At 42.8% G+C, this 144,179-nt stretch overlaps 1 protein-coding gene and 1 non-coding gene across 3 annotated transcripts; both read left to right on the plus strand.

Moving 5' to 3' along the window:
• Positions 1–7,752: 7,752 nt before the first annotated feature.
• On the plus strand, positions 7,753–66,367 carry PANK1 (pantothenate kinase 1). 2 transcript variants are annotated; one of them, XM_040975733.1, is made up of 7 exons: positions 7,753–8,665; positions 39,488–39,840; positions 52,076–52,329; positions 57,391–57,567; positions 58,087–58,210; positions 62,896–63,021; positions 64,889–66,367. In XM_040975733.1, exons 1-7 carry the CDS (start codon positions 7,792–7,794, stop codon positions 64,946–64,948), a joined length of 1,968 nt encoding a protein of 655 aa, XP_040831667.1. In that variant the 5' UTR covers positions 7,753–7,791; the 3' UTR covers positions 64,949–66,367. The 2 variants fall into 2 exon arrangements, with proteins under 2 accessions (XP_040831667.1, XP_040831668.1); XM_040975734.1 differs by lacking the exon at positions 7,753–8,665 and adding an exon at positions 9,334–9,554.
• Positions 66,368–106,321: 39,954 nt separating this feature from the next.
• Positions 106,322–106,485, plus strand: LOC121153523. Its single transcript, XR_005883408.1, has one exon. It is a non-coding gene; the product is annotated as a U1 spliceosomal RNA (small nuclear RNA).
• Positions 106,486–144,179: the final 37,694 nt, after the last annotated feature.

Below are 144,179 nucleotides of genomic sequence, written 5' to 3' on the forward strand. Positions count from 1 at the left end.
CAGAAATTCATCGAGTCTGAAGTTGGTGCTAACGCATAAAGGCAGTTTATTCAAACTAATCTAGGCTCCCTGCTGCCACCCCAGCCCAGCATGGCTGGTGGCAGAGGCAGAAGAAAAAGAGGGCAAGGTTGAACAACACAGGGTTATTATACATTTCAGGCCAATTCTATGTAATTATACAGTCATGATTGGTCAGTTTAACTGTCAACGTTTTTAAAAAGAACAAGTTGGCAGGCTTCTATTGTTGGGTTTGAAGCAAGCAACTTTCAAAAAGTACAAACTAATGGGCCATAGGGCAGTGGGCAACTTATCTAACAAGCACATCAGGGGTCTCCTTCCTGAGGAGTGCTCTGCCTATGTGACCTGCCAGGTGTCCTGCCGGGTGTCACAGGACTGTCAGACCTGGAGTTCACACAGCCCCCAGCCATGCAAATGGGGCAGAAATCACAAAAGCAGAAGACATTTAGGTTCTTCAATGGCTTAAGTAGTTGGCCACCCACTTGGGAGACGCAGATGGAGTTCCTGCCCCTGGCTTTGGCCTGGTCCAGCTCTAGCTATTGTGGGCATTTGGGAAGGAAACCGACTCTCTCTTCCTCCTTTCTGTCTCTCATTCTGCCTTTCAAACAAATAAAAATAAACCAGAAGAACTAACTCCACCTGGAAGGGCATTGTTATTCAGAATGCAACCCAGAGGCTATTCTTCTAGCCTTTCTGTAATTGGTAAGTTATAAGAAAGGTGACAATCAAGGATCAGATAAAGAGTTGAAGGAAATATGTCAACACCCTATCCCCTACATTCCAGCAGCCAGGGTTTCCTCTAAAACTCCTATGGCCAGAGAGCCAAAATCACTACTGTAGCAATGTTATTGTTCGCTGTCCAGCAGCGATGGACTTAGTGATGGAGCCGACAATTACACAAGTGGACTACTGTCTGATGGTCAATAGCCGAAGTTTATTAACAGCATCAGACTTTTATACACTGAGTAGGCATTACCGAGGAGGGTATAAGGCATTTACATTTTACAGCAAGAGGGAGAGTCTCCTTTCTTTGGTCTATTAGTTCCTGTTTCCCTGCCTAGGGGGTTCAACTCCATTTCTGAATTTACGCCCTCCATGTAAGAGTCACTCGAGGGCACTCTGATTTTAGCCTGTCACATTTCAAGGCTGACTCATGCCATCTCCCTTCCTATAATCATTAGTAGATACTCCAAAATATCAGTGACTGACAGGAAGTTTGTTCACGTGGGATGTGTTTCAAGGCTGTACACACAGCTATTACTAGTAGTGGCAGCTGCTGATGCTATAATTTCCCAATGCATGTTGACCAAAATACAACCCCCCCCCAAAAAAAACAATCACTTAAATAGGCAACAAAATTATCTTGAATATAAGTATTTCAAGAAAAGACTACATTGCCAGACAGAAAAGCAATCATCATAGATTACTCTACTGTGATCAAGCATTAGTAGACTGATTCCCAAAGAAGTTGGCTAAATGTTCGCCCAGAGTTTATTTCAGTGAATGGTTTTCCATACCCTTGATTTGCTCTTTTGTGAGGGACGTGATCAATTTATTCTTCCAATGAGCAAGTATTTATGAAGTGCCTGTCATATTTACATTATGGAATGTACTATACATATTGTCTTGATTTTCATTCCAACCCCGGAGTCTCCATTCATACTCAGAACTCAAATGTAAGTTCCTTTGCGAAAGTTTACAAGTAGGTAGATCGCGCTAGCGCATGCTCACAAGGCCTGAAGTGCGTCACCTTTTCTGCACTTTGCAGTACACATTACTCAGGGACAAAAGTAAAAATTTGCTTGAATGTTTTAATTGCATTTATCTTTGCTTCTAGAAACAGGTGACATTTCATTTTGCAGTCAAATGTCCTGATAATTCTTTCAAAACCATATGTTGAAGTAAATCTTTTCTGCAAGCTTCTACTACAGCTAATGTTGGTGAAAGCTTGGGCATAATTGTCATTATTTTTACTTTAGCAAATAATTAGAATTTCTACAATGATAATGTATAATGATGGCCCAGTGGACAGGCTCTGTGTCTCTAGGAATCTTTCAGAACTTGAAACAAACCCACATTACATACCTCACCCTTTTAATCAGGAGGAAGTCTGTGGCAGAATCCCTGGGAAGGCTTTCCCCGGTAACTCAGTGGCCAAGCAGCTCCCACGTCAGTCACAGACTTAGCCAGTCAGAATTGCTTTCTGAGTCTGATTTCACTCTCCAGAGAGTTTGGCTTCCCTCTATTAGAAAGTCAAAGTTCAGAGACAGGAAGAGACCTAGATCCCTCATCATCTGGTTTACTTCTCAGACGGCTGTAACAGCCGGGGCTGGACGTGATAAAGCAAGGACCTTCATCCGGATCCACCCTGTGGGCAGCAGGGTCTCTCAAATGATTGGCCATCTTCCACTGCTTTTTCCAGGCCATTCTCAGGGAGCTGGATCCAAAGTGGAGCAGCTTGGACAGAAAGGAGCGCCCCTATGGGGTGTTGGCATCAAAGGCAGCAGCTCTACGTGCTGTACCACAATGCCCACCCCAGGAGGCTGTTTTGAAGGTAACCCCAGGATCTGCTTCTCTCCCACTCTGTCAGTACAGCATCTTCACCTGTGTGACCAGGAAACTGCATGCTGCATGGATTCCACACACATTCCTTTGATTCTTATTTTAAGCATCAGTGCTATTGGGGGAGGGGCGAGAGGAGAGAGTTGAGAGCCATTAGAACTGCTATGGGGGCCAGAGAGGTAATATGCGTGTATCAATTTAGCCTGCTTGCTTTTTCATTTCACTTTTAATTTAAAAGCACTCAGCTGGTCACAGAGAACCATTTGTGGCCTACAGGGGGCTGTGGTGGCACGTTTGCTGATCTTGGAGGAGAAAGAAAGTGAAAGTTGCACTGAAATTCGGTAAGTACTGAATTAGACACAGATAGGCAGAGTGGTTTACTTACACCAGAGAAGCCCCCCGGTACCACCTAGAGGTGGGGGAGCTCAGGCTGAGATGGGGAACTGCTTAGAGAGGGCCTTCCCTGGGAACTCTGGCTGAATTTTGAGCACTGTGGAAGTGATAACCACGAGGTACTTTTGGGGAGCTGCACAGTGTGTGATTTCACAGGAACAAAGGGAAACAGAGGAGACAAGGGCTGAGACAGGAAGGGCACGGCAACCCATGTGCCTTGCTAAACAGTATACATTATAAATTGTGGGGCATCCATGTAAGAACTGAGGTACAAGAATGTCATGAGCAGACTTAAAAAAAAATTATTTTATTTCAAAGAATCACAGATAGAAGGTAAGAGAGACAAAGAAAGGATGAGACAAAGAGGAAGATCTTCCCCAAGCGGCTGCGATGGCTGGAATCTTGAAGCCTGGAGCCCGGAGCTTCTTCCAGGTCTCGCACAAGGCTTTGGGTCATCCTCTATTGCTTTCCCAGGACGCAAGCAGGGAGCTGGATGGGGAGCAGGGCCACCGGGATTAGAACTGGTGTCCATATGGGATCCTGATGCATGAAAGCTGAAGACTTTAGCCTCTAGCCTATCATGCCAGGCCCTCAAGAGAGATTCTTAACTGTAGCTTCACTTCCCAAATAGCTGCAATAGCCAAAACTGAGCTGACTGAAAGCCAAGAGCTTCTTCCAGGTGTCCCACATGGGTCTAGGGGTCTAAGGCTTTGGGCCATCCTCTGTTACTTTGCCAGGCAATAAGCAGACAGCTGGATCAGAAGTGGAGCTGCCGGGAGACAAATCAGCACCCATATGGAACATCAGTCCCACAGGCAGAAATAGCCTACTATGCTGAAGAACTGGCCCTATGTTTTTTTTTTTTAAAGGTCTTCCTTTTTAATGATGCAAAGACAACATAGGTAGAAGGTGTTGTTCCTGTTCTGTAGTCTTTATCTGGTATGTTGAAAGCACCATGGTCCCGGAGGCAAAAGTTGAAAGCAGAGAAGTCATCCTTGCTATATCTATCCCTTGTCCTCCAACTGGTCACAGAGCACTATGGATGGCATCCAAAATAATTCTTGGAGCCACTAAATGTTCTTCTCTGACCTCTAGGTCCACGTTCACTCCCTGAATGGCCACAACAGAGCTGGACCAGACCGAAGCCAGGATCCAGGAACTCTATCATGGTCCCCTATGTCGGGGGCAGGGCTCCCAGCACCTGAGCTATCACTTTCTGCCTCAGAGGAACATGAGCAGAGAACTGGACATGAAGTCGACCAGCTGGGATTCAAACTGGCACTCTGAGATGGGTTGCTGGGAGTTTCAAGTAGAAGTTTAACACGTTGCATTATAATGCCAACCCTGTTTGGGTTCAATGAACAAGCTGGACTCCAAGGCAAGTGAAATGATTTTAATTTTACATCCATGGCAAGTGAAATGATATTAATTTCCAGTCTGGGGGCAACCTTTTGCCATGAGCAAGGAGCACCTTGAACAAAATAAATGTGGGGTTTTTATAGCAAGTATCTATCAGAAATCAAAAAAGCTACGTGATAGAAAATCAAAAGCTGCGTGACAGTGGGCAAATATATGATTTTGGGCTTATATAGACACAAAACAGAAATCAGGCAATAGACATTTACAATGCAGAGGCTTGGGGCTCTGATCACATCACTTCAATGCAGACAGTAGTAAAGCAGCATGCCTGGAAGGTAGCTGTCTCTCCCATAAATCTGAAACCTCCAAGATTCTCCCTACCTCCAGTCTGCCTCCTGATGTTCCAGGAAGCAGGAGTGTTTTATCACAGCAGGATGCAGGTGTCTCTCTGCAGATTCCAGACTTCCAGGAGTACAGGTACCTTGACAATTTAACCCTATCACAGCCTCTAACTTTTCTCTCTCTCTTTTTTTTAATTAACTGTGTATCACCATCATCATCATTACTTAAGAGTCAGTCAGCAGACTTGGGTTCAGAATCTATGCTTCAAGGTTTTCCTGCTTTATTGGTAATGTTCTTTTTTTTTTTTTTTAAGTTATATCAAGTAATCATTTGGACAAAAATTCATTGAGCTCTGTAGGATATGCATCTTGTTCTATATGTGCATTAGTTTTCAACTAAAAGGTTTTTTAAAAATCTCCAGGTGTCACTGATGCTGCAAAACTACTCTTTTCTATCTCTCTGCTAACTTGGAGTCTTAGGGCAAACTCTGTTGTTTTTGTATTCACAGTTTACTTTAGTGCCTTGAACATGGCCCAGCACACACCAAATGAAAAGCTTGGTAAGTGTATGAAAAGGAGAGGGAAGTCCCTTGCACCTTGCAGGTTCCCTACTCTCTACCAAACTTAGTTTGTTCCAGGCTCCCCCTGGAGCACATGACAGACCTTGCCTCAAAGTCACACCTCCTACACACCTCCTGAATTAACCTGTAGCAGCCAGCTGGCTTAGTCACTGTCACACTCACACTGTAACCGATCCAGGGCACCAGCCTGGCAAGGGAGGGAGAGAGGAAGCAGGTGGAAGACGTTCTGTCCCCAGGATCGGCACCTCTGCCCTGCCTGGGCCTCAGCCATTTGGCTCAGGCCTCCCTCATCTGGGAACCATGCTGGAGAGAATATTTCTGTCCTTGGAGATACCGCAGAACTAAGACTTCTCTGATGTAAGTTGCTTCCTCAGGGTCTCAGCTCTATTATGTGGGAATTTGGAAACTATGGCAATGGTGAGTTTTAGCAAATTTACAGTGGAAAGTAAGAGGGGCCCTGAGTAAATATCAACAAAGTGCATTATTCATTCACAAATAATTCACAAAAATGTCCTAGGGATAATGGACAACACCAGAGTCACAGACCTTAATGGGGATGGGGTTACACTGGGGAGGAGACAATCACATGAAAGTATCTTAGGGCTTGAGACATGCTGGGCTACTGACAGATATAGTTCGTTTCATCATGGAACTTCATGATTTCCTATTATTATCCCCATTTATAAATGAGAACAGATGTATTTTACGGTTACAAACTGATAAAAAGGTCAGAAAGGGACTGTAGCTATCCAGGTTACTAGCAGGGAGACCTAATAGTCTAAAGGAGCAGGGAAGATCCTCTAAGTGTAAGTGGCAGAAGCACAGATCCAAACCGTGACATCTGAACAGACCAAACAGATCCTGGGGAAGGGAACCACAGGCCATGGAAACAGCAGAGGCAAGCTGTTTGAGGATGAGCGCCGGGGTCCCAAAATGATACAGGACATGTAGGCGGGTACCCTATCACCTAGTTCCTTTTTCTTTTTCTCCCTCTAAATCATCAATTAGTCTAAGATCTGGTAAGATTGTAGAGAAACAGGATCTAGTCCTCAGTTTCCTCACCAAGTGGGCCAATCAGGAGGGCTCAAGCCAATCTTAGCATCCTAGACCTCTGATGAAATGCAAGCTTCTCATGGAAGGAATTACCAGTCTGAGATACAAAGCCCAGTCAGTGCTTGGCAAGCCCTGACCCTTGTGTGTGAGTACAAATACGGGAGACCATCATCACACACAATAAATCCCACCATAAATGTGCCTGTGAACATGGTTTATTCCCCTCACTTGAAGGTAAGGATGAACTGCTAGTGAAAGAAGCATAATAATAACCTCTTGTCAAGGGAAAGGAAACTTAGAGATTTAACTGGCTTTATTTTCCATCGCAGAATAGCGTCACACTTCATAGAACAAGTGTTCCCGTAAAGGAGGTTGATTTTACAAAGAAGGACTGCAAAAAACCAGAAACAAAAGCAAGGGCTCGCTGCATTTTCAGCCACTTTCCTTGCGAGGCAGGGAGACAGAAAATAGGAAAGCAACTATTTAGTTAATACCAAATTATTTCACATTGCTTCCTCTCTGTAGGGAGAAGCGCCAAGAAGCTTCATTATCATGCCAATTGTAACTGACCTAATGGGAAATTTGGCTATTTATCGTTGACCTGTTTTTCTGTTGTTGTTGTCTGTTTGTTTGCTTGTTTTTGGTAAGGCCAGATACACAGTTTAAGAGTTTTAACTTGGTGACACAGGTGACCCCATTTTGATCTGCATCCTAGTCTGTGCAGGTCACTAACAGTAACCTCTTTTTTTGTCTCCCGTTCTTTAGAGCGTGTATTGTGTGCGGGGGATTGCACCAGGTGCTTGAAGGCAGATTTCCTCACAAGGATCCACAGCCTCAGGGGTTTACATAACTTTGGCCAGGTCTTCACCACCCAGATCTGAGCATGCCCAATCCTGTTTCCTGCTGCCAGGTGTGTGGAGCATCGAGTTTCTCCTGCTTTTATTCATCGGCGGGAGTTAGAATTCGAACCCACGGCTGACTTGAGAGCTGACTCTCAAGCTCCTGGCGTGGATCCATTTGTGATGTGTCTTTTCACTTTTTAAAACAGGAGCTCCCTCCCTTCCCTATGAATAAGGTGACATTGTGTCTGGAAGTCTTTTCTGAGTGAGGAAAGCGCTTTTTATAGCTTGGGATGGCTTCTGTTTACTTGGTCTCTTCCAGCATGGGTTAATCCCGCCTACAGTTTTGTCCTTCACTGCCCTTAACACTGTAGTCCCAGGTTTCCTCCCTGCACAAGACGACTCCATGAGGCCACTTGGTGTTTGTGTGCGCGGGCGCGCCAGCAAAAGCAATTTTATTCCCCTTGCTCCCCACGGCTGCCTGCCTTTCTATAAATAATCTCTCCAGCACCCAGCCCTCGCGCCCCTGGGTGGTTCGGCCACTTAGCCAAACGCGCGCGCGCGCGGCGACACTCACGGGGAGGGCGGGGGGCGGGAGAAGGAGGCGGCACGAGTGACCTTGTGAAGGTGCCTAGCCCACTGGGGATGGGATTGGCAAACCTGAAACCTCTACAAAGAGTTGGCCTCCTCCCGCATTCCTCTCTAAGCCTCTCACTCCCTCGCCTCGCCCAGTCCCCCTCGCGCCTGCTCCGCCATACAAAGCCTAACCCGCCCATCTCCTCTTTACTAAACCCAGAGAACTTCAGACTCCCCATGTTGAAACTCGTCGGTGGCGGTGCCGGGCAGGACTGGGCATGCTCAGTGGCGGGGACAGGTCTGCGAGGCGAGGAAGCCGCATCTGAAGTCGCACCGCTGGGGGATCTGGGGGCGGCGGGCGGCGGGGGCCCGGGTTGGGGGCGCGCGGCGGTGCGCTATCCGGCGCCCGGAACGAGCATGCTGCGCGCGGGCCCGGCGGAGCCGCCGCGCGGGGGGCAGGGAGCCGCCGAGGTGGGGGAATCGGCGGCTGGAGGAGGGGAGGAGCGCCCGGCACTTCATCCCCCGGAGCCGGTTCTGCGGCTGCTGAATCGGAAGCCGCAGAGAAGATCTGAGGAAATAAAGACGCCCGAGGATGACCTCCAGCGAGGCCGCCTGAATCGGGGCCCGCCAGCCCCCGGCATGGGTGATCGCGGCGGGCCCTCGGAGCGCGCAGCCCCGCGCTCCTTGGAGGCCTCGGGGGACCCCGGCACCGCCGCCGCCGCCGTAGCCGTGAACGGGCTGCTGCACAACGGCTTCCATCCGCCGCCAGCCCAGCCGCCGCTCGCCTGCAGCCGGGGCCCCGTAGGCGGCGGCGATGCGGCGCCCCCACGCCTTCAGCTCCCGCCTGAGCTCCAACAGCAGCCGCCGCTCCCTCAGCACGATTCGCCGGCCAAGAAATGCCGGTTGCGGAGGAGGATAGACTCGGGAAGGAAGAACAGGCCGCGTAAGTCCCTCCGGGAGGGGAACGCGAGCGCGGCGCGAGGGGAGTGGGACCCGGGCAGCGCACATGCCGCGTGCGCCCGCGCGCCCGTGCACCCGCGCGCCCGCGCTCGGGGAAGCGAACGCCGAGAGCGCTCGGGGCTGACTCCACCGAGGGCCAAGCCCTGGCGGTAGTTACCTGAAGCCTGTCTGCCCTTTAACCGCTTTAACCCGCAGAATGGGGCGAAGGGCCACAGAGCTTGAGGTATCTTTAGGTCACAGTTGCACGTGAGGCGAACACTCTGCCCGCCTTTCGAATTGGTGGCTGGGAGGAAATGCAAGTGGTTGCGGTGCAAGGAGTGGGGACAGCGGCTGGCACTGGCCGAGGTTGCCGCCTCCTTCCTCGGAGCAGCTCCTCTCTGGCGTTGCCGCCCGGTCGACCACTCTGTCCTTTGAATCGCAGAGCAGCCGCCAACCCCTTAGGCCATTGGCGAGCCCAGGTCTGGAGGCGTGGAGTTTGACAACCCCCAAATCACAGCCTACGAAACCCTGTTTCCCTGCAGCCAATGACAGGCCCTACTTGGAGGGAAACACCTACTGATACCATGTGGGCCGGAACTGTGTGGACCAATGAGGATTGGAGGTGGATTTTTTTTTTTCCTGTGGAGGGGGTAGGTAGCGTTGAGGATTTGTAATTGTAATGTACGGATCGGAAAACCGGAGTGGCTTTATTTCACAACCCAATACGTATATATAACAGTAGTTTGTTAAGGCCAACTTCTGCGCAGGACACTCTGGCATGTGAATTTGTAAGGTCTGCTTTACGACTGGCTTCCTTATCTGAGCCGAACCTCATTCAACTGGTTGCCACCTCTTTGTGTTTTTAATGAAGCTTATAAATGGCAAAAAGCAAAGTAAGTAGAGTACATGCTAAAAAATGCATATTTAGGCATGCTGCTTCTGCTTGTTTCTGCTGTTTGATATGAGATGTTGTTAGCTTTCGGATTTCTCCAAAAAGTTTGGAATTTGGCAAACAGCATACCACCTTCACCTGTGTATCTTTTTGTAACCTCTTTTTTTTTTTGGTTGACTTTTGATTTTTTTCGTACTGAATTAAAGTGTCTAAGACTTTGGAAAACCCCTTAACTTGATTGTGGGTGACTCCAGTAATTGGATTTTGCAGGTCTGAGGTGCTAAGATTGGACGCTAAGGCTTTATGGAAGTTTGAAGCCGCACAGGAGATTTGGTTAGATTGTGAGGAAGGGATATAGCACCTGTGTTTTACCTACTTTCGTTTTTGATAATTGTCAGAACCTTTCTCCACGGACATGGCATTGATTACCTACGATTTATTAACCTGTTTTACTTCTTTGAAACTACATTTTACTTCTTCCACCAAATTGAACTTGAGTTGGTGGTGAAAATAGTTGAGATATGATAAAGGAGAACTATACAGAGTTTGTGACTAGTAGTGCCAGCTTTATTTTTATGTATGAGGATAAAATAACTCTTGAAATATTTTTGAGGACTTGAATTCACACTCTGTAGCTTGAAGAAAAATAAGCCTATGTGTTTGCAAACGCAAAATAATTTTCTTGTTGAAGATTTGTTTATTTGAAAGGCAGAATTACAGGGGAGATTGAGAAAGAGAGAATGAGAGAAAGAGAAAAAACAGATTTCTGTACGCTGCTTCACTCTGCAAATGACTGCAGTGTTTGAGACTGGGCCAGGTCAAAGCCAGGAAGGAGCCAGAAGTATATTTTGGGTCTCCCAGGTGGATGCAGGAGCCGGAATGGAAGTGGAGTATCTGGGATTTGAACGAGTGCCTATATGGAATGCTGACACTTCAGTGCGGCAGTGGCTTCACTCACTACACCACATTGCCGGCCTAAAGAATTATTTTAAAATAAAAGAAAATGTAGCTACCTGTTTGTGTGCTGCACGCTAGAAACTAAGATGGTTTGTATTCTTTACACAAATAAAAATCTCAGTTAAGTTTAAGCGATCGTGATAGTTGCTTGTAATTTTTAAGGATTCATTACCAAAATTTGGTTAATGTTTTCAAAATAAATTTTACATGCTCTGAGGAATTACGTCTGCTCTTCTCACTAACAAAACTTGTTAGTTGAAACTGGCCTCCATTTACTGTCTTTGCACCTTGCTCGTTAATGTTCAGTTATATTTATGCAAAGGTGATATTGTTCTGCTAGGAGATACTCAGGTAATCTAGGAAGAATTAAAGAGCCACATCCTTGTCTTCAGGCCATTGGCAGATTTTAAGTGAATGATTACTGAAAAGTATAGTTGCACTTCTTCACATGGACCCTAAGAATATATAAGTGGTAAAGCATCAGATTGGATAAATGTTTGAATTCTACTTACCAATATACAACAGGAGACGTCTGCCTCTGTGCAAACTAGATGTAGTTAGTACAGCCAGTGGTGTCACTTCTAAAGGCTCCTGAATGCTTATGTGGATGGTTGTGTTTCTCTGACAATATTTTGGCTACAATATGATGGACCTGAGAATATGCTTGGAATTGATGAATGGGATGATATGAAGTTAAATAGTTTTTGGTTGTTTTAGAAATTCTTTTTAAAGATTGATTTATTTGTGTGGCTGATGAGTTTGCTCAACTGGCTAACTCTCCACCTCAAAGCACTGATTTCCATATGGTTCACGTCCCACCGGTTCGTGTCCTAGCTATTCCATCTCTTATCCAGCTCCTTGATTATAACCTAGGAAAGCAGCAGAGGATGGTGTAAAGTGTTGGAACCCTGCAACCACCTGGGAACCTAGAAGTTCCTGGCTTCAGATCAACTCAGTCCTGGACATTATGGTATTTGAGGGAGTGAACCAGAAGATGTAAGATCTTTCTGTCTCCCCTTTTCTTTATAAATCTGCTTTTCCAACAAAAAAAGAAATAAAAATCTACCATCTCTCCTTTAAAAATTGAAAATAAAAAAGATGTATTTATTTATATAAAAGTTGAAGTTAACAGAGAGAGAGAGGCAGAAAGAGAAATCTTGCATCTGTTGGTTCACTCCCCAAATGACAGTCCCACAGCTGGGACTGTAAGACAGGAGTCGCTTTATGGCATCCTGTGTGGGTCCAAGAGCCAAAGCACTTGGGCCATCTTCCACTGGCTTTCCCAGGCCATCCGCCGGGAGCTGAGTTGTAAATGGAACAGCCAGGACATGAACCAGCGCCTATGTGGGATACAGGCGAGGGCTTAACCCGCTCTGTCATAGCACTTGCCTCAGGTTATTTAAAACAATTCATTCTGACCTCTCAGTGTAGATACTATTTGTCTTGCAGTCTAAACGTCAGAGCAAGGTTGGTTTGGCTAAGCCTGGAATACAGGCTGGGATTCACAATTTCATCTGAGGTGCCATCCCCCAGCTCAGCCTTCAAGGACTTTTTCAGGATTGCTAAATCAAGCTTGCTTGATTGTCTGATCTGCCTCTGTACTCTGCAGCCTTGTGATTTCAACCAGATGTAACCCCTGTCTCATTGAAATGCTGCAGGCGGCCTAGGTGTTGGTGTTTCTTGTACCTTCGGGATTCTGTGACACTTTGGAACCGACTGTTCTTTCCACGTGACCTCTCCTCTACTTAGGCACTCTGGCACATGACCGAGCCTGGAAGGGTATGCGTGTGCCTGTTTACCGTGTGCTGGCTTTTCTTGTGTATTTACTTGCCTTGCCAGTCAAGTGGAGAGATTGATTAGAGATGATGCTCTTTTCGTACGCTTTGCACTTTGAGCCTACATGATGAGCACTACAGAAAAAGGGTCAAGAGAACTCCTCATTGGTGAGATGAGGTTGCTGTCTCCATCTCTACAGAAGATTTTGAAGTGGAGATAAGCAGAGAAGCAGTACCTCATGAGGTCAATTTATTCTCCAAGCATTTTCAAATTGATGATAGTCCAAAGATTCTATGAATGCCTAATATATTAAAAACAGTGTGGTCAATCACACTGCCTTCCTTCCACCCCAAGATTTCGGGTTTAAATATCAGCTGTCTGATCAGAATTAGTTATTTAACTTGCATGTTCTAATTTAGTATCAGTGAAATGAAGGGAATTGTATCTCTAGGGACTGATGTGAGGGATAACTGAAAGGATACATAAATGTATATATATATATCTCATAGATTCCTGCTTATTCAATGCAAAAGAGATTATCTAATAACCCTATACTAGGCAGCAGTAAGTAAGCAGGGTTCAAGGATGTGTGGTGCCCTCTTGCTTCCGAGGGAGTGGGCGGCAGCAGCAGGGGTGACCTCCTGTGTGGAAGCTTTGGTTTCTCAGGTCATCCAAGGAGAACATCCAGGTAGGAAAGAATGGGTGAGGGTTCTGTTTGTATATAACATATTCATGGAAAAGATCTTCCATCCATTGATTCACTCCCCAAGTAGCCACAGCTGCCAGAGCTGAGCTGATCTGAAGCCAGGAACCAGGAGGCCCCTCTGGGTATCCCACACGGGTGCAGGGTCCCAAGACCTTGAGCCATTTTCTACTGCTTTCCCAGGCCACAAGCAGGGAGCTGGATGGGAAGTGGCACAGCTGGGACTCGAACAAATGACCATATGTAATACTGGCACTTGCAGCAGTAGGATTAGCCAATTTAGCCACTGCTCTGGCTTCCTGTTGTGTGTTACCTTTATTCTACAGAAGGAGAAGCAGGAGGACTTGGGATTTTGAGTTTTCTGGGCCTGACCCTCGGAGATACACAGAAGTGTTGTGTAGTGGGAAAAGCTCTGCTTTAGTGGGAAGAACCTTAGCTCCACCTGACCTGAGATCAGCTCCTCTACCCACAGCTTACTTAAGAATGAGGCTTTAGGGCCCGGCGCGGTGGCACACCTTGCATGCCCAGGATCCCATATGGGCGCCAGTTCTAATCCCGGCGGTCCCTGCTTCCCATCCATCTCCCTGCCTGTGACCTGGGAAAGCAGTCCAGGACAGCCCAAAGCTTTGGGACCTTGCACCTGCGTGGGAGACCTGGAGAGGCTCCTGGCTTCGGATCGGCATAGCATCGGCCGTTGCGCTCACTTAGGGAGTGAATCATCGGACGGAAGATCTTCCTCTCTGTCTCTCCTCTCTGTATATCCGCCTTTTCAATAAAAAAAATAAATAAAAAAATAAATCTTTAAAAAAAAAAGAAAGAATGAGGCTTTAGATGAGCTTCTGACCTTTTCCAAGGTCACTGTCATTGGAGATAATAGTACTTCATTTCATGATGTAATGATGTAATGAGGACTAACCATAGAAAATGTATCCAAGTGTTGTGTGCTACCTCATTTTTTTTTTTTAAAGATTTTTTTATTTTTTATTACAAAGTCAAATATACAGAGAGAAGGATAGACAGAGGGGAAGATCTTCTGTCCAATGATTCACTCTCCAAGTGAGCCACAATGGCCAGTGCTGTGCCGATCCAAAGCCGGGAACCAGGAACTTCTTCCGGGTCTCCCACGAAGGTGCAGGGTCTCAAAGTTTTGGGCCGTCCTTGACTGCTTTCCCGGGGTTACAAGTAGGGAGCTGGATGGGAAGTGGAGCCTCCAGGATTAGAACTGGCGTCCATATGGGATCCTGGCACATTCAAGGTGAGAACCTTAACCGCTATGCTATCACGCTGGGCCCCAGTCAAAAAGACTTTTTTTTTTTTTTTTAAGATTTATTTAATTTTTATTGGAAAGGTGGATATACAGAGAGGAGAGACAGAGAGGAAGATCTTCCGTCTGATTCACTCCCCAAGTGAGCGCAATGGCTGATGCTATGCCGGTCTGAAGCCAGGAGCCTCTTCCGGGTCTCCCACGAGGGTGCAGGGTTCCAAAACTTTGGGCTGTCCTTGACTGCTCTCCCGGGCCACAGGCAGGGAGCTGGATGGGAAGGGGCTGCCGGGATTAGAACTGGCGCCCATATGGGATCCTGGCACATTCAAGGCAAGAACCTTAACCACTATGCTATCACGCCGGGCCCCAGTCACAAAGACTTAAAACTTACTGAAATCTTAGGATTTCCGTGAACTTCTCTTTCCCTGAATGTCTTTAGGGGGCTGAGTTTTGACTATTCTCCAGGCCAGTCTGGCATTAACCCCGGAAAGAGGCTTCCCTACTGTCCGCTGGTATTTCTAGAATCAGGACACATGGGCTGTGACACAAGCCTTGCCTGTATTACTTCCGCAGCTTGCTCCATTGCAGCTCGTAGGTATACAGTGTGCCCTGTCCGAACAGGATGCGAGCAACTTGGTTGATGAGGTGACAGTGGGATTTATGTGCCAGCTGGTCTAGCGTCAGGACAAAGTTATTTTTTAAAAAGGAAGTATCTTCTTTTGAAGTTGACTGTTTGATATCTCATCCCTTGAATGAGTCAGACAGTCATAAAATAGTTGAGAAGAAGTAAAAGAAAGCATCCCCCGCTTTATAAAAGCTACGTGTATTGAAGAAGACTTCAGAATGGTTGCTCCAGTTCTTCAGGCATCTTTTAACTTGCTCTCTAGGGGTTGAGAAATGGCCTCACAGACTTTGTTCTTGCAGATGAAAAATGAGATGTGGATTTTTTGGGTGCTTATTGTCTTTAGCACTCCTCAAGTATGGCCCTTCTGGTGCTACTGGCCTTGAGCTTACACCGAATCTCAGGTTTAGTTAGAGGCTTCCAGCAGAATGGACCTGCGTGTACTTCTGAGCTGTTTCCAGCCTGGGCAGGGCCGGTTACTTGGAGTCCTCCGGGGCTTCTGAACAAACAACCTTACGGCCTAAGGTAGGCAAGTGTTGGGGGTAAGAGACAAGGATGAACTGGGTTGACTTCAAGTCAGAAACCAGAAGCCAGAAGCTCCTTCAGGTCTCTTATGCAGTTTCTGGGTCCAAGGCCTCGAGCCATCTTCCTATGGCTTTCCTCGGCCAAAATCAGGGAGCTGGCTGGGAAGTGAAGCAGCTGGGACAGGAACCAGCGCCCACATGGGATGCCGGTGCTTGGCAGGTGTAGGCTTAGCCAGTTGAGCCATTGCAACAGCCCAAACCAGGAGTTTTTGTCTCCTGCTGGAGTCAACTGATTGTTCACATTTCATCCTAGTGTGTGCATTCAGGATCCTTTTTTTTTTTTAACGATTTATTTATTTTTATTGCAAAGTCAGATATATATAGAGGAGGAGGAGAGACAGAGAGGAAAACCCTCTGTCCATTGATTCACACCCCTCTCCCCCCAAACGACTACAACAGCCAGTGCTGTGCTGATCCTAAACCAGGAGCATGGAGCCTCTTCCAGGTTTCCCACATGAGTGCAGGGTCCTAAGGATTTCGGCCTTCTGCAACTGCTTTCCCAGGCTACAAGTAGTGAGCTGGATGGGAAGCGGGGCTTCAGGATCAGAACTGGTGCCCATTTGAGATCCCAGTGCATTCAAGGTGAGGACTTTAGCCACTAGGCTACTGCACCGGGCCTTGCGTTCAGTATCCTTATATTAGTAGCTTGGAATTGGCTGTAATAGTTAAATTTACACTGTGGAATTTGAAAAACACTGCAAACTGGATCTTTTTCAGAGAGCCAGTTGTTAAATATTTATCAGCATTCCAGTGACTAGGACACAGTTCACAGAAGAGGCTCAGAGGAAAGTCCTAGAGGGCATCGGTAATACTTGCAATATTAGATCAGCTGAGGCCAAGGTTTGGAAGAAAGGTCGGCATGACCTTTGCTACAGAGAATGATGACATTTGGTGAGATGCCTTAGGCTCAGGTAAAAAAGTATCCTACTAACATCTGAAGTTCCTCTGTGGTCGAAGGGTAGAATGTTTTTAGACTCACACTGATTTCTCCCTACTAAATTCCTAAATTCCAAATATGCTTGGGCTCAGTGCTAGATTAAGGGAGGCCAAGCAGGTGTCAGTATATCATGGGTGCAGCAGGCAAACCAAGGAAAGAATATAGCAAAATGCCACGGAACTATATACATATACATGGACCAAGATATTAATCACAGAAAAAGCATAACTTTGAACTTACTTATACTTACTTCCTGATTCACCATTGTCTTTATTTTTTAAATACTTTTTTTTTTTTTAATTTGAAAGGCAGATTTTACAGAAACAGAAGAAGAGACAAAGACAGATCTTCCATTTATTGGGGTTCACCTCCCAGATGATCACAACAGCCAAAGATGAGCCCATCTGAAGGCAGGAGCTTCTTCAGGGTCTCCCATGTGGGTGCAGGGTCCCGAGGACTTGAGCCATCCTCCACTGCTTTCCCAGGCTGTAAGCAGAGCGGACTTGGGCCATCTTCTTCTGCTTTCCCAGGTATCAGCAGGAAGATAGACTGGAAATGGGGCAGCCAGAGCTCCGACTGATGCGCTTAAGGGATACTTGTGTCATAAGTAGTGACCCAGCGGTTATGCTGCATTGCTGTCCCCTAGGGCACATATTGAAACCATGTTTCTAGATCAGACTGCAGGTTCAACCAGACAGCAAGAGAAGCTTCTTGGACAGATTCTCAAGGGTGGCAATGGTAGAACTGCTGGTGACCCATCTTTTAGGAATGTAACATGGCAAAAGTCAATTTAGTCTACTTAAAAGGTGTCTTAGCAGGAAGGGATTCCAGAATTGAGGAGTATAACCGTCAGTGAGAGGTCCTGGGGCCAGAAGCAAGCTCATGCTCTACCTATGGTACCAGCATCCCATTGATGTGCTGGTTCATGTCCCGGCAGCCCCGCTTGCCATCCAGCTCCCTGCTTGTGGCCTGGGAAAGCAGCAGAATATGGCACAAAGCCCTGGGACCCTGCACTAGCGAGGGAAACCTGGAAGAAGCTCCTGACTTCAGATAGGCCCAACTCCAGTCATTGCTGCCATTTAGGGAGTGAACAAGCGGAAGAAAGATCTCTTTGTCTTTGCTTCTTTGCTTCTCCCTCTCTTTCTCTGTAATTCCTTTAAATAATTTTTTTTTTAACAAATTAAAAAAAAAGTGTGTCTTAGAAAGCTTGCCAAAGACTACCTAATTAATATGAGTGAAGTTCTTAGTGCTCGGAACATCGGTTTGGCGCGTAAAGGTGCTACAGTGCTTGGCACACAGTAAAACCTTATTAGTTGATTTAGTGTTGCTGTTGCTTCCTATACTAGGCTGTTAGAGGCTTTGGAATAAACTGCTACTACATTGTTTGTTTTCACGTAATCAGTAGTAGTATTTGAAAGCCAGAGTGACGAAAATGGAGACAGAGAGAGCCAAGATTTTCCATCTGCTGGTGTACTTCCCAATAACCCCAGCAGCTGGACTGGGCCGTGTAGAAGCCAGCAGCCATGCCCTGCATTCAGAATTCCCACAGGGATTGCTGAGACCCACACACCCAGGCCATCTTCTGCAGCTTTCCCACTAATAAAAACAGAGAGCTTTATCTGGAGTAGAGTAGAACAGCCATGCTCTGATGTGCGATACTTAATGGACAGTCTAAACTGCTTCTTAACCTGCCACAAGGCCTTATCTTTCATTCTTATAACTTGAGCATGAATTGGCAAGTTTTTGGATCTGAAGTCTCTCAATTCGGTTTGTATATATTTGTCTTTATAAAATTACACAAACTAACACACCCCTTCAGCATGTGTACCAAACTCAAATTTTAGTCAATTTTCAGGCATGTTTACTTGACAAATGTTTTCACTCTGCCTTAGGCCAGTTACGTAACAGCAAATAAATGGGTAACCTGTGAAACACTTAGTGCTGTCAAAAGAGCTTTGGCACTTATTAAGAGGTTTGGTTGTTTTCTGTTCGATTTGTATATGTATCACAAGCAAAGTAAGGATGTTTCTGGTGTTCAGTTCTTGGTGAGACATTTTCAGTAAATTTTTTCTTACTATTGAATCAGTTTTGATTCAGGAAAATTCCTGACATTACAAGGAAAGCTGTCCCAAAAAACAGTTCTGCTTTGCACCTGCTCTCTGCAGATTTAAGGTTTCCTTCACATTGTGCAATCCAAAGTGTGGAAATAAACGAGTGTTGAAGTTTCTGAACTGAAAGTTTCCAACTTTTATGTTGATTGAAAAACACACCATTGCTCTTATCATTAACTTTACGTTATACATGTAATGTGATTTTTAAAATCAGCCAATACAAATAAGATGTTTCTTTTATCTCTTTCATATATGAGATTCACAATAAAGATGCAAAAAAAAAAAAAAAAAAGACACGTTCCAACCCTATAGAATAGAAAAATTATCCCTGACTGGTACAAAGACATTGTGCTGTCAAATAGATGATCTCAAATGATTAAATATTTTGAATGCTAGCGTTTTATTTTTTAACTTTTCAGTTTTAATTTACTTCCCCAGGTATTACGTTTTAACTGTGTCTTTGGTACAAACTGCTATAATAAAAAAACAAAATTACTGCTACTTAACCACAGCCATCACTGCTAGTAACTTGCTAGTGATAACCCAAAAGGCAACAAATTATTGGGAGGATGAAAATATTTCTGAGAAAAAAACAAACCATGATTGGGAAGTAGAGAAAATTGTGAACTGGAAATGCTCGTGCATCGTGCAGTCCTGTGCTCTGCAGGAATCTGCTCTTAACACAAATCATGTTTGAATAAACTTGCTCTTCTGGTTTCTCATCCTGATAGATGTTACAGTAACACTGATAACATCAAGAAATTAAAAGCTTTAATCCCAAAGCCAGTACAAAATAATCCTGAAATAATAGCGTTACATGCTTCCTGAAAATATCTAAGTGTGATGGGTATAATAATTTGATCCTGGGCCCGGTGTGATAGTGTAGTGGTTAAAGTCCTCACCTTCAACGCACTGGGATCCTATATAGGTGCCGGTTCTAATCCCAGAGACCCAGCTTCCTATCCAGCTCCCTGCCTGTGGCCTGGGAAAGCAGTCAAGGACGGCCCAAAGCCTTGGGATCCTGCATCCACTTGGGAGACCCAGAGGAAGCTCCAGGCTCCTGGCTTCGGATTAGCTGAGCTCCAGCTGTGGTGGCTGCTTGGGGAGTGAAACTTTGGATGGAAGATCTTCCTCTCTGTCTCTCCTCCTTTTTATAAATCTGCCTTTCCAGTAAAAATAAATAAATCTTTAAAAAAAAAAATGGATCCTTCAGTGGCCCTGAATTATTTATTTATTATTTTTTTTAGATTTTTTTAAATTTATTTTTTATTTATTTGTTTTTTAATTGGAAAGGCGGATATACAGAGAGGAGAGACAGAGAGGAAGATCTTCTGTCCGATGATTCACTCCCCAAGTGACCGCAACGGGCCGATACTATGCCGATCCCAAGCCAGGAGCCTCTTCCGGGTCTCCCACGCGGGTGCAGGGTCCCAAGGCTTTGGGCCGTCCTCGACTGCTATCCCAGGCCACAGGCAGGGAGCTGGAAGGGAAGCGGGGCTGCCGGGATTAGAACCGGCGCCCATATGGGATCCCGGGCGTGGAAGGCGAGGACCTTTAACCACTTGCGCCACCGTGCCGGGCCCAGTGGCCCTGAATTATTAAAAAGAGCAAAGCTTTTATTTTTATTAATAATTCTAAGTCATTTCACAATGCGGAAAGTGGATCGTGTCATCTATTATAATTTGGCATTTGGATTTTAAAATCATTTAAGTATCTGAAATGAAGTAATTGAGATGAATCCCCAGGTGGTGCATGTCTGTCTGGAGTGTAGTCTGTGGTTTGTAATAGTTCATGGAGATGTGCGACTGGCACTGCAGTTCATCTTCGAACATTTCATCATCTCCCAGAAATCTTGTCAGTAGTCACTGCCCTTTGTCACCTCAAACCATGAAGCTAGGCAGCCATGAATCTAGTTTCTGGCTCTCTAGATGTACGGGTCCTGGATCCCCTCATGGACTCACATCCTGTGAGGTCTAGTACGATCGGCTGCGTTCAGATAGCCTGATGTTTTCAGGGTTTATCTTTGCTGCGACATGTATCAGCATTTCACACCTTAGTGTTGCCAACGAACAGTTCATTGTATGGATATATACTGGCTGCCCATGTTTTAGCAGAAGATGGGCATTTATGTTCTTTCACATTTGGCTATTAAGACTGCTGCTATGAATAGTTATGTACAAGTTTTGTGTGGATCCATCTTTCCAGCTGTCTCGGGTAGTGTGAGTTATCAGAGTGTATGCTAGCTCTTAGCTTCTTGCAGAGCTGTCACACTTATCCAGTGAACATCCAATGAGTGGCATGTAAACATTCCTGTTTCTCTGCGTGTTCGCCAGCACTTTGTCCTCCATTTATATGGTTGAAGCTTCCTAGTGAGTTTGAAGTAGGATCAGTTTGGTTTCGACCTATATGTCCCTAAATGACTAACGATGCTGAGTATCCTCGCATGTGCTTGTGTGAACCAGAGCCCTGTATCCCTTCAGCGTTACATCCTATGGTCTTAAACTTTTAGGTAGGTTAGGAAGTAATGGCCAATTAAATTATATTTATATTTATTTATTTATTTTTAAAGATTTATTTATTTTTATTGCAAAGTCAGATACTCATAGAGAGGAGGAGAGACAGAGAGAAATAGCTTCTGTCCAGTGATTCACTCCCCAAGTGACCACAACGGCCAGTGCTGTGCCAATCCGAAGCCAGGAGCCAGGAGCTCTTCCAGGTCTCCCACACAGGTGCAGGGTCCCAAGGCTCTGGGCTGTCCTCTACGGCTTTCCCAGGCCACAAGCTGGATGGGAAGTGGAGCTGCCAGGATTAGAACCGGCGCCCATATGGGCTCCCGGCGTGTTCAAGGTGAGGACTTTAGCCACTAGGCCACAGTGCCAGGCCCAATTTATTTTTATATTTGAAGAAAGACTTAATTCACTTACTTGAAAGGCAGAATGACTGGGAGAGGGTGAGAAATTCATGGAAAAGCAGAAAGAAATCGATCATCGACTAGTTCACATACCAAGTGGTGACACAGCTAGGGGCCAGAAATTCCATTTTGATTCCCCACAATGGTGGCAGGGACCCAGTCACTTGTGTCATCCTCTGCTGCCTTTCCTGGCACAGTAGCAGGAAAGTTGGAGTGGCCAGAGCTGCTATGGGATGATGTCCACCTGCCTGCCTGCTCCTCACAGTGCCAGGCCCCTGTAAGTTTCTTAATGACAAAATTATCAGACTTTGTGATAGTTACTGTATTGAAGAGAATGCCCTGCATGGATCTGCCATTAACAAATGCTAAAAGGTTATTTATATATTTGAGAGATAATGAGAGATAAGAGAAAGAGAGTGTCCATCCATTGGCTCACTTCCCGAATGCCTGCAACTACAGCAGGGTTGGGGCTGAAGTTGCAAGCCAGGAACTCAGTTTAGATGTCCCATGCCAAGGGCAGGAACTCAGTTACTTGAGCCATCATTACAGCCTCCCAGAATCTGTGTTGGCAGGAGCTAGAGGTAGGAATTGAACTGAGGTCCGCTGACAGAGAACATGGGTGCCTTAACCACCAGACAAATTGCCTACTTCCAAATGGTTGCTTTAATGATGTAGTGTCTGGATCTGTGACAGTGCGGTTTTCACTCACCGAAGGGTTTTCACTCCTTTCTAATTTTTCTTAATACATAGTCAGGCTTAATACATGGACAAAAAAATTCAGTCCTAACTGCTGTCTGAGGAATACATACGAAGTTGATGTCAAATTGTCTTGAGGTGGACATTTGGAACCTTGTCTTTATTTTAGCTTCAGTTGCCATGTGAGTGTTAGGTAACTTTTCCTCTGCACTCGTGTTAATTTTTAAATATTTCCCAGATTTTCACAGTCAGGGCTGAAATAAATAAACAAAGCTCATTTCTGGTAGACTTGTTTTTGCTCTGATGGTGCTACCTAGTAATGCTGATCTCTAAATAATCTACTCCCTGAAATTAAATTATCAGTAGCATCCCCAGAGTAAGCAAGCATGCTCTGGTGGCTTATCAAGACAGAAAGCTAAACCTCTTGGTGCTTTCGACTGGGATTTGTTTAAGCAGGTAATGAGATTGCCATTGCCATCTTGAGCCTCAATGCATTAGGAGAGTGGAGGAGCTGTTCCTGGATGGACTCTGTGATTGGCTCTGGTTGCTGAAACAAATGATTACGTTGGAGACATTCACACAGGTGCATGGTGGTCAAGTCCCTGGGCATGTCTGCACATATGGAATTTTCCTTTTAGCCCAGTTACTGCTCTTGTGTGTGTGTGTGTGTGTGTGTGTGTGTGCGCATGAGCGCACGTGCACTGTACCTGCACCCACATTTCTGATGTATCAAGTGCTGTGATGAAAACTGAGGACCTAATGGAAGGTTGGTCGTCTGTTGCTCTGGGTTGGGCAGGATTGTTCAAGATTGGCAGCTCCTTGCTAAGCGACAGCAGTGAACACTGCTGTAATTATAATCTCCTCCCACCTCTTCTGGGCAGCCTGAGAACATGACTGGAAGGGAAACAAATTTCTACTGCCTCCTGTTTGCTCTCCTTAAGACTCAAAGCAGAGATACGTACAGAGTATAACCGCAAGTCACCTGAAGATGGTTGCTGGAATAAAATTGCTTTTTCTCCTCTGATTTCTGCTGGCTTCAGAACACGGGAGAAAGAAACTACATGCACTAAATTGCAAAGGCGTTTGAAGAGGAGTTGCAGGCCATATGTTTTCCAACCTGGTGAATCTGACATTTTTGCCTCTTCCCTCCTGCAGCTAGGTTTTGTCCCTGATTTCTGCTGTCCAAATCCAAGCTAAGAATACGTTCACCTCTGCGGCCACTACACCCCTGAGTACATAGCTCTTTTGCCCCTGCAAGGCTGCCTGTGGTTCTGCCAGGTAGAGAGGGGCTGGTCGGTTCTGCCCTGAGATTGAAGGTGGAGGAAAATGTAAAGAGGCTGAATCTGGCAGTTCTGGCTGTTTTAATGTAAAGACAAATGTATTCATTTTTTTTAACCAATATTTTCTTGAACCAAATATTTCATATGTTTTCTCATTTAAAAAGAAATCAAAGTGTCTCAGGGACTGTTCTGAGTGTGCCACACAGATCAGCTGGCAAAAATGGTGAAATCAACATGGCAGATAGGAAAATTGAACTCATCTCAGAGGTTCTACAAGGAATTCTTGCCATCTTCTTTCTCACTCTTGTCTGACAATATGACCAGGCTTTCTGTCCTCATCGTTGTCTGAGTGAGCAAGGGAAGGCTGATAGGAATCTTCAACTGTGTCAGGAGAAAGATGTTGATCACATGGTGCCGTGGGGTCCATACACATGTTTCTGCCATCTTACATGTGTTGGAAAGTGCCAAGTTTTAAACTATGGGCTTTTGCGCTGACAGTCGGTTAAGTGTATGCTGTGGCTTGGATATGCGTTGCCCCTCCCAAAAATCCTATTGAAATTTCCAATATGGCAGTCTTAGGAGTTACGAACTTTAGGAAGTTCATCAACTTTTGGTAGTTCATCAACTTTAGGTAGATGACCTGCTGAGTGGGTTAATGTTCTTGAGTGTCATTGTCAGGGCTCAGAGCAATGGATCAGCTCTGGGAGGAACAGACTGCTGTAAAAACCGTTTGACCAGTTGTCTTGTCCTCTCTCACCACTGTTGTTTCTGCGTGTGCCTTCTGCTCCTTCCTGCTTCCCTGCTGTACGTTGGTTGCAGTATATGATGGTATCACCAGAAATCCAGCAGATTCTGACATAGTGCTCTTTCACTGGCCTGTTTACAGAAGCATTAGTCAAAACAGACTTTATTCTGTTCACCATTATCTAACTTTAAGTATTTTGCTATCACAACAGACAATGGACTGAGATTGGGTGAGTCTCAGGCCCCTTCCCATCCTGAGTTGCTACCTATAGGTACATGGACAGTATCAAGTGTCCCAACTAGATGAGCAAACTTGCTCTTGACTCTCAGGCCTTCCCTTGTGTCAAATTGATTTTTATAACAGGCTTGATACTTAGATAAGTAGAGTCTTGTATAAGAGAAGGAACTATTGAGTTAGGGAATGAAGGCGTACCGTTTTCTATGAATAGACTGCAGAAATGTTATTTGCTCACTGAAACAAAGTCAAAACAATGTCTTTTTGTCTTGCCTCTTTACTGAGATGTTCCTAAGGGAGAATTTCAAAATAGCTGATTATGAAGTCTAGATGTGTTGAATGTAAAAATTGGAAGTGTCAGAAAGCTAGAGAATAAAATAAATCATCCCAAGTCCACCATTCAGAAACAATAGCTGTTAACGTTTTGGCATGAAGTTTCTGGTCTGTGCAAACAACTTTTACATTCTGAGACAAAATGATAGCCATATGTAGTGTATGCATTACAATGCACCGTGACGGTCACTACCCTTTTCAATTATTAAGGTAACCATTCTTTTTTATTATTGTTATCATTTTATGATACAGTTCCATAGACTTTGGGAGGTCCCTTATTCTCTTCCCATTTCTCTCCCCCCTCAATGAGTTCCCCTATATCCTAATTATAGTACAGTTCTTCATACACAGTCATGTGTCCATCATTGCGGGAAAGGACAATGCCAGAGAGTCCAGTATCCTATTGTCAAGATACAATAAACAGTTTCATTGGGAATCCATCTTTGAAGCAGAGATGCATACTACATTGTATCCTCACCTCTGGATATGATAGTCTCAATTACACAGTTACTATACATTCCCTTTAACGAAAAGCCACAAAACAAAGCCAGCAACAGGAAGAAAAAAAAATTACAGCACCATGAAGTTAAATAACATGCTACTGAATGACTAATGTGTCACTGAAGATATGAAAAAGAAAATCAAGACCCTTCTTGAAGAAAATGATGCTACTGTGTGATCGATGAGTCACTGAATAATTTGATCAGAAGAAAGTTTTTTGAAGAGATGAAACTAACAAAAAAAAAATCAAAATTGGTGAGATAGTTTCCACTGATCTTGGTTGGTGAACGTATCTCCAATAGGCAACAAATAGATGCGAGTTTTTTATGTAATCCAGTCTGCTGATCTTTGTTGGTCAAAAGTATCTCCTGGACTCGGCAGCGTGGCCTAGCATGGCCTTGCCTTGAACACTCCGGGATCCCATATGGGTGCTGGTTATAATCCCAGCTGCTCCACTTCCCATCCAGCTCCCTGCTTGTGGCCTGGGAAAGCAGCTGAGGACGGCCCAATGCTTTGGGACCCTGCACACTCATGGGAGACCTGGAGGAAGTTCCTGGCTCCTGGCTCTGGATTGGCACAGCACTAGCCGTTGCGCTCACTTGGGGAGTAAATCATTGGATGGAAGATCTTCCTCTCTATCTCTTCTCCTCTCTGTATATCTGACTTTGTAATAAAAATAAATAAATCTTTAAAAAAGAAAAAGAAAAGTATCTCCTGTAGGCAACAAATAGATGGGTTTTGTTTTGTAATGCAGTCTACTATTCTATGGCGTTTGATTGATGAATTTAAGCCATTTACATTCGGGATTAATATAAATAGGTGGTAATTTGGTCTTGTCATTTTAGCAATGGGTTGTTCATTGATTTAGTCTTCTGTTGTTATTTTACTGGGATGTTCTCATTTGCCTTTGGTTTCGGTGGGCGCTATTCCTTTTCTTTGCCAAGAGAATATATGTCAGTTGATTTTTTTCACATGCACATTTAAGCTTTTCCTTATGTTCAAGGCAAATTCTTTTAACTTTTCTTTACTGTGGAAGAGTTTTATTTCATTCTCAAAGACAAAAGAAAGCTTTGCTGGGTATGTTATCCTAGGCTGACAATATTTTTCTTTTAGAATCTGGAATATGTCACTCCATTCTCTTCTTGCCTGTAGAGTTTCCTGTGAGAAATCTCCTTTGAGTTTAATTGGCATTCCATTATATGTCAGTTGATTTTTTTCACGTGCACATTTAAGGATCTTTTCCTTATGTTTGATTGAAGAGAGCTTGATGAGCATGTGTCTTGGTGAAGATCACTTTTGATCAAGCCTGTTGGGAGTTCTGTGACCCTGCTGGATGTTGTTACCCAATTCTTTCTCCAGATTAGGGACATTTTCCCTTATTATTTCATTGAATACATTTGTAAACCCACTATCTCTTCCTGCACTTTCTGGGACTCCCATAACTCTTATACTTGGCCTTTTAATAGTGTTTTTCAATTCTTGAATACTTTTTTTGGCCTGATCCAGCTCTGCTTCCAGCTATTTGTTTGCTTCCCACTGGTGACAGAAAATATCTTGTAATTTTGAGATTCTTTTGTCTCCTTCATTCTATTTTGGAGACTCTCCATTGTACTTTTAATTTGCTTCACTGTATACTTCATTTCTGATATGTCAGCTTTCATTTGATTCATTTCAAGTGTGACATATTCCTTAAATTCCTTGAACGTCTGCTTTACATGTTTCTCATTGTTGATCAGAAGCTTTAAAGTGGGTTTTCTGAATTCTTTGTCCCCCATTTTCTCTATGTCTTCTTCAGTTGACTCTGAAGTTGGCAAAGGATTTTGCTCCTTTGCAGGGGAGTCTTCAGTAATATTCATTGTGCTTCTGTCTCATCTTTTGCTCTTGGTCATTGTACTTCTGGTTAGCAGAATCTTCTCCTTGGGGCAGGTGTTTAAAGTTTTGTCACCCACAGGTCTACAGTTTGCTTTTGCTTATTGCAGTTGGTAATGGCTGTTTGTTTGCAGTCACTTGTGCTACTCCCTCCAGCAAGTTCCAGGTCTGTGTTCTTATGTTGGATTTCCACCATGGTCTCTGTAGCCCCAGTTCCTGGTTCACCACTCTCCACCTTCTGTGATACTGTGCTGAGGCTGCGCCGTTGTCTCCACAACCTTTCTCCCACTTTTGGTTGGAGCAGGTCCCAGGATTAGGTAGACACCAGGTGTTCTATATAGCTAGGTTGTTGTTGGTGCTGATCTTGCCGGACCATGTTGATTGTTAGGTCTGAGGGCTACACGGACCTATTTTGACCTGTACGATGCCATGGTTGGAATTATTTTCCTGTGGGACCAGTGCAATGCACTGAGCTTGGTCAGTTCTCTTTGTCCCCTGCACTCTTAAAATTATTTGCCACACTGAAAGAAATGTTGCCTGATGTGCCACTACTAGAGGGTTTTTTTAAAATTGATTACATCACGTTATGTGACACAGTTTTATAGGCACTGGGTTCCCCCTCTCCCCCCCCCCCCAGTGTATTCCTCCACCTTGTTGCATTACTACAATACACATTCAGTTGAGATTCTTTCATTGCATGCATTTACCAAGTATAAAGTCCAGTATCTTATTGTCCAGATAAGTTCAACCATTTCTTGGGGAGACCATCTCTGGTTTGAAGGTAGAGCCAGCAGTGTATCATCCCAATCAATTAAAAGCCCCGATATTACATCAGCAACTATTTATAATGTTATGGAATTAATTGACATGGTATTGTGTAACCAGCATGTTAAAAGAGAAAAAAAAAGAATGCAAGTTCTGAACCACATCCTGTGACCTCTACATTGACATTTCAATTATTAGTTTATATACAACTGATACAACAGTCTATAGCGTTGAAGCATGATTTTGCAGAATCTGGCTGTTTTTCGGGTAGTCTAACTCTATAACTCTAACAAGACATATGTCAACAGCTTAGGTGAACAGTTTTAGGAGGTGTGTGCAGAGAAATCTTCAATACCCTAGTGAGGAGTAACTAATCTTTGTGTCCCACCCAGTGAGTTACAAGTGCATTCCCGCTGATACTAGAGTTCTTGATCTGCTGGCTGTCATGTCTGAAGTCCTCTTGGACCTGTCTTGGGTGGAACCTGTAGGATGCCACGTTGTTGTGGTTCACTGAGCCAGAAATAAGTTACTCTCAGCTCAGTGCATGCTCAGTCCTGCCCAATAGCCTTTGCCTCTTTAAATGAAATTGTACCCTATTTGGCTCTAGGAGGCTGACCCCAGGTAATGTCCCTTCCCATATTGCTGCTGGCGGAGGCTGCCGATGGAGTTCAAATCATGATTCGCTGATTGCTGCTGGAGTATCAGTGACTGCACCGCCACACTGTTGTTTTCGCTGCTTTCCTGTGTCTTTCAGTCTCCAGGTACACTTCTGCTGTTGTTCTGTTCTCTCCTATTTCCTGGAATGTGCCCTCTGTTCTTCACTCTGGCTAATATTTCTCCTTCTTTTCTGCCATCTTGATTCGATTCTCAAGGTGACCATTCTTGTCGCCTCAAAATACTGACTCACAACATGATTCAGTGATGTGTTGTCCCTTTGTGTTAATGGATAATTGCTCCTTTTAACAAGTTCTCTGTTGCTGGACAATGAATAGTTTTCTCATTATTATAAATAAGTGACTTCAGTTTTCTTTTTTAAGCTCAGGGTTTGGGCACATGAAGGATTATTTCTTGTGGATAAAGTTGAAACAATATATCAAAGGATCTTGAGCTTTTTCGTATGTATGTTCAAATAACCCCGTGGAAAAGTTATACCAGTGAACATTCCTGCTGTTAGTGTGTAAGTTCTTCTCCCCTTGCCAAGCTTGGGGATTAGGATGTGACTAAAGTTCATACTAAGGAAATCTGGTCTGCATTAATTTTGAAGAAACCATGATTCTCATTGCTTTACAGAGAGCATTTCATCTTTTATAGATTGACCCATGCGCAATAATTACAGGTTTCTTCACAGTGTTGCAGAAATCCTTCCATTAACTTTTTTTTTTTTATAAAGATTTATTTTTATTATTTTTTCATTGGAAAGGCGGATATACAGAGAGAGGAGAGAGAGAGAGAGGAAGATCTTCCGTCCGATGATTCACTCCCCAAGTGAGCGCAACGGGCCGATACTATGCCGATCCGAAGCCAGGAGCCTCTTCCGGGTCTCCCGCACGGGTGCAGGTTCCCAAAGCTTTGGGCCGTCCTCCACTGCTTTCCCAGGCCACAAGCAGGGAGCTGGAAGGGAAGCGGGGCTGCCGGGATTAGAACCGGCGCCCATATGGGATCCCGGGGTTGCAAGGCGAGGACTTAACCACTTGCGCCACCGCGCCGGGCCCCCTTCCATTAACTTTTGCATTTACCACTTCATTTAAGATCTTTAAATAGTTCTTAGGCTTTTCAACTCTTATGCTATTAAAAGTTTGATTTGTGGGCTGACACCATGGCTCAACAGGCTAATCCTCTACCTTTCAGCATCAGCATTATATATGGGCACCAGTTCATATCCCAGCTGCTCCACTTCCCGTCCAGCTTCCTGCTTGTGTCCTGGGAAAGCAGCAGAGGATGGCCTAAGTGTTTGGGTCCCTGCTTTCACATGGGGAGACCCAGAGGAAGTTGCTGGCTTTTGGCTTAGGATCGATTTAGCTCTGGCCATTGTGGACACTTTAGGAGCTAATGTCCTTGGGAGTGAAATCAGCAAGCGGAGGATCTTTCTCTCTGTTGCTCTTTCTGTCTCCCAGGAAAAATAAAAATAAATCTTTAAATCCTCCTCCCCCACAAAAAATGTGGTTTTGGAGGCCGTTGTGTGTATATGGGGTAATAGAATGTGAGAACTAGATAGAAATTTAGTATAGGTTACAGAATAGTACAGAATAGTAAAAGCTCAAGTAAAAAAGTTACCCCACAAACTTTTGTTTTGTTTTGTTTTGTTTTTTTTGAACCCTTTGGGTTGCAAGTAATTGGCAAGCTCAGACCGCAAAATGGAGAGCTGATTTGCTCCTAAGAGTGAAAATGGCCTATGACGGCCGCATTGATTGACCTGGGGCAGTTCTGTGATCTTTCCATGTCTCAGTTATCTGTAAACAGAATGCTGGACTCTCCATAGTTTGTTCTGGCTCTTAGAGTTAAATCTTCCCGTGCATGTATTAGCAAAGAATTAACACATTACGGGCCCGGCGCGGTGGCGCAAGTGGTTAAGTCCTCGCCTAGCACGCCCGGGATCCCATATGGGCGCCGGTTCTAATCCCGGCAGCCCCGCTTCCCTTCCAGCTCCCTGCCTGTGGCCTGGGAAAGCAGTCGAGGACAGCCCAAAAGCTTTGGGAACCTGCACCCGCGTGGGAGACCCAGAAGAGGCTCCTGGCTTCGGATCGGCATAGTATCGGCCCGTTGCGCTCACTTGGGGAGTGAATCATCGGACGGAAGATCTTCCTCTCTGTCTCTCCTCTCTGTATATCCGCCTTTCCAATAAAAAATAATAAAAATAAATCTTTAAAAAAAAAAAAAAAAAAAAAGAATTAACACATTATGAAGGCTAATCCTCCCAGATAGGAAATTTTTAAACAAATATAATTCTATTGCACATTTGAAACTAAGTTAGAAAAGGTTTTTATGTTGTTTCATTTGTAGAGGATTTCATACAATTTTAGTGTTATTAAGACATTAGTGAGGCTGTCTTAATGCCATTAATTCTTTATTAATTCATTAATAGTTATTTTATATAATTGCTAATCATATAAATTATATAAGCATAGAACATATAGCAATAAATTAATTGAGTAATTCATTAATAATTCTTAATGACATTAAGACACTAAGAATATTTTTGTTATTTTTTAGAGTATTTATGTAGCTTCTTTTATTTATTTTTAAAATAATCATTACATGGTTGATCAGGGTGGGAAGGACCGAGGTTTAGGGAAAATTGGGTTTTTATTTCTTCTTGTTGTTCTTGGGGGAAGGGGAGAAACAAAGGAGAAAACCATTCATGACTTTCCACATATCCCAGTACCCAGGGTTAAATATTTTTAATTGGAAAGGCAGATATACGGAGAGAAGGAGAGACAGAGAGGAAGATCTTCCATCCACTGGTTCATTCCCTAAGTGGCCACAAGGGCCAGAGCTAAGCAGATCTGAAACCAAGAGCCAGGAGCTTCTTCCTGGTCTCCCACATGGGTGCAGGGTCCCAAGGCTTTGGACAATCCTTTATTGCTTTCCCAGGTCACAAGCAGGGAGCTGGAAGGGAAGTGGAGCAGCTAGGATATGAATCACTGCCCATGTGGGAATCCGACTCATGCAAGGTGAGGACTGAGCCTGTTTTTGAAGTACTTTAAAAATCTTGGTCCTTTGATCATATCATTCTCAATCATTGTTCTCACCCATTATTTCGCTTAAAAAGAAACGAATCAGGAAGAAAGGAGTATCCATCCTGTGACTCCTAGTTCACAATTATTACAACCAATTCCAGCACAAGGACTCCTAGGAGAAGCTTCCCTTGGGAAGTTTTCCTGTCCATAGTGCTAAGACAGCAGTGCCCATAGGCGCTGATCTTGAGCATTTAATGCTCACAGATAAATAGCAGTGTCCAGGAACCTGCTGGCCGAGAACACTGGGCTTTGCCAGGAGCATTTCTTAAAATTCTGACTGCTGTAGGGAAATTCAGATGTTGACACTTAGTTCTGTATACTGTGAAATCAAACGGAAGTCAATGTTCTCTCAGGCTGCCTTGACTTAAAAAATATATATATATGTATGTATATTAAAAAAACACACACATATATATATATATGGGGACTGATAAGAAATCCTTTTTATGTTTTATTTTTATCCCCTTGTCTTTGCTAAATTATGCTATTTGGAGTTCAGTGTGTTTCCTTGAAATTTTCTGCAGAAAACATAAATGTCCCTCAGAAACTAAGCTGTTATTCTGAAAAAGGTCTTAAAGAACCAAACTTTTAAAAAATTAAACACTTTTTAAATATTGAAACACTTGTCAAAGTACTTGGAAGTTTGCTTCATTTTGATGATTTTCAGACTGACAGTCGTGGTTGGCTTTTAGAATTTCTAGACAGAAAAAAGTATAACAGAACCTGCATATTTTTCATAAACATATAGGAAGATTTATTAATTTTTATTGGAAAGGCAGATCCACAGAAAGAAGGAGAGACAGACATCTGCTGGTTCACTCCTCAAATGACCACAACAGCTGGAGCCAAACTGATCTGAAGCCAGGAGCCGGAAGTCAGGAGCTCCGTCCAGGTCTCCTATGTGGGTGCAGGTGCCCAAGGCTTTGGGCTGTCCTTGACGGCTTTCCCAGGTCACAAGTAAGCATTTGGATGGGAAGTAGAACAGCTGGGATAGGAACAGATGCCGGTAGGAGATCCTGGTGCTTGAGGAGGCAGGTTGGAGGATGGGGAGTAGGATTAGCCAGTTGAACTGTGGATTCAGTCTTCCCAACCCTCTTGCTCCCTCCATACTTTTTAATTAATACTTCACTGCCATATGCTTATCTGTGGAAATGGGAATCTGTATCAGGTTCTCCCAGGGGAAGAGTTCCATGGAGGAACCTGCCAAAAATTTTGATACAGAGTTTGCTAGCTTAAAACAGAAAAGGTTTATGTCACAGGACAAGTCTGTTGAGGGAGGCTAGGTGTTAACTCCTGCTGATTAATTTTCTGTGAGAACCAGATGGTAAAGCAGGCATTAGCTTAAATTTTCCTGGTTTTGATAATAGAAAAAAGGCCTGAAGGATATCACAGCAGCAGAAAGTTCTCTTACCTGGAAATGTGTAAGCTGTTTCTTTTCATACTGAACTGGCTTGATCAGATCATTGCCCAGCTCAGTCGTAAAGCAGGCAGGAGTTATAGCCTGATCCCTTGGGCCTGGAAGGAAGTGATCCCAAATATTTGGCCAGGTGTGCTAGTGACTATCCTAATTTATTTTTTGACTCAGTCTCCCTCTTGCAAGTGAAACACGTGCATGCTTTCTTCCAGTGGACTCAGATAATGTCTAAATTAAGCTTTGCATGAGGAGATGAGACAAAGTCACATCTGGTTGAACTCCAGAAGAGATTCCTCTTGACTTTTGGACCAAAAAGGACAAGTTATCTGTTCTTCACCGCCCGTGTCCCACATTGCGTAGGCTCATTCATGGTGAAGCAAAGATCAGACAACCCAGCATAAGCTGCCATTTGTCAAAGAGGTGAATGGGGCATGGGTAGTCACTTGGACTTCACTGCCAAGGCAGACTCACTCCTTTTCTAGTTATCTCCTTCATCCTATCTGTTGATTGTAAATGACAAGAGCCCGTTGTTTTGGAATAAGTTCCTCCACCAGACCAAACTAGGTGAAATACGCAGTGGGGCCACTCACCTGCACACCCCCAGGCCGAAATGAAGCTGTTTGTCTGACCTTCTTAAACATCAGGATTAGACAGATAACATCCAGATTTCCCAAACAGGGCAGTTGCTTGGGGCAAGAGAGTGAAATTCCCTCTTGTTAACCTTTAGACACACAAAACAGGCAACTGGAAGTGAACTCATCTGAAGTTAACCAGTCAGTTTTTTTTTTCTCCCCTGTTGCTCTGTCTCTCTAACTCTGAAATGACCAATCCACTATTTATTCTTTTGTTTCTCCCTTTTTAAAGATTCTTCTTTCTGTAAAACCAAACTCCTCCGCTATGCTGATTGGATCCTTTGTTCTGTTTTAATGGAATGAAATGTTGCCGGATTCTGGAACAGAACACCTAAGTCCGTTGAGATTGCTTAATACAATTGTGGTTTTTTGTCCTATGCTGCATCTAACAGGAACACTGCAGAGCGCGTTCCCCTTGGGGTCCAGGAGCTCTCTTAGCTGCTTTCTGCTCCAGAGGCTGGGAGTTCTTTTGGGTCTTGAACAGTTTTGCCAGCCATGAAGGGTGCAGGCTCTTGGGTTCCTGGGCTGTCCAGCTTTTCTCAAAAGAAAATATTTCATTCCAGACAGTTTTTTATGTGCCATTAGTCAAGTCCTCCTTCCCCCACTCCCGCTTCCCACTCGGGCAATATATTTGCTGCCATTATAGTTTTGCTTCAATGTGTCTTTTTTTCTAAGATTTATTTATTTTTATTGTAATATCAGATATACAGAGAATAGAGACAGAGAGGAAGATCTTTCCGATGATTCACTCTCCAAGTGACCACAACAGCTGGTGTTGTGACGGTCCCAAGCCAGGAGCCAGGAGCTCTTCCAGGTCTCCCACCCACGTGCAGAGTCTGAAGGCTTTGGGCCGTCCTCAACTGCTTTCCCAGGCCACAAGCAGGGAGCTGGATGGGAAGTGGAGCTGCTGGGATTAGAACCAGTGTCCATATAGGATCCCAGAGCTTTAAAGGTGAGGACTTTAGCTGCTGACCACCATGCTGGGCCCTCAATGTGTCTTCTAATAGATCCAATAGATGATACCTTGAACTGGCTCTGTTGAAAGAGCCACACTTTACTTTCTTCTTCCCTGAGCTCTTCTGAAAAGCTGAAAGAATTGACTGAGAAGGCACAAGCTTAACTGCATCTTTGAAGAGATCTTATCCCGTATAGAGTGTTAACAGTGGATGTGCCAGCCATTCTATTCATTTGAGAATGAAAGTGCTAAACACTTGATGCTAAGTGCTAATTGACTTTTTTTTTTTAATTTTAAGTTTTTTTCAGTTCTTAATCTTTAAAAAGAATTTTTCTTTTTATTGCGAAGGCAAAGTCCCCAAGAGAGGAAGAGACAGATCTTCCATTCACGGGCTCATTTCCCAGGTGACCACAACATCCAGAACTGTGCTAGTCAGAAGCAGGAAGCCAGCAGTTTCTTCTGGTACAGGGGCTCAGTGACTTGGGGCATCCTCCCCTGCCTTCCCAGGCTATCAGCAGGAAGCTGGATCAGAAGTGGAGCAGACGATTATCGTATTATCATACTATACCACTGCACCAGCTCCTCTCAATTTTTAATTTTTACCTATTGAATAAGAGTAGTTGGCTTTTTAAACCTTGAAAGTCCAACTGTGTGGACTTTATCCCCTTTGCTTTTTGTTTATAAATCTGTGTATTATTTTCCAAGCTCATTTATCTTTGTTGCAGGTTTTTTTCTGGTGTTATTAGTTCTTGAAATGCAGTGACTAGGCATGAATAAAATAGACAACACAGGCTATTTTATGTTTGACTTGCAGACTGTGGCTAGATCTGTTGATTCTTTAGGCACATGCTCTGTTTTACAGATTATCATACATGATTGTTTGGTTTTTTTTTTTTAGATTTATTTATTTATTGGAAAGTCAGATATATAGAGAGGAGGAAAGACACAGAGGAAGATCCTCCGTCCGATGTTTCACTCCCCAAGTGAACTCAATGGCCAATGCTATGCCGATCCGAAGCCAGGAGCCAGGAACCTCTTCTGCGTATCCCACACAGGTGCAGGGTCCCAAGGCTTTGGGCCGTCCTTGACTGCTTTCCTAGGCCACAGGCAGGGAACTGGATGGGAAGTGGAGCTGCCGGGACCAGAACTGGCGCCCATATGGTATCCTGGTGCATTCAAGGCGAGGACTTTAGCTGCTAGGCACTGAGCTGGGTGCCGTGATTGTTGTAGCCAGTTCTTTGCCATTTTCCACTGCCTGTCTTCTAAGCCATTGCCTGGCATTCTGTGGTTAAAGCAGTATTTTACTTCACTATTAGCCATACTGGGCCAGGTTTTCTTACTGTGACAAACAATATCCAAATCTTAGCACTTTAACAGAGCAAAGGTAGTCCGTTGGTATTGTTAAAGTCAAGACTACAGCAATTCAGTTGCAGATCTTTGTTGAATCTTAGTTGTAGATTCAAGCAACACTTCATTCTATAAAATTGGGTACGTGTTGCAGTGGGCTGATCAGACAAGTTTGGCTTTATAGATAGAGAAGGGTTTGACGAAAGCAGAAAGAAAACAACAAAAAGCAGACCTGTTATATCAGAGTTCCTTGTAAGGAGATGATGGGGACAGTACAATAAAATAATAGCTGGTTAGTTAATGCAGATTATTTCAGGTTACTTGTGTGTGAGCATTAGACACTGGGAACTTGTTGTCATGCCAATTAAAACTGCCCTATTTGAGCAATTTGGCTGCTATCTCTCATCCTGATTTTTTAAAAAGCCAGATAAGCAGCTTAGTTTCACCTGGCTGACATGATACTTTTGCATGAGTGGTTCATTTTTATTTTTATTTATTGTTTTAAAGATTTATTTGTTTTTATTGCAAAGTCAGATATACAGAGAGGAGGAGAGGAAGATCTTCCATCCAGTGATTCACTCCCCAAGTGGCCACAATGGCTGCAGCTAAATCAATCCGAATCTAGGATCCAGAAACTTCCTTCAGGTCTCCCACCCATGGGCAGGGTCCCAAGGATTTGGGCCATCTTCGACTGCTTTCCCAGGCCTTAAGCAGGGAGCTGGATGGGAAGTGGAGCCTCTGGGATTAGAACCGGCGCCCATATGGGATCCCAGCATATTCAAGGTGAGGACTTTAGCAGCTAGGCCACCATGCCAGCCCCCTCATTGTTATTTTTAAAAAACCATTCATTATCTTTTATTGGAAAGGCAGATTTACAGAGAGGACAGACAGAGAGAAAGACCTTCTATCTTCTGGTTCACTCCCCACATGGCTTTGATGGCTGGAGCTGAGCTGATCTGAAGCCAGGAGCCAGGAGTTCTGTCCCAGTCTCTCATGTTAGTACAGGATTCCAAGGCTTTGGTCATCCTCTACTACTTTCTCAGGCCACAGGGAGGGAGCTAGATGGGAAGCAGAGCAGCCAGGACACAAACTGGGGCCCGTATGGTATACTGGTGCTTTCAGGTGGAGGATTAGCCACTTTGAGCTATCATGCTGATCCCTCCATTTTTATTTTTAAAGTGGTCTGTTGAACCACCGCATGAGCTTAGTCCAAAAGAATGGCCTAGTGTAATTTTTACTGCAGAAATCTTTAGTAAAGTCCCGTAATGAACATTATGAATTAATACTCAAGAAAATTTTTAGATAACATATGGTTTAGGAAGGAGAATAAAAGGTAAATGCAGATACTCTTTTTTTTTTTAACAGAATTATTTATTTTTAATGGAAAGGCAGATTTACAAGAGCGGAAAGACAGAGATCTATAATCTGCTAATTTATTCCCCAAGTGGCCGCAAAGGCCGGAACTCGGCCAATCCAAAGCCAGGAGCCAGGAGACTCTTCTGGGTCTCCCACAAGGTGCAGGTCCCAAGGCTTTGGGCCATCCTCGACTGCTTTCCCAGCCTACAAGCAGGGAGCTGGATGGGAAGAGGAACAGTTCGGGAACGAACCAGCACCATACAGGGTCCCAGTGCATACAAGGCGAGGAATTTAGCCACTGAGGCATCACATTAGGCCTGAATGCAAACATTCTGTGTCTGGAACCGATATTCCTTTTTTGTCAACTACAGAACAGGCAAAACAGATACCAAGTGTTTTACACACAGATATTATTCCTTCCCCTTTTCTTCCATCTTCACTTTTAACTGTGTATGGGAATTTCAGGGTTAGGCAGATCGTAATGCAAAGAAGACAAATGAAACCATATATTTTACGTAGAACAGTGACCTGGGAAAAATTAAAATGAACATAAAAGAGGTTTACACTTTTCATAAAGGTAAGACATAAACACAGCGAATCAAAACAATTCCTGTTACCACCTAAACTAAAATAGTAATTTTTAAAAAGTATTTATTTTTTATTGGAAAATCAGATTTACAGAGAGGAGGAAAGACAAGAGAGGAAGATCTTGCATCCGCCAGAGCTCATCCGATTGCAAACCAGGAGCCAGGTTTGCCAGTGGATTCTGCTGAGGGAAGTGAGGTTGGAGACCCACACATTTGAGATTCTGTTGGGCTCTGCTTCCCATTCACCGTAGAGCCTTGGACGGCACAGCATGAGCTTTCCAGGCTGTCTCTAAATAAGGCCTGTACAATCTATTTAAAAAAAAAAAATGTAATGGAGATTTGTTTAGCCTTAGATCCGCTTATATCAGGATGGTTCCCTGTGTACAGTCCCAGAGGGCATTCCTCTGCATTTCAGGCCTGGGCAGGGACGGTCACCATGGATTCACAGTTACTGTATCTGTAGATGAGAACCACTGGCTACTTTTAAGGAAATACTGTTGCAGGGGGCATTTAGTGCAGAGGTTAAACTGGTGCTTGAAAACCCACAAGCTTCGCCTCAAATCCCAACTCTGTTTCCAATTCCAGCCTCCGGTCACAGCAAGTTCTGTGAAGCACAAAATGATGTCCTAAACAGAGTGTTTCTTCCATTCATATAGGCGGCTGCATTGTGTTAGTGACTCCTAGCGTTGGCCTAACTCAGCCCTGGGTATTGTGGGCATTTGTGGAGGGAATGTAGGTGGGGCATTTCGTCTCTCGCGCTCTCTCTCCTCTCTGTCTTTCAAATAAACGGACAAATGCCCGGATCCGATGCCTGAATTAAGTCAGAATCTGTAGAAGAGACCAGAAAATGAGATGTTAAAACCTTCCCGGGTACTTCTGACAATGCAGCCGCACAGCCTGGTTGAGAAATTTCCCAGGCAGGCAACTGGAGATGGAAAAAATGTGCTTAACAGAGAAAAAAGTCTGATGCAACCCGAGCTATTCTTTTTAGGCTTTTGTCACCATAGGAGCTATCATGTCTTCACATCAGCTTCTATTATGCAGTCTGTATGCTTTCCTCATTCCTTGAATATTGTGTAGATTACAGTGAATTCTTGATTTACAGTCAGCTCCAAAAATCATTGAGAAGTGCTGTAGGAAAGTGCCATGTGAGTCGGAAGCCAGCACACCATCTCCTAAGACTCAGCATAGCAGTTTCTTTGGGACTGGAGCAGATAAAGCTAGCTAACCAGATAGATACCTACGAAGAGATGTATATGTTTATCACAAAATAGCTCTTGGGAACTATGATGTGTTTAAAATATATGCTTTTAAAATATGGGACATGGGACTAGCACCCGGCTTGGGGAGATACAGAGCCCCAAGAAGCACCTGCAGACACTCACTCATCTCTCTTGGGTTCTTAGGCCGACTGACTGAGTAGCATGCAGGCAGAGCTGTGGATACCATTTCTGTTATGAATTCCTTTCTGCCTGTATCTTTAATTTAGGCACGTATAGTTGAATTTGAGTCAATGAATTTTACATGTACATGAGATGTGCATTTTCTTACTTATTATTCAGTAAATGGGCATTTCTTTGCATATGTACACCTTAGCATCTTCCTTTTTGTCCACTAGCATTCCCATGGTTTGGCATGGATATCGGTGGAACTCTGGTTAAATTGGTCTACTTTGAACCAAAGGATATCACGGCTGAAGAGGAGCAAGAGGAAGTGGAAAACCTAAAGAGCATCCGGAAGTATCTGACTTCTAATACTGCTTATGGCAAAACTGGAATCCGAGACGTCCACCTGGAACTGAAAAACCTGACCATGTGTGGGCGCAAAGGGAACCTGCACTTCATCCGCTTTCCCAGCTGTGCCATGCACAGGTTCATCCAGATGGGCAGCGAGAAGAACTTCTCCAGCCTCCACACCACACTCTGTGCCACTGGAGGCGGGGCTTTCAAGTTTGAAGAGGACTTTAGAACGGTAAGTTGGGTTTGCCCTTGAAATGGGAAAGCCTCTCCCGTGTCCACAGCCATAGAATCTCATGACTGCTGCCAGCCTGGGGACTTTGGACAAATCTCTACCCTCTGCAGTTCAGTTTCCTCATCTACATGAGAATAAAAGTAGCTCCCATGGAATGTGGCTGATGCATGGAGGATTGAATGAGATAATGTGTCCCTAGCAGTTGATGAATAACATGTACCTGGCGTCTAGATGCTGTCCCTGTCACATGTTTTCTGCTGTGTCATTTACTAAGGACAAAATGACATAAGCCTCCTTTTGAAGCAGTTCAGTTAGAATTTTCTACAGACTTAAAATGGAATCATGATATAGGGTCATTTTTGTTTAAATTCAAAATTATTTGGTTTTCTTTAAATTGTATGCAGTTGCAGGATGCAGTACAAGAATTTAATGCATGTCTGCAATGAAGCTAGAGTTACAGATGTGTAGGCTGAGGCCCCATTGATGGCCTTCTACAAATCCTACTAAGACCACCCCGTCTACCCATTTGTTCTCATAAGTGTCTTTTTTCCCCCCTATGGATATCGTTCAGAAGTTTTTCTCACACACAACAAAATTATCTTTGATATTATTTGTAGGCGAATACCTTCTTTGTTCAGCACCATGTCAGGATTGTGGTTCTGTGTAGGAAGGGTAATGCTATATTCAGAGTAGCAGATACAGCAATTCTGCATTCCTGATCCGAAAGATAGGGCTGGGTAATGTGGAGCCCAAGGTTTCCTTGGCATTCTGCTAAGACCTACCTTTCCAATTTCCACATCTTCTGCAGTCAAGATAGTACTCTGTCTATTGTCTGGCCTCATCTCATAGGATAAAATGAAACTAAAATGAAATAAATGATATATGTAGATTGAGCTCAGAAGGAAAAGGGAACTAGATAAACACATGTAGGTTGAATGTGGGAGAAGGAAAGGTTGAAAGATTTGGGGTTCATTTTACTGAAATTTGAACATACATTTTCTCAAAGGTTATGGTACAGATTGCTGCCATTTTATCATGGAACTAATGCTAACCCAGTCTTGGTGTAAAATCTTTTATTAATGCCTCAGTGTGTTGTTCATGGTACTTAAACTATACTTGCAAATCTTATTGATGTCATCAGAATGTAGCACAGCATTTTCCTCATTTATAATAGTTAATTAGTTTTGGTAGGAGCTAGCAGCAGAATCTGGGAGCCTCATTCTAAGCAAGATGGATCATTTTCAGATTTTTGACTTTTTTTTTTTTCATGTCTCATTTCCATACCGTATGATGTACCGTTTAATTTCCATACCGTATGATGTACCGTTTATTTAAAGGACCTATGGTGTCATTATCCCACCAAAGGAACCTAATGACCCAAGAATCATGAAACTGAGACTGACATCTGTGGACATAGGAACTAAAATCGGGCCATCTGGGAAAAGCTCTGGTCCTGTTTCTGCATTTAAAATTTATTTATTGTTTAACTTGAAAGGCAGAGAGAGACAGAGCTTTCCCATCCACTGGATGTGCATGAGCTCCAAACTGAAATTGGGAGTGGAGCTGGGACTCTAACCAGGTAATCAGATAGAGGATGCAGACACTACAAGTTCTGTCTTAACCTTCTGCCCATTGTTTCTTTGTTTAAATATATGGGTGGCTTCAGGTAAGACATGTCCTGTTTGTGGGCCTTGATTTTATTATCTGGAAAATAGGGGCAGTAAGGTGGTGAGAAGAGGGAGAGCTTCTAGGATGTCAGAAGTGAAAGTGACCTCAGGAGATGGGCAGGTTATAGCAAGCACTGTTGTGCTACTGGATGAAAAAAACTAAAGTGTAGAGAGTGGTTAAGATTTTCTAGCACTAGCATTGTGTTTCCTAGTAAGGACTGTGTCTGTGGCTCAATGCTGATTCAGAAATGCTGGCTACTCCTCTCTAGGAGTGTCATGAGTTCCCCAGGGGCCTGAGGACATGCTATGTCTCTGTTTCTACTGGAAAGCCTGAAGTGAACTCACTTGGGAGGGGATGTATACAATCCCCGTGGATGCTTTAGGTTAGTGTATGTCCTGGGAAGAGGTTACTCAAGATGTCTTGCCCTGAATAGGTGGAGTTTCTTAAGGCTCTGAAGTGAGCAAGAAGATAGCGTCTGTCAAGCACGGTAGGCACTTGCAGACCAATGAGTAGACTGGAGCAGCAGCCAAGAGCCTGGCCAATCCATCTATACAAGACAAGTGCATGGACTGTCTTTGGTTTCCGTGCTCAGTCTGGGCCAAAGTGAAGAGAGAATTGAAAACCACAGTTCTGGGCCCGGCGCGGTGGCGCAAGTGGTTAAAGGTCCTCGCCTTGCACGCCCGGGATCCCATATGGGCGCCGGTTCTAATCCCGGCAGCCCCGCTTCCCTTCCAGCTCCCTGCCTGTGGCCTGGGAAAGCAGTCGAGGATGGCCCAACGTTTTGGGAACCTGCACCCGTGTGGGAGACCCGGAAGAGGCTCCTGGCTTCGGATCGGCATAGTATCGGCCTGTTGCGCTCACTTGGGGAGTGAATCATCGGACGGAAGATCTTCCTCTCTGTCTCTCCTCTCTGTATATCCGCCTTTCCAATGAAAAAATAATAAAAAATAAATCTTTAAAAAAAAAAAAAAAAGAAAACCACAGTTCTCTTCCCAGGAAGCGATGTGCCTGGATCTTTCTAGACATAACAGGCATGATAAGATTTCACCTCCCTTTCCTACAGGTTCACTCAGCCACTCAGAGATCCCTCTTATCCTGCTCCTTCTGTGTGTGAAACAAAACTGTCAACCTCCCACCCCAAACTTAGATTCCACTGGAGGATGATAGCTGATAATCAAACAAACCAGTGAATATAGAAAGTATCAAAGGTGTAAAGGTGTTAAGTGCTACAAAAAGGGCGGGGGGGGCAGGGAAAAGCATAGAAAATGAGGAGCGTTGGGAGGGTCTTTGTATACTCAGGTTAACATTCAAACAGGGACCCAAACAAGTCATAGAGCAAACCATGCTGGCAGTAGGGGGAAAGTATGGGAGCACACTGAACAGGTGTCTGAAATCCAAGCTCTCTGCCTCACTTTCCAGCACAGAAAGTTGAAGTTTCATGGTTAGTTATAAAGGATCGTAGTGTACTTCTGTATATGCTAAGTCGTTTGTCAAACAGTAAAGCAATGTGTATGTATACCTGTAAGTTCTTATTCTTTTTATGTCATAAAGTCACTGTTTTTGGTGTAACATAAGCTTTCAGATAGAAATGGGCAAAGTCCCTTGAGCAATTAGAATGAAGTATGAGGTGTTCCACAGATCCCTAAATAGCTAGCCATGGTTATACATAATGGTTATACCCTTTATATATAGTCAGTGTACTAAATCCTTAGATAACATGAACTATCCGTCATCCAATTTAAAATGAACAAGAGCCAGCAACCGTAAGACAAGTATTAAATCAGACCTCGGTGCAGAACACTTTCATTTGAGCAAAGCTGATTTCGTTCTTTACCTGTCTTATTTTTGTTCCTTCATTCCATCCATCAAAAGACAAATTTGCAATAATTTAGTTTAATGACTTTTTTTTTAGATTTATTTATTTTTATTGGAAAGGCAGATATACAGAGAAGAGGGGAGACAGTGAGGAAGATTTTCCACCCATTGATTCACTCTCCAAGTGGTCACAACAGCCATAGCTGAGCCAATCCAAAGCCAGGAGTCCAGAGACTCTTCCAGGTCTCCCACACGGGTGCAGGGTCCCAAGGCTTTGGGCTCTCCTTGACCGCTTTCCTAGTCCACATGCACCAGAATGGATGAGATGTGGAGCAGTTAGGACTAGAACCAGTGTCTGTTTGGCACGCTGGTGCTGCATGTGGCAGCTTAGCCATAATTGAGCCATAGTACTGGCCCCAAGAAAGAGGAGATGTCACGATGCCAGTTGAATCTGATCTGTCTGGGCAGTATGATATCTGCCTAATATTTGTTTCTAGGAATGTCAAATTGTTTCTACCTGGTGTTGAGAAATGTCAGTGTGTGGGAATCCAGTTTGAACTTTAGCCTTGTTAGTTGGAACACAGTGGAGAACCTTAGTCTAAAACAGTGAGTTGTGTTAATTTTTAATCAATCTTTCCCTTACTTCTTCCTCTGTCTTCCCTCCCTCCCTTCTTCATTTTAACATTTTAGTATCATGTCACATTGGAAAAGCTTGTGTTTATAACAGCTAATATTAGAAGTTAAAATGGCTGGGACTGACATGATGGCTTAATTGGCTTATCTTCCATTTGCAAGCATTGGCATCCCATATGAGGACCAGTTCATGTGGCTGCAGCACATCCTATCCAGTCTTGTGCATGTGGACTGGGAAAGTAGTGGAGGATGACCAAAGCCTTGGGATCCTGTTTGCAAAGTGCCTCAGCTCCTGTCTTTCAGATCACCTCAGCTCTCGCCATTGAGATCACTTGGGGAGTGGACCAGTGGATAGAAGACCTCTCTCTCTCTCCTTCCCTCTGTAAATCTGTCTTTCCAATAAAAATACATTTTTTAAAAGTTTAAATGACCTACAAGTCTTCAAAAAATAATAATTAAAAAGAGTGAACAAAGACTACCTTTTGAACAAATAGAATATACTAATAATCGGTTGATGTGAGGTCTAAAACAAGTTAAAAGAATTGGGTTTTTTTTTTTTAAGATTTTATTTTTTATTTATTTGAAAGCATTACAAAGTCAGGAGGAAAAGAGACAGAATCTTCCATCTATTAATTCACTCCTCAAATGACAATAATGATCAGAGTTGTGCTGGGCTTAATCCAGGAGCCCAAAGCATCAGTTTTCTCTAGGAGACTCAGGACCCCCAGGACTTGGCCATCTTCCACCCGTTTCCCTGACACATTAACAAGGAGCCAGATTGGTTAGTAAGTAAGCATTTAAGGACTTAAATCAGTGCCCATGTTGGATTCTGGCATTGCAGGTGAAGGCTTAATGTGCATTGCCACAATGCCAGCCATGGCCACCTCCTCCCACCCCCCATTTTTTTTAAGGTTTATTTGTTTGAAAGGCACAGAAAGATTTTCCATCCTTTGGTTCACTCCCCAAATGACCACGATAGCCAAGGGTGGACGAGGGTGAACGAAGGTGAAACCAGGAGCCTGGATCTTCATCTAAGTCTTCCTTTGGGTGACAACTATCCAAATAGTTGGGTCATCTTCCACTGCTTTCCCAGGCTCATTAACAGATAGCTAATGGGCAACAGAGGAGCTGAGACTTAAACCAGCACTCTGACGTAGAGAAACAGCACATCAAGCAGCCCAACCCTCTATGTGACAACACTGGCCCAAGCTTCTTTATGCCACAAACTCCGAGGGTACAGACTGAGAAAGTCATGTGGAAAAATTGCCAGTAAGGATTAAAATAGTTGTGGATATGTGGAATCTGTAAACCTAAGAGGACCATTCAAGAATATGTATTGTCTTGACTTCCAATATTAATCCAGGGGCTGATTTGGGACATTGCAGGAACACTATTATTTCAATTTGGCTTGATCCTTGATTATCGATTAGGGGGCATCCTTTATCACTGGGTGGGAAAAGAAAAAAAAAATCATGCAGATTGATTCTATGCAGATTGTTCTTGTTTAGTAAGATAACTTTCTCTGCCCCTTTCAAATTGATATATGAAGCCAATATGCCTTGAAGTGTGAAGCATTGTAGATACATCTGTTTTCTTCATTTCTGAAACACGATTTGGTGACTCATTTCTGTACAGGTGAGTGATATAAGTAGCGGAACCTTGTGGAGTAGTTTGTACCATATCTGTTTACTGAGTTATTCTTAACAGACTGAGCTAAAACACATTGAGAAGATTTCTTGCAGTTGTATCATGGATATCTGTGTTTAGGATCCTTATATTTTCTAACAGTATAGGTAATCACTGAATTCTCTGTAAAAATTAAAAGTCTTCAGTTTAGAAGTGGTATTTTCAAATGTTTTTCAACTTGTGATAACAAGACCTGGGTTGTTTTATTTCTCATGGGATATAGTAATCACAACTGACATGTGCAGTGTTTTATAGTTTCCAAAGCATTTTCGCATGATCATTTTGCTTGAATTTTGAGAACAACCCAGTGAGTTAACTAGGTCAGGTTCTATCGGGAGAATATGTGACTCTTGAATGAACATTTGTGTGAAAGAGAGTGTGACCATCAAACCTCTATTCTGGGTTGTGGTGTTGGATGCGTTCCTATTTCTTCGGCTACAGATACTCATATTGCACACCATCCCTCCATCTCAGTGGTTTTCAAAGTGTGGTTCTAGGACCAGCAGCATCATCTAGAATATTGCTAAAAATGCAATTAGAAGCTGTAGGGGTGAGGACTAGCTACATTTTGAGGACCTCACTATACCCACACTTCCTTGAGTGACTTTGCTTCTGGGCAAATAATGTTAGCTACTCAAAGCTGCTGAAAGCTTTTTCCACTTTAAGTTTCCCCTTCTTGCTAGCTTTAGAATTCGTAAATCGCTTACCTCTTGATCCCCGGGATGTATGAATGGATCACAATAGTAGCTTCCTTGTCCTATAGATTGGGTCTGTGCAGTTATCAGTTGGCTTCCTTTATTTGCACACAGTTGAGGCAACCCTCAGTTTATTATCTTTAGGTTTGTTTGGGGAGTGGTTTACATTTAATGATTTGGGAATGGTCAGAACTCATAATTCTGAAAACACAAGCAGAGTTGGAGCAGTAGGAAGCTGAATCTGGCTCCTGTTGGTCTGAAAGAACTACACTATATAAATATAATTCAATGTGTTAGACAACATCATGTTGGTAGATTGAAATTGGCCATGGCCGGAGTTTACAGAAATTAGTTAATCAGAGCTTTTGCTACCAGGGAACTGGCAGTTAACATATACCTGCACACCTTGGTTACAGGTTATGTTCAGATTAGTTGAAGCCTCATCTACATGTTTATTGGATATGTTACTGTAAATTTTCATTGAAGAAGGTTCATCTTGGGAATGAACACAATGATGTTTCAGTCCATGGGACACCACATATACGATACTGATCTCATAAGATTGTATTGCCATATGTCCCTTTGGCTGGCTTGGTTTGTGTAAGGACATTGTATTATATTTGCACAAGAAAAATATCACGAATGATGCATTTCCTAGATAGATATAAACTGCTATGACTATATATAAAACTGGTAGTATTGAAGTCAGATTTAGCCCACCAACTTGTGTTCTTGACCTACAGTAAAAAAAATAATCTTTAAGTAAGCTGCTAACATTTAAAAACAAAAACATTTCAGGTAAAAATTTGGATTTCTGGTTCTTGAAAAATAGAATTCATCTGGCATCATGGACCTCCCCTCTTAGCACATGGCTTCATTGGGTTGGAAGGCAACTTTATTTTATTGAAAATTACTTATTGATTTGACACAGAGAGAGAGAGAGAGTGGGGGAAAGAGAGAGAGTACTTCTCCTGGCCAATTCGCATCCCAAATGCCTGTAACACTAGGTGTTGTCCAGTCCAAAGTCTGAAGCCTAGAATCCCATTTGGGTTTCCTACATGGACAGCAGGGATGCGAGCACTTGGGTCATTATCTGCTGCTTTCCTGGATACATTAGCAGGAAGTTGGATTGGAAGCAGAGTAGCCAGTATTTGAACCAGTGCTCCTCTTTACAACACGAGTGTCTTATGTGGTAGCTTAATTCATTGTGCTACAATGCTTGCCCCAGAGGTTAATTTTATTTGTTTGTTTTTAAATTTATTTTGCTTTTATATGTTTTAATATTTTATATTTGTATCTATATTTTATTAAATTATTTTATAATAATTCTTATTATTTATTGCAAAGTTAGATATACAGAGAGGAGGAGAGGCAGAGAGGAAGATCTTCCATCCAATGATTCACTCCCCAAGTGGCCACAATGGCCGAAACCGAACCAATCCAAAGCCAGGAGCCAGGCGCTTCTTCCAGGTCTCCCACATGAGCGCAGGGTCCCAAGGCTTTGGGCCATCCTTGCTCGACTGCTTTCTTAGGCTGCAAGCAGGGAGCTGGGTGGGAAGCGGGGCCGCTGGGATTAGAATTAGTTCCCATATGGGATCCTGGCATGTGCAAGACAAGGCCTTTAACCACTAGGCTACCATGCCAGGCCCTGTTTGTTTATATTTAAAGATTTGTTTTTGATTTATTAGAAAAGCAGCTTCAGAGAGAGTTACATAGCAGAGAGTATTCCGTTTGCTGGTTCACTCCCAAAATGGCCACAATGGCCACAGTTGGACCAAGCTGAACACAGGAGCCTGGAGCTTCTTCTGGATCTCCCATGTGGGTTTAGGGGATCCAAGCATTTACACCATCTTCTGTTGCTTTCCCAGCATTAGCAGAGAGGCAGATTGGAAGTGAGGCAACCAGGATTTGAACAGATGCCCATCACTTGTGAAGCTCAGTCTGTTATGCCACTGTACTAGCCTGGTAGAGGTGAACTTTGAATATATACAAGTTGGATCTTTTGCTACAACTCCCATCATTCTGTTCTTTTACCATCTCATTTAGGCAATTTGAGTTTGATTATCACAGTAAAAAGAAAACTGAGTCCAGAGAAAAAAATGTTTCCTGGTCAGCAGACTCCTAACTTGTTTTAAGCTTGTTTTCCAAAGCAGTTGATTCAGTTCTAACGAACTTAAGGTCTGAGGGTTCATTCTCAGTTTATTCTGAATTTCGAAAGACCTATGTGAAAACCCATGTAGCCATGCCCACATTTTGGGGAGCCTGTGCTTTTTCCAGATAATGAGTGCTTCAGAGAGAGAGCTAGATCAAAGTGACTGGTATCTTTATTCCTCTTTGGGCTGAGATTCTGCTCAGCCCAGGCTTCTGAAATGCCCATCCCTTAATGACAAGCAGAGGGGAGATATGTGTGTGTGCTGCTGCCACTGTATTTGAAACGGATTTGAACGGAAATGTGAAATCAGAACGTTTCCTTTCACATCAAAGAGGCCTGTGCTTTGTTGATGTGCCTTCCTAGGTGCTTCTCCCTAGTGTAGTCAGGATGCCCAGCCAGATGGACTGTGTCACTGTCTATGCTTGTGATTATTGCGGGTGACCCTCGGATTAATTTTTAAGTAGGCTCCCACCTTTCAGTTCAAAACTGGCTGATGAAATTGCTAACTGACGTGATCCTAGAGGTAATCTAGGCAAAGAGAGAGAAAGATCTTCCATTCTCTGATTCTCTCTTCAAATGCCTTGCGAGGACAAGGGCCAGGCCAAAGCAGAAGCCGATCTCTTTCATGGGTGCCAGCAGCCCAAGTCCTTGCACCGTGATGCGCTATCTCTCAGGTGCATCAGCAGAAAGCTGGATTGGAAGTGGAGGACTCAAGGACTTAATCCCGGGCACTGTGAGAGGGAATGTAAGCATTCCAAGTGGCCCAGGCCCCATACTTTCTCTACACTAAGCAGTGATTATGGGTAGGCTTTTGAGCATGCTGCTGAGGGTGCTTGTGGATGAACCAGAGAAAAATGCAGAATGCAACTGGTGCTGGGAGTGCCATGGAAGGTAGCATAGTATGGGAGGACAGAAAAGGACTGTGAACTGTTGTGTCCCACTCTGATCTTGTAGGTGCCCCAATTGTTATTTATTTATTATTGGAAACACAGATTTACAGACGGAAATAGGCACAGAGATCTTCTGTTCACTGGTTCACTCCCAGAGTGGCTGCAATGGCTGGAGCTGAGCCAATTCAAGCTAGGAGCCAGGAGTTTCTTCCAGGTCTCCCACACAGGTGCAGGGTCTCAAGGCCTTGGACTATCTTCTCTCTACTCCTTTCCCAGGCCACAAGCAGGGAGCTGGATGGGAAGTGGAGCAGCTGGGAGACATACCAGTGCCCCATGGGATCCTAGTGTATGCAAGGCAAGGATTTAGCCACTAGGCCATCGCGTTGGGTGCAACAGTTTTTATACTGGTAGAGTGTTCAGTGGAGCAAACATTCGCCTGCATCACAACTCCAAGTTCTGCCTGCTATAAAAGGAAAGGTTTGAAACCATTCATAGAACACACTTACTTTGTCACCAAGTGTGATCCAAGATATTTGTTTCCATGTATCAGTAAAATACTTCTACCTCTTGGCTGGTAAACTATCTGTTTTTTTAATTAGGAAGATTTAATAACAGAAAAATCTTCCATCTGCTGGCTCACTGCCCAAATAGCTGCAGTAGCTGGAGCTGAGCCGATCCAAAGCCAGGAGCTTCTTCTAGATCTCCCATGTGGAGGCCAAAGACTTTGGGCCATCTTCTACTGCTTTCCCATACCAAAAGCCAGGAGCTAGAAGGGAAGTAGAGCAGCCAGGACATGAACTGGCACCCATATGGGATGCCCACACTTGCTGCTGAAGGTTGAATCAATTGAACCATCACACATGCCTCTGGTAAACTATTCTAATCCTACTTGGTAATATAGATTCAGAGCATTTTGTTTAACAGTAAATGCAGATGAGTGATGGAGTTTAAAGTTTTCATCTGATAAGTTTCGTTGTAAAGATAATGTCTTTGGGGTGAAATATCTCGGTCTAGTATTTGCATCTGCTTATTTCCAGGTCCTAGAAGCAGTGCCCAGCATAGCATTGCAAAGAGCAGAGCATCAAGTCACTGTGAAATATTTGCTGTCACTTAGGGAAAAATGCATAGATTCCACAGATTTTTTTTTTTATTATGTGACACAGTTTTATAGGTACTGGGATTCCTACCACCCCTCCCATAACCCTCCCCCATGGTGGATTCCTCCACCGTGTTGCGTGACCACAGTTCATGTTCAGTTGAGATTTCTTCATTGCAAGCATATACCAAGCATAGCGACCCTCATCTTATTGCCCAATTCCACAGAATTTTGACCACAGAACAAACTTAATAAGTGTGTTATTTATATCTAATATCTATATCTACAGTTAAATAGTCTAACACAGTGGTTTGACATGTAACAAATACTGTTTTTTAAAGAGATCTTTCAAAATTGTAATAATTATAAGCTTTTTCCACCTTGATTTGATTTCATGTTAAGGTTTTTATTTTATTCTGTCTTGTTTTTTCTTCATAAAATGTCGTCACACCCCAGACCTTTGAGCGAGCGGTACTATTGCAGTAAAAAAACAGGAATTAAACCTTTGATGCTACACAATGACCACTGGCCCCAGAGGCTGGCTCATAACTTCCTCATTCCCCATTTGCCCTCCATGCCTAGGAGAATGAGAGTTGTCTGATAGGAGCAGGGGAGCACAGTCTGGAGCCACTCAGCTATTAACAAAAGAGCCAGCATTCCTAGGCACCAAGCCCACATGGCATGTCATCTTTACAGAAGCACCATGCTGGAGGCACTGTTGTGACCATTTTACAGATGAGAAAACTGAGCTCTGGGATGTTCCTTCCGTGCAGTGAGTTTTCGAGCTTAAATTAGAAGCCAGTTCTAATTACAATTCTAACTACAGGGTCCAGTCCAGGGAAAAGCGTAGCTAGGACTTGTGGGCGCGTAGAAGATTGCCCGCAGCTCCCAGGCCCTCAGGACCTCATGCCCTGCTGAGGAACTGAAGGACTTCAACTGCATTCTGAATATTCTCTGCTCATGCTCGTCCTGCACAAGTGACACCCCGTACGACTCCCATCTGAGATTCCTCCAGCTGCTATGCTAAATTACTGGGAATTCAGTGGCTTGAATCAAAATATGTCTGTTTAGAGCTTCTGGGACCAGTATTTCCTTCAGAGACTTCTTGGGGAGAGTGTATTCCTTGCCTAGTGCAGCTTCTGCTGGCTGTCGGCATCCCTTAGTTTGCACGGCTCCACTCCAGTCTCTGCATCCCCACATGGTATTCACCTCCATGTCTTTTAGACCTTCTCTATGCCTCAAGGATGCTCATTGCATTTAGAGCCAGGCCAGATAATCTAAGGTGATCATGGAGGCTTTAGAGCTTTAAATTAGTTACATCCACAAAGACCCTGTTGCTATACAGGGTCACACAGACCATCTCTGGGACTACTGGTCAACCCATTCCACACACTGGTGGATGCAGTTCCAGCAGCCAGACACACTCCTTTAGCAGGGCCACTCAGGGTGGAGAGACTGATCACCAGCCATATTTTTCAGCTTGGCGTGTCAAGGGTGTTTCCATGTTTGGGAGGTGAGCCTTAGTGTGAGGTCATGCTGACACTTCTGGCGTTTTCCCTGAAGTGGCCACAGCATCTCACGAGGATTTGTTCTCTTTCAGATTGCTGACCTGCAGCTGCACAAACTGGATGAACTGGACTGTCTCATTCAGGGTCTGCTATACGTCGACTCCGTTGGCTTCAATGGCAAACCAGAATGTTACTATTTTGAAAATCCCACAAACCCTGAATTGTGTCAAAAAAAGCCGTACTGCCTTGATAACCCATACCCTATGTTGCTGGTTAACATGGGCTCGGGTGTCAGCATTCTAGCAGTGTACTCCAAGGACAACTATAAAAGAGTTACAGGGACCAGGTAAACTTATTTTGCATTTTTAGACAAACCTTTTTATGCTTAAATCCATTTAACTCCCATGATGACAAGTTTCTAGTAAAATGTTGCTTATCTTGAACACATTTTTAAGTTATTTATTTAAGAACAAGCACTCGCCTCCACTGGTTCATTCCTTTAGATGCCTGCAACGGCTAGGTGGGGCCAGGAGAAAGGTGAGATTCAGGGACTCATCCCAGGTCTCACCGGCTGACAGCGACTCCCACGCGGGAGTTTTAGTGCACGCATGGCTCAAGACCATCTAAACTTCCTGTCCTAGGGAGTTCACTGTGAAAGGATCTGCAGTCAGAAATCTTTGAGAAACACCGGTTTTAACAAAAATAAACAGGTTTTCCGTACTCGTAAGAAAAAGATTTGGTGCTCAGCATTTCTTCAACTGACTGAGCCTCAGAACCCGTTTTTTGGAATGACAACCTAAGATGCCACAGCCATGTGGATTGCACTTTGAGGTATTAGGTTGAAACCATTCTATTTGATAAAAGAGAGATACTGAATAGGTTCTCTGTTTTATAGTGTCTCCATTTCCATGAAGGGTTTTTTTTTTAATTAGTTTATAAAGATCTATTTGAGAGGTAGAGGAACAAAGAGGTCTTCCAACCTCTGAGTCACTCCCCCAAATGCCCACAACAGCTAGGGCTGATCTAGGCGGCAACCAGGAGCAGGAACTCCATCCAGACTTCCCACATGAGTGACAAAGCCCCCCCGTACTTGGCCCGTTATCTGCCACCTTGCAATGTGCATTAGCAGGGAGCTGGTTCAGAAGCAGAGCAGCAGGCTCAAAGTAGCACCCCCATAGGAGCTGCCGCAAGGCACCCCAAGCACCAGCACGCTTTCGAGATTGTTTCTTAGATGTTTTCATGAATGTATCTAGCACTGAAATTCTGCACTGTTATTGATCCATTAGGAGGCAGGCACTGTAATTTGATTCTGTAATTTGTGATGCGTTTACAGAAATCAGTGGTTTCCTCTCTCAGAAGGGGAAGATAAATGACAGGGCCTTTTTGGGGTTATCATAACTAGAGGGGAGGTACTCCTGGGATCCAGTAGGTAGAGTTCAGGAATACTGATAAAATCCCACAGTGCATAAGACCAGCCTCCCACACCCCCGTTATTGACCTCAGAGTTCAATGATGCTAATTTGAGAAAACCTGCCATTCATATATGTGCATGGAAACACATTAATTGCTGCTAGGTGTACATTCACTGAGAGTACACAAACCTACATCACACAGGAATCTAACAATACTACTAAGCTTATTGCTGAAATAAGAAAACTGACCGTGTGGCCTTAAGAAATTGTCAGGAGTGTTTGAGACTTCAGCATTTCAGCTAAGCTGGTTTTACTTAGAGGGAAATATCTTGATGAGGGACAGCTCCTTTTTTTTTTTAAGATTTATTTATTTATATTGAATGGTCAGATATGCAGAGAGGAAGATCTTCTGTCCACTGATTTACTCTGCAAGTGATCGCAACGGCTGGAGCTGCGCTGATCCGAAGACAGGAGCCTCTTCTAGTCTCCCACATGGGCGCAAGGTCCCAAGGCTCTGGCCCATCCTTGACTGCTTTCCCAGACCACAAGCAGGGAGCTAGAAGGGACATGGAACAACTGGGATATGAATGGGCACCCATTTGGGATCCCTGCAAGTGCAAACTTAGGACTCTAGCTACTAGGCCACCGTGCCAGGGCCAAAGGACTAAGTTTTAAGGAACTACAGACTTTTTCCCAGGAGAAGGTATAATTAAACTGGTGAGGCTAGTCCAAGGTAGCCAAAAGCCATATATTTCTCACAATTCGATGAATCTAAAATATTATTAATAAACACTTCATGAATTACTCATACCAGAGGGCTCTGGCAATCTGGGTCATTTGGAATAGCTGCAAAGGAGCTAGCTGTAGTATTTGGCTTTCAGTAGCCATGTATTCATGTCTTTAAATTCCCTGTATGTTTATATCATGGTAAATTCCCACTAGTGACTGGTACTCTGCAAGGGTCACTAAATCCTGTCAGTAAATCCAAGCTCCCCTAGAAGTTCTCCAACTTTTGCAAATGTTCTACAGAAGCCTGCAGTCAACACTAGAACCCTGTCAAGGGCTGCCACAGGCGGGGCAGGAGTAGGAAATATCAAGTCTGTGGGACCCTTCATCCTCATCCAACTAGAGTTGTTCAGCCAGAGATTTCTTTTGAACTAAGTTAGACAGCCTGTAATGGGAACGCTTGAGAACAGTGGTGGATGTTGGTGTATGGAGCACGCTTGGGAATCACCGATCAAAGCAACCCGAGTTATGTTTTGCTGCTCTCTTATGAACTGAAAGCTGTCACTCTAGGTTTTCATTATTTATTATACCCTGTTTTCCCATTTAACATTCTTACTTGTGGGAAGCCATTCCATTAAAGGCTAGAATTTTCTTTCCGACATGGTGTTAGTGTAATTTTATGCATCCCAGATTGGTAGTAACATATGTTTAGTGACACAGCCACAGATCTCTTATAGAAGTCCATGGAAGAAAATAGTACTTCTCTGCTGGCACTGTTAGAATGGATAGCCTGTTGAAAGAAGAATACACGATAGTGTAGTGGTTAAAGGCCTCGCCTTGAACACGCCCGGGATCTCATATGGGCGCCGGTTCTAATCCTGGCGGCCCTGCTTCCCATCTAGCTCCCTGCTTGTGGTCTGGGAAAGCAGTTGAGTACGACCCAAAGCCTTGAGACCCTGCACCTACGTGGGAGACCTGGAAGAGCTCCTGGATCCTGGCTTCGGATTGGCTCAGCTCCAGCCGTTGCGGTCACTTGGGGAGTGAACCATCAGACAGAAGATCTTCCTCTCTGTCTCTCCTCCTCTCTGTATATCTGCCTTTCAATAAAAATAAATAAATCTTTTTAAAAAAAAAAGGAATTTTGAAACTTAGGTGTAAATGATAGTATGACAGCATTTTGGAATCTTCTAAGAGCACAAAAAGTAATTAAAGAGTGTTTTGTTTTTAAAATGTTTTTGTCTGTGGCATACCAAGTGTTTAATTGTATGTCTGCCTAAACAAACAGATGTATGGTTGTGAGCATGAAAAACAGTGGATTAAATAATGACTACTAGGCTAAGCCTATCGCCAAAGTGCTGGGAGACCCTTGACTCTGGGCGTGCCTTGCTCCCTCCTCTCTGCAGAGTCCCAGCTGTACCAATGCATGCTTGCTTTCACCATTCAGCTCCAGTTCTTCCTCTGGAGTCATCAGTCATCGGCCAGTTGTACAAGGCTCTCGTCCTTTTTCACTTATTGCAATGCATCGGTTGATAAGCTACCTTCTTTCTAAGTCAGCCAATGTCCTGAATTGCCTACATTTAAAGGAGGATGTGGAAGGCCCTGATGCCTGCTTACCAAAAGTGAGCCTGTAAGAGGAAGAAAGGTGTTTAGAAACTAGAAAAATGAGCAAAGACTTAACTTGTTTGAAACTACACAGGAAGGAAACAAAAACACAAACCAAACCATATTTGCATTAAATCCTGTGTAGGATAAGCTGAAAAAAAAAACGTATAGCATGACATGTGGTAAACTTTCTTAAAAGGCAATCTCAAATTTCTGCTGTGACAGTAGTTAATGCCATAATGTGCTTACAGCTCTGTTTCCTCATTGCACTGCACCTCAAGTCTGGGTAACTGCTACTGGTGTTGACTCCCTGTAGGGTTTCTCAGGAAAAGTCATCATCATTGCCATTTAGGTATTTTTGTAAGAATCATAATTTTGGAAGAATAGTACAGTTTCCCTTTAGGTGTAGCTTTAATAACTACATGCCTGTTATTAATAGCAAATATCATTTCTTCAAAATTTTCTCTTTTCTAATGTAGCTCAAAAATAGCTTTATTCCCAATTTGATTTTTTTTTTCTTAGAATTAAAAGCCAATGCCCAGAGCTAGCAGGTCTTTAGGGATTCAGAGATGACTGACATAAGCAGTTCTCCATTTGTTCTTCCACATGGTACATGAGGCCCATGGCCATAACTTGAGGACTCAGGGCTCTTTTTCCTGCAGGAGTTCCCTGCTCATAGCTTTACTCCGAATCTGTTTTTCTTTCCATTAGATACCTTGAACATTAAAACAAAATTGATTTCTTTCTCTGCTAGCATAATTTTCTTTTTTTTTTTTAAATGATACAGTTCCATAGGTATAAGGATTTTCCTTCCCAACCTCCTCATACCACTTCTCTTCCTCAGCACAATTTGTTTCCAATTTAATCTAAAAAGACTCTTTTAGAGGAGCTTCCCCCACCCAAATAATTGAAAAACTTTAAAATATATTTCAAGCATAGGAGTCATTTTATGTTCTTTGTTAACTATGTTTTTCAGCTGAGTGGTGAGCAAAAATATTATTACACTTTTCTAGAGTGTTCTGGAAAAAAACCACTCAAAGCAGATCAGTGATTTCCCTCTAGAAATCTCTGAGGAGGTTCAATGAGATAGAGATAGTCTATGCTGGAGAGGCAAGGACAGCTGCAGGGCAGCTCTTGGGCTGTCTACTCCTGGCCGAGTTCGAAGCCTGCCCTGTCAGTAGGGGCTTGGCTCCACGGTTGTGGACTATGTGCACAGTTTCCTAGCATTTGTATTCAGCTGCATACAATTTCTTTTTTCTAGCAGTCCTTTTTCTGGTTATATGCTGCTTTCACATTAGCTCGGTGAATGAGCTCATCACCTGATCCCACTCTGCAGGTGTGAGGGTTGAAAGACGCTCTTAGGACAGTGGCTAGCTGAAGGTCTCACAACAGAAATCAGTTGAGAATCTTTCTCTGCTTCTGTTCTCAAATTTAGAGACACATTTTTCCTTGATGCTTAGTCTCGAGCTTTTATTATTTTTATTTATTTATTTATTTTTTTAGCCAATCGACTTGGAAGTTCTTTTGCACCCTAGCACTTTTTTTCAAGTGCCTTGTTGTATTTCTGCAGATTTTATTAGCCCATATGAACAAGCTTGGTGTCATTGGGGACCTGGGTGGGCATATCTTATAGTCAAATTTAAAAATAAACCTTATTGTTCCTTCAGTCTTGGAGGTGGAACATTCCTAGGCCTATGTTGCTTGCTGACTGGTTGTGAGACCTTTGAAGAAGCCCTGGAAATGGCAGCTAAAGGCGACAGCACCAATGTTGATAAGCTGGTGAAGGACATTTACGGAGGAGACTATGAACGATTTGGCCTGCAAGGATCTGCTGTAGCATCCAGGTAGAAACTAAATAGCCAGGAACAGTCAGTAGTGGTTTCACACGAGGCAGCCTCTCCACCCTGGCCAAGCAGCTAGTTCCTTTTGAAACTGTCATCCCACCAGCCTGGTGCAATCATCCATTGTATGGGAGCTCAGACTTGATCTCCTGCCCTCTATGAAGCACTGAGATTTTTAACTCTTGATGCGTGTGCTTAAAATAAGGCAACTTTGAAAGAAGGTTCTGGAAAACTCTAGCTGTTTTCCCCATCCTTTTGTGGTCCAGATTTCTGGAGGCATTAAAAAAATTTTCCCCAAACCCCCCTCCCCCCCATTAATAACCATTGCTATTTTGTCCCTTTTAAGAAAAGGGCATCCAGCCATCCATATCGTAATCCTGTCTGCTCATAAACCATGGCAGCAAAATCAGGTCTTTTGTGTACGAACATAGTTTTTCATAGAGCTTTCTGCTGCACCGTGGTGGAAGCCTGGGCTCTGCCTGAGGATGATTTTGAACACTCTCGCTAATATTTCCAACATAGCTTTGGCAACATGATGAGTAAAGAAAAGCGTGATTCCATCAGCAAAGAAGACCTCGCCCGGGCCACATTGGTCACCATCACCAACAACATTGGCTCCATTGCTCGGATGTGTGCATTGAATGAGGTAAGGCCTTTACTTAACCCAGGGAAAGCCACATCATCCTGGCATGGTGGCAGCTATTGACTGCTTCAAAACCACATGTCCTTGGGAAACCGGCTTTCTGATGCAGTCGCACCTTTTGCAGTGGGAATGCTGTGTGTGTGTTGGGAGAGGACGACAAGTTTGTGTTTTATTAAGTAAACAGTGAATGACAAATCATAACTATTTTACTGTGAAAGCATGCGCAAATCGCAACCCCTGCCGCAGCTCCTCTAACCATTATTATTGCTATGGGCCCAGTGAAATTTGAGGGAAAGTGCTGGGCATTCCTTGCGAATCACTGCAGATGAGCTGCTCCCTTTGCAATGTTTGATATTCTCTCTGCTTTCAGCTTCTTTACAGTGTTGCCTTGTGGCATGGAGTTCAAGCAGCATTGTACAGGGCTATCAAAGCACAGAGAGCACGCTACAGCTGGGGCCAGCCAGAGCCCCATGCTCCCAAAGGGTTGGAGCTGGTGATGGAGAAAGCTTTGTTCATATGTTAGAAACACTGCAAAACTGCCGTAGAAATAATGGAACCCCCCCCCCCCCGCTTTTTTTTTCTGAAATATAAGACATAAAGTAAAACAGCTGTCTTCTCACTGAGATGTGTTAGGAAGATAGAAAAGAGAAGTTGGGGCAAGGGACAGGTAATAAAAGTATTAAGGAATCTCAGTAGCATTAGAATGGAATTTTCAAAGTGTGATTTTTGATAAAAATATTCCTAATGAACAGAGGCTCAAATGATGACCATTCAGCTTGAGGAATTTTCTGTTTCACTCTTTGAACCTTCTCTCTCTCTCTCTCTCTCTCTCTCTCTCTCTCTCTCTCTCTCTCTCTCTCTTTCTCTCTCTCTCTCTCACACACACACACACACACACACACACACACACACATCTGAGTGGTAAATAATGGAGACATAAGGCTTTAAGATAGGCAGATGTCAACCTTGCATTTGAGCTCTGGGATTACAAAAGAGACATCCTCCATCCTGACATTGATTAGAGGAGTTGCGGGCCTGAGGATCGGGGTCCTAACTTTTTGGAAGTCTTCGGTTTCGAGGCAGTGTTAATGGGAGGATGATATGCAGATAAAAGAGGATTCTGGATGTGTGGCTTTCCAAAGTCCACTGCAGTCATGAGGTTTGTTCTAATAATCTTTAAAGGTTGTTTTCCCAAGTAGCAAAACAAGTCCTAAGACTAATTTGTGTGTACTTGGCTACACTCAAAGGTCAATGAGATGAAACACCTTTTGCCCCAAAGGCCACTAGCCCTTTGCCTTGCTTTTCACAGAGCTGACTTCTGCCTTGCGCTACTCATGGGAGTGAGCCAGTTGGTCTTTTCATGAGTGGCATACTCCATAAGGGGGAGTACAGCTGAATTTATTTTTCACTTTGGATTTCCATTTCAATGCCACTTATTGTTGGAGTACAGAAGAAGTGCTTGTGTGACAACGTAGGCATATACTACACAGGTTTGAGTTAACTTTTAGCTGTTTCTTTAGAGTTGAAGGCAATTCACTTATTGCCTTTGGGCAGAGGCTCAGTCCAAAAGATGGAGTCAGGCCAGGCCCTTCAGTGCACCAGCCCCTGGCAGCATCGTGTTTCCCTGGGAGAGCAGTGACCAAGGTCTTCACTCCTTGCTTTGCTGTCTGGAGCCACTCAGTCAAGAAGTTTTGATTGTAGTCATTTCAGAGAGGTACATAATATTTGCTAAATATTTTTTTCTGCGATTACTAGGACCCCGTGAAATTCTTCCTTCACTTTCACATTTTCTTATTTGAGTAGATATTATAAGCATGTGACGCATAGTTCCAAAAGTAGAAGATCATACATGGATATACGTCACCATTTCCACATCTGTCTCCAGCATGCACTGCTGGAGACAAGCTAAGCTACACGTTGTCTGTTTCCACCCTAAGCTGTATGCAACATGGGATAAATAACATCCTTCTAGAAGTAGAAAACTGTAGAACATTCATGTTTTGTAAAAGCTTTTTTAAAAAATATAGTTACATATCATACTCTGTATGTACTATTCTGCATCATGCTTTAGCAATTTTTATTATGAAAATTAGTAAGCATACAGAGAGAACAGTCTGAAGAACCCCCACATATCCATCATCTCAGACTCATCATTTATCAAGAACTATTCACACAGGCTTTATCTCAACATTCTTCCTCTTTCCTCTGCTTTTCTCTCCTACTCCATCTCTGTCTCTCTCTGTTAATTCTACACAGGAAATACCAGGTATTATTTTGTTCTATCATTCATACCTCAATAAGCACCTCTGAAACTATTGTCTCTTTCTTGTATACTGTATCTTGAGACTATATTTAAAATTTCTTCATCCTTTAACAACTAGATAGCATCCATAACATATTGATTTATTGAGTTGATCAGTTTTCTAATGATGCTTAAGGTCTTTCTAGTCTTTTGCTGTTTATTGAGAGATCTGCAGGAGCAGTTATCTGGCCCACTGGATGTCTACATCCCGTATTGAAGTACCTGGGTTCGAGTCCTGGCTCTGCTCCTGATACCTTGCTCATGCATCCCCTGAGAGGCAGCAGGTGATGGCTCAAGTAGCTGCATACCTGCTACCCATGTGAGAGAACTGGGTTGTTTCCCCAGCTTCCTGCTTTGGCCTGTCCCCAGTCCTGGCCATTGCAGGAACTTGGGGGATGAGCCAGCAAAAGGGAGTTTCCACTGTCTGTCTGTCCCTCTCTGTCTGTGTGTCTGTCTCAAATAAATGAAAAGTGTTTAAAATACTTGTATGTAGCATAAACATGCTCATACTTTCCATATACAAACATTATTTTGCTTTCATATATATATATATATATATAAAATACTATAGAGGATAAATTCCTAGAAGAAAAATTGCTGAATGAAAAGATATGTTGATCATAACTTATCAAATTTCTTCTGTGAAGCTAAATCTAATTTATATTCCCACAAAGCACAGTATAAGAGTACAGGGAGTAGAGGTTTCCCTAGGAAGGTTACCAGACATTTTCCCCTATCTTTCCCAATATAATAGGTAAGAAATAGTGTCTTATTTGGGAATTAATTTTTATTTTTCTTATTATAAGTGAGGCTGAACATGTTTCATGTGTTTAATAGTCATCATTAGTATTCCCATTGTGTGTCTGTGAAGAATTTACTAATACTGTCCACTTATTTCTCTATTGGATTGTTAGGCTTTTCTTATTGATTTGTAGGAATGCTTTATCAGTTAGATATCAAATCCGCTTTATGTGATATACACTGAATTATTTTCTATTTATTGCTTCCCATTTGGATTTGTTTGTGGTGATGTTTTTTCCCCCTCCACTAAATGTTTACATTTTTAAGTAAATGTATCAGTCTTTTTTCAATGGGTTCTGATTGTTATATCTCTTCTATTTTACATTACTTTTAAAAAGAATTCTCTCATGTTTTTCTCTATCTCTCTCTCTCTTTTTTTTTTAAACATTTACATCTTTAAGCCATTTGGAGTTTATTTGAAACATGGAATGCCAGTCAGCTTTCAGTGTCACTTTTTCTGACTTTCTACCAGGATAATAAAGGACTGGGTCTTGAGCGTGTCCTAACATGGAGCTCTCATTTGGGAGAAGGGCAAAACACTTAAATGTCTTTAAATCCCTCCTTAATCTTAGTTTCTTCAAGTATTGCTTGCCACTTTTTATCCTAGGTGCTCTGTGGCTGTAGTTCTTTCTTAAGGAAACTTACTAAGAACACTCCTCCACCCATAAAAGGTTTTCAGTGGCTAATGGCTTCATGAACACGTGTTGTTAAAACTTTCACCAGTTACAAAGTCAAGTTCCCAGACACTGATTATTCCTGATAGACTGAAGAGAAAATCATGCCAACTTTCAAGATTCTCTTGCCTTTGGTGAGAGTGACCATGACAACCCAGCTCTGTGAGTGAGTGAGTGGCGGGCAGCCTCTGCATGGCAGACAGGCTGAACTCAGGTTTAAGCTTAAGAGGCAGAGCGGGAATGGGAAATTCTGTGAGTGCACTAGTGCTGCAGACTTATGGGACTTAAAGCATGTCTGCATGGACAGGATAGGAATGTCCGTGAGTCTGTGTTCAGAATGCAAATCCGTGTCCATGATGGCAAAAATTACAGTGTATTTTTGTTGGCATGTTTTAACTCATGTGTTGACCACATGGGATATTCCATCATCTATCCTGAGGGCAGATACTGAGTAATGTTTCTTTTTGGAATCCCAGTGTTTGGGATAGAATATACTGAGGAAACCCACTAGAGGAATCAGCCATGCCACAGCTGTTTTATTTACCAACTGGTTGTAATGGTATTTTAAACTGAGAGTTTGGGGAATTGAGGGAATGCACAAGAAATTTAGCTGAACTTGAACTCCAGTAATAATTTTGTGTACATGGGTTGGGAGGTGAATTTTGTGTCAGAACCCGAGGCGCTCTGACTTAACTCCTGCCAGTATGCACACTATCAGTTTCTGCCCTGATCAGCAAATCTGTGGAATACACCATGACATTTGTTCAGTTTCATCTGGAAATGCTAAAATCGTTCTGCTTAAAGAAAAAAAATAATTCACTTTGCACAGTTCTATGTGATGATGCTGTGTTTTTGCTAAGTGCTTTTTTTATACAATGGTTCAATTGTTTGTTAATCTTTTTTTTTTCCAGAATATTGACAGAGTTGTGTTTGTTGGCAATTTTCTCAGAATCAATATGGTCTCCATGAAGCTGCTTGCGTATGCCATGGACTTTTGGTCCAAAGGACAACTAAAAGCTCTATTTTTAGAACATGAGGTAAGTTGAGGTTTCACAGAGCTCACGTCCTATGTGGAGGGTATTTGAGTTTGTCTAATTCATGAGGAGTTCTCTTAGTTTTAAAATTAGAAAAGTAGAAAAGTTGTCATTTGAATTTTGTATCCATATACAATGTGTAAAACATTCCGTTTCGAAGGGAAGCCCTCTACCCGATAATTGGGACTGGTTGTTGGCTAATCAGAACGTAAATGGTATAGCCACAATGGAAAATTTCTCCAAAAACCCAAATAAAATTACTGTATGTGTGATCCAACAATTCTGCTTCTGAGTATTTACCCAAAGATTTTAATGAACAACTTTTAAATCTTTTTAAAATTTATTTGATAGGCAGACAAAAAAAAAAAACAAACAAACAGAGAAAGAGCTTCAACTGCTGATTCACTTCACAAATAGTGGTATAGCTGTGTACTGCTTGGCTAGACTAATGCTTAGAACCGGGCAACCCAAGCCACATCTCCTGTGTGAGGAGACAGGCCCATCTACTTGAGCTTCCTACCAGCAGGTGCAGGTTAGCAGGAAGCTGGAACTGGGATCACAGCTAGGATGCAAATCCAGGCATCTTGAAACGAGGTTCAGTATCAGACTGTAGTGACCCAGTGTGTAAACACACGACCAAAGGTCCATCTCTGCTTAAAAAATTTAAATCAGGGTGTCCAAGAAGTTCTGCACTCACATGTTCCTCGTAGCAGCACATACAATGGCAAAGCTGATGGAATCAATCCAGGTGTCCGTCAGCAGATGAATGGGTTAAAAAAATTTGATACATGTACCCCATGACATACATTTGGGTTTATGAAGAAAAGACTTCGGTCATTGGTGACAACCTGGATGGAATTAAAGAACAATATGCCAAGTAAGATAAGTGAGATAAATGCAGGTACCACATGTTCTAACCAATATGTGGCATCTGAAACATTTAAACTCAAAGAAGCAGAGAGTCAGTATACTGATTAGAGAGACTGTAGGTGGTGGAGAAAATGAGAAGAGTAGATCTTAAGCAGAGTAAGTTTTTTGGAGATTGAAATTAAAATAATGCTAAAGGTCATTTAAATATATCTCCCTGGTTTAACTACTTAATTTTAACTTAAAATGTGTATATGTTCATTTGGTCCCCAATCTGTTCATATTGGACCAAGACCTATTACTGAACATGAATGTTTATTGGTGTGCTGTAGTTATTTTCATTTTGCAACCTACGAATGTTATGACTTTTCTGTGATTTTCAGTTTGTTGCCTCAAAGTAGGTCAAGAAATTGAAACTATACAGAGCAATTCGGTTGCAAAATGCTTCTAAGATTTTCCATCTATTTTATGTTGTGGCATAATTAAGTCGAGGACAATGGTTTGTGACAAGATTTGAAAAATTTACCTGAACTTGTAGAGATAGTCACCATTTATTTGTTTACATGACATATAATTAGATGATGATTACATTATATTAAGGCTGAGAGACATTTGGGATTATCTTCCATGAGGTATACTTTAAAGCCAAAGAGATTTGCCTTTTGTTTCTAACCTGGGGGGTTAACAGTGTTTTTTTTTTGGGCCAAGATTAAAATGAAATAGTTACAATATTAACCAACTCACACTTGCCTCAGCAGCCCCTATGTGCCAGATGTTGTTTCAAGCCCCTTACACATGTTGTTCACTATATATCTAATTAAGTAGGGCTTCTGTCAAGTATACTTGCTGTTATCCCACCATGTTTCATGGTAAAGGGTTCTGGTTGAAATTTCTGTTTTCTCTACAACATTAGGGAGTGGCATTCCTAAGATTATTAAAAATAATGGGTGTTTGGCCAAGGTTCAGAGGTAATGAAACCGATTGTTTCCCGTTGTTTTTGTAGGGCTATTTTGGAGCTGTGGGAGCACTGTTGGAACTGTTCAAAATGACTGATGAGCAGTAGAGATGCGCGGGGGAAGGACCAGCCCTTGTGAGGACATAGAACTGGAGTCTGTCGCTGCAGAAGGCGAAGCGTCGCTGTGGGATGCAAGCTAAGCCATCAGGACAGATGAATCTGCTGTGTAAATAACTTGAAATTCTTCCAGCTGAGCTTTTACTCTTAGGTTTTGAGTTTATGATTCTAAATGGGGACTCTAAGAGTTTTTTCTGTACACTGTATTTAAAAAAAAAAAAAAATTGTGCAGCGTGGCCAAACACACCAATTTTATGCATTATCTCGGGAAAGTTCTGATGTTTAAGGAGGACCTGAAATAGCGCTGTTCATTTTTCTTCTGGGGTTTACTGATCAGTGTGATAATTTTAACTTCATTTAGTAATTCCTCTAGGAGATTTTACCTTTACTTATATTTTTCATGACGTTTCATGATTGCTGTTGGTTTCAAATGAAACTGCAAATCTGGCATGTTTTACTGTGAACACTAGTTTTTGTATGTTCATGCCTTTTTGGGGTCTTGTTTTTCTGTCTGAATGTCTTGAAAAAAGAGAGTCCTTGGCACTGTATGTGTCTTCAGATAATCTTCCTCCCACACACAACCTTTCTTTAATGTTCATTTCAATCAAGGTGCTGACCAAGTCAGTTGTAAGTTAAGTGCAAAAGCTAAACTTCTCAAAAGTGTCCATGACCAGAAGACTCTAAAAGTGCTAATAAATTTAACAAGTCCTGCAAAAGCCAAAAAGTATATGCAATCTTGTCTCATCCCTTGTGGTGTTCTCTTGGGTCCGTTCATGTTAGGCTATATTAAATTGAAATATTCTGTTAGAATGTCCTCATCTTTGCATATCATATAAATGGCAGTAAATCTTTGTGCAAGAAATTCGGAATTTATCTGGGAAAGTCTTCTATTAAGATTAACTGTTCCTATCAGGAGATGTAGGGAAAGTCATGGGTTGAAGTGTCAGGTAATATTAGCTGTTTCTTTTGTATATGTATGTACCTAGGAGCTTTGTAATAAGGCGTGTTAAATAATAATGTTTAAAGTTTTTTCCTTTTTACTATTTTAAACTGAAAACTGTGTTTTAATCCCAGTTTCTAAAATTAAAGAATAATTTATGATGCTGATCTATGTCTTTATGTATATATACATATATATAATTTTTAAATTGGAAGAGCCCATTAAGTATCAAGGGTACCTGTCAAATGTGGGACTGGTATAGATATGGGAATGCATGAGCTCTAATGCTCTTTTGGGTAGGACGTATTGTTCAAAGGCACTTGTTAAGGGCAGTACAGTTACTCCAGAAGGTGTCTTTCCTCTCTGCCTTTGGAGCGCCAGCTTTAATTTGCGCGTCTTCAAGACTTGAAGAACTTGATGTTACTTGAAGAATTCACTTATCTGGTTGAAATAAAGCCCATTTCTGTTGTGATGTTTTTAGTGTATGTTATTTTCATTTGTTAATTCTTGTATTCCTGTTATCTACTTTGTATCTTAAAATAACTATGTGTTTTTGCTACTCTACATTTCATAATCTGAGGTTTTTCCCTAAGTGTGTAGAGTCTAAAGGCCATGTATTCAGTTGAAGCTATAATCCTATGCAAGAACTTTTTAAAATATAGCTTTGTTTTCTTATACAACTGCTTCCTTAAAGCCAAACTATCACTGCTATATTTGCTAATTCTGAAGGGGTTTCAAAATTTGGTAATCACAAATATTTCGTCAACTTTTGTCTTCAAAAAAAGTAAAATAAAGATCCAAGCAGCTAAGATGTTCTTGAAAAAGTTCAGTTATAAATCTGCATGCTCACTATAAACAGTGCCTTTTGGTGGTCTCTTCTACCATTCTTTATCTCATCAGGGAATAGCAGACCATGGTTCTGCAGAAGAAATCAGGGCAAAGTTGGTGTGTTCTATTGTCTTAGTTAGCTGAAATCACTTGATCTTGTTATAAACACTGGAGAACATTCGTTTAGTTAAGGAAACAAGTTATTCATACAAATATCCATAAAAATTTGGCCACATACAGATTGGTTTATTGTTCCGCTTTGTTCTATTTTATTCTAAGATTTACTTTATTTCTATTTGAAAAGCAGTGTTACAGACAGAGAGACACAGAGAGAGAGATCTTCCACATACTGGGTTACTCCCCAGATGGCTGCAACAGATAGAGCTGAGCTAAATCGGCCAGGAGTGTGGAGTTTTTCAGGGTCTTCCATGTGGGAACAGGGACCCAAAGACTTAAGCCATCCTCTGCTGCTTTCCCAGATTATCAGCAGAGGGCTGGATTGGAAGTAGAGTAGCTGAAATAAAAATTGGCACATAAATGGAGTGCTAATGCTGCAGGCAGAGGCTTAGCCTACTATGTCATGGTGCAGCCCAAGCATTTTCATATGCACCTGAATTACAGAAACTTCTCTTAGACTCCAAGTCACAAAGAAACTTCACAGGGCAAAGACATTTTTACCTTGTGCTCGTGACGTAGAATGAGCAAGTGCTCCAGAGTATGACTTCATTGTGAGACATCTTTAGTGGAAATCTGGAGTGTCCAGTCATTAGCTCTGTGGGCAAATTTCTAAAACTTCTTTGTAGATCCTATCTCTCTACACACTGGTTTCCTCTTCAGCTTGTAATATGGGGCCATTAGTGGGTTTTCATCCATATTTAAACAGATTAACACAGAACAGCTATACGGTAAATGCTTCATAATTGTGAGTGGTAATGAAAAATGAGCTTGTAACCTTTTGGTGTGTAATGATCCCATTGTAATATGGAGATATTTCACCAAGCTCCATATGCCAATACTTAGGCTCATCTTCTTGTCCACAATTGCTAAACTCCAAAATCTTCAAAGTTCTGGACTTGATAACTTGGCAGCAAAAACCTAACCTATTGGGCATTCATTGTTCATCCCACGTAGTGGAAATCTTCACATGTCTTGCTAGAGAGCTATTACTGTGTCTGATTACAGCATACTAGCCCAGTCAGGCTATTAAGTAATGAAAAAGAAATCTGAGTTTTGAAACACCTTCTAAGAGATGCAGATACAGGGATTTTGGCAGTGTAGCTGCATTCTTTGGCATACACACTGTCCATGGATTCAGTCCCTTTGTTGGGAATTGTAGTAGATGTTGTACAGTCATACAGTGTTCAGAAGCTCATCTGTGCCAGGGCGGAGAATAAGTCAAAAAGACTAGGACACAAATCCCTGCTATCCGGCAGGTCAAGACAACAAAGTGTCAAACCAACATGTGCAAAAACATTTCACTAGTGCCATCGTCCATTGGTTCATGAACTAAGATCCACCACCCAAGAGCCCATATTCTAGGAGAGAAAACAGCATTACTAAATGCACAATATGATATCCAAATCAGCTAGGTGTAGCTCTAGTCAGAAAAACTAGGCGTAATTTCTTTGGTGAGGGTGATCAAAGAACCTTTGAGCAGAATTAAATACAGTTGGGGACATGCCACATCCAGTAAACACCTGGGAGAATTGGTCCCTCCTTTGATTCGACTTCTAGTAAAGGAGATGAAGTCCAAGCATGCAAGTCAATAAACACTCAAATACCAGCACAATAAGTGTCCTGAAGGAAGGAAATAGGGGATACACTGCAGAGGATGGAGCGGGAGGGATTCGCTCTGTCACATGGTTATTGGCTGCACATAGGACGGGCAAGCTTCAGCTTTTCAGCAGTGACAGGTTCCCCGTGCTTTCATGTTTGCCACATACTCGGTGAATGGAAAGATGCTTTGGGGAAGCAGTCTGATAATTTTTTTTTACTTAGAATATTTAATGTAGTCCACATATTATGCTAACTTAAGCCTTGCTTGTTTAATAATGCACTTTTGTAAGTTGTTCATTTCACGAAACGATGTTATTTGTTCACCTGAATCCTCATTGCCAATGCCTTCGTCATGATCTGAGTTACTTAACAGTTTTCAGGGTGCGAGTTTGAAATACAGCACTTTTTTGAGTCTGTATATGATAGTGTTGACACTAAATTTTTCTTTTTTAATCAAGTCATAGCTACGTATTTTCATAATGAAAATTTTCCAAAAGTTATTTTATTTTCCAAAAGGTGTCTACTGGTGATATATTAGTGTAATGATTTATGTAGAGCCACCTCCAAAAGACTGGTTTACAAGAATTAATCACTTACCTTACAAAAATAAAACTAAAACTTACATGAAAAGTTTTTTGCCTCCTCTTTTCTACCTAGTGTATCATATAAACACTGAAGATGTCAAACAGGAATTTATTAAGTGATTTCCGTTCATGTTTTCACCAAAAATTTCTCAACCATTCAATTCAGAGTCCAATTTATTTTGAAATTTAATTTAAAAAATTTGTATATTATATATCACAGATCAGTAAGTTACATAAGGTTGGGTGTGTGATCTAACAGGTAAGATACCTGCCTCCCACAGTGGAGTGTCTGCTTTCCAGTGCTGGCTCAGCTCCTGGGGCCAACTGGCTGCTCATTCCCTCCTGGGCAGCAGTAGATAATGGCTCAAGCAGCTGGGGCCCTGCCAGCACCTGGAATACCTGCATGGTGTCCCACACTTCCGGCTTCAGCTTGGATCAGCCTCCCTGTCAGAGGCATTTGGAGAGTGAGCCAGTGGATGGAAAATTATCTCTCTCAAATCAAGTAAATTTTCTTTATCCAATAGCTTATAGAAATACTTATATAGTATAGCTAAGTGAGAAATCCAGAAATACAAGGTTACTTCAATATATAAAAATCAACAGAGTAGCAGCAAAGATAGCAACAGAATAAATGATAAAAGCCACATGATTATCTCAATAGATAATAGCAATCAAATAAAGTCTAAAACATTTTATGATAAAAGGAAAACAGCAACAATGAATTGGAAATAGAATCATCTTCAACCTAACAAAGAATAGCTATTTTATACCCACATCCAACATAATGATGAAAGAGTGAATATTTTCCCCTTAAGATCAGGAACAGGACAAGTATGCCTGTTCCTGTCACTTCTGTTCAGTATTGTATTGGAAGTTCTAACTAGGACAATTCGGCAAGAAAATGAAACAAAATGATCCAGATTAGAAAGAAGTAGGGCCCGACATTGTGGTATAGTAGGTGAAGCTGCCTGCTGAAATGCTAGCATCTCATTTGGGCAGCAGTGTGTGTGCCAGCTACTTCACTTGTTCAACTCCCTTCTGGTGGCCTGGGAAAGCAGTGAGGATGGCACAAGTGCGTGGGCCCACCCGAGTGGAAAACTCAGGTAAAGCTCCTGGATCCTTGCTTTAGCCTGGGCAGTGTTGGCCCGTGCAGCCATCTGCAGAATGAACCAAATAAATGGAAGATTCTTTAGCTCTCGCTGCCATCTCTTTTCTCCCCTTCTCACTGTAGCTTTGATTTCCCAATGAATACATCTTTTTTTTTAAAAAGAGGATGAAATAAACTTGTCTCTTTTCAGATGGCATAATTTTATGTATTGGTAATTCTAAAGAATTCACTAAAATTACAAAATTAAAAAATTCTACAGTCATAGAGTGAAAGACTTGGTTGAGTTTCTGTAAGCTGGCAAGGGACAACATGAAAGTAAAATCATCAGACTGTTGCACAACAATCCGTCAAAGTGGATGGAGGTTATTGCTGTAGAACCCCTAGCCTTGCGTCTACTCTCCAGACATCAAGATGGTGAAAGACAGTAAGGTTGTATGTTCAAATCACAAGCAAGCAGCTAGATGGCTATTGCTAAATTCCCAGGCTCCTCAAAGAGTTAGGGATATAGAATCTTACATGTTGAAATTGGGACATACATATTCAGCTCATATCCTTGTTCCTGGTTGGTCACTGATGCTGTGTCGTTTAGAAGATTTTTATCATGGCCAGATGGTCCAGCAGGGAGGGAAGGGCTTACATATGGATGGAAGTCAGAATCTGCTCCAGATATGGAATTTCTTTGTCCATGCAGGGAAATAGAAGCCTTTATGCAATACTAGTTAATAAGACCAGTACTTCCCTTTTGGAGAAGCAGAAGAATCCAGTGATTTTAGGGCCAGCTGTACTAATCCTTCAATTCAGTGAATTCCTTTTGATAAGTGCCTAATCCCAAAGGATGGGCAAGAACATGTTGAGTTGGATAGGACAGATGGAAGCCTGAGTCCTGCCTCATTAGGGACATATGCATAGTGGTTCAGTCTCAAGACCAACTCCATAAGTAACAGTATCAATAGACTGAAATATTCAGGAATAAGTAGAGGAAGTTTAAAAACTACTACAATGCCTTGTTGAAAGAAATTCAAGACGTAGGGCCCAATGCAATAGCGTAGTGGTTAAAGTCCTTGCCTTGAATGCATTGGGATCCCATATGAATGCCGGTTCTAATCCCAGCGGCCCTGTTTCCCAGGCAGCTCCCTGCCTGTGGCCTGGGAAAGCACTCAAGGATGGCCCAAAGCCTCGAGATTCTGCACCCGCATGGGAGACCCAGAAGAGCTCCTGGCTCCAGATTGGCTCAGCTCCAGCCATTAAGGCCACTTGGGGAGTGAACCAACGGACGGAAGATCTTCCTCTCTGTCTCTTCTCCTCTCTGTATATCTGACTTTCCAATAAAAATAAATATTTAAAAAAAGAACTTTTAATTTTTTACAGGGTATAGAGAAATGCTAGAGAATTGGATGTATTTTGCATTCTTCTTTGTCTTCTTTCTTTCATTAGTTCTTAAAGTTTATGCTTATTATTTTAATCCAGTAGGGCATCCAGAGAATTTATGCTATTTGTCTTTTATTCTGTTCTCTAAGTGGATCACATGATCTATAGCTCCTTGTGTGTCTTTAAGAGACACTTGGAATTAATTTTTATTTATTTTGTAAAAATTTACTTATTTTATTGGAAAGTCAGATATACAGACAGGAGGAAAGACAGAGAGGAAGATCTTCTGTCTGATGATTCACTCCCCAAGTGAGCGCAACGGCCAGTGCTGCGCCGATCCAAAGCCAGGAGCCAGGAACCTCTTTCTAGGTCTCCTACACAGGTTCAGGGTCCCAAAGCTTTGGGCCGTCCTTGACTGCTTTCCCAGGTCACACACAGGGAGCTGGATGGGAAGTGGAGCTACGGGGATCAGAACCGGCGCCCATATGGGATCCTGGGAGTGCTCAAGGCGAGGTCCTTAACCATTACACCATCGTGCCTGGCCCAGAATTAATTTTTGAAATAACTTAAATCCAAAAATACCATTGCTAGTAGATACTCAAGTTTATTTACCATGAAATATTAGATGTATCTTTCATAGCATGATCCTAAATTATATTTTTTACCACTTATGTGGTGTGTGAATGTTTGAGAGAGAAAAAGTTGTAAAGTATCTCTAAAAAAGACCCAAAGTTAACCCTACAAGAATCTAGTTTAATATTAAAATTATAATTTAATCAGAGTATCTATTTAAATATATTACCTGAATAGTTTATTTTAAAAATGTATACTTTAAATCTACACCAAGGATGTTTTTGTATCAAGTTCTGTAAGTGTGTGGGTTGAATGCCAGTGTGAATTTAAATAGAAATATTTTTTAGGCATTCTTCTTTGAAGCTTTATTGATATTTATATGGAATTTATAAATGTTAATATGAGCATCCACTCTTTCATTTGTTCACATGCCAATATCAACATTGAATTTATCAAGTGGTTTTTTTATGCAATGTTTAGACAGGCAAAATGGAAAGAAATGAAGCAATTACGCACAGATCCTACCCACACAACATCCAAGGACCACAGAGAAAAAGGCTTGTACTTTCCAATACAGCTGAGTTTTACTGATTCTTTTTCAAATATTAGTAAATAGCACAATTCTTCACTTCTTTAGCCTGTTTTTTGCAGCTCACATCTGCACTCAGCTGCTCATGGCAATCTTCTGTGGTCGTTCATTAACTGTGAGGGTTGTGAAATCAAGCTGTAGGGATCCCTGTCCATTGCAGTGCTTGGCTTATGGAATAATCTGGTCTAAGGATCACAGAAAAAACAGATGGCTGAGAGCTAATCTCATTTGCACGTAAGAAATCAGCTCTTTGGAAAGGGATTGTGGATTTAAGCTTTGGATTTTTAAAACCCCATACTGTTCAGAGGTCACAGCCATTGTTCTCTGAATGTTGCAATACCACTCCAGGATGAAGGAAGGTAGACTCCCCATAGCCTGACATGGAATAGGACAAGAATAAGCGGTCCAAAGGCAAAGTCTGGGACCAACTCAATAACCTATTCTTTTCTTTTCTAAGATTTTTATTTGTTTTCCTTTCCCTAGGATCACTTTATCTATCCAGAACTAGAGACAATTTTCTTGTTGATGAACTGACAATAAAAACAAATATATTTATGAAGTCCGTTGTTTGGCTTTCCTCTTTGTGTATTGCACCACTCTGAAATGTAATGTCCACCATTCTAAAAGTTTGACCTAACCAAATCACTTCACTGAAAAGATGTGCACATATTTCCCTGATCTATAGGTCTTTCATGGACTTATGTGCAAGGTGTGTTCATAAATTGCTATTCATTTCTTAAGGAACATAATAAAACTTGATTCAAAGTACGCGTTTACTAATTGCAGCGTTTCAAGCAATTATGGCTTTTTAAATTTTATTTTATTTTTATGGGAAAGTCAGATATGCAGAGAGGAGGAGAGACAGAGAGGAAGATCTTCCATCCAATGATTCACTCCTCAAGTGGCTACAATGGCTGGAGTTGAGCCGGTCCAAAGCCAGAAGCCAGGAACAACTTCTGGGTCTCCCATGCAGGTTGCAGAGTCCCAGGGTTTTGGGCCATCCTTGAGTGCTTTCCCAGGCCACAGGTAGGGAGCTGGATGGGAAGTGGAGCTGCAGGGATTAGAACCGGCGCCCCTATGGGATCCTGGTGCATGCAAAACGAGGACTTTACCTGCTAGGCTACCATGCTTGGCCCAAATATGGCTTAAAAAAAAAACCATAGATTTACTTTTATTAATTTGAAAGGCAGAGTGGCAGAAAGAAAGGGAGATCTTTGATATGTTGGCTCCCTCCCTATAATGGCTTGGGGCTGGGCCAGGCTGGAGTCAGGAGCCCAGAATTCCATCTGGGTCTCCCGTGTTGGTGGGAGAGGCCTAAGCACTTGGCTCATCTTCTGTTCTTCTTTTAAGCAGGGAGCTGAATTGGAAGAGTTGCAGCCAGGACTCGAACCAGTTTTGTGATGTGAGGTTTCAAACTGCTGTGCCACAATGCTAGCCCCCAATTGTGCAATCCTAGCTTCCTGTTGCACTTAAAGGGGTTACAGGGAGTATACAACACCCCCCACCCCCACAATGATTTTGATTTTTGAGCCAATCACATAATTTGAATGAAACTCAATTATCTTTAGATCTTAGCTTACTGCTGCAGCAGCTGACTCACCCAGCACCCACTGAGCTCAGCTGTTTCTCAGACACCTCAAGTGGATATTCTGTTTTTGGAATATTAACTGTGTTTAGTGATTCTCTCTCTCTCTTTCTCTTCCTCATTACTTTGGTAAGTGCTGCTTCCTTGAAGGTACTGAGGAGTAGGGTAGAAAACAGGACTACCCTCCCAAGTTACAGAAGGCACTCACTTTCACAGAAATTAGACTGATGGGGCTAGTGTAGGGTATAGTGTGTTAAGCCTCTGCCTGTAATGCCAGCATCCGATGTAGGCTCCAGTTACAGTTCTTACTGTTCCACTTCCCATTCAGCTCCTCGAGAATGTATCTAAAGCAGTGGAGGATGGCTTAAGTCCTTGGGTCCCTGCATCCATATGTGAGACCTGGATGAAACTCCTAGCTGGTAGTTTTGGGCCTGTCCCCTCTGGCCCGTTGTGGCCAATTCAGGAGTGAACCAATGGATGGACGATCTCTCTGCCTCTCTCTCTATCTGTACCTCTAACTTCAAGTTAAATAAATAAATTTTTAAATAATCAGACTGATACTGATACGGTTGACATAGCCCCTGCACAAAGATGTCATGCAAATTTGCGCAGCATTCCATTATTTTTAAAAGAAAATGAAATCATTTTATTGGTATTTTAATCAGCAAATGGCTAGGGCTATAAAGAACATTCTAATTGTATGAGCACACCGTATTTGGGTGTTTTAATCGTCAACGTTATGGTAGAGATTAACAACACACATTGACTAAAAATGCCAAGAGACACAGTTACAAAGGGACAACTTTTCCGGTTTTAGTGAAAAAGCAAAACAGGGGCAGCATGACCATTCTTCTCCTTAAAAAAAAATTTTTTTTTCTAGCTTTAAAAATAATAGAAAACTTCATACTTGTGTTATATATTAAGCTTGAAATTATATGTTTTTAAAAATGTGCTATTAAGCGAAGTTTCATCTTGGCAGCTGGTTGAAATAGTTATTTTTGAATGTGTAGCAGTCGTGTCTGCATAACTTAAAACAGATGGCAGGCCCGCCGCGGTACTCCGTGTTAAGACGAAAAGCGTTTTGCCTTTCTGAACATTGCTGACATTTCGCTGCTTCGAAGGGTGAGGAGCCTTGGCTGCAATCCCCCCCCCCTCTTTCGCTCTGTGCTGGGGGCAGCACAAGGAAGGTTTAGAGTGCTAGCTCCGGAACAGTGACTCGGAGACAAGTGTGGCTCTCAGGGAGAGGGCGCGAGCGCCAGGCGACGGGCGCGGCTGGAGGTCAGGCGTCAGGGCTCCCGCTGTCCACTCTCTTCCAGCTCGCTGCTCCTTTTCTCAAATGATGGGGCTGGCTTCGCTTGCGCTCTCTTTGGAGTCTCAGCATGAACACACACTCCCACACCAGGACAGCTCATTGTCCCCAGGAGAAAAGGTTTGGAAGAAAAGGGAACAGTGTGCGGGAGGAGGCAGAATGCCTGTTGAAGAATTACTTTCCCCACCTTCAGCCAGCAAAAACTGAAGAGTCTGTGTTTTGAGCATCAGGTACATAGCAAGTACTTAATGCATTTTTTCTTCATTTTTGTTTATTTATTTTCACTTTATTTTGAAAGTATGCGCGCGCACACACACACACACATCTGTCATTCACTTGTTTACTCCAGAAATACTCACAATGGCAACAGCTGGTGCTGGGCCAGGCTGAAACCAGGAGACTGGAACTCAACCTGGAACTCTGTGTGGCTGGCAGAGGCCTGAGTCTCTGTCTATTGTGCAGGATGCGTGCTGGTGGGAGGCAACAGTTGGTAGTAGAACGGGGCTAAAGATGTCCCAAATGCCTCTTAAGTGTTGTGCTCCGACTCTTGGCCTCTCAGTATACAGAATCAGATATACAGAGAGGAAGAGAGACAGAGAGGAAGATCTTCTGACCACTGAATCACTTCCCAAGTGACCGCAACGGCTGGAGCTGAGCTAATCTGAAGCCAGGAGCCAGGAACTTCTGGGTCTCCACGCAGGTGCAGGGTCCCAAGGCTTTGGGCCGTCCTTGACTGCTTTCCCAGGCCACAAGCAGGGAGCTGGATGAGAAGTGGAGCAGCAGGGAAAAAAACAGTGTACATATGGGATCCCATTGCTTGTAGGGGAAGGATTTAGCCAATTGAACCATCATACAGGCTCTCACTGGTAATTAATCAACTCCCTCAAAAGGTGTTTCTTGAGAACCTACTTCAAAGCAAAAATCTTGATTTTTTTTTTGTCTTTTAAATATTTATTTGTTTTTATGAAAAAGGCAGATATGCATATAGAGAGGAGGAGAGAGGAGGGAGATCTTCCGCCTCATGGTTCACTCCCCAAGCGGCTGCAGCAGCTGGAACCCACGAGCTCTTCTGGGTCTCCAACACGGGTGCAGGGTCCCCAGGCTTTGGGCTGTTCAACTGCTTTCCCAGGCCACAAGCAGAGAGCTGGATGGGAAGTGGGGCTGTCAGGATTAGAACCGGCACTCATATGAGATCCTGGCATGTTCAAGGCGAGGACTTTAGCCGCTAGGCTATTGTGCCAGGCCTGACAGTGGATTTCTTTTTTTTTTTTTTTTTTTTTTTTTTTTTTAAGATTTATTTTTATTATTTTTGTATTGGAAAGGCGGATATACAGAGAGGAGAGACAGAGAGGAAGATCTTCCGACCGATGATTCACTCCCCAAGTGAGCGCAACGGGCCGGTACTATGCCGATCCGAAGCCAGGAGCCTCTTCCGGGTCTCCCACGTGGGTGCAGGTTCCCAAAGCTTTGGGCCGTCCTTCACTGCTTTCCCGGGCCACAGGCAGGGAGCTGGAAGGGAAGCAGGGCCGCCGGGATTAGAACCGGCGCCCATATGGGATCCCGGGCGTGCAAGGTGAGGACCTTTAACCACTTGCGCCACCGCGCCGGGCCCGAATGACAGTGGATTTCTATACACAAGATTTTATTATGGAAATAGTCATCATTCAATTTCTAAAGCACCCTTTTCTAATTGGTATTTCATGGTTTTCTTACCACACAGGATAGTTATTTTGCTAATGAGATCAAGAATCATCCAGACATCAAGTCGTAAGCTCTCCTTGCTTAAACTTTAGGCCCATGCTACAGCCTCTACTTGGCATGGAAACTCTGTAGAGTTATGCTATAACTCGCAGTCCTTGCCCCTGTTGGCAGAGATTCCATGCTCGTCAGCAAGGGGCTAGATTCGTGCATTTTTCCAATCCAACCAGGTGATTCTAATAAGCCATCAGCATTGAGCAATATTGGCTGGGAAATAAGGCTAAGGGCCAGTTTTTTAATGTTGAAAAATATGTTTACATTTGGGGTGGGAACATAAGACTTTGCTTTAAAAAAAAAAAAGATGTATTCTTATTTACAAGGCAAAGTGACAGGGAGAACTCTATTCACTCCCCAAATAATTACAACAGCCAGGTGTGTGCAGACTGAAACCAGGCGTTAAGAACTCCGTGCCGTTCTCCCACGAGGGTGGCAAGCCCAAAGTACCGAGGCTGTTACCCTCTGCTCTCCAGGTGCCTTAATTGGCGTTAAACCAGGAACAGAGCGGCGGGGAAGTGAAGCAGCACTTCTACGGAAAGCTGGAGCTGCAAGCAACAACTTGATCCATTGAGCCACAGCCGTGACCCGCGGCCCGCAGGTACACAGCGACAGCTTTTGGCTTACTGGGTGTTGTGTAAGATGAATGACGGTGAAAGTGCGTCTGAGCAGTAACGTGTGACCCAAACTTTGCTTTCTCCTAGTCTTCCTTCATTTCCTCCTTCCTTCCTTTCTTCCTGCTTTCTCTCTCTTTTCCTTCCTTCTTTTCTTCATTGTAGCTAATTTAAATGTTTAAATGAAAAACAGTCTCCTTAGAATGCCTGTAATAATTCAGCAGTAACACGAAATGAGAACTGTTATACGCTAATCTACGCCTGACCTCCCCAGCGAAAGCACCTGTGGCAGGTCAGCTTACACAATTCCTGTTTCCCTGTTGCATTCACAGTATTCTTTGAAATATACAGTGCTGATTTTATCCTTTATGGAGACATGCTCAGAAATATAAAACATGCATGGGAGTTTACACAGGAAGTTCATGAGAGAAGAAGGGGTTAAGGAGTGAACCCTAGATTAGTTCTGTTGAGAAGTAAGATGGGGTTGAGGTCACTTCTCCCAATGCATGAAATACAGTATAAATCTGTGCTTTTGCTTTGTACTGGTATATATCTTTTAAATGTATTTTTAGTTCAAAATTGTTTAAATTTAGAGAACTAAAGGTAAGGAGAGTAGAGCATTCCCATTATACAAAGCACCTGTTCCCCCCTGTTGCATGTCTGACATTGGCGAATGGGTGAACCATGTTTAAAATGCCACGGTTAACTGAAGCCCCTGCTTTACTCGGGTTTCTGAAGTTGTTATCTTGTGTCCTTTTTCTTTGTGGGGATCTCGTTAGGGCCGGCTGTGCTACCTTCCCGGCCTGTTTCAGCGACTTCCCTTGCCTTTGCTAACATGTTACTAGCTTTGAGAAGTACTGGAAAGCGTTTCATGGGACAGGTGTGTGTGATGTCTTCTCATGATTGGGTTGTGAGCTTGGTGAGGAGGACGTCAGAGGTGCAGTGCCTTCCTTAGCCCAATATGTCAAGCGGAACTATTGAGCTGGCTCATCACTTGTGTTGGTGATTCTCTCTCTCTCTCAAATATTTATTTATTTAAAAGTTACTGAGAGGGAGAGAGAGACATAAGTCTTTTGAATATTTCTTATGAATACAATCATATGACATGCACCCTTTTATGGCTGGCTCTTTTTATCACATTGTTTTCAAGGTTCATTCAAGTTGTACATGCGTCAGTGTTTGGTTTTTTCTTTGTGGCTGACTTATATTCTAGCCGTATTGTCATGTATCGCAGCTGCATTACATCTGCCCTGATTTGACCACTAGATGGCATCGTTTTCCTAGTAGTTTCTTGCTCTTGGTCCACATTATTTCGTGATATTAAAGAGACTGAGAACTTGTATTGATTCAAGGATTGCTTTCATTGCCAATCTAATCCTTAAGTCATCTTTTGGTTCTTTGACACTACTTATTTTATGGATCTGTTCGTGATACATGGTTGCAGGCAACAGTGTTTTGCAGGAGTATAGAAGGTTTATCATGTTTCAAAAACTATTTACCTTTTCATATTGAAAAGTTACTATGATCCAAATCTTTTGTTAAGGTATCGATGAATAATAATATGTCACCAAGACTGGAATTACACAATCCCATAAGCTATTTTGTAATGTTCATGTGAAATCTATGTAACAGTTGATGTAAGGCCTGGCTCCATTCATGCATTGAAGGACAACAGGTAAGTTCTTGCTTTGCTGGCCTGATGAATCTTCTAGAAAGAGGTAGAGATAGGAATACCTTCCAGGCTTTTCTGTACATGAAATGAAATAATGTGTGTGAAAATGCACTGCCGTCTGGCAAGCGGTGCGTTCATGGCAGCTCACACTGAGGACCTTGAGGTCCACGCTTGTCAGCATTAAGGTAATGCAGGAAATGCTATTACCCGAGAGAGGCAGCGTAATCCAACATAGAGCTTGTCCGTAATTTTCACAAGTTAAAAATGCTTCTATTTTGAGCATCTCTCGCACACTACCATCAGACAGGATAGTATGAGACGATTCCTGAGGAAATTACAGCAATCTTGCTTTGACTTGATTGAAAATGTTTCAGTATGACAAACATTTGTTTTGCATAATGATAACTGTTCTATAACAGCTCTTTATATTTTTAGTGCCCACTGTGGAGTTGGACATGTGATACACCTAAAATAAACAGACAAGGACAGGATACGAACAGATACATGATCCTCTGTTGCTGCTTTAAGAATTTTTCTAGGGTAGCAGCATTGATTATGGAGCAATTCTCAGGAAATTCACTACCATTTATTGGACACATAAATGAATAGATATATAGGTTACTACAAATGGCGTAGAACACTTTGGTGGCAGTTTGTTATGCTTTAAATTATCAGCAGCCTGTGTCAGGGTGCCGTCTCCTCGAGTTGACCCCCTCGCTTCAAGCTGCCTTGGTTGCAAGCGTCTGCGGGCTGGTGTTCATCATTAGGTTGACAAATAATGTACGTTACCCTAATTGCTCCAACTGGGCCACACAGAGCTCCGTGAGTGCGTAGGAAGCTGTGGGATCCTGGGAACAGAGTGGGGAGAGGCATAGATGAGATGAGATTGGTCATCAAGGCAGGGCTCTGGACTCGGTGTCTGGTATCACAACCTCTCTGGGCTAATTAGGTAAAGCTCCCTCTGGGCAGAGGCAGCCCGATGGGCCCACAGTTGGGCAAGCCAAGTGGGGGCTGGGTTTCTGTCCTCACTCACTGCCTTGCACATTGGGCAAATGGCAGGGCTATTTTTGGAAGCTTTGTCCTAGCTATGTGATTCAGAGATGGTGCCATGAAGTGGCTTATGCACTGATGCCTAGTAACAGAGGGATTTTTCTGGGCAATGCCTCCTTTCGTGTGAGGTGATGTCAATATTGATATTCACTTCACTGGGCCATGATGTAGACTAAATGAGTATATGGCACTTAAAATGGTATATGGCAAATGTGTGCATCTCATAAAATGTTAGGCATTATTATCAATGTTTCTTTGGTGAATTATCTGTCACAGGTATGGCAAGAACCACATGTATCATCCCTCTGACAATCTTGAATGTGGATTTTAGATTTGGAGGCTAAGTGACCTTGCAGCAAATTGTGAGTAGTAAACCCTGTTGAGACCCATCTAAATTCAGGGTTATATAGAATTTCTTCTTATTGCACTATTTTAATTCCAGATGTTTCCACTTCTCTCTCTCTCTCTCTCTCTTGAAAGAGTTCCACAGAGAGAGGGCAGTCTTCTACCTGCTGGTTCATTCTCCCAATGGCCGCAAAGCCATGAGCCGGGATCTTCCTCTGGTCTCCCACAGAGGTCGCAGAAGTACTAGCAGTTGGTCATCTTCCTGTGCCTTTCTCAGGCCAAGCAGGGAGCTGGAGCAGAAGGGGGCAGCTGGGACTCGAACCCATGTCCCCATGGAATGCCATCACAGACCACAACTTTATTTGCTATGACACAATGTTGGCTTCCACTTATTTATGTCTTAAAGAGTGGTAGGAATAGAATGAAAGCTCTTACTACCTGGCTCACTTTGCAAATGCCTGTATCAGTCAGGACTGGGTCTGGCTGAAATCAGGAGCTAGGAAGTTTGTCTTGGTCTCTCACATAGACACCCAAGTACTTGGCCCATCATCTTCTGCCTTCTCTGGTACATTAGCAGTAAGCCATCTCAAAAATAAAACACCACTCTAAAATGGGATGTAGTGTCAAAAACAGCAACTTAAAACATTGCACCTTCAATGAATGTGCATTTATTGCACTCATGAAATGGTGAGAAATGTCTACAAATCTTTGTTCTCATCCAAATCTGGCCAGTAAATCTATGTATGTGTATGAATTTTTGAAGACGATTTATTTCTGTTTTTGAAAAAGCATGAGAGAGAGAGATAATGGCTTCCATCCATTGGTTCACTTCCCGAATACCTGCAACAGCCACGGCTGAGCCAGGGCTGGACCATGCCAAGATCAGGAGCCCAGAACTCCATCCGCTTGCTGTGTGGGTGGCAGGGACTCAAGTACTTGAGCCTTCATCTTCTTGGTTTTCTAGGCAAGTTGGGGGGTGAGGGGAGCAGGATTTGAAGCAGAGCAACCAGAACTCTAACCAGCACTCAATTATGGGATGGGGGTGTTCTAGGAGACCGCTTACTTGGCAGGGTCCCAGCTCTGCAGAGATGGTCAGTGGATTCTGAAGTCTGATCAGTTTTCCCATCTCGTCCCCTGAGACAACTTCTTAGGGGTTTCCGAGTCCTGCGGCATGTTGGAGCATGCTGTCCCACACCTCTTGGATTTGCTGCCTCCTGCTCTGGTGATCAGACATAGTTCTGTTCTCAGAATAGAAACTAAATAAGTGCAAGAGGTCTCAGACTGCATTCCGGTGCAAAGGAAATATCAAACTTCCTAATCATAGATTTTAAAAAGTGATAGAGTATGTTTCAGTTTTAGATTTATAGAAAGGATTACCGATAATGCACCTTCATTTTCTTAGCAGAAGTTCACAAGCATCCCACGCCAGGGTGGCACATTTGTTACAACTGATGAGCCTCCACTGATGCAGTGTTACCACCCAACGTCCATGCCTTTCATTAGGGCTCGTGCTTTCTGTTGTACATTCTATGGGTCTTGGCAACTGTATAATGACCTGTATCTGCCACTGTGTCATAGGGCAGTTTTCTTGTCCCATTAACTAGTTCCACACTTTGCCTTTTCCAGATTGTCACACGCTTGGAATCATACAGTATGTAGCCTTTTCAGATTGACTTCTTTGGCTTACTATCATATACTGATGTTTTGTGTTTTCCCATGGCTATGTTGCTCATTTCTAGCAAGTGCTAAATAATGGCTCGGTGTCTGGGTATACTGTGGTTTATCCACACACCTCATGAAGCATATCTTGGTTATTTGCAAGTTTGGGCTATTACAAGTAACGCATCTATAGACACCGTTGCACAGGCATCTGTGTGGACATAGTTTTGCAATTTGTTTGGATGCAATTGCTGAATCATATAGGGACAGTATATTTCATTCGCAAGTAACCATCAATCTGTCTTCCGAAGGAGCTGTGCCATTGTGCATTCACACCGACGATGAACGGGAGGTCCTGTGCCTTTGTGTCCAGCCCGTATTTGGTGCTGTTGCATTTGGACTGCAGCTGTTCTACAGGGTGAAGTATCAGTTTCCTGACAAGCTGTGGGATGTCTTCCCTGGCACGGCTGTGCCACCTTGCTCCTGTGTGTACCTACTCTTTGGTGAGTTGCTAGCTCACATCTTTTGCTCATGTTTAAACTAGGTTCAATTTTTATTGTTGAGTTTTAGTACTGACTTTAAAAAAACTAGAAGCTTTCATAAATGTAGATAAACACAGGATACGAATGAAGTTTTTAAAATAACTCGGAAATAACAAAGACAGCTTGTTATTGCATTTTGGACCCCCATTTTTTTCTTTATAGGTATTTATTTATTTGAAAGAATGTCAGAGAGAGGAAAAGACAAAGATTTAGCCAGGCAGAAATCTTCCATCTACCAGTTCACTCCCCAAATGTGGAAACAGCCACAGCTGGACCAGGCCTATGTCAGGAGCCAGGGTTCCAGCCTAGTCTCCAACATGGATGGCGGGGACTCAGACTCCAGGGCCATCTCCCAGTGCCTTGCCATTTGGAAGCTGAATTGAAAGTGGAACATCTGGTTCTTGAGTCAGCATTTCCAGTGGAATGCTGGCCTCATACACTGAAGCTTAATATGCTCCACCACAATGCTTGCCCTTGGTCGTCTGTATGTAAATATAATGCTATGTCGTACAGCACTCCACATCTACAGAAATTTCAGTGATTCTGATTTACAGTTAGGTGTGGTTTTGGATTTCAATAAATTTGGGTTCAAATTTGCATTTTGAGTGATAAAAATGTTAATCCGTTCAATTTTACTTTTATATTCATTTACAATATTTCTATTTTTGTTGTTGGAAAGGCAGGGACAGAGAGGGAGAGACACATAGTGTATGTGTGAGAGAGAGGGAAAAACAGAAAGAGAGGCACAAGCCTTACACTCATTGGTTCATACTTCCAGATGGCTGGAACACCCAGGGCTGGACCAGGCTAAAACTGAGAGCCAGGATCTTCCTGTTTTCCCACGTGAGTACAGGAGTCCAGGGCCTTGGGCTGTTTTCTGCTGCTTTTGCAGGCACATTAGCAGGGAACTGGCTCAAAGTATAGCAGCTGAGACTTGACCTGGCATCCACATGGGGTGCTGGTACTGCCATTGGCAACTTAACCTGATAAGTCACTGCTATTGTTCCCTTTTTACATCTAAAGATGGAGATAATAATACCTAATTTGCAGCATTACAGAAAGATAATGACTAGCAACCAATGATAAATAGACTGGACCAATTCAATGCTGGCCATCTGAAGGAGTGAGCATTCTAGGCAAAGATGCCAAGCAGGCAGCCAACTGAGGGGGCATTATCATGATTATCAATGCTATTTATTCATTCAACAAACACCTCTTAATTATCCTTTAGGACCATACATGTAACTAGGCACTAAGACATGGAGAGGGAAAAAAAATTGGAAAAAAACCCTTCTTGTTTTCAAAATGTTTATTTCTAGTGGGAAGAGTAGACAAGAAAATCACTGATGAGGCTGGAATGTGGTGCATGCCAGATTAGGGTTGCACACAGGCGCTGGAGCATTGCATGAAAATTCTGAGCAGGGAGCAAGTTTCCAGAGAAGGCCATCATTGACTTTGTCTTCAGATGCAGCAGGAGTTGACCTCAGCAGACAGAGCAGGTATGTTAGGGTGGGTCAACACGGCCTGTTGGGAGAACTGACTTTGGGCAGCCGAGGGAGATGACTTCAAGAGGTGGTAGCAGCAGGTATCGTTACACCGAATGACATTTGTCTCTGCCCCATCCCCTCCTCTTTTGCAATAACTTCCTCCTTGGCTCATTGTCCTGTACCTGCCCTGATCTTGAACGAAATATGTTTAAGACCCTGGATCTCAGCATTGGGCCCAGTGTCACTTGGAATATCCTCAGCCCTGTTCCCTCCCCCTGTAGTGGCTGCGTGAGCACCACCGCAGCAGCCACCCTGGTCACCATGGCCACCATGTACTCAGTTCCTGGTTCCATGGGGTGTTTCTCTTCAGTTTAATGTCTGTACCACTGTATCCCGCCCCCCAGGATGGGAACAAGAGCTTACATATGGTTGGTAGCTGGCATACATATATTTTAAGATGAGTGACACATCGTTGGTGTTGATTTGAAGTTATGCCAAAACACTTCACAGGGTGGTTTTATTCATATTTAGCTTATGCATTTATTTTTGTTACAATCATGGAAGAAGTAAAAATTGTTGAAATTTATACCTAGCCATTTTATTTCTGCTTAAGCATTGCCAGGAGCCATTTACTAGAGCCAGACTGAAGCCATTTTGAATATAGACCTATGGGACAGTGGAAAACTCTCAGTTGGCTAGATGCTTGGGAAAGAGGTTATGAAACTAATCACACGCTGAGCTGCAATTATTTCTAGTAACTGTTCCAGAATGAGATTTATACTGTACCTGCCGACATCCTGTTACTGGTTACCTACACTATTGTTGATATGGTGGTTACTATTGTTGATATGGTGGCTGCTCAAGAACAATCGGTCTTGAGACCATGGCTTGCATTCCAGTTTCTCCTTCTCTCCCCGAGTCTTAGTTACTGAAGAATATAAAAACCCTCAATTAAAACCAATAAACTGACAGCTTGATCAGACATCCTGTCTTGCTGTCCATTGTTCGTATCTCTTGTCCAGTCATTCTCTCCTGGGTTGGCTGCGACCCCTGTTGACTATCCTGCTGGATGGGACAAAGCATTACAATAAAATAATTTAAGACTTCTCTGGAAAGGTGGGAATAGGGATATCTGTGAGGAAACTTTTATGTTTTATTTATATTCTTTATATTGAAATTTGCCTGGAATCTTAGATTGTCTCCCCATTCCACTCTGACCTAGTGAATAAGAATGGCTGAGAAGAAGAAGAAGAATGGCCATGGGTCACCCCTACTCCTCAACCCCATCTTCTGATTCTGGCTCTGGGAAATTAATTATTGACCTATTCGAAGGATATGGTTTTGGAGGGGATTAATGGAGAGAATGCAGGCACAGTGCCTAGCACAGTGCCTGGATAGAAAGCTCTCAATAAACTGATAAACATCGTGTTAATCATCTTGGGGGGCCAGGGATAAATCTGCGTCATTTTCAAGCCCCCATTTATTCTCTCTAAATCAGTACTTGCAGTTTGGAATCCCCTGTGCATTGGGAATATGACTTAATCAATGACAGTTTTGCCCACAAGATTGCATGACCCCTGTGGGTGTCTGTGCTCTCAGAACCTGCCATAGTGCGTGTATAAGCAAAAAGACTCCATCTCAGGCCATGAACACATAAAGGCGAAATAAGTTCCAGCAACAGGGGCAGACATTTGGCACAGCCATGAAAGCACCATTTGAGCTGCTTGCACCCGATGTCAGAGGCCTGGGGTTGAGTCACAACTCTGCTTCTAATTTCAGTTTCCTGCTAACTGGGATGCAGTGACTGAGGGTCAGCTAGGTCCTCAGCTCTCATGTGGCAAACTCAGATGGACTACCAGGCTCCTAGCTTTATCCCTGGCCCGGGGCATTTGTGCTGTGAGCCAGAGAATAGAAGATCTCTATCTTCCCCAGTCTCTCTGCCTCTCAAGCAAAAATAAATCAATTAAAATTTGAAATACAGTTTTAAAAATTCCAATATTAAACACAAGGGGGTGATGTTCTGCCACGTATCCCCACCATCTTGGCTTAGCTGAGCAAATTCATTTTCTGTAAATGCATTTTTTTTAAGCCTCACTACTTTTTAAAAAAAGATTTATTTCTATTGCACAGTTAGATATACATAGAGGAGGAGAGACAGAGAAGAAGAGCTTCTATCCACTGATTCACTCCCCGGGTGGCTGCAACAGCTGGAGCTGAGCCAGTCTGAAACCAGGAACCAGGAGCTTCTTCCAGGTCTCCCATGCAGGTGCAGGGTCCCAAGGCTTTGGGCCATCCTTGACTGCTTTTCCAGGCCACAAGCATGGAACTGGATGGGAAGTGGGGCCACTGGGATTAGAACTGGTGCCCATATGGGATCCTGGTGCATTCAAGGTGAGGACTTTAGCTGCTAGGCTATTGTCCTGGGCCCTAAGCCTCATTTTAATCAAGGTAGCAAGTTCTTTGTTCTTTTAGGTTTGGAATGACCATTTTTGATTTACTACCGCCTGGGATAAAAGTTATTCTTTTTAATACAAGTATAAATAAAAACAAAATAGAAAACCCTAATTCACACTAAGACATACTAATGTGGAGCTTAAGCTGAAAATTATTTAAACCAAAGAATATAGATGGGCTATCCCTCGTTACTGGATCACCAAGGACATAATGATGCTGCATAGCAGGTGATTGTCTCTGCCCTCTTCAGTACTGGCGCCTTGCCGGCGGTAACTGTCAGCCTCTGCATGCTTCAGTCCACACGCATTTACCTGGGGAAGACAAGGGTTGGGTACTTGTGTTGATCTTGATGAATGTTCTCCCAGGAGAGATGGGGAGGGATCTCTCTGCTTGCAGGGAGGTTCAACAGTCTTGAACTTATTATCTTAGAAATGTTTAGATGCATGGAGACAGAAGAGAAGTTAGAGATTACTGTACAGAAACTCAAATGCTTAAGGGGGCTAAGTAAGGTCTGCCAATAAACAAAGGGCATGCAACCAGGTGAAAGTCTGCTTGCTAACATCGGCTCACACTATCGTCCCTCCCCTCCCCTCCCCTCCCCTCCCCTCCCCTCCCCTCCCCTCCCCTCCCCTCTCTTCCCCTCCTTTCCCTTCCTCTCCCTTCTCTTCCTTCCTCCTCTTCCTTCCTTTCCTCCTCCTGTCACTCTTTCACAGCCCAGGGTAAATCCCCTATCTTACACACATTCCTTATCCTAAAGTTACCAAACGAGGAAGAGCAGACTTAGAGAACCTTTAGGAAAGAAATGGCAAGATAAACTCTCTTGTCCTCCAACCCATCTCGGTGCCACCCCTGCCCCAATACATTTTTAGGACAAACCTATTCGATTCAAGCAATGATAAGCATTGAACGACGCAGGACCAGCTCCTGAGTGCTGACCAAGTTCTATTGGTCGCAAGGTCTCTTGTTTTCTTGGCCTTCCTCAAATAACTTCCCTTGCCCAATCTGCTTGTCCTAAGTCTCCTGCTGGCTTTGCTCAGGAATGGAGCATAGGGCATAACCATCAGCATGGTTACGGGGGAGAAATGAGCTGGTTTATTGAGCCTTCTTTGCTTGTCAGTTGTGCATAGAAGAATATGCAACTGAAAGCGGGCAAGGGAAGGGGAAAGGGAACTTGAGGCCAGATGTTTCTAAGGAAGGCAGATTTTGCTTTTTTTTTTTTTTTTCAGTGAAGCCATAAATATAGTTTCATGGGAACTTCCATTTTTCAAAGATTGTCCATTTGTGAGAATTTTTCAGATTCCAGGAGGGTCAATCCAGGCTTATCTAAGAGCTAAATTTCCTTAGCAGTATAATCTTTAACCTAATTCTTTAATTCTGTAGACTCAGGGAATGTAAGAACTTGTCCAATGTTATCACAAAATCCTCATCTTTTAATTTTGTCATAACATAGCTTCAGAAAGTGGAGGGAGTGTTAGATAACGCAATCCAAGTGTTGACAGTTTTAAGTAGTTTAGCATTTAAATAAGCCGTGTTGGCAGTGTTTGCACTGAGACAATTCAAAAGCGGGTGATTTATGTAAACGAGTGTACTGTAATACCTAATGTGGAAAACAATAATTATGGCAGCGGGGCTAATGGGAAGGCTGTGGCTGCCACGGTTACCAACGGGCACCACCATGGAGCTATCGAGTGTGAGTAACACAAACCAACAGTGTATTGGAAAACAGCTTTGGAAGAATGTCAGAAGATATTCTGGGAGAGCCATTCTATTACATAAATTGAATCAAAGAAGTATATATAAATATTACTTTTTTTTTTTTTAAAGATTTATTTTTATTATTTTTTTATTGGAAAGGCGGATATACAGAGAGGAAAGACAGAGAGGAAGATCTTCCGTCCGATGATTCACTCCCCAAGTGAGCGCAACGGGTCGATACTATGCCGATCCGAAACCAGGAGCCTCTTCTGGGTCTCCCACGCGGGTGCAGGGTCCCAAGGCTTTGGGCCGTCCTCGACTGCTTTCCCAGGCCACAGGCAGGGAGCTGGAAGGGAAGTGGGGCTGCCGGGATTAGAACCGGTGCCCATATGGGATTCCGGGCGTGCAAGGCGAGGACCTTTAACCACTTGCGCCACCGCGCCGGGCCCAAAATATTACTTTTAAATTGAGAAAGATGTTTCAATATCACATAGGAAACAGAATTAATGTGTGAATGTTGGAGGAACTCAAATGAGAGAATGAAGAAAAATTAAATGAGTTCAGATGGAGCTTGTGTTTCTGGGGCGATTTCAGATGCATTTAGTGGTTATTTCATTGAACTGGAAACTGAAAATATTTTGATAACACTTAGGAATTGCTATTTCCTTTATGCATGGCACATGATTTTTTTTTTTCTTTTGTCGGACTCATATTCTGAAAGAGAAGCCAAGAAGGATGTCGCCATCTGATTTTGTTCAATTTGGGTTTATTTCCTCCTGTCTCCTAGTTCTCTTTGGCAGGATGGATATTTAGTTTATTGGCGGTCACTCCCAGCTCATCACCTGTCCTGTAGGAAGCTCTCAATGACCGTTCCTGTAGGGGGGGTTGCCTTGGCTTAGCTGGAACTGAGGAGTCAGAATCAATTGGAAAGGACCCAGGAGCTAGTTGTCCTCGTCCGAACCAGCCCGCACCCACCCTGGTCTGACACCACTCCTTGCACGCTTTCACTTCAGCGTATGATGTGTAATACTGTATGCTGGTGTGCCGCAGTTGGTAAACAGCCAAATTCACTCCTCACATCCTAGATCTTTCTAGGTGATGCTAAGGGAGAGAAGGACAAGTTTTTCAATTCTTACATGTCTTTACTTGAAAAATATTCCTGTAAGAAAAGACAGACTAACAAGAACGACTACATTTATGAATGAGTGCGATACGCACCATGTGGTGGGAAAGCAACTCAAAGCAGTGACTTAACAGGTTGGTCTAAATAGCATTTTGTTTTTTAAGATTTTATTTTCCTTGGAAAGAAAAATTTACAGAGAGAGAGAGAGGGAAAGATCTTCTGTCTGCTGATTTACTCTAGAAGCAGCTGCAAAGGCTAGAACTGAGCTGAGGTGAAGCCAGGAGCTTCTTCCAGGTCTCCTATGTGAGCATAACATCCCAAGGCTTTGGGCCACTCGCTGCTGCTTTCCTAGGCTACAAGCAGGGGGCTGGATGGAAAGTGGGTCAGCCAGGACATGAACCAGTACCTATATGATATCTTGCTGGATGCAAGGCAAAAATTTAGCCACTAGGTTATCACATCAGGTTTGGCTTGAATAATATTTTAACAAAGGATGATAAAGATAAGAGAGGTGACAGGAAAAAACCAAACAAAAACCACCCCCCAAACCCTGCAGACCTAGCCTTCAGGGGCAGGAACGCTGAAAACTGGTACAGCAAATTTATGAGAAAAGAATTGGCTCATAGATTCTTCTGGCACGGCAATCTCTTAGCTGAGAAGCCAGCATCATAAAGAAGGATTTTCACCCCATTTTTAGGGAGGAAAGGGGAGGAAAGGTTAGAGAGGTTATCTGTGAGTCTATCAAGTTTTCATGTAGGCAGTGCAGAGTTCTTGAATTTCGGTTGTCATTAGCTCAACAACCCTTTATGTTTTTGAGAGGGACGTTTTGGTTTCTTTCCATGCTTAACTATAAAATAGATTGCCATAATGTTCTTGGCCAAAAGCCTACACTTCTAACATCACATGGTACTCGTTCAAGGTTTAATAAGAGTATTAACGACACATGCTTCATAATCAACAGACATTCTTCCACAAACAGCTCAAGTTTTTTATTCGTATCTTAGTACTAACAGTTGGATATGAACAAAGCTGCCTTCTTCTGAAATTTCCAGATAGCCTTAGAAGTTTCCCAAGAAAAACATAGTTTAGGGCCTGGTGCTGTGGCCTAGTGGCTAAAGTCCTTGCCTTAAACTTGCCAGGATCCCAAATGGGCGGTAGTTCTAATCCCAGCAGCTCCACTTCCCATCCAGCTCCTTGCTTGTGGCTTGGAAAAGCAGTCAAGGACGGCCCAAAATCTTAGGACCCTGCACCTGCATGGGAGACCTGGAAGAGGATCTGGGCTTCTGGCTTCAGATATACAAAGTCAGATATACAGAGAGGAGAGACAGAGAGGAAGATCTTCCATCCGATGATTCACTCCCCAAGTGACTGCTACGGCCGATGCTGCGCCGATCCGAAGCTGGGAACCAGGAACCTCTTCTGGGTCTCCCAAACAGGTGCAGGATCCCAAAGCTTTGGGCCGTCCTCGACTGCTTACCCAGGCCACAAGCAGGGAGCTGGATGGGAAGTGTATTAGAACCGGCGCCCATATGGGATCCCGGTGCGTTCAACGTGAGGACTTTAGCCACTAGGCCATGGCGCCAGGCCCAAAAATAAATAAATTTTTTGAAAAAAATGTGGTTTAATGCCACCGGAGGTTTTGGGTCACCCACCAAGTTAATAGCTGTACATCTTCACACATCCTCAGTGGAAGTTTCCAGTCTGGTTTTATTAGAGACATTGACACTTTTGATCCATCCATGCATTCACTTGTTTGGTAACAGGGTTCCTGGTATTTTCCAGCAGCAGGTTAGGTGCTGAGGTTGCAAGGGTCAGCATGATGGATACTAATGCTGTTTCCACTGACCCTTTAGTTTAGGCCAACAAAACACACAGCAGCAAAAATTCAAGCTGTGATGAGTAGATTAAGGAAATGTGAAAAGGGTAAATATGGAGAATAATGGAGAAAGGAAGAGTGAGTTTAAATAGAAGGCTTTTTTTTTTCCCCAAAGATTTATTTGTATTGTGGGCTCTGCGTGGGAGACCCGGAAGAGGCTCCTGGCTTTGGGTTGGCTCAGCTCCAGCCGTTGCAGCCGCCTGGGGAGTGAACAATCGGATGGAAGATCTTTCTCTCTGTCTCTTCTCCTCTGTGTATATCTGCCTTTCCAATGAAAATAAATAAATCTTTTAAAAATTTTTGTTTGTATTGTTTATTTGAAAAACAGGGTGACAGAGTGGGACAAATTTCAATCCACTTCCTCATTCTCCTAAGTAGTTGCGATGGCCAAGGTTGGGCACAGTGGTTTTAAGACTCAAACCAGGAACTCTGATATGGAATCCTAGCATCACAAACGAGTTCAACCCACTGCATCATGACACAGATCCCATAGAACGGTTTGGAAAGAGCTCTTGGGAGAGTGATGCTGAGCTGAGATCTTTGCAACAAAGGAGCAGAGGTTTCCAGGCAGGAGGAGACATTTCTGGACATCTGCTTGCCTGGCTCGGAGCCCAGAGAAAACCCAGGGAAGCCGGGAGTAGTGATCTACTGGGAGAGAGGCGTAAAAGGCTGTTAAGAGGTGGATAGGGATCAGACTGTGGCTCCTGTGGGCCATGCTCAGAGCAGCTCAGGCTTTGTTTTGTGTCATGGCAGCCACCGAGCAGCTGTAGACTATAAGGGCAGCGTGATTGAAGTGGATGATCAGCCTTGGTGTTCTCCAGACCATCCGCTGGAGGAAACCAAGAGCAGAAGCTACTGCAGGGGATGGAGAATAGAGGATGACAGAGGATGTGTTGGCAGTGTTCATGGAAAAGAGAGGCAGGTTTTGCGATTGGAGTTGATGAGAGAGTTGACTGGACTTGCTAGTGGAGTGATGTGGGAGGTAAGGAATGATTTGGGGCTGGATGAGTGGGAAGGGTGGAAGCCCAGTATAACAAAATTATAGAACAGAGCTCACCTACTGAGAGCAGGAGGAAGGAAAAGGGGGCAGCCGAGCGCCTTTCTGTTGGGGCAGTCACCTTTCCAGTTGCGTTTGGGTCCCTGTAGGTTATGGTTCTCAGAATGTGGGACACTGAGAGGCTTGGAAAGCTTGGTAAGTAGTGGGTTCTCTATAGCTTGTTCTGGAGTAGGGTACTTGGAACAGTTTTAGACAAGAATGGTTAATAAAGGCATGTCTAGTGATTGTAGAATTGTGGCCGGAACTTTCAAACTGGATGGAAAAACCTTAAAACAACTGATAGACTTAAGACTTCTTTTTACAGTTTTTTTTTTTTTTAAAAAATTTTACTTGAAAAGCAGAGAGACAAGAGGAGAGAGGAGAGAGGAAAGGAGAGGAGTCCATTAGTTCATTTTACAAACGGACCACGCTGAAGCCTGAAGTCAGGAAACCCATCTGGGTCTCCCACATGGGTAATGGGGGCCTAGGCACTTGATCCATCTGCTGTTGCTTTCCTAGGCACGTTAGCAGGGAGCTGAATCAGGAATGGAACAGCTGGGACTGAAACTGACACTCTGATGTGGAATGCTGGTGTTGCAAGCAGTGGCTTAATCCTCTGCACTACAATACTGGTCCCTTTATAAAATGTTTTTTAAACAAGGAAGCAATTCTTTTTTTCACTTTATGATTCTCCGTTGTCTATACTTTATTGAAACATAACAATTGGCTATTATTTATATTGCTAGAAATTCTTGAGTGGTTTGTAACAGTTTATGTTATGGAATTGTCTTTACTGATGAGTAATAACACGAGATGTGTTGCTCTGTGTCGGCTGAAGGAGGCAGACTTCACAGTATTTGCAGTTTGCATAGAAATTAAGATATATGCCTAGCTTTGAACTAAAAGTAGATTTGCTATTGCTTATTTACCTGAGCACTTTATTTGTTTGAATTGGCTTAATCCTGATCAAACCTTTTCCTTAATGTGTGCATTGTTATTCATCAAAATAAATAAAAGGTGAAGCAGAAACTTCTGAGTTAATTTATTGAGAAGGTCAGGATAGAGTTAGAAAGGGTGAGAGCCACAAACAATGCTGGCTGTATCCTTTTCCCCCAAATGAATCTAGTTAGTCTTTGTGTGTTTCTGTTAGGAGGTAAGCCATTTAATGGGGTTCATCTATCCATTCCAATGATTCCCAAAGCAAGCTGGTCTTGTGGTGAGCAGGTTCTGCCATTAGCAGACGTTCTTCTTGCAAAGAGAGTTTTTCTCCTCTGTTGGTCTGTGCCTCTTTCCCTCTCTAAGTGGTTATCACACTATGCAACTCAAAATGGCATCTGCTCCATCCTGCCCAGTGGTCACTATTCATCTTCCTTATCTCCGCCACTAGACATTGCTGGCATTCCCCGAGCTCCAGTCCTTGCTCTGCTGCTCTGGTTTCCTTTCATCCTCTTGAACTACAGATTTTCAAACCATGCTTCTTTCCTTAAGCTTTCTCCTTGGCTCATGACCTAGATTCCCCACAGCTTGCTGGGGACCTCACTCCCACTCACGTTGCACATGTTCAATATTGAATCGTTCACAAGCGGCTGCCTCTTAACTCCTCTCCCTTCCAGTTAATGATCAACATCCTCCTGGCTGCAGATACACAGGCCTCTCCTGACTCTTCCACTCCATATCTAATCAGTCACTTTATCTTATTGGGTTTCTCTGTTCTCATCAAAATGACTTATTTATTTACTGCCAAATACACCTTGCGCTTTCCCACTGCAGATATTATCACCAATGCTTTAGCCTGCCAAGTCTGCCTTCCTACCTGCAATTAAACGCTCCAAGAAGTTCCAGCTCTTTCTATAAATAAGTCTTTGCTTTGCTACTGTCTCCACCAACCCTTCTATGTCTGCTCCAGGTTCTTCCTGCAAAGGTTGAGTTCTTTGGCAAAATGATCATGTTCCTTTTCTTATAGTAACATTGTAGTAAATATGTTCTTGGCATCTTTCATTGTTTTTCAACTTTTCTTATTTTCTTATTTGTATGGCTATTTTTATTTCCAATCACAAATTCCTTGGAGATAGGAAGAAATCTTTTTTAAGATTTATTTATTTTTATTGAAAGTTGGATATACAGAGAGGAGGAGAGACAGAGAGGGAGATCTTCTGTCCAATGATTCACTCCTCAAATGGCCCCAACAGCTGGAGCTGAGCTGATCCGAAACCAGAAGCCAGGAGCTTCTTCTGGGTCTCTCATTTGAATGCAGGGTCACAAAGCCTTGGGCCGTCCTTGACTGCTCTGCTTTCCCAGGCCACAAGCAGGGAGCTGGATGGGAAGTGGAGCTGCTGGGATTAGAACCGGTGCCCATATGAAATATTGTTGCATGCAAGGAAAAGACCCTAGCCACTAGGCTTCTGTGCTAGGCCTGATAGAAGCCATTAAAAATTATTTATTTGGCAATTAAAGGCAGGATTACATACAGAGAAAGGGGCAAGGTTGAGGGGTGGTATGGGGGAGAAGTAGACACAAACACAGAGAGAAGGGAGAGATCTTCAAATCACTGGTTCACTCCCCAGATGGCTAGGGCTGGCCAATATCCTGGAAGTCCACCCAGGCCTCCTGTGTGGGTGGCAGGGGCCCAGGTACTTGTGCTATCGTCTGATGCTTTCCTAGGTGCATTAGCTGGGAACTGGATCGGAAGTAAAACAACTAGGCCTTGACGTAGCACTCATATTGGTTAGCAGCATTGGAAATAGTGGCTTAACTAGCTGCACCACAACACAGGCCCCAGGAATCTTATTGTAAGGCACTGTTGTCCTGTGCACAGCTTATGGACTAGATACTCAACAACACTGATTAATCTATTTCTATTGGATTTATGTAGAAATAGAAATGAAGGACAGTCATGAATGGTAGTTCAGTTTGCAAATTTAGATGCCCATTACTTTGCCTGGCTACTTTATTTATACACACACACACACACACACACACACACACACACATATATATGTGTATATATATTTATATATATAAACACACATATATGTATATATGTGTATATATACACATATGTTTCAATATATTCCTCATAAAATGATTTTCTTTCTTCCAATTAATTAGTGTATTAAGACTTCAAAAAATAGACATCTGATAGATGTGTCAGAAAAATTTTTCTCCTCGTATTTTTAGAAGATTTCATTTTTATTGCAAAAGCAAAGTTCGAGAGAGAGAAGGAAAGAGGGAGAGAGAGGTCCCCATTCCCTGTTTTGTTCCCCAAATGGCTGTAATGGCTGGAGCTAGGCCAGTTCAAAATCAGGAGCTTCTTCCAGATCTCCCATATGTGTACAAGGGCCTAAAGACTTGATTCATCCTCTGCCATGTTCCCATGACATTAGCAGGTACCTGGATCAGAAGTAGAGCAGCTGGGAATCAAATTAGTGCCCCTATGGGGTGCCAGCATGGTTTAGCCTGCATGCCACTATGCTGATTCCTCTACTTGAATTACAGGGTACATAAAAATGCACAGGCAGTTATCTCTTGATTAAATAATACTGTATGATAAGCAACCATGATATCTCAGGGTCTATGATAGTAAACTGTTGGAGCATGCACATGTAGGTTGGCTGGGTAGTTCTGATCTGAATTGATCTTGATGGACTCACTCAAACAGCTGCAATTGGCTGAATTTGGCTGGGCTGGCAAGCACAAATGGCCTGACTCAACCTGACTCACAGGTTCTCTTATCACCCCAAAGGCCAACTCAGACTTGATGATGGTGACGAAAAATTTAAGAGAGAGGCAGAACCGGGAATGGTCCCTTAAGGTCTGCACTCAGAATTTACCTGTTATTGTTTCCTTCCCCTTTTGAGTAACACAGTCACATTAGCCCTGATTTATGCTTTGTAGACATGGGCCAATGTTTTGATGGGAGAAGCTTCAAAATCTGTCCTAAAGACTACAGAATAGGGCTGGTGGAGGGAAGACTAGCTGATTGTCCTAATAATTATTCTACACTGGAGTTACATCTGATTTCACATACCAGTACCATTTACTAGTTGCACAATATTCAGTTATTTGCTTAACTACTCTATGCCACTTTTTCTTAGTTGGAAAACAGATATTGTGCCGATTGAACCACATAACATATACACAGGGCCCGGGACACCACAGAAACTCAATAACATCAACAAACTTCCTTACAGCTCTCTATAACATTAAATAAAGAATATTATTAAGATTCAATTTGGAGAAACAAAATGCTAAAACCAAACCTCAGAATTGACATACCAGTTTGAGCCATAACTTTAAAAATTTCAAATAAATCAAAGTTATCAAAACTGTCATAGCTGGTGATCCAACCACCAACCACAAGAACAGGGAGGTCAGCAAGCCTGTGGGTCACACCAGTAGAAATGTATTAACCCCTTTCATTCACACCTGGTTGGGGGAAAACACTAGTAGAGCCTTTCTTCCTCCCATTCTCCATGCAAACATGTGCTTATATCCCAGATATCTGTGCATCGGCGTCTCCGATTGTTCCTTGAACTCTCCAAGTGCACAGCAGAACTCAGGGACACTAGCACTATCAAGGATGAAGTACTGCGTTAGATGTGGGCCTTTCATGCTTCTGCCACTGACTTTGTTCACAGTTGGTAAGTGCTCCTGAATGAATGTGATGGAAAAGGAACTACAGTGGTCATTGAAAGTGACACCCCATGAACATTCACTCATTCTACAAAGTTTTGTTAAGTTATATGTCATAGGCTCTGGGATAATAGTAAACAAAACCGGAGACACTTGCAATAAGATGTTGATACTCAGGTGTTCGCAGGGGGGTTGTGGGTATTTGTTTTATCTTTAGCTAATATTTAGGAATCATTATGCTATTACTGTGCCAAGCATTTTACCTATATATAATCCAACCTTCTCGTGAAGAAGGTATTATTATGTGAAGATGCTGTTGTCATTATGCTTTTAATTTAACTTTTCACAAATTATTTGAAGATCAGAGAGAGTGAGAAGCTTGTAGTTTCAGCAATCCATGCAGGAGGGAGTGTGAATCTGAGGGGTAGTGACAGTTTTAGATCTATAAAACTTTCAAGAGAATGTACCAAAGCAAATTTTCTGATTGATTAAATAGTATTTGGTAATCTGTAACAATCTTGGTGATTCAGAACAATAGAATTGGAATTGATTTTGTTTTTATGTACAAATGTTTCTGTACCTGTACAGTTTCAGAGAATACCTCACCTTGACAGAGCTTCTCAAATGAGTGGACATCTACATTCTACCAATGGGAACCTGTATCAAGTGTTGCACCAGCTGCTTTCATAGTCATCATTTCTGTAATCCTTGAAGCACCTCACAGAAAAGGTACCATCACTCCTTCTAGTGTTCTTGTAATATCTGAAGACAATTTGAATGGCCACAGTGAAAGGGGAGGGGTGTGTTACAGGTGGCATGTAGGAGATAAAAATAGCAGGGATGCTGGTACTATTCTGCAATGCACAGGCTGTTTCCACAACAAAGCATCATCATGCCCAAGCTGCCAGTAGAGCAGAGCCTGAGAGCCTCATCTGATTAGCACAGAGGCCAGAATAAGTGATCACTCAATTCATGTCTTTTAAATTATGTGTTTACTGATTTGTTTAAAGAGGCAGAGAGCAGAGAAAAAGCAAGATCCCATTTGTTGATTGATTCAGCCAAATGTGCCTACAACGCCTAGGAGCAAGAACAGGGCATTCAATCTAGGTAGTGAGGGCAGGACTACGTGAGCCACCTCCTGCTGCTTCCCAGGGGCCACATTAGCATCAGAAACAATTGGGATTTGAACCCAGTATTCAATGATGATATCTATCGTTTTGTTTTTTAAACCTTGTATTTATATGAAGGAAAGAGAAAAGAGAGAGAGGAAGAAGAGACAGAGAGAGACATCTTCCATTCGGTGGCCCATAATCTAAATGGCTATTCTAGCCAGGAATTCCATCCTGATCTCCCATGTGGGTGGCAGGGGCCGGCATATTTAGGCTATTTCCTGCTGCTATCTCAGGATTATTATGAGGGAACTAGATTGGAAGAATAACAATTGAGTCTGGAATTACACTCCATATGGAATGCCAGGGTTGTGAGCAGTAGTCTAGTTTGCTATGCCACAACCCCAACCTTTGATGCGGATGTCTTAACCTTATGCCAAACACCATCCCACAGTATGTGTTTTGAATGGTGCTAATGAAGATAGTTCCTGCATTCATTCTGGTAAGAAGTGGTAGAAATGGGATTTTTACTTTGACCTTCTAATTTCAAATTCAATGCTTTTCTGTTATATTTTGATTTTGGTAAGAAGAAAAATGAATTGAAATGAATCCATGGCTTCAAGCTGTACAGTCAATGAGAGAATTTTCACACCAGAGGAGAAACTTAAGGGCAGTTGGAGAGCTAAAATCAGAAGGTAGTGATAACTTTAATTCCTGTGTTTTATGATTTGAAGAGAAACAGTGGGGAGAAGGCAACTGAAAGTCCCTCCCAGGCTTCTGGTGACAAGAACTAGAGCTCAAACTGAAGTTAGAACTGAAACACACTGCTGCTCACATCAGATTTAACCACAGTCATGAGGGACGGGAATCAAGATGTCTGTTAAGAAAGATGAGCAGAGAAATATGACTAAGTTATAGAAAATGCTTGGCAGAAATGAAGTGGTGAGAGGCAGACCAAGGAGGATCATTAAGAAAGTTGGATTTGATGGGAGTATACACCATCATCTTAAAGGAGACAGAAGAGCAGCAGCATGAGAACATGGTTATTCCGAAATCTTTATTGGTGTCTAGGGAGATTTCACTGTCTTCCTTTCCATCTATTGCCCTGATCTGTGTAGTCAGCCATGTCAAAGGCTCACATCTCACCTATACTCTTAGTAGCTATCTTTAAGATCTATTGTTAATCATAAAAATATGCTTTTCAACAGCTGTGTGGGAATAAGCTTCACCGTACCATCCTCAGCCCTGTACATTCTGGGCACTTCCATCCTGCTGTGAACACTCCAAATACTGCTTATCTGGAGCTAATGTTCTCATTTCTCTCTGCTGAGTCCACACATGCTTGCTCAACCAAATGACAAGAGCAAATAATTCCTTCCATAATGGATGTACCCTATGGTGCTGTGCTTCTCAGAATCCCATCTGAAAATTAATTCCATTGAACCATGGTGCAATAAGATTTTAATTCACACATGTGGTGTTTATTGGCCACAAATGGTGAGGATCTGATGAAATATCCCATGCCTCCAGAACAGCATGCCCAGAACAGGTCGTTCCTAGCACTCAGTGTTTAGAGAGGGGAGACGGGGAAGTAGCAGCACAGTTCTCGGTGGCAGCTAAGGTATTCGATTGGCTGAAGGTTGTTTGATTTGGGCCTGGCAGGACCATGTCCCCTGGTATAGGAGAAAGCATGTTCAGTGATGTTTGTTAAAGCATGGTGAGGGAGATGCCAGCTAGGACCCCAGTGACAGATGTAGGCACTGCTGCAATAGGCTCTTCAGTGGGGGAGAGAGATTGGACTCAACTCTCAATGTACGGCAGGAAATGTATGGGCAGGAAGCTAGGTAAGGGGCAGAAGACAAAAATGTTTTTCTGGCTAACCTGATCTAACAAGATTTTTGCTGAAGACACAAAGGGTGATTGGATTAAGGGAAGGGAGACTTATTGCTGAAGTAGAAAGGGTCTTGCCTAAAACTGCATTTTTTTTTTAATGGATTTTAAAAGAAAGCACACATATGGGCCTGCTAGAAGGTTCAGCAACCTAAACAAAATTAGGCCAAGACAGAAATCTTTGTCATTCTACCTAGCTTTTTTTTTTTTTTTTTTTAGTGTAAAAAAGACCATTCATACTAATATGGGTTGGTATTTCAAAAGAGGCAGAGTTACAAGGAGGAGTGACAGGGAGAGGTTTTCTATATCCTGATTTATTCCCCAAGTGGCTGCAACAGTCATAGCTGACCTGATTGGAAATCAGGAACTAGGAGCTTCTCCTGAATTCCCTACAGATGTCCTAGAACTTGAGCCATCCTCCACTGCTTTTCCAGGCCATGAATAGGTCGCTGGATCAGAAATGAAGCAGCTAGGACTTGAACTGGTGCCCACACATGGCGCTGGCACTTGAACTGGTGCCCACACATGGCGCTGGCATTACAGTTGAACAGTGTTTTGGGTGGCAAATACATTTTTATGTTCCATTGAAATAATATAGGATAAGCAATTTTTCTAAGAAGCTTTAGAAAATAAAAGGAAACCTTAAATTCCAACTTTAATCAATGAAAATATAAATGTAGGTGTATGTCAAGTTTTTAACATGTGTAAATATAAATGATTTCTATCATTCCAGAAAGTTGAATTGGGCAGTATTACCTACTGATTAACTTTTATGTTTGAAAGGCAGGGAGAGAAAAATCTTTTTTTTTAAGAGAAATTTTTAAAGACTTACTTTTATTGGAAAGTTAGAGATACAGAAAGAGAAGGAGAGACAGAGAGGAAGATATTGTGTCCACTGATTCACTCTCCAAGTGGCCTTAGTAGCTGGAGTTGAGCCAATCTGAAGCCAGGAGCCAGGTGCCTCTTCTGGGTCTCCCATGCGGGTGCAGGGTCCCAAGGCTTTGGGCCGTCCTTGACTGCTTTTCCAGGCCACAAGCAGGGAGCTGGATGGGAAGTGAGGAGTAAAGGGTTAGAACCAGCACACATATGGGACCTTGGCATGTACAAGGTGAGGACTTTAGCTGCTAAGCAGGGCCCAAGAAAGAGAGAGAAAGAGAGAGAAATCTTTTGTCCCTTGTTCATGCTTCAGATGCCTACAACAATGGGTCCAGGCCAGGGCAATGCAAAGAGGTCAAAAATTTATTTGTATCTCCCATGTGGATGCAGAGACTCAAGAACTTGAGCCATCAGATGTTACCTCCCAAGATGTGCATAAACAAGAAGCTTAATGGAAAGCTGGATGGCTTGACGAGAGCCAGGCACTGTCATGTAGGATGTATGTACATCCCAAGAGGTGGCCTCGCTGTACACCACAAAGCCTGCTGCTATTCAGCAACACTGTCGAAAAGAAATGTTGCATCTTCCTAGTTTTGGATTCTAGGGTGCCACCTTTGCCTTTTTTCCCATAGTAGGTGCCGAAGGGCTTTCTGCTCCCTCTCAGTTCCTCTAACCTGACAACTTTAGTGAAGGACATTTGTCTCCTCTGTCTATCTCTGTGTACACCACTTTCATTCTGTCCACGCTCACTGTAGCAGCCATCTCAGCAGTCTTGAGTAGGCAATCCCAGAGGGGGTAGGCAGATAGAACTGATCTTTCTATACTGAGCTGTTCCTAACCCCATTATGCTTACGACCATCATCATCAGCCCATAACTGCTGACCCCTTAAAGGCTGAAGATCATTCAGAGATAGAATCAGCTCAACCAAACCAAATTGGAACACAGAGTAAGCACCAAGAGGACAGCATTTAGTAGCGTAAATAAGCTATTTGCTTCCAGATTTGCTGGCGGTCATATCAGTAGTGACCTAGAGGGACCCCTGTGGAATTTCTTTCTGTTCTCCAAAATTCTTTGTGTTAAAGATATTTATTTTCATTTATAGGAAAGAGAGATACACACAGAGCAATCCTCCATATTGGTTCACTCCCTTAATGCCCACAACAGCCAGGAACCCAGATCTTTTCCTGGTTGCCCATGGGGGTGACAGGGACCCAGTTAAGTGAGCTATCACCTATTGCTTCTTAGGGTACACGTAATAGCAAGCTGGAACTGGAAGAACAGCTGCTGCTTGAAATCAAGCACTCTCGTGTTGGATGTGGATCTCCTAAACACCAGCACACCACCTGGTGCACCACATACTGCTTCCTCCATAGCTCTTTTTTTTTTTTAAAGATTTATTTATTTATTTATATTGGAAAGGTGGATATACAGGGAGGAGGAGAGCAACGGCTGGAGCTAAGTCAATCTGAAGCCAGGAGCCCAGAGCTGCTTCAGTCCTCAACTGCTTTCCCAGGCCACAAGCAGGGAGCTGGATGGGAAGCAGGGCTGCCAAAATTAGAACCGTTACCCATATGAGATCCGTGTTCAACGCGAGGACTTAAACTGCTACGATATTGTGCTGGGTCCCCTCCATAGCTCTTTAAAAGAACTGGTTGTCCTACATTAGTTAAATGAAAAAAGTGGTGTTTGTTTGCCATTCAAAACAGTATTTAATCAAGCAAAATACTTTTCTGATATTTAGGATGTAACCTATAGCCCTTTAGAGCTGCGAGTTTAGGGCTTGCTATGGCCCCTGCATTTGTAGCTTCATTTTCAGTGCCAATTAATTCTTTTCCATGCTGTATTTGTCCCTTTAGATGATTGTTTTAGACATTCACTATTCATTGCTTAGTTCTGGCCTGGTGACAATAAGCCTAACATTTAGATTTATAGTTAAAGGGCACGGAACTGAGGTGAGAGAAGGAGAAAAACAGCCGGAGGGTAAAAATGGAGGACTTTATTAGTCCACTTAAAAAACACTTTGAAATTCTGGGTGACAAATATGGCCTGTTCCTGCTCAGCAGTTCGTAGTTCCATTGCTAGATCTCCCCAAAGGTCTAATTCATTTTGTAGCTTGGATGCTCTTAGGCATCACGGGCAAGCTTGCTGAAATGAAGGTTATGATTTATAAAACAGCTCTGCAGTTGGGTGTGAAAATCTGAAGTTTTAAAAAAGGTTTATTCATTATTATTGGAAGGTCAGAATTACAGAGAAAGAGAGACAAAGATCTTCGATCAGGTGGTTCACTCCCCAAGTGGCTGCAATGGCCAGAGCTGAGCTGATCTGAAGCCAGGAGTCAGGGACTTCTTCAGGGTCTTCTACTTGGGTGCAGGGTCCCAGGGCTTTGGGCCATCCTCCACTGTTTTCCCAGGCCACAAGCAGGGAGCTGGATGGGAAGCAGGGTGTGGGGCAACTGGGACACTATCTGGTACCCATATGGGATCCCAGCGGGTGCAAGGCAAGGACTTAAACTGCTAGCTCCTGGGGTGGCAAGGATGGCAAATTTCAAGCATCTGGGATCAGCCCTTCCCAACTCAGAGGCTTTGCAGATTCTATGCAGAAAGGGCAACCTGGAAGCTACCCTCCTTATCCATGGTCTGCTGACAGCTCCTTTTACAGCCTTTGGGGCACATCGCAGTGCCTGTCGGGGACTGGGCTCCAGCAAGCACCTTACTCGTTTTGTCCTCCCAGCACAACACGAAATGGACGCTATTATTGCCCTTTGTTTTACAGGTGGAAAAACTGAGGCTGAGAGAGACTCAAGGTTTATGAGTTTTTTTTTTTAAGGAGAGTTGAGCAAGGTGCATCTATTTCGAGAGACCGTGCTTTTTCGTTCCAGTTTTAGTATGTGTGCTGCCGAAGTGAGTACAAGAGAACATGCTTTTTAACCAACAACCCTCTGGTGCTCCACTCCAGAAACCCTGGCCAGCGGGATCCAGATCCTTTCCAAATACACCTAAAGGAGTCCTCCTCGTTCTTTCCCAAGATCATGTTCTCTGACTCTGCTGGAAAAAGTTCTTTTTGAGAACTTCGAGTCTCCCTGGCTTGGCCAGATTTGCACTGTATTCCAGGAGAGAGTCGTGCTGTCCCAGAGAGCTGGCTTGGGACACCACGGGCTGAGCCTTACGTAACCGCGAGGTGTCCCTCCTCCTGCACGCCCCTCGCCCCAGAGCGGATCCAAACGATCGCTCCCCTTGGCCCGACTGGCTGCAAGTGCCCAGCCGAGACGCCGGGGCGGACCGAGCCAGTGCATTTTCCTGGCAGAGCCGTGGGATTCTTCCCATCACGCTTCTCTCCCTGGAGCTGCCCACTGGTACCACCAGCTCCAGCCTGGCCACCGCCTCCGCCCCGTCCTCTCCCCGCCCTCTGAGGGGCAAGACCACAGCGCAGCCTGGGACTAGGACAGGGACCACTGTGCAGGGTCGTGACGCAACAGGGGAATGTCTGAGGGCCACCACCAGGGCTGCTGCAGTCCCCAAGAGGTAAGAACTCTCCGGGACTGGGGTGGGCGTGGCAGAGATTTTTCGTTCAGAGTTGTGCTGGTTGTGGAGTGCTGGAGCCCCAGCCCTGGCGGGCTGCCCCGAGCTGGGATCCCTGGAGCACCGGGCGGTTCCATCGGTTGCCTCGCTTGCTTCTCACTTTCCTGCTGGATTGTGTTGAGGGTGCAGTGGCTCAGGTAACGCCGGCAATGCTCCAGACAGGACGGCTGGCTGGGGCTGCGCGCAGGGCTCGGAGCTGGCGGAGGACCAGGGTCCAGAGTTCCCTGTTGGAGCCCCTGCTCCGGCAGGAGGGAGGCACGTGCCTGCGTGCCTGTGGACTTCAGGCCCGGGCGCGCACCGGGTTCCTGGGCTGCTGGCTGCAAAGGGGAGGCTTTGATCTCCATCCCCTGTGGTTCCAAGCGCTGTCTTCCCAGAGAGGGGTTTGCCTTTGCTCGGGATTCTTGCTTTCAGGGCATTTCTGAACTCCTACTCCCCCGACCCCCGCCAAGGCAGCATGGTGTTTATCTCCCTCAGGGTAGATTCAAAACACAAACCTTCAAAATCTTCATTGGTGTGAACTTTATTTTCAGTTGCTTCTTGTCTACTGAACGAAGCCCGCATTCCGCACCTTGGGACAGTGTGCGCTGCAAAATTTGAAAGCAGGATTCCAGAATGTCCAGGGAGCGGCGGGGGTGGGGTGGGGGAACTTCTAGGTTCCTTCTGCTTTCACAGCCCTGCACTCTAAGCCACCCTCACTGTTTTCTCATGTCGGGGGAGGTGGGTCCTGCCATCACAGGTGTTGGAGCCTTAAACACCAGCATCTGTGTCTCTGAATTGTTTGTCCCTGTGTTCCCATAAACGTCATTAAGGTCCAGAATCAATGATGATGTTATACCCTCCCTTTGGTGTCTAATCTTCTTCTATTGAAGAAATGGATGGGAAGGAGCTGTGACAGATGTGGGCATTGCCAGCAGCACCTGCCCATTGTCCTACTTCAAGAATCTAACTGGGGCCAGCATTGTGGTAGAGTGGGTAATGCAATGACAGCATTCCGTGTAGGCACTGTCGCATGTCTGGGTTATTCCACTTTTGATCCAGCTCCCTGTTAATCATGGAGGCAAAGCAACAGAAGATGGCCCACGTACTTGGGCTCCTGCCACCCGTGTGGGAGACCTGGGTGAGGCTCATGGCTCGTCACTCCCGGCATTGGCCTTGCCAGTGCTGGCCAGTTAAAACTATCCAGGCAGTGAACTAACAGATGAAAGCTCTCCCTTTCTCTCCCTCTTATTACTCTGTAACTCTTTCAAATAAATAAATCTTAAAAGGAAAAGAATCACTGATCACATCATTTCTTTTCATAATTAAAAAATATTATACCTACCTGGCAGGGGAGATACCATGATCACAAAGATGGTTTTCCCAGGGCGAGGCTCACCCATTGCACCCCGGCTGTGCTGACCCCTGCGATTTCCCCAAATGTGGGAAACTCCACTGCATAATTTGTGGTAGTGGGGGACTGCGTTCACGCTTTCCCCTGGAAAAAAAAAATTGTTGTAGGGTTCTTAAGTAGACGAGAGAGGTAGAATTCATCAAACTGCTTTTGTAATACAGTTCCTAAAAGCAGAAATCTCTATTTTAAGCAATATTTAAAAATTTGTATATGAAGAGGAAAATGTGGATACATCCCAGGTGAACCCCCAGAAGAGGAAATGTGACCAGCCCTGATGGGACTCAGTCCACCCCCACGTAGCATCCATCTCTGCGGTGTTCTGTATGCCACCGTGACCAGATACAGAAAAAGGCACGGGCGGACTTTTGGAGCAGGCTTGAGGGATTAAACGAGGGCCAACTCTTTGTAGTGTTTGACACCATGACCTAGACTAAAGCTAAGACATTTTAAAGCATCTTACCCAGCATTTCAGCCTTTCCTTGTACTGCCTAATTTTCACAGTTTTGCATTTAGTTCCATTTAGTAAGTGCCTCCTATGTGCCCAGTGTGTCTTTGGTCATTTGAGATGTGTTTGTTTTTGAATCCAACAAAGAACTTTGATCCTCAAGTTAAAATTCACCCATTAAGAATTTTTCAGGATTGATTTTATTTTCTTTTATTATTTTCTTTTATTTTTGCCACTAGAGGAGCATTTCAGTTCTGTGTGCAGCAGGGACATGGGCATACACATTCCAAACTTTGTCCCTTCCAGTTCTGGGGTTTGGATTATGCAATCATAGCAAACACGGAAACAAATTCAGATAAAATGACTGTGACTCTGGCACTAACATTTTTTTCTGCCCAGAATGAGCAGTTTCTATATGTGGTGGTTTAATGTATATTATTTCAGTGTGCGTGATAGTAAATTTCCTTTGTTGCGGGGATGTCATTGTGGTAACTTTAATGAAGCATGAGAAGATTAATTTTCTCAAATGTGTTAGTGCTGCCTTGTTAGTGCTGGAGACTGTGGTTGCCTTATTTTGTGAGATGCAGTCTTTCATTATTTTGAAGACAGCGGTGTGTTTTTGTTACCTCTCACTTTATGGCTCCCATTTTCTTGCATATTCACTGACCGGAATAGTGCGTCGTATTGGCCGGTCCGTTAGCCCAGTTGTTTTTCTTTTTAATCACACATTCCAATTCTAAGCATTCTCTAATTCTCTCAATTGTCTTTTCTCCTAAATGGAATGGTTTGCAAGCTCACACATGTCCGTTGCTCTCAACTAAGGCTTATCAAAATAAACTTGGCAGGTTTCTTTCAGTCGTATCCAGGCAAAAAAAAACCAAGGATTTAGTTCAGAATTTGGTATTGTTTATTCATTCCTTACCTAAACAATATTCTGCTTTTAAAAAAGAAAATCACGTATTTGGAAGCTAAGTTTTTGTGTGTACTTTTTCTAGGATAGCAACCAATTCTTCCATTCAAATAGTGTAAGAATCTGATGGAAATCAAATCTACAGCTAAAAATGTTAGAGTTTTGGAGCACACAGAATTTATCTTTAATTTGCTCTATAGCAAAGGACACCAGGACGTGTTATTATCTAGAGCATTGCCCACTTGGATACCAGCCTCTGCTACACAATGGAAAAGTCACTGTTTCTGATGCCTGCTTGGTACCCAGAAAGGCTGGAGGGAGAAGGCTGCATAGCATTAACAAATTACTAAATGTTTTTAGTTATTTTTTTTAGTTTAATAGCTATTTATCAAGGTTCTCCTTAAATAAAGGTTTATGTAAAGGCAAGTAATTTGGAAACAAAAAGGAAAACAAGAGAGAGTATAGTTACTATGAGAGAGAGAGTTGGGAGAGAGTTGAGGACTGAGAAAGATTTCCTAGAGAAGCCATTTTGAGCTGTAACCAGGAAGCTAGAGAGCCTGATATATAGTTTTGACAGGGTAGAAAGACATACTGCTTGCTTTCTATGGAAGCATGCATCTTGCCTAATTTTGAAGACATGGAAGACTTCCTTTTTGGAAGGCAATTGGTGTTATATCAGATTGTGTAACGACACTTTATCCCTCTGCATCGTTCCCATCTGTCTGGGGTAATGGAGTACTGAACAACCCTAAAAGAACATAGAGGGTGAACCAAGATTTCCTTTCCCTCACTACACATATAGGCTCAGAACACACAGACCACTGTGGCAAGCAGTCAGGATCATAACAAATTGGTGCAGTTTGCTCCTACCTGCTCAGATGTGTGCCTACAGCATTTGATCCCAGAATTGTTTAGATCAGTTGGACTTGCTACTGTTGTAATCTTGTACTTGCATTAAATAAGCTTTGGCCTAAACTGTGCCAAAGAAAGAATGTTATTTCTATGAAAATTAAATTGACTGCCACATGGGTTCATTGAAGTAAGCCAGGTTGAAGGCAGTATCATGGCCAAGCATTTGGCACAGTGACTGAGATTTGGCTTGGGAAATCTGCCAGGCCTATTAGAGTGGCTGTTTGAAGTCCTGATTCATCCATTTGTGACCCAGCTTTCTGCCAATGTGTACTCTGACATACAGAAGGAGATGCCTCACGTACTGGGGTCCCTACAACCTCACAGGAGTGAGTTCAAGGCTCCTAACTTGGGCTTGGCCCAGCCCTGACTGTTGCAGACATTTGGGGAGGTGATCAGCACTTAAAAGGTTCTCTTTCTCTCTCTCTCTCTAATAAAATGAAAATAAGCAATTAAAAATTAAAATTTCCCAACAGACTATCAATACATGTTGAGCATTTTATGCTACATAAAGAAAGCCGGATCAGAAAGGCCACATACTATATAATTTTATTTGCATTAAATATTCAGAATAGGCAAATCCATAGAAAGTGGATTAATGGTTTGCAGGAGATGGAGGTAGGGAGAGCTGAGTGTGACTGACAATGGATTTCTGTCCTTGGAATGAAGCCTATATCCTAGAATTGGATGTGATGGTTGTACTACGTTGTGATTACACTTTTTTTTTTTTTGCTAAGATTTATTTATTTGAAGGGCAAAGTTACAGAGAGAGGGAAAGATAGAGATCTTGTAACCACTAGCTTACTTCCCAAATGGCCACAATAGCCAGAGCTGGGCCAGGCTAAAGTCAAGAACCAAGAGATTTACTCAAGTCTCCCACATGGGTTCAGGGACCCAAGGCCTTGGGCTGTCTTAGCTGCTTTCCCAGGTGAATTAGCAGGCAGCTGGATCAAAAGTAGAGCAACCAGGATTTGAAACAGAGTCCAGATGGGATGTTGGCATCACAGGTTGCATCTTTGCTTTCCCTATCTCCATTGCAGCTTCTGTAATTACACTGTATCTCCATTGCAGCCCCTGTAATTACACTGTATCTCCATTGCAGCCCCTGTAATTACACTGTGATTTACATCCCTAAAGTGATCAAGACTAGCAGTGTGGCGTATCTGACTAAGCCACCGTCTATAGTGCTAGCATCCCAGGTGGGCACTGATTTGAGTTTTGGCTTCTCCTCTTCCTATTCACTTCTCTGCTAATGTACTTAAATTTAAAGCATTGGTAAAGTGCCCAAGTGCTTGGGCCTATGCCACCCACATGGGAGACATGGAAGAAAGTCCTGGCTCCTGGATTTGGTCCCCATGTGGTTATTGTGGCCATTTGAGGGTGAACCAGCAAATGGAAGATCTCTCTCATTCTCTGTCTCTTCCTTTATCACTGTAGCTCTGCCTTTCAAATAAGTAAACAAATCTTAAAAATGATTAAAATAGTGAAGGTTGAATTATGCATAGTGGTATAAATTTTTACTGACTTTTTTTTTGCCACATGAAAAATCCACTAAGCTTATCTTCACACAATGTCAAAATAATCAGAACAACCACAATGGTTAAAATCAACCATCCAGTTAATTGACCAATTTGTTTCATGTTTTTGGTTATTGTGATGTTGTGTAGTATGTTTCTTGAAGACAAAAAGCTGACTGTATAAAGTCTGTTCCCTCTAATGTAATTTATGGAGTATCTGTTTGCATTATGTGTTTTCTTAAATAGATTGAGTTGTCAAACTTGCGTGGTGAGATGATTCACATAGAACGTAAATGACTAATTTGGGTGGGCTATTTAAAACTGACCTTGCTTTGAATGATATGTGTGTGTGTGTGTGTATGTGTGTGTGTGTGTGTGTACACATGCATATGTATGTGTAAAGGTTTACCTACTGGAACAGCAAAATGACAAGAAGAAATCTTCTATCTGTAAATGCCTAAACAGCCAAGGCTACACCAGGCCAAAGTCAGGAGTCAGAAATCCTATCCATTTTCTCCCATGTGGGTGGATGCCTGGGTCAGCGTTCACTGCTTCCCAGGCACATTAAGAGGAAGCTAGATCTGAAGTGCAGAGTAGCTGGGTTGAACCAAGCATTCTGATATGGGTTGTAGGTATCCCAGGCAGTGGCTTAACTTGCTGCTTCTCAAATGTGTTCTTATTTTTTAATATTAAAGGAGATTATTACCCACAGTAATTAATTAGTTTTCCCAAATTATACTTCTTTTATCTTTGTATTACAAGCTAGCATTTTTATGGATTATGACCAGTAGTTTTTGAGTAAGGAATTTCAAGGTGCCCCTTGAGGGTTGCTGCAGGTCCTTAGGACAGAGGTGGTAGTGGTAATTCCCCTTTCTATTGGCCACTTTTGTAGCCTGAGCAGTTTTTATTACTCTTCGTTGCACATATTGGGTTTCTAAATAGTAGATTCTTTGAACAGAGAGTTTCTTAACTAACACAGGTTTGTAATGACTGGGCCACATGTGTTTGAGTTCTGCTACCCTTCCCTGCTAAATTTGATTTATGTTCTGGAAACTCCTAATTGTTTCTGGTCTTTCTTGTATGTCTGTACTAAAAAACCAAGAGGTGACTTTGGCTTAATTAATTAATTTGTTTTTTAAAAAAGATTTATTTACTTATTGGAAAGTCAGATATACAGAGGAGGAGAGACAGAGGGGAAGATCTTCCATCCGATGATTCACACCCCAAGTGAGCGCAACAGCCGATGCTATGCCGATCCGAAGCCAGGAGCCTCTTCCGGGTCTCCCACGCGGGTGCAGGGTCCCAAAGCTTTGGGCTGTCCTCTGCTGCTTTCCCAGGCCACAAGCAGGGAGCTGGAAGGGAAGCGGGGCTGCAGGGATTAGAACCGGTGCCCATATGGGATCCTGGTGCATTCAAGGCAAGGACTTTAGCCACTAGGCCACTGAGCTGGGCTCAGACTTTGGCTTAATTTATAACCTTGATAACTTTGGGAAGAAAACTATGAGAGCAGTCACTTATGCAGGTCAAAAAATATCAACTGGGAACCATCAGTTTAGGAACTCAAATCAAGTGAAACATCTTTCTAAGGACAGCGGTGGTTAAGGTCCTTGCCTTGCACACCCAGGATCCCATATGGGCGCCGGTTCTAATTCCGGCAGCTCCGCTTCCCATCCAGCTCCCTGCCTGTGGCCCGGGAAAGCAGTCGAGGACGGCCCAAAGCTTTGGGACCCTGCACCTGTGTGGGAGACCCAGAAGAGGCTCCTGGCTTGGGATTGGCTCAGCTCCAGCCGTTGCAGCCGCCTGGGGAGTGAATCATCAGAGGGAAGATCTTCTTCTCTGTCTCTCCTCTCTGTATATCTGCCTTTCCAAAAAAAAAAAAAAAAAAAAAGGAAAGATAAAATTTGGAGGAGAGTTAAACCCTGCCCTGGCACTGTCAGAGCTACGTCTCAATGCTCTGCAGTGAAGTCGGCCTAGAAACCCCGAGGCCCCCAGTTGGTCCTTTCAGCTTTACTCTTATTGTTTAGAAATTGCTTTAGCTATCTGGTGATCTTATTATTCTGTATGAATTTTAGGATTATTTTTCCAAATTTGAGAAGAATATCTTTGATATTTTGATTGGGACCATATTGAATCTGTAAGCTCCTTTGGGTAGTGTTGGCATTTTGTTTTTTTTTGTTTTGTTTTGTTTTGTTTTTATTCTTCTCGTCCATGGACTTGGAAAATTTTTCCAGTTTCTGGATGTCTCCTCCTGTTTCTTTCCTAAATGTTCTATAATATTTATTGTAAGGATTTTCCATTTATCTTGAGGTATTTAATTATTTTTGTAGTTATTTTGAGTGAGACTGATCTTTCAAGTTATTTCTGAGCCATAGCATTGTTTGTGTATACTAAGGTTTGAGTTTTGAGCATTGATTTAATCAGATGCAAACTTGCAAAGTCTCTTATGAGTTCCAATAATTTTTTGGTGGAATTCTCTGTGTTCTCCTTTGTGAAGAACTTATATACCATAAGGCATCATGGCATATCACAGCATCTGCAAAGGGGTCATTTGACTTCTTCCTCTCCCATTTATATCCTTTTCTTTTCTTTGTCTGCTGAGTCTGACTGAAACCTTTCAGAATTGTATTGAATAGTAATAGTAAGAGAAGGTATGCTTGTCAGGTTCTAGATCTTAGTGGAAATGGTTCCAGCTTTTCCTGATACAAAAAAAAAAGATGTAAACTATGGGTTTATTAGATAGATATTGCTCTTGATTATGTCGAGATATATTTCTTCTATACACAATTTGCTTAAAATTTTATGATTAAAAGGATGTTGTATTTTATTAAGTACTTTCTCTACACTTATTGAGCTAATCATATGTTTTTTTTTATTTTTCAACTTGTTTAATGTGATATATCACATTTATTGACTTGCGTATGTTGAATCATCCCTCCGTACTAAAATAAATCCCACTTATGTTGGATGTGTTGTTGGACCCAACTAGTAAGTATTTTGTTGAGTTTTGCTAATTAGGATTTTTGGTCTATACTTCCCTTTTTCTGTTTTATTTCTGGTTTTGGAATTAATGTGATGCTGGCTGCATTTATGAAGTTTGGGGGGAGATCCTTCATTTCAATTTTTTTGAAGTTTGAGAGAAATTGGAATTAGTTCTTTGAAATTTTAGTAGTATTCAGCTATGAAGCTATTCTTCATTCTGAGTTTTTCTTGTTAGGAGGGTCTTTATTACTGAATCAATCTCTCTCTGTTTTTTAAAGATATATTGATTTTTATTGCAAAGTCATATATACAGAGAGGAGAAGAGACAGAGAGGAAGACCCCAAGAGGCCACGACAGCCGGAGCTGAACTGATCCAAAGCCAGGAGCCTCCTGGGGCCTCTTCCGTGTCTCTCACATGGGTGCAGGGTCCCAAGGCTTTGGCCGTCCTTGACTGCTTTCCCAGGTCACAAGTAGGGAGCTGGATGGGAAGTGGGGCCTAAGGAATTAGAACTGGCGTTCATGTGGGATCCTGGCACATGCAAGGCAACGACTTTAGCTGCTAGGCTATCATGTCAGGAAACAATCTCTGTCTTGGTTATTGGTCTATTGGATTTTCTATGCCTTTAAAGCTCAGTTTTTGTAGATTGTTTATATCCAGAAGGTGACCTGTTTCTTCTAGATTTTCTAATTTGTTGACATGTAACTACTTGGTGCACTTCCTGATGATTCTTTTCATTTTATGGTTTCTTTTGTAACATCTCCGTTTTCATTTCTGATTTCATTAATTTGGATCGCCTCCATTTTTGTGGCTAATTTTTTAAAGAAAAATTAATTCTATTTAAAAAAATTCTTCTTTTTATTTCAATTTTATTCTCTAGTTTTAATTATTTCTTTCCTCCTATTTAATTTTGGGCTTGGTTCATTCTTTCTCTAGATCCTTGAGATGCATTGTTACATCATCGATTTGATACGTTTCCTATTCTTGCTGTCGGTAGAAGCTGCTGTAAACTTTCCTCGTAGTGCTGCTTTTTCCAAGTTTCTTAAGTTGATGTGTCTTTATTTTCATCCATTTCTAGGAGCTTCTTGATTTCTCTTTTGATTTCCTTTATGACCCACTGTTCATCCAGAAGCAATGTATTATGCCTCTACATACTTGCTTATTTTTTTTTATTATTTCTTCCCAGCTTCATTGTATTGTGGTCAAAACAGATACTTGGTGATGCCAATTTTTTTTTAAAAAATTTTTGAGACTTGTTTTATGACCTATCATGTGGTCTACCCTAGCAGAAGTTACATACACTGATGAAAAGAATGTGTATTGTGCAGCTGTGGATTGGAGGCTCTGTAGGTACCAATTAGATTCATTTGATCAATAGTGTATCTTAGCTCTGTTGTTTTTTTAGTTAATATTTGTCTAGTTGATCTAGTCACTAATGGAAGCTGGATGTTGAAGTATCATATTTTTATTTTATTGGAGGCTATGTCTCCCTTTAGGTCCATTAGCATTTGTTTAGGATAACCAGGTACCCTGGCAGAAAGTGTATATAAACAAAATACGGTCACGTCTTCCCATTGTATCGATCTCCTAATTATTAAATACTGTTCTTCGTCTTCTACACCAGTTCTTGTGTTAAAGTCTGATATGATATTAGAATGGCTACTTCTGCTCACTTTTGGTTTCTGTTAGCATAGAATGTCTTCCCCATCCTTTCACTTGCAGTCTATATGCATCCCTATTAGTGAGAAGTGTTTCTAGTAAACAACAAATAGAAGGGTCTGGTTTTCTAATTCATTAAACTCGTCTGTCTCTTTAAATTGGAGAATTTATTTATATTCAAGGCTCTTATGGATAAGTAATGGCTTGGTTCTGTCATTTTCCCAGAAACGTTTCTATTGTTTGCTTTGGGATTCCTCTGTGCTTTTCCGAATCTCTACCACCTTACTCATAATGATGGCTATGTTTCTCTCTTCCTATGTGTGGCACATCCTAAGTATCCTTTGTAACGTTGGATGAGTGGTGGCAAATGCTTTCAATTCTTTCTTTGGAAGATCTTTATTTCCCCTTCCTATATAAACAAGAGCTTTTGCCAGGTACAGTATTTTAGATTTACAGTTTTTTTCTTTTAATTTTAGGACTTGTGCTATATCTCTCCATTCTCTCCTAGCCTATAGAGCTTCTGATGAGAAATCAGCAATCAGTGTAATTGGAGATCATGTGAAGGCAATGTGAGATTCCTCTTGTGCACACTTTAGGATATTCTTTATGTTTTACTGTTGCAAGTGGTGATGAGGATCTTTTCTGATCATGTCTTTGAGGAGCTTATGTGCTTCCAGTTCTTGGATGTCTTTTCCTTTTTCTAGATAAGGGAAGTCCTCTGCCTTTATTTAAATGAGTGATTTTATGATCATTCCTTTGAATTCCTTTTAAGGCATTTCATCAATTTTTTCTTCATATTCTGATGTTGATATATTGTGTTCCTTTTGGGGAGGCATATTGTCTTCCTTGTTTATATTTCTTGTGTTTCTACATTTATATTTAGACATTGGTAGAAACAGCTCTTGCTTTTCCTCTCTGAGGGCTTTTTTGGAGGAGAGAGATGGCTACCTTCATTTGGACCAGAAACACAACCGTTAAACAACAGCATCAGCCAGCAAACAGTTTGGGTCATGAGCTCAGTGGGCCAAAGCAGAGGGGCTTGTGGACACCCGTGGCCCACCATCCTCTAGGGGAAGTGAATGAGATACTGTGCAGCATAGGGCATGTCATCGGCTGGTGAGACCCCCCCCAGGACTGGAGTCGAAGGAGCCGCCTCAAGTGGTCTAAGAGCTTTTTTATTTTTAACTTTGAAATATTCCCCGAGGGCTTAGGGGAGTGTTTGCTCTTTCAGTGGATATATAGAGGCATATCCTGGTAGGGGCAGGAAGCTCCAACACTGCTCGAGTGCTACTAGAGTCTAGAGTGACATCTCATTTGGTGCAGATCTCCTGTATGGTCAGCAGGAAAGAGGGTGTGATCATGGTTTACTGAAATGATCGTGACCTCCTGCTTCCTTGTCAAGGTGAGCCAACAGCCCAGGGTGAGTTCACAGCGGCTACACACTCCACTTATGCAGGCACATGAACCACATAAAGGATTTGTGCACGCCTCAGTGTAAGCATGGAATCTGCTGCAAGGACGCATCCAGGACATGCAGCAAGCTCTGAGCCTCTGAAATCAGACACAGTGATTTCCCACAGACACAGCCACACCCCAAATCCTATTGCATAGTCAGATTTCCCTCCCATAGACATACCATGCAGAGTTCCCTCAGTAACAGGGAGCAAGGAATAGACTGTCAGCCCCCAAGCCTCCCTCGTCAGTGGAGAGAGGTGTTATGTTCCCAGATCCAGGTGCCTGCCTGATAGCTGTTGGTTGATGTTCCACCTTGGCAGATGGAATCTGGCCTTCTTGACAGAGTAAAGGAAGGGTAATGCTTTGTAGGCCTAAGTCCGTGCTCCACCCCCTGCCAACCCTGCAAGCTGAACTCAAAGGAAGTGGGAGCCACAGATAGCTCTGGTAAGTGCCACAGTTGCATGCAGGCAGCAGCAACCTCTGACTCTCTTACTATGATGGTGCTTCCCCATTGCTGTTCAGCAGACACTCTTGTGAGGAGATGGAAAGAAAGAACTGTGCTCCCTATGTGTGGAGTTAAGTGGGCACCCTGTTGCCTGCTAGTGCTCCAGGCTGGGCTCAAAGTCAGTGTGGTCTGTTAGTTTCTCCCTCAGGTAATAATCAGTGAGAGAGGCTGCTGCAGGCTCCTCTGATTTTGTTTCAACAGAATGGCATATCCTCCAGCCATCAGTCTCAGTTTAATTTTTGAAGAAAATTTATTTATTGATTTACTTATTCATAAAGCATGACAGAGAGAAAGGGATGAATGACTGCTTGCTATGGGAGCTCAGACCCAGAGGCGTTTAACGTTCAGGTTGGCTCAATCATGAATGAAGTGTGCAGATTCCTGAGGCAGTGGGAGCAACGTGTACAAAGGCCTTGGAGTGGGGGGGATATGCACTGGGCCTGAACATACTGCCTGCTTCTTCCCAGTTTAGGGTGAGTTTGAGGTGTATGAGTGGTTTGTGGTTGGCAACAGTGCCGGAGGGGCAGGCAGAAGCCAGAGCATTTAGGATCTTGCACATTATACTAGAAACATCTGAGTTTACTCTAGCAGCTTTTAAATGGTGGAGGCAAGTTGTGTTGAGTATTAGGTGATAAAATCAGCTTGTGTTTCAATCAGAATTTTCTGTGGGAGTCTGAAGAAAGGCCCAAGAAGGTGACAAACTGGAGGTTTGTTCAAGTGTTGCGGATGGCAAAGAAGGGGATTGACTCATGGTAAGATTTTATTTCCATTTTTGGTGCTTGAAGGATATGTGCTAGGGATATCTGATATGTGTCATCACCTAATAGATTCAGTTGAAATTGCATGTTGTAATTACCTGGGTGAAAGTGAAAAAGAATGAAATGAAATGAAATGGGTGAAAGAGTTGTGGCAAATAACCCTTTATGTTCATACTATACCTTGATCACAGGTTTGTCACTGCAACTTTCTTTTTTTTTCCTTAAAGATTTACTTATCTATTTTAAAGTCAGAGTTAGACACACACACACACACACACACACACACACACACACACACACACACACACGCACACACCCCTACCTTTCATTTGCTGGTTCACTCCTGAGATGACCACAGCAGCAAGAACTGACTCAGGCAAAAGTTAGGATCCAGGAGATTCTTCTGGGTCTCCTACAGCTGTTGTAGGAGCTTAAACATTTAGACACCTCCTCTTCAGTTAATCAGGGAAAAGTATAATAGAATAGCTCGGGAGTAGATATAGAAGTATATAATTAACAAAATTATTGGATAATCTCTACAAATATAGGGGGGAACTCTGAAAGAGAAAGTCCTTTTAATTTCCACTTGACTCTTTCTATAAGCCCACACATCATCTTTCGTTGTACATGTGTTTACCTGGTAAAGCAGTGGTGTTTTACCCACTTATGTATACATATATACACAATATATCCATATGTATCCACATACATACACATATACACATCTCTATATGTGTGTGTGCCACAAATGCATGTGACAAGCCAGTTCCCCAGGCATAACCAAGGTGTGAGACTGAAAGCTTTCATTATACACTTAAATTTGGGTAACTGCAAGGTGTGAGGAATGCTGTGTATGATGTGTGCTTGGATTAGAGAGAAAAGTTCAACTGATTTCTAGGAGATTGTTTTTAAGTGGAACCCATTTTAATTTTAAAAAGTTATGAAAGGCAAGGTGAAGAACATGAAGCAGCTTCTGTGTTCATTTTATCTGATGGGACCCACATAAGTACACATGAAATAAGTACACAATCAGATTACAGTTTACCCACATCAGACACTTGAAGGTCTAGGTATAACTGGCCTACATTTAAATGGATTGGAACTGTATAAAATGCAATGGGCTTTTCCCAGCCTGTCAAACTTTCAGCCACTTTCTCTGTGTGTATTCCTTGGTATGTATATGGCTTTTCAACACACAGCTAATAACTCTTACTCTTCTTATATTTTTACCTGCTTACTTGTATTTGGATGGAAGCGTTGAAGTTCTCCTGATGGAAATACTTGTGAATCTTTAAAGACCCAAGTGCTCCTCTGGAGCTTTTAGGTTCAAAAATGATCATCTGTATAATAATAAAGTGCTGACTATACACATTATGTATATAAAAAAGAGACGAGACTTCTAAGAGATGATTAGGGTTCATCTTTGTAAATGGATTAATCCATTCATGCAAGAAATGAACTAATGAGAGTGGATCTTTATAAAAGCCAGTTTGGTAGGTCTCTTGTTTACTTCCTTTCAATCACCATGGGAATTCTTGCAGGAGTCGGCCCGCAAGAAAGCCCTCGCTAGATGTGGCCCTTTGACATTGGACCAAAACTGTGAGACAAAATAAACCTCTTTTCTTTATAGTCTAGCCAGTCTGTGGTATTGTAAGCAACAAGTGTTTGGTGGATTTGTGGAATAATTGAGTAAATGACAATGCATATCTTGAGTGGTCAGAGGAGAATGGCGCCTAGGAAAGTAAGAAGTCGGGATCTGTATGGGAAGGGAAAGCAGGAGAGAATTTTGTCACAGATCTTCAGGGAGGAAGGAGTTCCAGGAACAGGAGAGAAGTCAGTGACACCAACAGCTACCGATCGGTCAGTTAACTAAGGGTGCTGGAGTAATAACTGGCACTTGGGAATTATGGTGATAATGTCAAGAACAGCTTGAGTGGTACCTGGGAGGCAAGAGCACATTCCATCTTGTGAGGCGAGAATGAGAAGAGGAGCAAGGGTGGACTGACTCAGAGGCTGGGAAGGGACGAAAACAGTTGGGAATAGTTACAAAGTGTGGTAAAACTAAGGGGGTATTTATTTTCACTTCCTTTCTTTTCTTCCTTATGTTCCTCTTCCTGCTTTCACGAAGTAAGAAACTTCACTAAATTTATAGGCTATGGAGGATGCAGAGAAAAGGTGTACATTCAAAATATAAAATGAGAAAAGGGGATACTGAGGGGGAAGAGTGGATACCAAGTGGAGAGATTAAATAGGAAAGGACATGCCTTTCTCTGAGATAGAAGAAAAAGTGGTAAGGACACATGTGAGTATAGATAAAGTAGTGGACTAAGTGGAACAAAAAGAACAAAAAGAAATGTAGAGAAGTTCCCTCTCAGGCCCTGGATTCTGTTACAACGTGGTTGCCAACAAGTTTTGGGCACTTTCTATGCTCCAAACAATGTGAAAAATACTTTTACAAATCTGAGTTAATAAATCCTTATAATAATTCTTTGGTGGTGAAATTATTCTTGTATTAGCACTGTGGTCTAGTGGGTAGAGCTGCAGACTGTGGCACCAACATCCCACAAGGGCATCCCATAAGGGTGCCAATTTGAGTCCCAGCTCTTCCATGCAGCCATTTGGGGATGAACCAGTGAATGGAAGACTTCTCTCTCTGTCTCTCCTTTATTTATTTTTTCCACTTACTATGTCTTTCAAATAAATAAACATCTTTTAAAAAATTATTCTCCTATTTTACAAATTAGACAAGTGAGTCAGAGTGGTTAAGCAGCTTCCAAATGTGCCTGATGTACTAAGTGACAGAATTAGGAGGTGGAGCTGCTTGCTGTCTCTTTGTAGTGTTGAAAATGAGGGAAGTGTAAGTTGCATAAGATTTCAAATCTCAATGTGCATAAGGACCAGGTAGAGTATATTGCTATTCATTCACGCGAAGCCTAATGTTTCTGCTGAAATTCACAGTTGTGTTGCACCATTAGTCAGCAAGGTTGGGCAGTTTTCTCTTGCAGAACTTGCCTTACCAGTTATATGAGTGGAAATGTTCAGATTGATAGGGGATTTGGGATTGGTAGTTTGAGCAAAGGTGTCAACAAAAGAGCAATTGAGGTGATAAATTATGAGCTCCACTTTCAAGAAGGTTAAGAGCAGGACTAGCTGATGGGATGGCAGAAAGCAGGGCAGCTGGATGCCCTAGGGTTCAAGGGCGGAAATTGGGGAGGGGGAGACTTCTGGAGGATTGAAGCTTGGGCTTGGAGAACACTTAATTGTCATAACAACTCTAAATTTTAGAAGTGAGGTTGGGTGCCTGTGATGATAGATTCATGGTGTGGCTTTGGGAATATGACACTAAAATGGGTTGTAGGTGAATCTCAAGGGAAATGAGGTGGTCAGAACTGAGGCTGAGATCTACAGCGATGTTGCTAAGTGTTTACAAGGCCCTGCTTTCAGTGGAGGATCTTTTAATTTCTGGTTCTTTCCCTCAAATGGCCTGGGGTTGGTCCAGGCCAAATCCAGGAGTCAGAACTTCATTCAGATCTCCTACATGCATGGTAGATGCTCAAACAGTTTGACTATCTTCTACTGCCTTTCCAGATGCATTAACAGCAAGTTAGGTCAGAAGCTAGATCTGGGATTTGAACTGGTGCACATACGTGATGCTGGCATAACAGGTGGTAGCTTCATCTGCTCTATCACAATGCTGGCTCTTATACTTTCTGGAAAACAATTTGAAGTGTGAACTGGCAGAGTGGCACATTGTCCAAGTTACTTTGGATGCTTTAGCTGAAATGTCATGACTGTCCCAGAAAGACAAGACCACATTCTTCCTTCTTGCTTCCCTGCCTCTTTCTTTTCTCTTGGCGTGTGACTCTGGCCAGAGAGAGGCAGCCGAAGATCATCAGGTTTCCAGATGTGCTGCTGTGTTGTGACTTGTGTGGGTGTGGGGCGTGGGAGCAGGGCTGGAAGCTTCAGGGGGACACAGTGTGATGTCGCTTACTTCTATAGTTAGCCATTTGAAGGAAAACCAGCAACATGTGTTCTTTGTGTACAGCTGGATATATCATTGTCTCCCTTTTTCTTCTTCCCATGCGGAATTCCAGACATTCTAAGTTAGATCTAATGGGAGCTGGGAAAGTCCCACATATGAAGATATGGAGCTATCGCATAGGGATAGACCAGGAGTACCAGGGCTGATATGTAAGTGGTGTGAGTAGATAATGTATCCAGCAAGATATTTTGGGGCATAAGGAACAGAAGCTCCAACTTGGCCTGGTTTCAATAGTAAGAAGAATTCCTTCATGTATCAGGAAGTCCAGAACTAGAGCGTCTGAGCTGTGGGTTTGCTGCTTTGTGATTCCCTAGGCTGTGTCATTGCCACATAGTGGTTTCATTCTCAACCCATTTCCCCATGTGGTCACAGGATAGCTACAACAGCGTGAAGGGTCCCTTTGGGACAGAAACTGTTTGGTGGAGAGAAAAGATGACATTTGTGTCTCCTTATCAGTGAGGAGGCTAATCCCTGAGATTTCCAGAATTTTCCTCAGGCTATTAGTAAGACTTGGGTCACTGCCTCTTTCCTAAACCTGCTCATCATCTACAAAAAGACTAGGATTGATAATTTCTTTTAAAAGATATTTATTATTTTTATTTTAAGGATGGATTTTACAGAGGGAAAAGCAGAGACAGAGGTCTTCCATCAACTGGTTCACTCCCCAAATGGCTGCAATGACCCGAGCTGAGTTGAGCTGATCTAAAGCCAGGAGCCAGGAGCTTCTTCAGGGTCTCCCATGTGGTTGCAGGGTCCTAAGGACTTGAATCATCCTCCACTGCTTTCACAAGCCACAAAGAGAGAGCCAGATTGGCAGTGGAGCAGCTGGGACATGAATTGCTGCCCATATGAGATGCTGACACTACATCACCATGCCAAGTCCCACTAATTTCTTCTTTTTTAATTTATTTGTTTTTGTTGCAATGTCAGATATACAGAGAGGAAGATCTTCCATTCAATGATTTACTTCCAAAATGACCACAATGGCTGGAGCTGTGCCAATTCAAAGCCAGGAGCAAGGAACCTCCTCCAGGCCTCTCATGCAGGCGCAGGGCCCCAAGGCTTTGGGCTGTCCTCGATTGCCTTCCCAGGCCACAGGCTGGGAGCTGGATGGGAAGTGGAGCTGCCAGGATTAGAACTGGCGCTCATATGGGATCCTGGCACATTCAAGGTGAGGACTTTAGCCTCTAGGCCACACCGCCAGGCCCCCCACTAATTTCTTGATCAACCATTTTGGATGAGTTAGATGTTAGAGGGTACAGAAAGCAGGCTAACAGACGTCATGATTCAGAAGGCCTTGCTATGAGAAAAGACCTCAGATGGCAGTCAAGTCTCAAACTTCAGCATTTGAAGAAAGTCTCAACTTGGACAGATGATCAGCTTCCCCGAGCGCTAGTTCTTTCTACCCGAGCTTTGTGGGAGCTGAACACACTTTGTATAGTCTCCAAGTGCTCATATGTGAATTACTTATTTAATAATAATAAATGATTGCAGTGATGTTTCCATTCCCTAAGCACCTGCATGTTCCAGACACTTCCCCCACAGGCTTATCTGCATTCTCCTTATTACTCACGAAACAAATCCCAAACAATGATCATGTTGAAGACACTCAACAAAATGCTTTGCTTCTGGTTTCTTTCCAGCTGTGGTCTGAAACACGACAGCTTAAGGGTAGGAGCAAAGAGTAGGTGCGAGCTGTTTTACCCAGGAGTTCCATTTTTTGACCTCTGTAACAGAGTGGTGACAACTGGCCTGGTTTAGGTTCACTGCACAGATTTTTCAAAGCCCAGGCATATGTTTTAAGACCCTTGGTTTCCTACTTTTCCTTTATTTTTCCCCCAAGTGAACTTTTTGAACTGTTATGTTTTTGAAGCTATAGAGGGACTTAAAACTGCTAAATAGGGCCCCGTCGCGGTGGCGCAGTGGTTAAGGTCCTCACCTTGCACGCCCGGGATCCCATATGGGCGCCGGTTCTATCCCGGCGGCCCTGCTTCCCTTCCAGCTCCCTGCCTGTGGCCTGGGAAAGCAGTCGAGGACGGCCCAAAGCTTTGGGACCCTGCACCCGCGTGGGAGACCCAGAAGAGGCTCCTGGCTTCGGATCGGCATAGCATCGGATGGAAGATCTTTCTCTCTGTTTCTCCTCTCTGTATATCCGCCTTTCCAATAAAAAAATAATAAAAATAAAATCTTTAAAACTGCTGATTAGGTTCTTGTATGTACCTTATCTTTTTTTTTTTTAACATTATGCAGAAGTCAAGTTTGGTTTTGTGGTGTATTAACACTCAGCGGCCACAGAACCTGATGAGATATGTGGTTGGAAAGCATGTGTCACAGCCTGTGATGTCACCAAGTGTCTTGCTATGAACGTCACTGGGATGTGACTGTTTTCATACTTTTCATTGCATTCTGTTAGTTTCCCAAAAGGACAATAGCTAAGTCAAAAGGTATACATTTTTTAAACCTGTAGATTGCCCGATTCGACTGATGGAATTTCATTTTTTCATTTCATTTGAAAGAGAGAGAAACAGAGAGATTCATCATCCAAAAGCTTACAGCAACTAGGGCTGGAACAAGCAAAATCCATGAGTCGAGAGCTCAAGCTGATCTACCAACAGGAGTGGCAAGGACTAAGCACTGCGGCCGCTGTCACCCGCTGCCTCCCAGGGTGTGCGTTTTTAAGATTAGATTGGGAGTAGAACAGGAACTTGAACCTAGGTACTCCCTATGGGATGTGAGTGTCCCAAACATTGTCTCAACAGCTGCACCACATGCCTGCCTGCCCCTATGGAAACTTTTGGAATGGTTAAAATGATGCCCTTATGGTGTTATTTGGGGAATGTACGTTTTCTTTTTCTATGGTATTTTATATGCATGAGAGTATAAAAGATTCCCAGAAAAAATTAAATTATTCTGATAATATATAACCTATTTCCCCCCAGGCCTCCCTTGCAGTTATAACAACACTAACACCAACAACATGTTTCTGTGGCTCAGCCTGTGTTAGATTTTGAGGAAATCCAGCCCACATCATTCTTCACCCCACCCCCATTTGTTCTGCAGAGAAACTAAATTTGTACATCTTAATTCATCTGTCCCTAGAGTGGCTTACTTCTCACGAGGCGACTTGACCCTAAATGTACAGAGACTCCCTCGAGGCCTGGCCCCAGACACATCTGCTTTCTATTCGTATTTCTGGCTCTAACACTGGGATCTCAGCTATACTCTTTAAACAATTTGTGGGTACATTAATTGGAAACATATGTAGAGGTGCTTTTTGTTTTTTCTGACACTGACACGGAACTTTTGTTCTGGATCTATAGTACAGGTGAGAGGACTTTCTTTTGTAAAATTTTAAAAATTACTTCTAAAATAATTTAGCTGTTAGAAAGGGGGAATTAGCTAACCTTCTACCTCAAAGCACAGCATCCCATATGGGCACCTGTTTGTATCTTTGCTGCTCCACTTCCCCTCCAGTTCCGTGCTTGTGGCCTGGGAAAACAGTTGAGGATGGCTCAATGCCTTGGGACCTTGCACCCACATGGGAGACCCAAAGAAGTTCTTGACTTCCCGCTTTGGATCAGCTCAGCTCTGGCTGTTGTGCCACTTGGGGAGTGAACCAGCAGGTCAACTTGCTGTACAATGTGCATCCTTGGACTTCTGACTTTGAAGTGACTTTTCCAAAGACTCACATGATTTACCTGAAGAACTGGGGAAGAATCTGCTCACTTCTTCAATATAACAATAACTGGGCACCTTGAGTCTAGTTACTGTAAAACCGAGGAAGAACAAAAGGTAACACTGCGCCTCTCCCGCTCTCTCTGCTGGGAAGACCTCAGTTCTCTACCTGAAGCATCACAGCAGGACAAGCACCAACAGCCTCTCCTTTCTATACAGGTGGTTTCCCCAGAGGCCAGAGCTGAGCAGACTCAAAGCAAAGATCCAGGAGTTTCTCCCAAGTCTTCTACTTCTCAAGGTCTTGATACATCGTCTACTTTCTCAGACCATAAGCAAGGAAGCTGATTGAAAGTGGAGCAGCCAGGATGAGAACCAGCACCCAAACGGGATGTCGATGACACAGTTGATGGTTAGCCTACCATGCCACTGTGCCAGCCATGGATGATCTGTCTCTCTTTATGATTCTGCCTTTCAATTAACTAGCTAAGTAAGTGTTGAACAACAACTAAGGTTAGAAGTATAGTCTCAGCTCCTACCTAGTTTAAGGTGCACTTTTCTTTCTTCCTGATTTTAATTTTTCTCATGTCAGACGTGTTTGGCCTTAGGTGTATATAGTTAATAGTGTTTCTGCAGTTTTCCTTCTTGAAAGGTTTTGATTCAATTGGTGGGATGAATGATCAGTTTCTATTAGGATGGCAGGACGGTGGCAGCCTATCTCATGAGGCGTCTTGAGGAGGACTGGCTGGCACCTTGTTTTGCCAATTCTGAACTTCTCCATAACAGAAAAGTTCAGAAGACTGGCCAATTTCATCAGTACTTTTCAGAGATGCCCAGATAGGCACTTCTTGATTTAAAAAGTGATAGCAATCTTCCTTTATTCAATAAAATGGATGTGAGTTGTAAGATTGTACATTTCTCTTCTGCCCCCTCCCCCTGGTAGAGCTCAGTGAGCTATTTTTATTTCTAATCAAGCAAACAAACATTTGACTTTTTCTTGAGTCAGAACTTAGCAGGATTTTTTTTTACTTCCCATGGCCTTACTGGAGTCCTGACCCTTACTGGAAATACTGTACCCGGATGGCCACAGAACTCTCACAGTTTGAACCTAATGCTAATCACAAAGAGAGGGGTGTAACTCAAAATAGAAAGCCAGAATTCCATGAGCACCTACAATGTGCCAAGTGACACCAAAGGTATCGAAAATAATTGCTAAGCTACTCTGGTCTTGTTGAAATGAAATTTAGTGTGGAGGAAGCAAACGCCCTGAACTCAACGTTCAGCTTAATTCAGCCCATTTGTCCAAATAACAAGCCCAAAGGAGTCTAGAGTCTGATAGGAAACAAGCTAGCCATGGACACTGGCCTGGAAGCCACAAGCAGCAGAAACCAGACCGCAGAGATAACGTTTACATCCTTCCAAGTTATCTCACCAGTCATCTAGATACCCATGTGTGAAATAACTCCGTGATCTGTCACAGCGTTTGGCAAGGTGAATGTGTTCAGGGTCTTGAGTGTGGAGTAGCTGAGCTGGGGCATCACGGCTGTGGCTCAGAGGATGTGGTGCAGTTTAGTTTTTTTTTGTTGTTTGTTTCTAAGATTTATTTATTTTTATTTGGAAGTCAGATTTATGGGAGCAGAGGGGAGAGAGAGAGAAAGATTTTTCACTCCCCAAGTGACTTCAATGGCAGGAGCTAGGCCAGTCTGAACTTGGGAGTCCCAAACTTCTTCTGGGTGTCCCAAACTTCTTCCGGGTCTCCCATACGGGGGGCAGAGGCCCAAGGACTTGAGCCATCCCCTACTGCTTTCCCAGGCAGGAAGCTGGAACAGAAGTGGAACAGCCAAGACTGGAACTGGCTCCATGGGGAATGCTGGTGCAGCAAATAGAGCCTTAATCTATTATATCCCAGTCCCAGAGGGTTCATTCATGCCTAGTTCAACAGATATGGAAGTTCTGTTTTTAGTACTAGGGGCACATTGCTAGACAGCAACAGCAGCGAAACTCAGGGGGGTTAGGATTCGTGGAGAGAGGATATTTAATGGATATATACATGCAAATGAATCAGAGGAATAATTTCTAATGTTTCATGGTACAGTAGAGTAACTGTGGTTAAAAACACTTAGCTATGCGGTTTTATTTTAAGATTTATTTTTATTGGAAAGGTGGATATACAGAGAAGAGGAGAGACAGAGGAAAATCTTCCGTCCGATGGTTTACTCCCCAAGCAGCCAGATCGGCTGGAGCTGAGCCAATCTGATGCCAGGAGCCAGGAGCTCTTCTGGGTCTCCAACATGGGTGCAGGGTCCCAAGGCTTTGGGCTGTCCTCGACTGCTTTTCCAGGCCACATGCAGGGAGCTGGATGGGAAGTGGGGCCTCAGGGATTAGAACTAGCACCCACATGGGATCCCAGCGTGTGCAAGGCGAGGACCTTAACCACCATGCTATCATGACAGGCCCAGCTGTGCATTTTTAAAACATTAGAGTAGAACATCGAATGCTCCCAATGCTAAAACGTGGTAAATGTTTGAGGTGATAAATAAGCCAGTTACCCTGATCTGATCATTATACATTACACATGTGTATTGAAATATCATGGCCCAGTACAATAACCTAGTGACTAAATCCTCACCTTGCATCCATCTGGATCCTATATGGACATTGATTCACATCCTGGCTGCTCCGCTTCCCTCCCGTCACCCTGCTTGTAGCCTGGTAAAGCAGCAGAGGATGTCCCAGGGCCTTGGAACCCTGCACCTGCATGGGAGACCTGGAGGAAGCTCCACACTCCTGGCTTTGGATCAGCTCAGCTCTGGCCATTGTAGCCACATGGGGAGTGAATCAGCGGATACAAGATCCTTCTCTCCATATCCCCTTCTCTCCATATGTCTGCCTATTCCAAAATAAAATAAATATTTAAAAAAGAACCTACAAAATGAAATATCACATGGCATATCATAAACATGTATAAATCTTATGTGTCAGTTATAAAATTAGGAAATCAACAAAAATCACTGCCTTTCTTTGATTTTTGTTTCCATCTATTTCTGCCGTAGGAGGCAAATAATGAAGGCCAGCAGGATTATCTAGAGGAAGAGTGGTTGAGACAGAGAGCATCAGTGTGCGCATGGGACTACATGACATGGATTGTGACTTTGTTAGTTTCTAGGCCTTTTTCACATAGCCAAGGTCTGGATAAAGAAGAGTAACATAATTATTAGAAGTAGAGGTGGCTTATTTTTTAGCATTTTGCTTGGCCCATTGTCTTGATTTACCTTACAGTCATAGCAATAGAGTATTATTAGTTCTACAGGGAGCTTTTCAAAATTCTAGTTTTGCTGTTCAATGGAAAATGAAACTTCATGGTGAAAAATCCTATTTCTCGTGATTGGTCATGATTGGAATGACTTTCTGTAATTAATCTGCAATGATTTAGCATTAGAGGACCAGTACATAGATTTGATGGTTGGGGTGCTGGAAGGCTGTGATTGATCTGAGCCTGAGCTTTGCGCACACACACACACACACACACACACACACACACGCACTCACACTCCCTCCCTCCCTGCCACCACAGGTCTCCCAGGGAGCCTCCTGCAGGCTTTGTGTTTTAGGAATCAGGCAACATCATGTTCTATAAAATGGAATAAATATTATAGACTAGAGTGAGAAGCTTGGTTTTATAGACAGAAAAAAGCTGTGGAAAGCAGAAACAATACAAAAGTGGATTGCTTGTTTCAGAGTTACTTTTCTTACGAAGCTTAAAGCAGAAGTGATGTGGGATTTGACCTATCTCCTGCTCAATGTCTCCCTCTCTCATCACCAGGACATGAACCTTTACCATGAATAACTTCATTTGGATTTGACGTGATGGGTTTTATTCAGGAGTTCTGCCTCAATCAAAAGCTCCCATGAATCTCATTTAGCACTTTCAATGATATTAGAAGTAAGGTCCTCAAAAGGTGATGAGGTTTAGACGAGGTCATGAGGCTAGAGCCCGGAAGGTAAGATGACAGCTTTCAGAGGAAGCTCTCTCCACATGCTTGTGCGCAAAGGAGTGACCAAGTGAGCACACAGTGAACAGGCAGCTGTCTATAGGCCAGGAAGAGGGTGTCCTCACTGGAATGTGACCACGCTGGCACCTGGTCATGGGCCGCCACCCTCCACAAATGTGAGAAAGTATTTTTTGTTTAAGTTTCCCAGCCTATAGTATTTTGTTAGAAGTCGGTGGAAGCCTGCAGTGTTTCAGGGAGCAGTTCTGTGATCTATCTATTTTGGTGTCTTAGTCACCTGTAATGGAATGTTTTGTGTGGGCAAGAGGGTTATTAGACTGAAAAGTCGTTTGGCCAGCACCCCCTGTTTGCATCACAATGGCAGAGAAATAAAAGAGGAAGCAGGTGTGTGCAAGAGGCTCAGCACATGGAGTGGCCTTGCTTTATAACAACCTGAGTTGTTGTATAGCTGGTGTAGTTCGATCATCCCTAACCCACTCCCAGGAGACAGGCATTGCTCCTTTCTTCCTGTGGTGCCTCTGTGACCATCAGACTCATCAAGGACAAAGGTTCCAGCACAGGGCGTTTTAGGGGACATCCAAACCACAGCATCTGGATGAAGACCTCTCTGCTGGGCATTCATGTTTATCCCACTGAACCTCTGGCCTGACATGAATGTCCGCCAGAGGTTTCACACTGTACCTGCACAGAAATAACATGATTCTTCTTTTCCCACTCCTTCTCCTTTGGGCAAACAACGGAAGATGGAATCTCTCCAGAGACCGTCAGTCTAGAGCTCCAGGTACTCCTGGACTAATTGGCTTCTTTGGGGTTGGTCAGAGGTAACAGCCGGTGTGTGCTGGTCTAACTGACCTGCTGTTCAGTCAGCCTCATTTTTGAGCCAGTACTTCTCTCAACCCCCAGTAAATACTTTGCATATTCTAGAAATACTCAAAAAGTTCATGGGAAATTCATATTCATGGAATTATAGAATAACTATGCTCCCAGATAAGGTTATCTTTTTTATTATTATTATTTTTATTGAAAAGGCAGATATACAGAGAGGAGAGACAGAGAGGAAGATCTTCCGTCCGATGATTCACTCCCCAAGTGAGCACAACGGCCGATACTATGCTGATCCGAAGCCAGGAGCCTCTTCTGGGTCTCCCACGTGGGTGCAAGGTCCTAAGGTTTTGGGCCATTCTCGACTGCTTTCCCAGGCTACATGTGGGAAGCTGGATGGGAAGTGGGGCTTTCTGGATTAGAATCAGCACTCATATGGGATCCTGATGCATTTAAGGCAAGGACTTTAGCTGCTAAGCTACTGCTCCAGACCCAGAAAATTCTGTCTTATAGTGGTTTGAGTTAAGATTTCAGCATTATGATGGCCTTTTTCTAGGCTAGCAGTATGCAGTACAATGTTCTCTCTTGGAGCTGGGCAACAGATTCAGTCAGTGTGGGAATACAGGAGAAAGAGCAAACACGCTTCAGTGTGCTCTGTGGTTCATGCTTTGGTACCTTTGTGTCTTTGCATTCTAGTATGTATACAAACACCTATCTCTGTGAGTATGTGAGATATTCAACACTTTCTAAAAAATATAAAATAGACCTGTGTTAAATGAGCTTACTCAACTGCAGGCTAATGCAAGTGTTCTGTACATTTAAGGTGGGCTAACCTGAGCTATATGATGCTTGAAAAATTAGGTGTACTACATGCACATTTGACTTACAATATCTTCTCATTTACTGGGACGTCATTCTGTGTAAGTCAGGGAATCGCACAATTTTACTCATGCTTGCCCCTCTTGACCTACCTGGCTCCAAGTTCTTCTCCAGGTTGCTGCCTGTGTTTTAACAGTCTTTGGTTTTCCTGAACTTTCCCTTCTGTTTCTACCTTGATGGTGTGAAGTCACTTCCTATTTCATCTACTTTATTATGCTGTGTGTCTGCCCAAAAAGGCAAAGGGCCATGAAGGATGAGGATTTGGATGGGACACCGAAGTAGGATTTTATACTGCTATTGCATAATTCTAAGTAGAACCAGAGTAACAATTACTAAGTAAACAGCATTATATTAATTGTAAGTCTTTTTTTTTCTTTGCCAAAATGAGTTGACACCTTTGTTTTTTTATCTTTTTTAGATATAAACAAGGCTATTTACAAAATGATGCTATTCTAAGACCTACTACTTTAGTAAAGTATACTTAATGTAAAAGGAAAACAGTGTTAAAGAGGTAGAAGCCAGTTTCTATGAGAAATCAGTCTTTGGGATAAGTGTTTCTGAATTGATGATGACATTTATCATGCAGAGTGTTGCCTTGCCTCCTTTTGTGTTTCTTGGCTGTAGTGGCATGAAGCAATTTTGGAAATCATTGCTGGAGAAGCATGCTATTTTGACAAAGTTCTTATTACCAGATACACCCCCCCACCTTTATCCCCAACCTGATGTCAGACTGTAGCTATGGGAATATTGTATAGATTGCTGCCTTTCTTCCATCTTTGATACAAAGAGGAGTGAAAGCTGACTGTGGACTTCTTTGGATTGTTGGATTTCTCATTGATATGAATTTGGGGGAGTTCTTGGTCCTCAAATTAATATACATGAGTCATGTGGCTTCCATATGTTACAACCAATGTGACTTGGCAGCCAGGAAGTTAAATGCATGCTTCTTATGGAATGGTAATTGACTTTAACAATGTCTGGCACATGTGCAACCAAGATGATGCTGGTTGTCTATTTGCTGCTATAACTGTAAGGGCCAAAGGCACTGGACATATTTATGATAGCTCTCCACTGTGAGCTGGGAAATATCGTTAACTTTCTGGATTGAATAAATGCATATGGGATCTATTTCTTAGTTGTTCCAAGAATATCTTTGTGGGTGTCACTTTTGCTTGAAGTCCAATATCAAATGGTCATTGCTCTATTTACTGCCTCACACTCCTTTAACTGAAATAGCTGTTCTAGGCAGTTGTGAACCCAGGCCAGGTAAACAGCCAGCCATGATCATTTAAAAGCAGTGGCATGGTAAGGATCCGAGTTATGTTCTATTAATTTTTCAGTATCAATAAGCCTTTATTGGGACTGGGTTTGTGGTGCAGTATGTTGAGCTGCTGCTTGCAATACCAGCATCTCATATGATTTGTGTCCTGGATGCTCTGCTTCTGATTCAGCTTTCTGCCTGTGTGTCTGTGAAGGCAGCAGAAGTCCCAAGTACTTGGGTCCTTGTCAACCAAGTAGGTGGCTCAGATGGAGTTCCTGGATCCTGCCTTTGGCTTGGGCCTACCCTGGCTGTTGTAGACCTTTGGGAATGAACTACTGTATGGAAGGTCTCTCCCTCCCTCTCTGCCTCTCTCTCTCCCTCTCCCTCTTCCTCCCTCCTTTCCTCCCTTTCTCAGTGTATGTGAGTATGCCTTTGTTGCTCTGCCTTTCAAATAAACAAGTATGTCTATAAACAAAAATAAAGCATTTATTGAAAGCGCTTTCATCTGGTAGGCATGCACATAAGAGAATCCAGCAGCCAACAGGATAAACAAGAGACCATGTTTCATGCACCATATACTTTATACTGATGATGAACAATAACTGAACAGATTAATAACTGGGTTAACTTCATATAGTGATAAATATGCTATAAAGTAAATAAAACAACCTAATAGTTGGAGGATCCATAAAATTATTATGAGGGAAAGAGTCCCTTATTAGGAGACATTTGAGCTTAGATGTTTAGAAAAGTACTTATTTGATGGGGGGGACGGAGGGTGGGGGATAGAGAGAGTGAGAAAATATGAATCTCATTTGCCGATTCACCCCCCCAGACTAGGCCAGACTGAAGCCGGGACCTGGGAGGTCAATCCAGGTCTCCATGTGGCTGGCAAGAATCCAGCTGCTTAAGCTGCCTACCAGGGTACACATTAGCAAGCAGCTGGTCCTGGGATCAGACCCAGGATCCCAACTCAGGCTTGCTGATCTTGGATGAAGTGCAATGCTCAATGCCTTTCCTCTAAACTGAGCTTTGATGATGAAGGAGCTGGCAGTGTAAAACAGAAAAAGCATCCCATGCAGGGGAGAGCAAGTGCAAAGGCCTGAAGCGTGAATGAATCTGGCAAGTTCTGAAAACTGAAAGGGAAACCCAGGGAGCTGGTCCACCATGGCTGAGCGGGGCAAGAAGTGATGCTTGAAACTTTTGAAGGGAATCATATCATCCAAGTCTTAGTAGGCAGTAAAGAGGTGAGATGGCCTTTTCATGGCAATGAGGAAACCACTAAAGAATTTTTGGCATGGGAGTTAGGTAGTTTAATCATGCTGCCTTCATTAATATTTTATTAATATTAACATTATCAATACCTTAACTATTTTAATTAAATCAATTCAAAGTTGATTAAATTAATATTTGATATTAATGCATTAAGACTATTAATATGTTGCATTAATATTCTTATCTGAAAAGTTCTTGAAAATGTGTTATTGAACCAATTTGCAAGAATGCTTCTGAAGCTGTTAACTAGTCTTGCATCACATGGTTTTTCTCTGTGGCAGTAAGGTACTGTAGCAGATAAACTAGCTCTGTCTGAATTCCAACACCAAAAAGAATTTGAAGGGACTCTGGACCAGGCCCTTCGGGCAGAGTTTAAACATCTGTGTTACCTTGAGAGAGAAGTTCACCTCTGTGTGCCTTCATTCAGCTATCTATAAAACCACCTCTCTTCCTGCCTTATGCTGTTCTCTGCAGAAATGGGCGTTTTCGCTCTGGGATGGTGAAAGAATCAGGGCTGTCCGGAAAGAGCAGCTTCCTGCAGGGAGGAAGAGGAGAGGCAGAGTCTGGGTGTGGGGCATCTTGGTCTCTTGATAGATGACATTTGCAGGGTTGGAGAGTCTTCATCAGGGGCAGGTGTCCCACGCCTTGGTGGAATGTCCTTAACCATCAGGTCCTTCTGAGCCAGGCAGGCTCAATAGAAAGCTAGATGAACACTCATGCTATTCAGAAGGAGGATAAAAGAAAAAATCATAGCACTAACTGTAAACAAGACTGAGACTTCAAGAGTCAGTAAATCTTAGAGAAATTTGAAGCTTTCTGGAGGTAGAACTATCAGAAAAAAATCCTGATACATTGATGGAACTGGGAGTTTTAATGCTGGCTCAGTCACATATGTATTAGTGCTATTTTTGCATAAGCTTTGAGCTGTATTTATGAGACAAAGATGATGATGACTTTGTAAGTTATCCAGACCTTTAGGGTGCAAGTGGCAAATCGAGCTGAAAAAGCAAACAAATCAATTCCTTTATTCCTTTACCAGAGAACTCCAAGAGTGGAGTTCCAATACAGTTAAGTTCAGCTGTTTAAGCAATTTTTGGAAAAATCATCAGCTTTCAACGTCTGTGAATTTCACATCTGCAAATCCAACCTACAGCAGATTGAAAATAATGCATTAGCAAAAAAAAAAAAAACAAACAAAAAAACCCCCAAAAAACAAAAGCTATAGACTCTTTTCTTCTCATGATTCCCTAAATAATACAAACAACTTTTTACATGAAACTTAGGTTATATTAGAAATTGTAAGTAATCTGCAGATGATGTAAAGTGATCGCAAGAATATACATTAGTTCCCTACAAATTTTACACTATTTTATTTGAAAGCATTGAGTGTTCATGGATTTTGGACTTTACAGTGATCCACATGAAGAAAAGTGAGGTGATTGTGTCTATTCCTTGTTCACTCTTTTTCCTGGGTTGGCTTAATAAAAATGGCCAGCAACACTTCTGTGATTATATCTGGGGACTTGGGGACCCCAGGCAAAGAAGGCATTTCTTCCCAGGCATCATAGCAAATGTCTGAGGACTGACTCTCCTGGAAACTTATCTTGGCGTTCTCCGTTATCCCTGGACGTTACCTGGGAACTTTTCAAGAACCCGTTTATATTTAAGTTGACATTGCTTCTGCAGATGTGTGCTTTGACTACTTTGTCGGTCTCATCTCCGTATTCCATCACTCGCTTTTATGTGTAGCGAAAGGTGAATGAGCCTCACTCACAGAATGGAGGAAAACCTCAACTTTGTTTTTATCTCCTACTTTCATTTTCAAATTTATTCAGAAGAGGCTGCTTCTCCCCATTTCTGCATAAAGACTTAGTTCCCACGGCTTACTACTCATTCTTAGCACACAGTCCTTTAGTCATTTTGGGACACAAACACGGGGAGGGGGGGTGCTGAACCTCAGCCTCAGTGATTAAGCCTCCACCTGCAGTGCTGATATCCAATATAGACATCAGCTATGGTCCCAGATGTTCCACTTCCAAACCAGCTCCCTATTCATGCATCTGGGGAGTCAGTGGAAGCTAGTCCAAGTTTTCGGACCACTCTACCTGTGTGGGAGGAATAGCTGAAGTTCCTGGCTCCTTAGTTTGGCCTGGCCCAGCCATGGCTGTTGTGGGGGCATTTGGAGGGTGAACCAGAGGATGAAAGATTTCTCTCCCGCTTTGCCTCTCTTCCCTTCTCTGTGACTGTAATTCAGTCCTTCAAATAAATAAATAAATAAGTAAATATATATATATATAATTTTTTAAAAAAAGGACAGAAACACATGCTCGATTTATACAGTTTATTACCAAGCCAATAAAAATACTAAAAACTTAGAATGTAATAGTAACTTGTAGCCCCTCATCTAAGCAAGGACATTGCAAGGTTGGTTATTCTGAGGCAGGGGGACATGACCTTTGCATCCTTTCCAGCTGTATGTTTCTGCTTTCCCCACTTGCTGTAATTTTTACAATTCTTCTAAGCTCAGCAGGAGAAGGGATTAGAAAAATAGGACACAATCTTACTTGGTATATACTGTGGACTCTATAAAGTAGCTGATTTCATGTTTTGCTTTGCTTTTTTTGGAGGTTTCCAGGCTTTTCCCTTCTCAACTCATCTGAGAGTGGTGTAGTAGATATCCTGTGGCTAGTTGCAGCCACCTTAGCTCCTGGTTCCCTAGTGTCTTTAGATCCAGGTTGTTAGACATTTATTCCCCACATTCCTACTCCTATCTTGCTGCCAGTGGTGCAGTGGCTCAACATGCTAATCCTGTGCCTGTAGCACCAGTATCCCATGTAGGTGCTGGTTCTCGTCCCAGCTGCTCAACTTCCAATGCAGCTCCCTGCTTATGATCTGGGAGGATAGTGAAGGATGGCTCAAGTGTTGGGTCACTGCACCCATGTGGGAAACCTGGAGGAAGTTTGTGTCTCCTGGCTTCAGATTGGCTCAGCTCTGGCCTTGTGGGAGTGAACCAGCAGATTGAAGATTTCTCAGTTTCCCCTTCTTTGTCTATCTGTCAAATAAATATATCTTAAAAAAAATAGAAAAAGAAACTCATCCCCCATTCAGAGCCCTTTCTGCTAAGACTGTAATGGCTCCAGGCAGTTGCTTTTCCAGCAAGGTCTGTAACTGACCCAGGGGAAGCTGTCATGAATCCTTGAGGGAAGGCAGGGAGTACTTTTCTAACCGATGAGCTGGAGCACCTCCTGCTGAAATACTTGGTTTCTGACCCAAGTTCCTGAAATAGCTCTGGTGTGACAAAGTGAAGCAAGCCCCTCACATTGATGCCTGAGTTGATGCCCATGAAGTGACTTTTGGAAATGTCCTTAGGATGGGGTGCTGATGTCCAGGAGACCCAACCACATGGTTCAAGGGCTACACTTTTATATAAATTGAAATGATCTCCAACGCTCCAAAAACAAACATAAAACTAAAACTAAACATAGCCAACCAAACAAAAAAATCCCAGTAGGTTGCAATCTCTTACCTGTTATGTTAGCTTAAAGTTCAGTATGTACAGAGAAACTTTCAAATCAAACTTAGGTAAACTTAACACATCATTGTTGATATATTGCTACTGTGACTCCCTGAACATTGGCCCACAAATCAGTGCATGAAAACAGCAACTGTTTATCTATAGAACTAAAATGCTGAGTTATCTCCTGGCCATGGCATTCTGGAGGTTTCCTTTAAACATCAAATGGTCAGCTAGATATTATTTCCACCCTAGAAAACACCTGCTGCCTTGTGCCAAAATGGTTGAGTTCCTGCAAATGTGCAAAGGCACCTGACCCCTTCCACAGAGTCTGTGGAGCCACAACTCCCTGACTATCCTTCTGAAAGGGGTTCCTGGTGGCTGTCCACCGCCTTTGAATTACTGCCTGTTGACAGGGGAGGGATCTGTGCTTTATCCTACAGTTTTAATCTGGAGTGCCTTTTAACCCCTAGCAATCAATTCAGTATCGATAAGTTACAAGTACCTCTTCTAGAACACTGTGTTTCTGCTATTCTCTCATCTTTGACCTGTGAACTACAAAAGCAAAATTGACTTTTTTTTTCTGAGTCACTTTTTAGAAAACAAAAACAGGAGTTTGCAGGAGGTCCATTTTTAAAAAATAATATTCCATACCTCTCTTTGTTTTCTGGACATGTATCTATCACATGTCATGGTCACAAGTGGACTGTATATTTGACTCTAAATCAATAATGCTTTTAGGAATCCTAAATCTCCTTCTCTGTCTGGGGTGATGGGTAAATCCGTTACTCAATCTTTGCGGACTTTTCTTTTTTTATTTTTTAAATAAAAGAAAGTAAGTAAGCCATTCAGGGCTTTTGCAAGCCGCCAGAGCCTCCTCAGTGCCAAGGAAGTGAGTCTGCTGCCTACCAACCCTGTAAAACTAACCCTGCTTCCTCCAGAATGTGGAATGGCAATTGAGGAGCTTACTGTTTAAGACTTAGTTTGGATAACAGCCCTTGTGGCACAGACATTTACCTATGCTTAGATTTCTTTTAGATCTCAGGAAATACTGCTTGTTAATTTTTACATGGATTTTTGCTGATGGCACAAAGCTCTGACTTCAAAGTGATGGCTTGTAAGGAAGCATTGATTCCCAAAGTTACTGTTCTTCTATTCACTCAAAGGATGACTTAAGCTCAGAATACCCAGAGATATGCATTTCTGTAGTAAAACTATCTATCCTGAGACATTTTTCAAAACTGTCTTCATTGAAATTATCTAATTAATTCCCTCTGTGTTCACCTGCTGGTCTTATTAGTTTAATCTCTATAATAAACATACTGCACTTTGTGGCGTTGTTTCTTTTACCTGCCTTGTTCTTCATCTCTCCTTCTGTTTCTCCGCATGTCCTCTCAACCTGCGTTTCCCTACACTGCCTGCTCTTCTTGCACCCCTCTTCTAGCCTGCTGGAATTGCTCTTTCCCAAGCCTGTCTCAAATATTTTCAGTTTCAGATAACATGAACCCATTAAATTGGGAAAAGTGGAGCTTTTGTGAGACAACACATAAGGAAGAAGAAGGTGAGACTTGCTGTTGTTTGATTGTGGTCTGTCCCCTGAGAGTTCGGTTATTGGAGGCTTGGTGACAAAATGATGATGTGGAAGCTGGTGGGTGCTTTAGAGCCTAAAGCCTACTTGGGAGGTCCTCAGACCAATGGGAATTTGCCTTTACAAGGGATGAGCTGGTACCCATGTCACAACGCTCCCCTGCCCCCCAAGATTATTACAAAGAATGAGCCTTTGTAGCTCACTGGAAGATATCTAATTGTACTTTGTGCAACTCTGATGTAACTTTCCTATTGTCTTTACATGGACTGATCTTATTTATGAGCTGTATAGTCTTCAATATCTAAGTATATGTAAAATGACTTATTTTATTTTTTAAAGAAGTCACATACAAACAAAAGTGTGTGCCCAACCTCTCTTTGGCTACTTTCATTCCCAAATGCACATCTATTATGGCAATCTGCATGAGGAGCAAGAGCTGTACCATGCCATTTGGACTTTCAGCTTCCAAATTAGTGAGCTAAGGAAGGGTCTTTATAAACTTGGCATTGAGTAATAGCACAACATAGCCCTAAGTGCAGAGAATGAGGGGCTGGAAGAGCCATCAGGTTTAACAAGTGTGGTAGAATGCCTGAAACCCAGATCTGCTTGCCTGACAGGCAGTAAGCTAATCATTGACATAGGGGGTGGGGTAGAAAGAAGGCAGTTACTTAAAGTATGCAGCAAGGAGCAGGGCAGCTAAAGTTTAATTCTGAGATGTCTCCAGGGTTCAAGGTCAAGTGTCTTTCAGATAAAGCTAGCATAGATGTTTGCATTCAGCTCACCTGCAGGTCCCTGGTCAGTCTGCAGTGCTTTGCAAGCCCTTCTTCAACTGATCAGTGTCATGTTATTTGCGGAGGATTTTGATGGCTGCAAAGTAGGCTTTAGTTAGTCAGATGGTCACTACTTCTTGCTCAGGGCCTGAGGTTCCTGGAAAAATCCTCAAGACTGAACATGAAGATGTTGTCAAGAAGAGATGCATGGCTGTAGGAGGCTTGCGATCAGGGACGCTGAAGGGCTGCTGAGCCACACTCTTTATTTAGTAATTTAATTGTGGTAAGAGATTGGTTGGTAGAGATGGTGTAAGCTAAGGAAGGGAGATGATGGAGAGACTGGGAGTCCAAGGCTTGACAGTCTTCAGTATTCACAGCATGTGCACAGGGGAGGGGCTCGGTTTATGAGTAGTTGACATCAGAGGCTGGGAAACACACTAAAAACCATTATTTTGCTCAAACCTAAAAATCTAATTGGATTGTTCTTATGTCTTAGTATATTTCTTATTGCTAGTAACACAATACCACAGGCTAACTAAGTTATAAAGAAAACAGATTTACTTTAGTTCAAAGTTCTGCCCAAATTTGGGGGTCTGGGGTACATCTAATGATGGCCTTCTTGCTGGCAGAGGCCTGACATGGTGCCAAGTATCACAGGGTGAAAGGGAATGCATGGGAGGTGGAACAAAATCCACTTTAAGCAGACCCTGTCTCAAGAGAACCTACTAACCCATTAATTCCTATTCACATGGATGAGCTTTCTATTCTTGAGAGCATTGATTGCCATCCACACAGCAGAAATCGCTCTTTGAACCTGAACGTCCCTGTACACCATCAAACACCCAGCAGTGCAGACTTATATGGGAAAAATGCTGAAGATGTTTTGAAGGAGCAGTGGCTTCTCAAGCTGATAATATTGCACATAAATGGAACTGAATAACTGATGGTGATGCTACAGTGCAGTGGCTAAGAGCTCTGGCGTTGGTGCTAGACTTGCTGGATTCACAGTGATGGACAACATACAGAAAAATAGGGTTTTTAGACCTTTGGTGAGTTGTACGTTTGTATATTCACATGCATTTTATAAATGAGGAATCTGGCTCCAAGGAGCCTTGGTATCTTGACCAAGTCCTTTAGCTAGAACTGTAGAAGCTGAGACTTCAGCCAAATATCTGATGTCAAAAGACCAGGCTCTTCACAGCACGGCTGGAATATTTCACATTGGAGGGTGGTTGTAAGGATGAAAAAGGCTAATACCTATAAAATGCACCAAGATCAGGGCATATTATCATGGTTTTCTGCCTTCTAAGGGGTTGTTGTGATTTAGTATTGTTGTGATTCAAAATGCAGTGATGCGTGCAGTTCATTAGGGCAGAGTTTTCTTACCTTCCTCAGGAAGGAAGACCTTAAACACCACCCTGTTTCTAAGCCACGCTGGAGAAAATCCCGAGACCTACTGGGCCAAGACTCTTGCCACCTGTCCTGTGAGCTAAGGGGTACTCTGTGGTCTGAACTGTGTCCTCCCAAGGGTCTTTTTTTTTTTAATGTTTTTTTAACTAATAAATATATATATATTTACTTATTTTATTATTTTTGATACAATTTAGTTGGCATTGGGTTCTCCCTTCGCCCTTCCCCAAGTTCCCTCCCCTACCCTCTGTTCCCCGCTCCAGTTTTGTAATGTGTCTTTAGTGAATTTTCCCAAGTCCACCATGCTTCCGCTCGAGTGCCTCCCAACCATGTAGGTTAGCAGACTGTCATTTCGTTGTGAGTTCATGCTTGTATCCTAGGGCCCTAATGTAGGTACAATGAGGATTAGGTCTTTGTTATTTATCCGAAGGGTCTTAAACCATAATCCCCAATGACTACATTTCAAGTGACTGTATTTCCAATTGGAGGCCTCTTTAAGTTAATAATTGCTACATGAGGTTGATGCAGGTGGTCCCTGACCTGCTTCGATTAGTGTTTTGTGTCTTAGTCCTTCTTCTCTTACTAACACAATACCCCAAACTGGGTAAGTTACAAACCAAGTTTGGCTTATGGTTCTGGTCCAAGATCAAGCAGGGGCCATATCAAATGATCTTTCTGGCAGAGTGTCAGGTCAGGATGGAGTGCCACATGGCAAGAGACAGGGCATGAATGAGAGACTGAGCCAACCTGGCTTTTATGGCAGACTCCCTCACCCTGGAGAAAACCCATTCATTCATTAATCACATCAATGGGTTAATCCATCCGCAAGGACTTAGCCCTAATCGCCTCAAGGTTCCACCTCTCAATCCCTGATAGTGGGAATCAATTACCACCTGGATGTCAGAAGGGATAAACCATATTCAAACCACAGGCTCTTAAAAGAGAAACCAGAGGACTGCCTCATGGCTGCCCTGCCCGAAGGCCCTGTGCTGAGAGCCGGGGTGAGGATGAAGCCACCAGGTGGCTGCCTGCCAGCCAGGAGGAGAGCTCTATTCAGAATGAAACCTGCTAGACTTAAAGTGTGAGAAAATACAGAAAACACGTTTGTGTTGTCTTTAGCCATTCAGGGAATGGGTGAATTTTCATTTTTTTGCTTTGTAGCAGTAGGCAAACATCTGCATCACACCTGTAGCCCATCTCAGAAATTGGGAAGCTGTGCCGTAAGGCAGGTTGATATTTTGTCTCTGAACAAAATGACTTCAAGGAATGTTGGATGTGCTAGTTGTTTTCCTTTTCTTTCTTTCTTTCTTTCTTTCTTCCTTCCTTCCTTCCTTCCTTCCTTCCTTCCTTCCTTTCTCTCTATCCTTCCTTCCTTCCTTCCTTCCTTCCTTCCTTTCTCTCTCTCTCTTTCTTTCTTTCTTTCTTTCGTTCTTTCTTCCCTCCTTTCTTCCTTCTTAGAATAATTAAAAAAATATTTTATTGAAACATGTAGGGCTTGGCATGGTGGTCCAGTGGCTAACGTCCTCGCCTTGCATGCATCTGGATCTTGTAAGGGAGCCAGTTTGTGTCCCGGCTGCTCCATTTCCCTTTCAGCTCCCTGCTTGTGGCCTGGGAAAGCGGTAAAGTATGGCCCAAAACCTTGGGACCCTATACCCGCATGGGAGAGCCAGAAGAAGCTCCTGGTTCTTAGCTTCGGATCAACTCAGTTCTGGCTGTTTTGGCCACTTGGGGATTGAACCACAGGATGGAAGATCTTTCTCTCTGTCTCTCCTTTTCTCTGTGAATCTGCCTTTCCAATAAAAATAAATATTTTTTGAAAGATTTACTTGATTTTTGAAAATTTTTAAAAATTTTATTTATTTATTCTTTTATTGGAAAGGCAGATATACAGAGAGGAGGAGAGACAGAGAGAAAGATCTTCCATCCTGTGGTTCAGTCCCCAAGCTAAGCCAATCCAAAGTCAGGAGCCAGGAGCTTCTTCCGGGTGTCCCATGAAGTTGCAGGGTCCCAAAGCTTTGGGCCGTCCTCGACTGCTTTCCCAGGCCACAGGCAGGGAGTTGAATGGGAAGCGGGGCTGCCGGGATATGAACCGGTGCCCATATGAGATCCTGGTGCACTCAAGGTGAGGACTTTAGCCTCTAGGCCACTGTGCTGGGCCCCAAAATAAATAAATCTTTTTTTTAAAAAAATAAATACAGTATGCATACTAATCAATGCCCATTAAATGTACAGATAAATGTGTTTTTGGTCCTCTGATCATACATCCAATTAAGAATGATAACATTATGAGTATTCCAAAAGTCCTCACTATTCCTTGCCATTTATACGGTACGATTCGAAGAATCAATATTTATGACTATACATGGATGATATGACATCCACAAATCTTAATACTCTTTGTATACTTACTATTACAAATAACATGTAGTATTCATCTTTTTGGGTTTGGCTTATTTTGTCTTGGTGCCTGAGTAACTCTGTATGGTAGTCACAGCCCATATATTTTGTGTTCTGATTTGCAGTTAATAACCCAACATGGCCATTTTTGGGTGTTGCTAACTGTCCTTTCTTTCATTATAATGGTACATGGGTTGAACCTACTGTCTGTGTACAACCTGGAAACACTGAAGAGAGAATATAGCTAGATCATTGCTATGATGACTTTTATTGTGAAGTTCAAAACAAACAAATAAACAAGCAAAAATACACCAAATGCCACAAAGATGTGGAGATTAGTTTACATTTTCAAGGAACACGGTATTTCTTAGATTGATGCTTCTCACTTGTGTTTTCCCTGTGTCAGTCTCTGTCACTCAGCATGCAACTCTTTTGTGTTTTTTCCATATCATAAAAGAAAATTAACATGGAAGAATGAAGCTATTAGGTCTGTTGTTGACATTTTTTTCCTTTTGTGTTTTCCACTATATGTGTATATTTTGTTAATTGCTCTTATAAATTGACACAAAGATATTTTTAATAATTTCCCAATCATGTCACAGTTTAAGAAGTTTAATAATTTATGCTGTATATATACAGTTATCAGCATATCCAATCTCTTTTTGACATGGAAAATTGCTGAAAGGAACAAATGAAGTTGAAAAAATATCTACTGGTACCCTCTAGGGACAATAATAACTGCTGATTAATATATGAATATTTTAATAGCATTTACATGCATTTTGTTATTGAATAGTTACTGCAGCTGTTTTGGAAGAGGAACTGTTAGCCACAAAGGACACAGCAGAAGAGTTTCAGAGAGCTAAGTTGCGTGCCATGAGGATATAGCTAGTGACAGTCCCCACTGGATTTCAAAGCCAGACATGGTTGACCACATGCTGAGGGCTCTGCTCCCTGTGTTTAAAAATGCCGTGTGGTATGTGTTCTTGTAGCCCAGTTTTAAAGG

Source organism: Ochotona curzoniae, unplaced genomic scaffold (genome assembly GCF_017591425.1).
Source record: "Ochotona curzoniae isolate NIBS_2020 unplaced genomic scaffold, NIBS_Ocur_1.0 contig_2692, whole genome shotgun sequence".
Taxonomy (NCBI): Eukaryota; Metazoa; Chordata; class Mammalia; order Lagomorpha; family Ochotonidae; genus Ochotona; species Ochotona curzoniae.

What these genes read in the sequence shown, in the direction of transcription:
- PANK1 (XM_040975733.1), top strand. Translation starts at nt 7,792, where the DNA reads ATGGGATTGGCAAACCTGAAACCTCTACAAAGAGTTGGCCTCCTCCCG. An exon ending in AAAAGAGTTACAGGGACCAG is followed by an intron (nt 52,330 to 57,390) that starts GTAAACTTATTT and finishes TTGTTCCTTCAG; the next exon opens with TCTTGGAGGTGGAACATTCC. An exon ending in CTCTATTTTTAGAACATGAG is followed by an intron (nt 63,022 to 64,888) that starts GTAAGTTGAGGT and finishes TTGTTTTTGTAG; the next exon opens with GGCTATTTTGGAGCTGTGGG.